This window comes from Diadema setosum, chromosome 4 (genome assembly GCF_964275005.1).
Source record: "Diadema setosum chromosome 4, eeDiaSeto1, whole genome shotgun sequence".
Taxonomy (NCBI): domain Eukaryota; kingdom Metazoa; phylum Echinodermata; class Echinoidea; order Diadematoida; family Diadematidae; genus Diadema; species Diadema setosum.
Window position 1 is genome coordinate 45,949,432 of NC_092688.1, and position 121,896 is coordinate 46,071,327.

Genomic DNA, 121,896 nt, shown 5'->3' on the forward strand with positions numbered 1-121,896 from the left:
TTCCAGTAGTGTCTAGCTGTGCACTAACACTCCACCTTACTTGAATATATCTTTAGTGTATTTTTTTTTTGCTAGTTTCACACATTCTTTGCCTGACTTACAAACAAATTGTGTGTTTATCAAAAGAAAAAAAAACATCAAAATTGTAGAATCATAGATTTTTCCTTCTCCTCTTCATTGCTCAAGCCACATCCCATTGTTTTCATCATTCTCCGGCTTGGTGTATGGTGTATTTGTTTGTTGGTTTTTTTTTTCTTCTTTTTTTTTTCAGTTCCCATATCCCAACAAGTTTAATAGCCTACATGTGTAGCTTTCCCCTTGTTAGAGTAGATGGATTGAATTGTGCGATTGTTGTTGTAATTTTAGTCAAACATGTGTCCATCCTTCATATTTTTCGTTGTTGTTGTTGTTTCACCAGATTTTGCTCCTTTTTTGTGAGTGTTCAGACTGAAAGAGTATGCCAAGCTTTTGGACTTTGTGTGTTTTACAAACTAGAGCTGATTTTGAAAATGTGAATGCTTCTGTTTGTGCAAGCTCATAAAGAAAAAACCAACAACAAATGAATAATGGGTTTTCTTCGCTAAACATCCCACTGTGCAAACAAATTGTGTTGTTTTCCCCAGTTTGAGACCAAATTTGAAGGTTTAATGCTTTGTTTTATATAAGCCCACATAGTAAATTCTAAAACTCTAGACAGTCATAGATTTCATACAATGGCTGAACGAAAGACGTTTCTTCCGTTTCAACTTCTGAAAATAGTTTGTATACTTCCACCCTCTTCCACAAAAGGTAGACAAGAACAGATGAACATATGTCAGTATATTTGTGAAACCATGCCACATTGTATAAAGGAAAGTAAGTATGTGTGTTTTTATTTGTAGTACAGTGGGAGATGAAGAAAACATTGCCTCTCTCAAAATATTAACTCAAAAATGTCTTTCTTGCCCCCATTTCTCCCCCTCTCTCTCTCTCTCTTTCTCCCATATGTCTGTGTCTGTCTCTATTTTATCCTTTTCAACTGTTTTTCCCTTGTTCTTTCTCTATCATGTATTCCCCTCCACATCTCTTTTGTTCCTTTCCCATGCTCATCTTTTTTGTATTACTTACATCTTTGTAAAACCTTTATTTTTCTTCCTTTTTTTTTGTAACACTCTTATTTCCTGGTTATTTCATAATTGTTATGTATATATTTTCACATTTTCCCTCTGTTTCTTCAATGTATATCTTTCCTGTCACTCTCATACTAAATCCTTCCGGACTTTCCAATGTTGTAATCTATTCCTTTGTTTATATATTTCTTTGTCACTCAATATATCACACTCTATTCTTTCTCGTGTCGTTGCTATGGTAACCACAATCCCTCTCCTTCCTCATCTTCTTCATCTTCTTCTTCTCTTCTCTCTCCTCGTTCATCTCTCCTCCCCTTCTCCAATCTGTCGCTCATCCTCCTGCTGCTCATGATGTGTGTACGGTATCCATGGTTACAGGGTTTGATGGCCAATTACCACAATGGTTACATTCACTGAGAGAAACACCGACCGATAAGGAGGCTGCAAGGTATATTCACTTCACTAACATTTTTTGCTTCACTAATCTTCTGTCGTTTGTCCTCTGCCACAAAATCAAAAGTAAAATGATTTTTTTTTTTGAATGTTTTGTTTTTGTGGTGTTGCTTGTAGATAGATTGCTTTTCCTACATTGTCACTGGCTTTTTTTTTTGTACCCCAATGATGATGCTCCAGATTTTCCCCCTCATGTTTGTCTTTTTCTTTCAGATTTTTTTTTTAGGTAACCTGCATAGTTTTGTTTTCTGCCCTCTCAGTTGTGTAACAAATCTCATTACCTGCTTTACTTCTTTATGTGTTGGTTTATGAGGGGTTATATGTGATGTTGATTTCTAAGAATTTGCAAAATTTCTCCATATTCACTTTTATCATCAAACTGAAATTTTAAGAAATCCATTTTTTTTTTTAAACCAGACATCAATGTGTCAGAGGTCGAATTCTTGTTTTAAGTCATGTTGTGAAACAGAGAAGAAGGAAAAAAGTGGACTCCCATTATAACGTAGTCCTTTGGACTGGCAGTTTTCTTTCGTTGTATCGAAATTTAGTCATTAAAACCGAACAAGTTAACAATAAAGAACAAAGAGTGGATAATTTTGCGGCCTGAATTTTTACTTTGTTGTAACCGAAATTTCATTATAGCCGTGTTCGTTATAGCAGGAGTGCACTGTGGTAGCAATTCTAGCAAAAAGAGACCCTGTGATTGGCAAGCTGATTGGCTCATGCAACATGTCATATTTTACAATGCTGATTGGGTAGTAGATATCACATCGGAATATTTTTACCCTTTGAATATAACCAAAGAAATTTCACAAACTGTAACCTTAAATTTGTAGACTCTGAGACCCCCAGCAGTATTACCTGTGTGTAGATATTTAAGACATTTTGAGAGAAACTTTTTTTTTTTTGTAATTTTGTACGCAGCCATCATGTCACGCCTGGCTTGTTGGGCATAGATTTTTTTCTCCTCCATTTTATACATTTTAACCCAATATTCATACTGTGTATGTGTGCATGTGTCCACTCATACTGAGCACCTTTTGATTCCTTTGATTTGACATTCAATCTAAGTTATGCCTTTATTAAGGCAGCAGTGTACAAGCACAAGTTTAGTTGGATAATTGCATTGCAGTTGCTACTGATGGCATCAACATTATGATGGCCATTTTCAATTTTGAATGAGTAAAGTTGGCAGTTCTATTTCAGCCCCAATTGCAGTGGTTATTACCATCTGTTTATTGAGTTCAGTCATAGTAATAGGGCACAAATGAATTTATTGATAGACATATTTCTTGTTTTGTTATTCAATTTTTAAGGCAGTAAGATCCCTTGGTATTTCCACTATGTCATTCTTAGTAAGCATCACTTTTTTTTTGGGGGGGGGGGGTATGGGGACCAGATTTTCTAATCAGTGATGAGTAGAAGGCATATTAGAGAGAAAGGGTTTGCAGTATTTACAAACATGGATATGATCCGAGAATATCTATTTCCAAGGCCATCCTTGGAAATACTTGCCTGCAGGGTCCTAATTTAGCAAACATCCTGTCTGGGCAACCAAGACCTAGAAACCATAAGTCATAAATGTGGTATTAGCATTGATACTTTTTAGTATTATTGCTATTTTTGATTTATGAATTTAATTCAATGATTATTTTAGATATATATTTATTATCATTTATTGTTGGTATTTCTGAAGTCAGAATAAAAACTTCTCTTTCATATTAGCATTGTTTGGTCATATACCATTATTTATTTTGGTTGAAGAATGATCAAAACCTCTTTGTCAATTAATAATTGACCCTTAAATTAGCAACACATTTGAGAAGATTTTAATTGAAATTTCTCACTGTAATTGGTAAATTCTTGTTAATTCTTCTATTTTTTTTTTTAAATTTGAATGTCAGTGTACAAACTCAGCAGTCTGAAAGAGGTGATAATTGATATTTAATTACTAGTAGTTATCATTATGATACATATATCATCGCCTGCCTGGCTGAAGGGCCCTAAGGCTTTAAGGTTTGAAAATCATAACTGTGTCAAATTATATTGTCATAAACAAAAATTTAATTTTGGGAGGAAATTTTCATGCTAGGGCCCTCCTGCCAGGCAGATGACAATATATATAAACAATAGAGCTGTTCAGGGCATGCTGTTTGATGTTCATAAATTTAGAAATAGGTGGGATTAATTTCAGTGGGATATATTAATCATTAACTTTCTTTTTTCAACATATGGAATTTTAAGTATGTGAGCATAAACTTGGTTGTCTTGCTGTTGGTGTTCTAGAGATTAACAAAGAGCTAAATATTTTCTATCATTTTTCTCTGTATCCCCCCCCCCCCCATTTCTCTCTCTTTCTATTTCTCTACTTCCTCTCCCTATCCTAACTGTTGGTGGCAGCAGACAGGGTACGGGTCAAGTCATTTCAACACAGTCTCACATGGACGGAATTACTGAATCCAACCAGAGGCCAGCTCTCGCGTATATAGGACGGTGTCTCTCCACACTCCTCCCTTTCAGGACCTGGAACTAATATACTTGGGCTCTCCAGTCGAGGCTCGCTTCTTCTGCTCAGAGGACCAGGCTCTCTTCTACAAAACAACAAGATGATCAGCGACTTTTTACGACAAGGGGGGTTGGGGGTACGAGAATCGAGAGGGGAGGAAACAACATACTTGTGGAGAACTAACAGTGTATGCTTTAAAACTTGTAGCCAGGGCTAACCTGGCACTATTTATCACTATTTGTATAAATATTACTGTGTAAGTTTCTCCAAATTTTACTCATAAAAGATTTCAAGTTGGATAATGAACTTATTGCGTAAACTGTATGGTAAGAAGTTTTGTTTTTCTATTCACTTTTCGTTTCATTTTTGCACTTCGCATGGCACATTTTTTTTTTTCATGTACCATTTCAAGCAGCCAGCAATGATAGCATTTTTTTAATGAAACTGTTGATTTGAAGAAATACCTGGCAATGTGGGAATATCAACAACTTTAAGTGTGTATATATATACATTTATCTTTAATATTTCTTTTACGTAATGTTACTTTTTAAGTATAATGCTTGTATCGCTTGCTATTCTGTACAATTGAAAAAGTTGTGCAGCATGAAATATGCTCAAATGCAATGAAATTGAGAAGAGAGGGAAAAAAATTGCTACCTTTTTGTGATTAAATATTTCAGAGCTATTATATTTTAGCATAAATGATTGACTGGAACCCATTTCAATGTAGACAGAGTGGGAGCGGTGTGCAGAAATCAGAAGTTTAGCCCAAACAAAAAAATGACATCCCCCCAGCGTGGGTCTGGGTGTGAATCTCCTTCTTTCAGCTGTACCAATTGAAGAAACAACACTTGTGGACAAGGTTGTGACAAGCAAGAACACCGCCACGCCAAAAAAAAATATATATCAAACAAAACAAAACAGATCCTTCTTACCACCCTTGCCTCCCCTACGGTGTGGTGTAATGTCACCTCAATTAGTGGTCTTGGAAGGCATTGTAGGGAGAAACAAACAGCACGAGAATTATTCAGTTTTCTTTCCTTTCCTCGTGTGGTTCAAACCTCAGGAGGAGATGGGAACAAGACCAGACTTCTCTGTGTGAAGAGCTCCAAGAAAGGGAGATCTCTATTGGCTGAGGAAAGCAAGGCTCATTTGAGAGATCACTTTTGATTGGTCGTGTGGGTGCTCTAGGACAATATTCCTAACACACCCCATGCATCCCCCCAGTGATGTTGTCCCGGAGTATCCGTTCATCGGGTCATTCTGCCAGACTGGGCTCCACTGGTGACCACTCGAATCGAGATATGAGCTTAACGCCCTGCCCTTCTGTCTCATATTGGGATTCCCCCACCGGGGAGGAAGACAAATGGGGAATCGATACGCGTGGTTGAACCAATCTCACAGTTGCCAAAAGCAGTTTCCAGCCGGCTACTGGGAACGCTAAAAAAAAAAACACGATAGAATCTCAAGAGGATTTGCTCTGCTCTCTGTCACTTTATCAACGGTTCCACATTTGTCTTCCCCTTCAAGCTTAAGTCCCCTCCTTACTTCATCAATCAGTGCAGGACAACCGTCCCTCCCCTTTTAGGCCAATCCAGCGGCCCTTTGGATGAAATGTTGAGCAAAAGGCTGGGAGGCGAGGGTGATGAGAACCCTACATGTCAGGCATGTGGTACGTTTTGGATTAAACTCAGCTAGAGACTTACGAAATGCCTTGGTTTGGGAATTTGTGAGAGTGGAGTTATAATGAGCAGATCAGGCAGCACCAAACTCTCCGATGCAATATCAGTGTTTACAGTAGATAGTATTAATACAAGATTGCTAGTTTTAACAAGAGTGCATGTATAAATAAATTATACAAGTGTTTTCATCTGATTTTACCCAAAAAAAAATGCACAAAGAGCTATTTCACAAACATTCTGATAGATAATGGAGAAGAGAAAGAATTATTTTAATCTGTACAACTTTTGTAATTCTCAGCAATATTTAAGAAAAATTGAAATTGCCAAATTTGTTTGTGTGAGATTGATTTTTTTTTTCTCCTCTGCTCGGTATTGTTATTTGTATCATGTGTTTTTAAGAAAAATGAAAAATGTGTTTTTTGAAGGTGATGTCGGCAGTTAATTCTTTATTTTCCTCTATCTGATAAGGCTGTGTGTTCCAGGAATCTGACCTCTTCAATGTCTGTACAAAACAAAAAAAATACAACCTAATGTGGCAGGATGACTATCGTACTTGAATTTCCTCATTCAAAGAATGTATATATCCACTCTGCTCTGAATGCAGAGAGCCAAATTACCACAAGTATATGTTTGCATTCGGAGCTTTGAGTGTGGACCTCGGATCATGTGCCATGGTGATTTCACGCAGATGATGAGCTTGCCATCGGCAACGCTTGTGCATCGTCTCGTACTTTGTGGATCACAACTAAACTCGTCGGAGACTGTTTTAAAATCATGTACTACAAATATTCGAGCGTAAAAACCGAATTGGGTGGGTCGGAAAGGAGCAACAAATCATATCTGTAAATAATGGAAATGAAAGAAGAAAAATTTACTCAGGTTAAGGTTATCTTTCGTCTGATATGCGTTGGAATAGGAGGCGACAGACCCAGTATCTCTCCGTTTCTGTGCCATTTTTTTGGAACGCTGAAGGGCGTTGGCGGCGGGAGATGGCCGCTAACGCCAAAATGTGCGGAAGAAATCAGCCAACACCTGCACTCCTATGTGTCTCTGTCGTGTGTGTCTGCCTTGTTGCGTGTGCGTGGAGTGGCTGCGAGCGTGTGAGGATGCGTGTGCAGGCGCACTGTGCATTTGGCTCATCGTATCTTTCTTTGTCGTCCGTCTGTGTTTCGTGTCTCGTCCTTTGTCGTGTCGGTCATACGATGGCGCTACGTCTCTTGTTGTGTGGTCTGTATGTTTGTGAACTTCCTTCCTCAACTCAGGGTTGAAATAGTAAAAGAAAAAAAATAGAAATACATTTGACGAAGTTGTTTCAACATTAATTCTCTTTTCTATAGACGGTGTTTTTTGGAAAGAAAATTCAATGTTTCACAAATCAAATCAGTATAGTGGAATGATTGGTATTGTATTGTAGCCTGCTTCAGAAAATTAGCAGTGTTTGACTGGTCAGTTACGTTCTAGCCATTCAGTTCTCTATATTTACTTTTCTTCTTTTACTGGACTTCATAATCCTTTTATGAGTTTCCTAAACATTGCCCAAACATAATGTACATTGGAATATCCAGAGAAATGTGTTCTTGTACTAACCTGAAAAGAAAAAAATCAACAAAAAAGTGCCAACGTAATTGTAAAACATTGATAGGGTCCATTCACTGTCCGATATGATGTATTTTTATTTCAGAGATCTCAATCATTTTTTTGTCGAAAATTCGGTCCGTGTTCGGTTGTTGTGTAAGTCTAGGTCAAATGATTGTAGATGTGTTGTCATATGAATTCATTTTTAAGGATGACTACAGTAAACTCTATTTCATTTTTTTTGTTTTCATTTCTTTTTAGGTGAACTCAGACAATGTTTTCTTGATGCATATAAGGTTCTGCTATTCATTTTACTATTGGTTGTGTAAGTTTAATTCACACTTGTGTACATTTATTGGTAAGTTATTGTAGCTATGAACTAGTTCTTTGGGTAGTGATTAGACACGTAGAGACGTAGTTGGTTGTAATAGGTGGTTGTTGTGATAACGTAGTTTGTGCACTTGGATTAGTGTGTATACCATGTATCGGTGTAAGAGATTAAGATATTGTAGATAAAAAATTGTACAATTCGTGATTTTTGAAGTGATGTAGTGAGGCAGAACGAGGAAGTGATATACCTATCAAACGGTACTGCACATTCTTCATTCTTATTTGTTCCCATTCCTGTCCCCCCCTCCCCCAAGAAACAGAAAAGGAAAAAAGTTTCTATCAAAATATCTGCTATGTCTATATCTTCTATATATGCACGGTTCAGATATCAAGTTTTGCTGTCAGTGGCTATTTTATACTTTAGTCTAAGAAAGACGAAGAAATAAAAAAAAAAAATTAATGTGGTACATCTGATATGGTGAAATTGCCAGTAATCATGGCGTGGTAATTGGATGTGTCAGAAATCTTGGCGAGGGAATATCATTTCAAGCTTTTCTGATTCAGACATTGCCACTCGGTTGTAGCGTCAACAACAGCAAAAAATGATGAAAGGTTAATGCAGCGGTGGGCCTTGACTTATTTTATGACACAAAAACTGCCCCCAAGGTCAAAGGTCGAAGGTCATGATGGGTTGTCAGGTATTTTAGCTGAAGGCATAGCTGGTTGCTGAGAAGTGGAACTGAACATTTCACAAAAGGGTGTTCATTTCATCAGAAGTTTGTGGTCATTGTGATGGTATGTAAACAATTTGTGTGGAGACAAAATATTACCCATGTCCATTGTGTAAACTTCCACCATTTCAGAAAAAAAAAAAAAAAAAATTCTCACTCACATTAGTAAGGAAGTCCTGTGCCAAAAGTGTTCCAACTCTTGGCTGCACATTACACCAAGAGTAATAGGTGGATTAATCCTAGTTTTCTGTCTCATAAATAAACATGATTTTTTACGATTAATATTTCTGGCTCTAATGGTTATTTGGGAAGAGAGGGGAGCCGTAGAGAGTGAGCAGGGGACATTAGCCGAAATTTGAACGAGGAAATCACGACGTGATTCTTCGCCAAGCTGAGGTGATTCACGCTATATGCACACTCCTCACTCGATTCCCAAGCAAAGTGTGCCTTAAGATGCATTGATAATGCGTTGCAAGTTTTTTGGGGCAGTACGTGCGCGAGACAGAGACAAAATGTCAACAGACGGCTCTTGTCGAGTGCCGAGTTAGAACTGGTCCGGTGCAGAACGCACCGTAGATTATGCAACAAAGATAAAAGAGATGAGGAGATTGAGCAAAATTTATGTCTTTGCATAACTGGGATTTTTTTTTTAAATCTTGTAGGAGCAATTGAAGTTGACCGGACATTTACTGACGGGGTTAGATTCGCCGAGGAAAGATGCCTACATCGGCCCCCATTGGTGAACGAATAATGCCCAGTGCATCAGGGAGAAATAAGTGAAACTGTGAAGGAGCGTAGACTAGTTACAAGAATGAATTCATTGCGTGGTTTCTCTTTTTTCGTCAACGAACGGTGTCAGAAAAAGGTATAAGCTGTGTATCAGACCACTGGCGGTGCAACCATGTCATATGTACCTGACTCAAAGGGGCCGTTTCCTCCGGGGTTTACTTTATTCTGGATGAGAGCAGTGAGAAACAACCAAAACAAAGGTCAGAGGTTAATCAGAGGTCAAATTGGAACACTCTCAAGCTATGTGAATAGATGTGACCGTTTGGATTTCCAGTGTCAAGTTTCACTATCTTGGTGTGCGTGTTAGGTTCACTGCTTTCATTGAGAATAATACGCTCCGGAGGATTTTTCCCCTTTAAAAAAAAAAAGAAAACCGTGGCTACCTCAATTCCGCCACTCATAAAGAAATCAAAAAATGGACTGTCACCGCAATGGTGATGATGAATTAAAAGGAAAGAGAATTATGAAAATAAAAGAAAAAAAATCTTCATGGTGACTAATGCATATATTGACTTATATATGATATTGATGATGCGTGTAAATTTAGCAGCTCTGCAGTAAAGTTCTTCATTTGAGACACATATTTATACTCTGCTTATACCCTCACCCCAAAAATTCTCTTTGCAAAAGAAAGAAAAACATACAAAAAAAAAAAGATAGCAGCTACGTTAGGTATCTTATCTTCACTTCAATTTTTATGAAAATGTCTGTAACAACATGAAAGACAAATCAATTTATATATTTACGTGAAATGAAATTTTACAAGAGTCGTGGTACGTTCAGATCCAGTTTGTTCTTCTTATTTTTTTTCCTAGTTCTTTATGTTCTTCTCTCGTTATCTCAAAAAGACGCGTGAGACGCAAACAGGGTACCAGGGCGTTATTATGCAAAGAGTCTTGGTTGTCACTGTCAATTGTAAATTTGCATTCGCGTCTTTGTCTAACGATAATTTATTTATATATATTTTAGACAGTAAGGGACGGGGAGTGCACGGGTGCGTGGCACCAAGACTCTTCACTGGTCAGCTGTATGCGTCTGCACCAACAGAGGGCGCCCCATGAACTTCTCATAGTCAAATCTCCAACTCACGGGTATCCACAGTAACAATCTGACAGAGGAAAAAAAAAAATGACTTGTACAAATATTTTCTGGAGAAGCTCTACTTCACGGATTTGCCTGGGAGACGTACCTCGTGTTACTTTCAAAACAGAAGATTTAATAGATCGGGGAAACATTACCGGGGAGAGAGAGAGTGAGAGAGAGAGAGAACATAATATATGGGATTTTTTTTTTTTCTCTGATGAATGTGATTTATGATGAACATGATTTTTAAGTAAAAAAAAGAGAGAAGATAATTTTATGTCGAAATTGTACATATGGAGAAAAATACCAAAAATGTATTATTGACATTACATCAGTGGGCTGGAATGTAGACTAAGCAGGTAGAAATCGTAGGCAGGCCTCTCATGACTAATGTACTAGGCAGGACGTAGTTTAGTCTTGATACCAAACAGAATCAGACCCAAAGAAGTGCAACATAGTTTTTTTTTTCTGTTTTTGTTTTTGGTAATACTAGCAGGTCTCAAAGGTCTATTATTTTTTCTCTCTCTTAGACAGGACGTATTTTCAGAGAAGCGTGCCAAGCACGCATCTCTACTGCCTCCATTCTTCAGTCCAAAGAAGGGAATAGAGTCGCAGACTTAAATCAAGAACTCGAAAAGAACAGAGTTGATATTTTTTGAGTTGCCTTGATTTTTCTCTGTCAATAAATTATGAAGATGACGCCAATCAGACAGAAAAAAGGGAGAATTAGATTGGATATTAGTGCTGATTATTTATACTGATGGTTGTCAGCGATATATATTATATAGATGTGTATTTTCTTCTTTTTGGACTGAAGAAAGCAGGTCATATTGTGAGAACCATCTTTCGCGTCATGACGAAGCATTCACATGAGTGATGTCCCTCGCTAGAATAAAAAGAAACACATCCAAACTCCTGGGTATAAGACTACCTTTGAGGGGAGAAAACATAGGGACTGGAATACGAAATATAGAGATATCTTTTGACAGAGAACGAAGAGGAAAAAACAAAATTTTCTAAGAAAAAAACTAAAAACATTTTGCAATTGTACAAAGGCTCTACTCGTCTGTGGACCAACAAATCTGAACTCGATCATGTATTTGTATGATTTTTTTCATGTCTGTTGATTATTTTCAAGTTCTGTATTTTCAGTCTTTTGATATGTTTCGGGTTAGGTTTTTTTTTCTTTCTTTTTTTCTTTTTTTTTTTTCTCCTGATATCCCGTTGTGTAGTCTCTCTCTCCGGTCTCTCTGTTGAGTTTGATTTCATGTGTCTGAATGCAAATCTCATGTTTCTGTGTATACAATAACATTTGTATGTACACTGATTGCAGTGGCACACACAGAGACTATGTTAGTCTCCTATTAATCTTTAAGTTATTTCGAGGCAGTTACGCTACGTAGAGAGTTGCACCGACATGTATACACATCGTATGAACACTTACAAGCAAATTTGCCGAATTTGTTATGCCTCACATCATATTTTTTCTGTAATTTATTCTTTTCGTTGTCTTCACTTTTTTTGTTGTTCTTGGTTTCATTATGTGCTGTGACATTCTTTTTTCCTATCACTCTGATTTTTTTTTCCATGGACTCGAAGGTTGCTTCTCGCATTGTTATGCCCTGTTTACAGATGTGGTGTGTAGATGTAAAGTTGTAGGGTAATGTTAATAAGAAATGCACTGATGAAACCACAAATGAAATGTTAAAATATTGATAATAAATTCTGTTTGACTTCTGAATAAAATGTCTCACCGCTTGCACTGCGGTGCGGTGCTTTATTGTCGTGGCTGTGTGTGCGTGCGTGTAAAGGTGCCACCGTGAATACATAAATTTCATGTTTCAAAGTTTGTGTGTGTTTCATCCCGACAACCCAAGCAAACAACTACAATAGAATTCAGATATAAAAAGGTTGGATATTATACAAATAATGAATGTTTATGAGTGCAATGGACAGAATATTTCACGAGGTTATAGATTAAATTATCCATTTGAGGTGCAGCCGAGTTGAATGAATCAATAATTTCATTTTTCACCAAATGAAATATTCTGTCCATTGCACGAATGAAAAAAACATTCATTATTTGTTTTATATAACACTTAAAAATAGATCCTTGTCATTTGATGCTCTGTGAATTTAGAAACAAGAGAGGAGGGACTTACATTTTGGTGTACATCATTGATCACATGCACACTGCAAATGCAAGCATTTTATGTGTGTTTGTGTGCCGGGCTCGCGACGTGTGTGCAAAAAGAACAAATCGCATGTATTTAAGATTGCACAGTAAATGGAGCCACAATTGCATGAATGTATGACATCATAGTAAAATGGGACAAATGATCAATATTAAACAACCAATCAAATGACAAGGATCTATTTACGTGTTATATAAAGCGAGATACATGTACCTGATATGATAATTTTGTGGGTCCCATATAACAAGATATGTGACATAATGAGGGAATTTCAGGGGTCCCAAACACCTCGTAGTGAGGTTGCCCTATACGTTATTTGTTTCAACCGTTTTCTAGCATTTTGAGGTTCTTTTGTCTAAATCTAACGGAATGCATGGTGAATACATTCAGATGTTGCTATGTCAGGCAAGCTCCAGCAAGCTTTGAGGTTGGTCAAGGGCAATTGTTGCTCAGAGAAAAAAAAAAAACCCACGAGATTTGAATGCATCATGAAAAGTGCTGGGCTCTTGTTTTGGCAAGCCAGACAAACTGTATGCCCCATATATATTTCATGAGGTTTTTATTTTCACAAATTTTACAAGTTGGGTACTGATCACGAAATTTATCAACACGCTAAAATATTAACTCTGAACCTGACATGAATGTGCCATTCAAGGGTACATTTCTCCATTCATTACTGTATTCCATGATCACAAATTTAACCACATTAGGAAATTTCTTGGAAGTCGAAATTAGAGGAAAATTTGACTCCTTAAGCATATGGCATATACAGTGATATCACTAAACCATTCTTGCTCGTGAAGCCATGGATGGTGTGATATACAGACATCTTGTTCTGTCCGTGTGTTGTGATAGTCAACCTTGCTTAAGTCGACCTCGCATAAGTCGAATAATCACCTAAGTCAGGGATCTTTTCAAGTCCTCTTCTCTTTTTTCTATTGATTTTATAACCCCTAATAAGTCGAATTTTCTCCAAGTTGAAGCTATTTCTTCAGTCCAAATAGATCTGACTTAGGCAAGGTTGACTGCATTTGTTTGTGATGTCAAGTTTGTCTTTGCATGATGTGTTGAGATCAGAACTACCAGGGTTTCCTGATTCTGCCGGAGGCTCCTTGAAAAATAATCTACCTCGCCTCAGTCAACCTTCCAAAAGTCGAAAAGTCAGCTACATCAAAGAAAAATTCTACCCCTGATGAATACTGTGTGTTAATTCTGCTGTGTACACATTACAAAGTCAAAGTTTACAGGAGCTGAAGGATGGCTGTACTTTTATAGGTTCTGGAAAAAGTATGACAGGTACAAATTGCACAAATGATGACATTTCTGAAGATATGTTGTGAAAAAGATAGGCCCCAACTACTAAAACTGATAATTATTTTTTTAACAGGTGTTTTAAAGTTCATCCTCTTTAAAAAAAAAATTGTTCTTGGCAATACAAGTGGCACTTTGTCACCCAGGGGTGACTGAAGTTTGTCATCACATGAAATCATTCTTTATTCATTGGAATATGACAATAACATTGATAAATAAACAGCCCAGTATCTGTAGAATCAATTTCACTCAAAAAGACCCAAACTTTCAATCATATAGCAAAATCTTTGTCAAAGGCAAAACGACAAACACAGAGAGCAAACTTACACCTGTATGGACCACAGACACACAACAACATAACACGGACCAACTAGGAGGGGCCAGGGACACAGAACATTAAGAATAAATTATTCATTTATTTATTCATCAGATAAGCAGTTCTCAGTAGCTTTTTTCCCGTTTTTCAATTTCAGACGACAAATTACCGACATGAAAAAAGTGACTGGAAAAAGACGGCCTGCACCTTAACTTTTCTACGAAGAGTCACTCTTTTGAGATTCAGTGTATTGCAGACTCCTTGTACAGTCCACTCCACTCAAGTCAACGCCACATATGTCGAAAATCGGCTAAGTCAATGAAACTTAGAAGTCCCAATTTACATTCATAGCCCAACATGTTATTCTTCTGTGCATGCAGAAGTCAAATATGGTGTTGAGTTGTTGCGCTTTCCACGGCTCCATCAAGATCAACTTACGCATAGTTGACTGTACGATGATTTTACTGGAACATATATTTCCATCCAATTAAATGAAAAGACAGACTATTTAAAAACATCCACAGAAATGAGTTCGATGAGATGTTGACAAACGTTGGATTGCAGTAAGCTTCATTTTCCTGACCATGAGTTTGCACAGAGAGTTGTACTGAAGAACTTCATTTTGATGCATAAAGAAGATGATCTATGTTTGTACAGAAGCATCAAAGCAATATCATGTGCAATATAGAGGTAAATGAGTAACTGAAATATTTGTATTCAGTTGTAAGGTTGTTTTGTGAACTTATTGCCTTAACTGATAATAATAATAAAAACTAGTATACAGAAAATTAATTAATCTGCTAAAGAACTTGCTTAGTCCAACGGATCCCCTCCTATATACGGAGGAGAGCCGGTAAGAGTCAAAAAATGATAACAGACACCTCCTAACAGACGGATTTTTCTGTTTAAATAGTGGCTACCCTGGGTATAAAAGGCAATACATTGCCGCTTTAATATTTCAGTCCTAAATTATGTAAAGTAAAAGCCAATATATCCTAAGCAAGTTCTACATAGCTAACTACACTTTCCCATTGAGAGCAGTCTCCTTGCTCAGTACACATTTATTCAATGGGTTAGAATATCATGTCTTATATGGTAATTCGCGTTTCAAGAATACATGTGAGATCCCGCTCATGCATATGCGCAGTTGTTCTCAAACTCATGTAATACATGAGGAGTATCATTTTCACATTTTGTTGAAAATATTGGACCATCAAATTTCATGAACTTGATTTTGTTTGCAGTCTAAGCTCAGAGGACTTAGGGACTCATTATGAGCATGAAGATGAATACAGGTGTTAAAATCTTTGCCGAAAAGGCACAGCCACAGAGGGCCTACATGCTCAAGCTCTGGCCAATCAGGCTGGTCCAAGTGCAGGGCCTAGGAAGGGCAAAGCCACAGGAGCAGCGGAAGGAAATCATCTTGTGAACAAAACTCTGTGTAAGGCAAAGCCAAGCCCAGAGATAAGCAGCAAGGGCAGAGCCAAGCTGCAAACAACCAGTGACAAAGACAATACAAATTGTACCAACAACGGGTAAGGCAGAGCAGAGCTCAGAAGAAGTCTAGCACCACTTCTGAATCGGGCATAAATTCCCACCTTGATAAACCTGAAAGCCCTAGTGACACGTATGGTGCTCCTGGTCTCTGGTAGCAGCGACACGCTTGCAGTGGCAAACCGCCAGCAATCTGCGAACTTACACGCAAAACAGTACCAGTGGCGATCACCTTGGGACTGGGAATTTGTCCCCGACAAGCAGTTGCTCTCAATTCCAACATGGATTATTTGGCAACCAAGATAGCCATAAAGATGAGGAGATAGATGCTAAACAGAATAAGACTCACAATATCGACATCCCTCAGTTTGCGGCAAAATTTGCAGCCCTATCTGGAGTCAAAGGGCAACACTGCATGTCAACATTAAGCTGTAGACTTCATGATGGGCCAAAATAGAAAAGAAAGAGGCCTGTCACAGGCCACCGACAAATACACACATGCCCTGACAACTGTGAGTCCCTAGAAATACCTGAAGTCAACACTGCCACCTGGGAAAAACTTTTCAACACCAACAGGAACCGGAGATTTCAAACTGCAGAACATTGAAAAGTCTGTGACAAAAGGACTCTGTGACTTCAGTCAAACACTTCACCAAGATACTATGATAGAAGCACACCAGGATGCACCAGATTTGCTCTCAACTGCTTGAGAAGAGACTGCATCAAACCAGAACTCAACAGTCAGTTTCACTGACAGTGCAAGCTGACCAACAAGGTCAGCTAATTTCTCTTTGGCAATGACCTTGGAAAATAGGTCAAAGACCTCCAGGACCAGAGAAAGGCTACCACAGGGGTCATGAAATCACAACAGCACTTGCAATCATACCACCTACCGGTATACAGGAAATATGACTCATCCAACACTAAACATGCCTGCCTCTCTCTCCCTTCACTCAAGATCAACTCAGAGTAAGTTCTTGTCAACTCTGTTTTGCTGGGTTACCAAAAGAAGCCACAATTGCTTCAAAAATTTACATCTGTGCATGCGCATGAGCTGCAGAGTAGGATCTCACATGAATTCTCTCATCTCCAGTTTACTTATACAACAATAAAACTTCAAAATCATGAAATTCTTCTGTCAAGTTGTTTTTATTGTGACTGATTACCGGTAATGTCAATGTAGGGCAATTTGTCAATCAGTTGCAAAAAAACTTCAAACGGTAAGTTCTTCTTTAATCTATCTATTTATGTCATTCAGCTCACAATTTCAAGGTGATTCATTACACCATCTACATTAAGACTGCAATATATTTTACACATTTTACAGTAAAAGGCAGAAAATTAGCACAGTAGAAAGTTCAAGGAAGCGCTATTTCAAGGTGTTTGTTTTGTGTGCCTTTCTAAGTCGTGTGTGTGTGTGGAAGTACCCAAAGGCTCTGTCTTACGTGAGGATGGATTCACAACAAAGCACAGATGAGGGGAAGTTGACTCTGTATATGGAGTTGGGGAAGCAGCAACATAAGTCTGGTGGAATGGATTCCTCCAACACAGAGTACAGAGGTGGGTTACAACAGACATAGCAGAAGGTAGAGGGCCATGTAACTATGTAGGAGTGACTTCACAAGAATGAAAGGAAGAGGCAGCTGCAGAAGTCTGTGGAAATGGACTCCTGGGACAGAGCAGATGGCAATGACAGCTCAATTTAACTTCAAATTGCTTCCACTAATGTAGCTAAAAGAGGTGACATCAAGAAGTCTGCAGGAGTGGATTCCTGTGGAAGGGATCATAGGTTGTGGCCTCCCAGGTCTGCAGGAGTAGAATACCTGGAAAGAGTTGAAGCAGGATGCTGCACAGGTCCTAAGAAATTGATTTCCTTGATGCAGACAGTGGTGGCCTCTCAGGTCGGCAGTGAAGTATCCCTTTGTCAGGAGGTGGCCTTCCAGATATCTAGGAGAGGATTCCTGAGATAAAGTAGAAGATTTGGCCTTGGAGGAATGCACAAGAGAATTCTTTGGATAAGAGGTTGCCGAGCTCCTGGATCTTTGGGAAAGGATTTCTCAGATGGAGAACAAGAGATGGGCCTACATGACAGTAGGAATGGACTCCTTAGCCAGAAGGATGTGGCCCCCAGGATCTCCAGAAATAGGATTCCTCAGTTGGAGTGAAGAAGAAGTGACCTTCCAAGTCTGCAGGAGTGGATTCCTTGGCCGGAAATGAGGTGGCCTCATAGATCTCTAGGGAAGGATTCCTCAGATTCAGTAGAAGAGATGACCTCTCCAGTCTTCACAGACGGGTGCCATGACTGGATTGGACAGACGCTTCACCAGAGGCAGGTCTGTAAACGTGGTTCCCTTGGACAACAGGAACAGGAGATTGCTAACACAGCTCTGCAGGTGTGGATTCCCAGGATGACCAGGAAAGAAAGGATCACTTTCGTGGAAGTCTCCGACCACTCGCTGGCTCTGGAATGTACAGTTTGAAAGAATGGAGGAAACAAAACAAATATGGTGAATGGATCACAGTCCACTGCCTTGAAGATGAAATCAAATACTGGAACCAAACTGAATGTATAAAAATGAGAGAGCACGAATGACAACAGTGATAGTAAAATACATTGATATTTTCAATCTCCTAATGCATAAATGTTATCATGGGAACGGCATCACTTGATACATTAGCATCAGGTATCATGGTATCAATATATAGTTTTGCTTTTTACTCTTAAGATTACCTTTAACACAGAAGTATGCCATTTTGAAATGATAGACAATAAATTATGTTAATAGGACAATAGTTGTTCAGGGTCTTAACAGAATCTGGTGTAGTCTGAAATGTCTACAACAATCTCAGTGATGCAAAATCATTTAACAGATTTGGAGATGATTTATTATTTGATAATCTGACAATTGATTTTCATAGTGAGAATGAAAAACAAATAAACAAACAAATAAACCTACAGTGCTAAAATTGTGGTTGCAGTACTCACATGTCGCCGAAGTAGCTGCCTTCATTACCCCTTTGAGAAGATCCTGTCCCACTTTAGCCGGTGGGATCGGCTCTGGCTTGTCCTCAGGACCCTGTGGCCAGTAAATAAGTAAATAAAGACATTTAAGTAGGTATCTATTCTGAGACATCAACATTTCCTTGGGTCTAAGATAGTACTTTTCAGTGGAAATATGAACATTTGATTTTAAAGAATTTGTCACCTCTGAATAATGGCTTACAGTGGAGTGGCATAGCTTGAAAATATCAGAGAATTGTCCATTTTATGATAAAAACACCACATTTGGCAAGTACGTAGATTTAGTCATTCTAAACAAATTCTGATATTGGGCCATTGCGAATTCCGTCCTCAATGGCAGTGGCAGCCATTTTCAAAATGGCCCCCGATGAACTTTTTTGTCCTTCACTTTTATATCAATTCTGAAATATCTTATGAAACTTGAAGGTCCAAACATTACTTTTTATTTTCATTGAATATCAGGTGATTTTGAATACCCAAGATCATAACTACCTTAATAATGATAATAATAATACATTACATTTGTAATGCGCTTAATACAATGTTTCTAAGCGCACAGGGAAGAGACGAAAGGAAAGATGAAAAATGAGGGAAAACAGACAGGTCAAAACATAAGTAAGAATAACATGACATAAATCAATGTGTACCAGTCATTAAACACATACAATACTAGTAATTGAATTTGCCTTCATGAGAAAATACCTTCTTGAGATTGCTCAGTTCTCTCTTCAACTTCTCAATCTCCTCATTTGCTTGTCTGGTGGCTTCCTCCCTCTTCCTCTTCTCCTGCATAGGAAGAAGATGCAGATGCAAATTTTGGTGTAAGTATCCAGGGTGATTGACAGAATCATCTCATCTGAAGTATCACAAAGTCTTTTAATTGTCATGATATTTTATAGAATGGGTGAGAAAATTCTGTATATCTCACTAGTCAAGGGCCATGTATCGATCATAGTACACTACTGACAGTTTTTATACTTGCTGCATGTTTGATATGATATAATAAAAATCATAATCACCGGCAACAAACAATGTAAACATTCATTGTGCAAAAATACAAGTAAAACAAAGTGATCCTCATAAAAGAAGGGTCCCAACTTTTATTAGGATTACTTTATTTTAGATATCTCAGTCATTTAAAAAACAATTTTCATTTAATATACTTTTAGTTGCGCTTAAAAGTGTACGCTCTTTAATATTCATACAAGTGATCTCTAATCATCTCTCAAAATGTTAAAAGCTGAATCCCCATCTCAACCAAAACTATATACCTTTAACTCTGACATACAGTCAGATTAACTCTGATTTCTTTTATCTATTTATTTATTTAAAGATTTTAAAATATTGTCTTTCAACTATGACAGACCTCATTGAGCTGTTTGATGAGGTCTTCCTCCTTGGTGTGATACGTCCTCTTAGCGTCATCTAGTCTTCTCTGGAGCCGGGCCTTTTCCTGTTCCTCCCTCGCCCGGTCAGCCCTCAACCTCTCCTCCTCTCTCTCTTTCTGCATTCGAAGATCCCTGGAGAAAAAATACATTACAAAATAGCTAGGTCCCACTGTGTTATTATCACAGTAATGTGAAACTCAGTGTGGACTCCACTATACACCAAAATGCTATAAAGTCACGCTCCTCAACTTCTTTTAACCCAAGGCCCACTTTGGCTCCTGTAATGTTTTTTCAAGGCCCAGTTAGATTGAATACAAGCTTTTCTTTAATTTCATTTTTGACCAACATCACAGCCCACCTGAGAGAGCTTCACTTCAGAGGTTAAAAAGCAATGCAAAAAGGGATGTAACCAGGTACATTCACACATTGAAGAGTCTTCAACTTTGGTGCTGTCTGCAAAGCCTAGTACCTTGATCGGTGTATGCATCTGAGTTTAGGAGTCACAATCAAAATCACCATAATCACCATCACCATCAACATCATCATTATCATCATCATTATAATTAGCATTATCATCATTAGAAGTAGTAGTATAAGTTTTGTTATCAAACTCCATACAATTACTTCTATTTCTGTGATACGGTTGTGTGATGATGATAATATTCTAATGCACATTGAGGAACAAGACATGATTGGAAGGTGCTACAAAAAATAACAATATCATCATCATGAAAGAGAGATTAAAAAACAAACAAACACGCTGACAAGCAAACCATTAAAGTGGAAATTATCCCGTATCCTGTGGCATAGTGGATAAGACTCCTGACTCCCATTTGGAGGACCCGAGTTCAATTCCCGACCAGTGCTTACGTCCTTGGACAAGATGTTTTTACCCACTATGTCCCTCTCAACCCAGGTGTATAAATGAGTACCTGGCAACGCTAGGGTAATAATAATAGCAGGGCCCTCTGGTAGAGCAGTGGCAACACTGAAGAGGCTACCCTGGGTAAATAAGACATTATTACTATTTATTATTATCATTATTATTATTATCATTATTATTATTATCACTATTATTATTATTATTATCATCATCATCATCATTATCATCATCATCATCATCATCATCATCATCATCATCATCATCATCATCATCATTATTATTATTACTACTATTACCATTACCGTTACCGTTACCGTTACCGTTACCGTTACCGTTACCGTTACCGTTACCGTTACCGTTACCGTTACCATTACCATTACCATTACCATTACCATTACCATTACCATTACTATTACTATTACTATTACTATTACTATTACTATTATTATCATTATTACTACTACTGCTATTATTATTACTATCCTCACCTGAGATGTTCCTCCTCCCTCCTCTGCCTGGACAGCTGCCGGTCCTCTGGTCTGATGACTGGTGGTAGGTCCTCCTTATGCCACTCCTGCCATGCTGTTGGCACTGGAGACAACAACAGATCCAACCATTATGTTGCAGCAAACATGGAATGTCAGTACATTCAAAAATACCTCTCACAAAGTTTGAATTTTTCATGCAACTTCATCACCATGTTAATCAAAAAGATGGTACACCTGCAAGAGTAACTACCATATGACAAGCAATAGTGTCTTGACTACAATTTAGGAGTAACTGCATCACAAACAAAAACAAGAACATCACAAAACATCAGCAACCATGACACAATTCATGTTGCTACAACCTGCTGCCACTTCTACTCATCGCCAAGAGCTGAAAAATTTGTTGTGTTATGTACAGACATCATTCAATGGTGCAACATTCAGTATAAAATACTCTGAAGTATCTTGTGGTGCTGAATATAGAGATTAAATTTCAAAGTCACTTCATTACACTAAGTTTACAAGAAGTCCATCCACAGAGATGCAATTCATTTCTTTTTAGTCTCTATCACTGAACTCTACTATGGAACGGATGAAACACGCAGTGCACTGAAGCTGGCATTTGCCATTTTGAGATTCCCAAGAAGCGCGCGTGCAGGTCCCACTCACTACTGTTTATTTGGTGTAGATCAAAGTATAGAAGCACACTGTGTCTTTTCCTTAGTTGGGAAGAATGCATAGGAAGGGTGGGAATGGGAGTAATTAAAGTGGCTGCCAATGATCGACTTCAGCACTCGTGCACTGGGCTCAATAGCCTTTTTAGCATGTACTGCGCTCATTTCAGTGTCCTTTCCATAGTAGAGTTCAGTGGTCTCTATGCATTATACTGCCCTCTCTTGACAAGCAACAGACAACAACATCCTACATCAAGTCACAATCACATTCACAGTGTACCCGAACAAACAAAAGATGTAGAGCCCAAAAAACACACAAGGTGAAATGAAACTCACTTTGGGTTGGGTCCAAGACAGGTACTCCTCCATCCTTGAGCATTAAAGAGTACAACTCCCGGTGGAAATGTTTGTTGATCTTGATGATCACAGTAAAAAACAAGCAAACAAATGAGAAAACCTCAGCATATACCACAGATTTAAGATTTCTTTCACTGACTACTTCTTTAAGATACCGGTATGTGTCATGTACCCATTCTTTAAAATGGCAATTGCACTCATGACACTTTTTCAATCAACAGAACAATTTAACGAAAGATGACAATCATGACGGAACATACTTCAAGAAGCATGACCCAAACAGCTTTCTCCTTATCACCTTTGGAGCCATGGCATGTAAGATGACCATAGATGACTATGTGACAAAAGGTCATTCGTTTTTGTTTGATATTAATCCAATCTTGCCTATAGTTTCCCAAACTATTACTGGCCTGACAGTACTTGTGAGTCACAACTTTTTCTCACTCTGTATACGATAGGGTCAACTCTCTTGAAGTAATGTTCTACAACTTTCTTTCTTTTTTGTGACTTTCACATTGCTGTAATCTTCCTAGATAAAACAACTCTCATCAATGCATGAAGAATCACATGTCACCATTCTTCCGAGGTTCATCTAACCTGTCTTAAAAGACAGTTTATCTGGTAAATTACTATAATTTCTTTAAAAAAGAAGAAAAAAAAAACTTAATATGCATGTCATTTCAAGTTGTTGATAATGTTACTAGCTCACCCCATGCATGAGTTGCTCCTTTTTCAACCTTGGGCAGTCTTGCTTCATTACTGTCATCACATCAGTTGCCTGCAAAGAAGATTAATATCAGGAACGCTGGAATTTGCTGATTTCTTTGAAGAATACATAACATCAAACAAAGGAGAATAAAAACACAAACAAAATAAGTCATTGAAATAACTGAACATGCTTTTTCTTTTGAAAAGAGCATTGTGACACAAGGCAGTCCTGAAAATATCAATGTCCATTCATTACCCTTGAGATCTGATAATACTTTCACCCAGTCACCTTTCTTACTGCATAGGACTGTGCACAGTAATATCACTGAATGATATTGGCACCCCAAGTGCACATCAGCTCCTAAACACAAGAATTGCATCACATGTATAATACATATCAAGGCATCTTTATAGGAGACTCTAGCTTATAGGCAAATGATGTACAGTTGAACCTCTATTATCCGGCCTCCCTTTATCCGGATCTCTCTATTATACGGACGCAATCTCGCCGTGATTTTTTTTTTTTTTTTTATAATTACGGGAGGAAAGGGGGATTCCCAACTCCTTGAGAACTCCTACACAAACACACATGAATTACATATTACTTCCAATATTAACATACACCTCTATTTTGGGGTCTGTTACTGAGTGTAACAATGAAAAGGTTGCAGTATACACATTACTACATGTGGTACTACAATGGGCTACATCAGTACATGTGTATGTATATGTACATGTATAAAGCATTGAGTCTCCCGTATCCGGCCAAATCCCTTATCCGGATGAGCCCCGGTCCCGACTTGTCCGGATACGAGAGGTTCAACTGTATCTACTTTAATATCTAGTTGCATAGAAAAAAAGACAACATAACCAGAGTTCAAGAAAGGAAAGATAGAGGGAGCAAGAAAGAGAATAAAGATTCATTCATTCTTTCTTTCTGTTATGAAAGAGATTTTACCGTCTGGCATTCCATGAGTTGTGTCTTGTGCAAGAGAAGGATGAGCACCATGACGGGAGGGATGACGTCGAATTCGGGAGCGTCGAGTCCAATGACGTGTTGGTCCCAGACAAACAAGACAGCCTCAAGGGACAGATAACCTAATATGGCAAATAAATCCATTGCAATATGATTTGTGAGTGGGTACTGAAATCAGCATCACTTGATGTACGAATAATGAATGGGTGCGAGTGCAATGATGCGCCGATTCCTGAATACTGTACAGAAACGGCAACCATTTTCATGAAAGGCAAACAGTACAGTCATACTGGGAAGCAGATGGATTGACGTTTGTGACAGTAGGTGATTGAGCAAATGCTTTTAACTGATGGGAGTGAGCCCTGCAAAAATACATATTGTATGTATATTGTGATGTCTGAGGAGTGAGATGATGTAAACTAGCGAGTTTGATTACAGCCCTACGATGAATCATGAGAGTAAATGCCAAGAGCTGATGTCATCAGAATGCACTATCCACAACTGCTCAAAAAAAAAAAAAGAAAAAAAAAAGCACACTCAACAGCATGCAGTGGAACTTTTAAGCAAATGTCACATGATGAGCAGTCAACCAATCAGATAGCTCGAAGTGTATAAAGTGTAAGTAAATCATGTCATTTTATGCAGATATTCTTGTCAGGCATCCCTAAAGATGCAGGATTGTTTTTGTTACATGAATTTGGCTGATGCATGGTCAGTAATTTCGGTCTTTTTCAAAGTATAGACAAACAAGCCAAGAAAAATATAAGATCAAATTCCAATTCATCTTTCCTTCACATTCTTTCATTCAGCTCTCTTTCAAGTTGATGCAACAGACAAACAACAACTCACCGACAAACATGCTACGTATCATGGGTCTTGTGATCTGCTTCAAACTTTCTGCCAGGGGTAGATTTTTGCCTGTGAGTGTTGAGAATAGATAATGAATTGGAATGCTTCTTATATGTCTTAAAACTTTTCAACCTTGAATCTTTATACATTTACACATGATAAGAATCGAGTAATAGATTACACAACACACTATGAGATGATTTGAGACAAGACACATGTGCATAGAATGTACACTCTACTCAACAATAGCGAGCTTTAGATCTGTGATGTGAAAGCTAAGACGATGCATCAATTGTTCCACTGAACAATGGAAACAGCTGTCTTGCACATATGCAGAACAGACTATTTCTGGCCTAATTAGCATTGTCTAAGAATTTGTGTCGCAGATCTTAAAGGGATGGTACAGTATTGGTGGAAATGAGAACTGGGCTTTTAACTTTTTGCGAAATACCAAGAAAACACTTATGATATAGTACAGAACATACCATTTTAAGAGGAATTCAAAGATTATTTGATGAAAATCAGGTTTGGAATGACTGAAACATCCAAAAACAAAGTAAAACAAAGCGATCGTAATAAAGTGTGGGTCCCACACTTTATTAGAATAACTCTTTTTTGGATATCTCAGCCATTTCAAAACCAATTTTCATCAAAAAAAAAAAACGTTGAATTCCTCATAGAATTACATGCTCTTTCATATTTCATAAGAGGTTTCTCATTATCTCACCAAAAAAAAAATGTTAGAAACTCGAAATTAGGTCTCAACCAAAACTATACGATCCCTTTAAGCTCAATCATATCCCAGGAATGATGACAGAACAGACATCAAAATGAGCTACAAAAAAAATACACAGCCTCACTACTACTGAATTGACACTTGTCTATATCAGATTCTGCTTTTTTTTTTTTAAAAAGAGAAACACTGCACAGCCAGATTTAACGGGGCATAAAACGTTTGTCAAATCAATTTAAACTGATCTTGTGGAGAGATAACTGTACAAATTGGAAGATTTCACATGAAATTATAAGCTCCTCTTTTTTGTATAACATTGTAATCAATATCAATGTGCTCCACAGCAAAAGCTGTTTTCTGTAACATGAAGGTACATATAGTATTACCATCCTTGGAAAGAATGTTGAGAAGGTGTCCTGCCAAATCACTGTCGTAAACTTGCAGGGTTCCAGCAAGTTTGGATGAACACAATCTCATTGATTCCTTGAAATCCTGCATGTTTCAAATAAAATGTACACAAAATTCTAGAAAAGAATGAATGGCTATTCACTGCATTACATGGAATTACATACATTTGAGAAACATCGTGTGTCTTTTTTTTTTGGGGGGGGGGGGTGCAATACATCTGTTCTACAGTTACGATGTGCTGTGAAGTACACCAAGCTTGATTTTATTTACTGGTATCTATACATTAACATTTTCTTTTAAAAAGCAGCAACAAAAGCAGGGTCATTTTCATGCCATTCGGGCTACTTAATAAGGTTAGCCCTGCTAGAATACAACATATATTTCATGCGATGTCAAACAGAGAAGTATTTCAAAGGAAGGACAGATTTCCACGACTACAGCACACAGACAATACAGAACACAAGTATACTGTAAAAGTGGAAATTTTCGCGGTGTTGAAATTTTCGCGCATTTCGCGCAACCGGAAACTAGCGCGAAAATAAAAGCCCGCGAATATTTTTGCTTGACATATGTTCCTGTGCGTGCCGTCTTGATTCCGCGGAATTAAAAACACGCGAAACTCTTCTGACCCGGCCAATCGCGAAAAATTAGTCGCGCGAAAATATCCACTTTTACAGTATATACATGTGAAGAGCAAGTTTCATATACAAAGCCATAAGAGTGCTGGAGTTAGAGTAACATACAGTACAATACATAGCGAGACATCCATGAGACAGACCTGGTCATAAGACTCTTTCATGTAAGCTGGCCTGGTGGACATCAGTGTACTGTACTGTTCCACGATCATTGCCATGGTCTCCTTGTTGTTAATGGGCTGATCCTCTGTCTCCAGGCCGCCACGCCGACTGCCCGGTCCCGCCGCGGCCAAACTCAGCGCATTGGCCAGGAAGGGGACCACGAGGAGGTAGTCGGTGTCCAGGAGACCGGTCCTGGTTTGCTTGCAGGCGTGGTGGTAGGACAACACTGCCTTCATCGTGTGGAGGACATCTTTAAAATGATGCAGATAATCATCAGTCAGACTACACTGAGAAATTTCTTTCCTAAATCATGTGTCTATCAGAGAAATTAATAATGAATCCTGATTTCTTTTCTTTTCCCCACATGATCTCAGGATAGCAGTTATCTGCCAGAGCTTAATAATGATTCTTATGTAACAAATACTATGCCAGTCTGTGAACTGCATTATGATGCATTTTGGGGTCATTTTGCATGACTCACTGCTGAGTTCACCCTATATCCTCTATATTTCTCACATATATTATTTCAAACATGAGCAAAGAAAATGGAAATCCATCTGGATATTTCATTTATATCTCATATATTTCTGGTCAACATCCCTTTGTTTGCATCTAAGTATGATACACATATTTCATGAATTAGAACTTAAAGAACCGTTTCAAGAGTACTTAGAGTCACACAATTGAAAACAATGTCAATGGAATGAGAAAGAAGTGTCATCCCCTTTCAAGGGAGAAAAATGACGAGTTCCTGTCGTGGAGACATGCAAATTGAAACATTTGCATGAATTGTTAATTTCATGAATATTGGTCAACTTGCAAAATTGGAGAAATAAAAACACTGCAAAATTTTAGCACGTACACAGATAATCTCTTTGTTCTGACAGTTACTACAAATACAGCAGGCAAACATTAAGATACCATTAATAATCCCTAACAGTTCAAAGATGGCATCTGATTTCAGAATGGTAAATTTGTAAGAGACTTTGGCACCAGTCACCTGATTTGAAAGCAAGAGACTTGAACGTAGGCTCCGACTGCAGCAGCGCCTCACATTTCTGAACGATGTCGAGATCGAGGATGGACATCGTGCTCTCGGGATCGCGCTCTAGTCGAGAAAGATACCTGGACTTGACTGGGAATGAAAGAAGACGGGGAAAATTGTTGCTATGGGTGATACACTGCCACGGTGAACTACAAATACACAATCATCACACGCTGCCTACAATTTCAATTTCATTTCAAAACTTAGCGAGTAGACAAAATTCCTCTGACTTTAAAAAAAAAATCACCTAAAGTTCAATTTGTCTGATAAGCAGAATAATGCATAACTAACAGAATGCAGCAGTTTAATAAAAAAATCTAACTGGAGTAGGAAAGTCATGACAGTTTTGAGTTATTCATACTTTTGTATACCACAATATCAATCCTAATCATGTTTTCTGAACAAGAACTTTAATGTTACTGGGTCAGAGTTAACATTTCAGCATGCTGTTAAATTTGTGATGAACACATGGTTCATGAAATTCTCAAAAATAAATACCATATGCAGTACCTGTTGGGTTGGACAGAAAAAGGCGCCAAGCAACTTGTCTGAGGCCCGTCGGCAATGGGCGGTTGAAGCATCGGTGGAGCTTGGACTTCATCTCCGGCCAGCGGGTCAGGAGGGTGGCAGATGCGTCGTTTGCCTGGTCGATGACCAGGTCGGACTTGGTGGACGACGGCGGAAACTCGCTCCCCTCCAGCAGCTGCCGGGAGACGAAGGAGTTGATGTGCTCGTTGACAGAGGTGTACAGCGTCTCATTGAACTTTGCTTCGTGGTCGCCTGTTTTGTTTTGGGGGTTTTTAGTGAAAATTTTCATTGATTGGTGATGAATGTCAATTCGGGGTAAACTACACCATATCATTCATGGGCACGACATCCTGTTATAACCTACTTATTTGTGCATGTAAGTCACGCAATGGCTTCACGGCAAATACACAGATCTGTCATATCCATTTACAACATGACCTGTAAGCAAATCATCTTCATTAAGGCACAAAACAAATATGAACTTCACCGATTCCTAATTCTTTTACAGATATTTCATCACTCTTTAAATGGTGCTACAAGTCTATATTAGGTCAGAAAAGCTAAATACATTGTACGATTCAAAGATTTTTTCATTTTGTTTTCTAGCATTTCATACAGTATTTTCAAGAGGATTTCTGAATATTGTTGAATGACCAAAATAACAGTTTAGTGGCTATATAAAATTACACACAAGCACAAGCGTACAGAAAGAAAGTCAAAGGTTTTTTTCAAGTCCTCTTCTCTTTATATTCTATTGATTTTAATCCCTCGTAAGTTGAATTTTCTGTAAGTTGAATCTACTTTGTCAGCCCAAAAGACTCAACTTAGGCAAGGTTGACTGTAGATCAACATCTCCTAAACCATACTGCTCCCCCTCCCCCCAATACACACATAGAGGGCTGAGATGCCAAAGTTAAATTGTCTGAATCTTGTCCATGTATAATGCAAATCATTAGGATCGTGGAAGTGGTTTTTAGTCCACAGACTAATCTTTAACCACAGGTTTTATCTAAAATGCCTTTCTTTTAAAGTGTGAAACTTGGGCTGAAAACAGTGTGATGAAAATCATACAATCTGTGCATTTTTTGGCCTCACTGTTTTTCAGAGCTCTCAGGGCTCGCTCCAGAAACATCTTCCTCTCGGCATCTGACAGGTTGTTAAAGCGATCCACCCGGCTCTCCGTCAGCTGCTGGTCAATGACAGCACGGAGCTCTTCTCGCAGATTGCGCCATTCCTGACAAGAATTCAAACAAAAAAATTCAAAAAGATCAACACAAGCAAATGAAAAAAAAAATAAAAAATCCATAGTAGGTCTGCGTACCTAACTGCAAACTACATACCGGTAATCAAAATCTTTAACTCTTTACATGAATTTATGAGATACAGTGTATCAAGCCTAAACAGCGACAATTTGCCAAGCTACAGCTATATAAAAACATGAAATATTTCACTATGGAGATAGAGGTGATCTACTTGTATTTTCATGAAGTCTGCACTTCACAGAACTATTGCAAATATAGATGGATATTTAAGCATTTTCTCTGGTCTATTTGGATTTGACTTGTATGGGCAAGTTTATAATTGTACAAAAATACTTGCATCCCCACATCATACAGAACTTCAGAAGCAAAGACACAATTAACTCAATAACTGTGCATAAGTTTACACTTGTACAGTGTTGGTATTAACCTTTTCCTCAAGTAAGTTTAAGATTGATTAAAAAAATTCAATGGGAGTGGCTAGCAGGGGACTTGCTTAGGGGCCATGCAGAACATAATTATTCTGTGTGTGTGGGGGGGGGGGGCTGGGGGAGCTATGAGCCTCTGGCTCAGGAGATTTTATAGTGCTTATACCTACTAACCGTTAGATTTACTAAGGTTAGATCTGTAATACTGTGACTGCCCCTGGTCTTTGCACTTTGCATGGGAATGATTCTGTAATTACTGCAGGGTGACACATCTAACCACCTCACATACGTCACGTCCTGATTTTCAAGAATAAACTTCAAATCTGTACTGCGTATTTTGAAAGGCTATGTCAAATTGCTCTGAATAATGTGGATTACTAACCCTGCCTGGTTACACACCGCAACAATATTACAACAGCGCTAGTCATCGGCTTCGTGTCTACTAGGCCTACGCGCTGCAACGTAGTGAGGGCCGGGCACTATAGCTACTCGCTGGCGGCACCAACCCGAAACCACCAAATTCACTGGCAAAATGCCCTCACACGCAATGCCAACAAGGATTACTGTACTAGAATGCACTTACCCGAGACTCAGTTAGATCATGTTTGATATCTGACAACCATTTGGGATAAGATGACGACATGGTTTTCCTTTCTCTCTAGCTCTGCCAGTACTCTTCCTTGTAAGACATGAAGTGGGGTTATCATCACATCAAACCCGGCCGGTGGCCCCCGGCCCGGCGGGGCGGCAAGCCGTACACGTACACATCAGCTGGTTCGTTGGCAATAGCTACAAGACGCTTATTATGCACGTTGACCTCCACTGCACAGACGGAATTGCGGAAGTGACGCGCATGCATTATGGATCGGCGAAACGGAAATAAGACCTCGCTTTTCAAAGTACGTTTCCCATGGAAACGTGCCATAAGCCTAATGTAAATTAACGAAGGCTACTACAACCACATTCATTTCCCCCCAAAATCTATGTAACTGAATTTTAGTCAGATAATTCCAATGAAAACAGATGGCTTTAAAGGACTTGTTTACCTTTTGGAGCAGAGATTAAAAAAATGTTCAAGATATCACTTTTGATGCATATCTGTAGGTCAGTTGTATCACAAAACATCCTACCACATAAAATTTTTTGCAATAAAGCCTATTAGGTCCTATATAAGGAAATATCAATATTTTCTCATTAAATCATGACTGTAGACAGTTTAGTCTGGAAACATGCTTATTATAACTATTGTTCACATTTATATTTAACATTACCGGTACTTAATATCGATGACATTTTACACTGTATCAAATTTTTCATTGGTTGTCTATCCCTAGCTCATATTTTAGAACTATTTTTGAAGCACTAATGCTGAGCTTTTGTTTCATCTGCAAATAGTACATTATGAGGGAGGTGAGACCAAAACCTCTCTATTCATATCCCTCATATAATCTACTGCCCAATACTGACAAGTATGATTAAACCGTTATATATAGTCACAGCTGATCAGTGAGACGAATTCCAACTAACTTCGGAGATGAGCTATATTATTTCATGTCAGTTTGTTTAAAGTAAATTAAATGTTTATGAAACTAAAGACGTCATCAGGCCCATAACTAGGGGGATGTTCAGGGATTCGAACGACCCCTCCCTCTCCCCCTCCCCCAACAAGCAGCCTCGGGTCGATTTACTTGAGCGAGAGAGGGAAAGAGAATAAGATCAAAGGTGCAAACTTCTTCCCAAAGCTCCAAATGCAACAGAAGAGCGTCGTCTTTCTTTTCCATTTCAAATATTACCGAAAATCCATACAAATAATCTTGACAGATTGACACCTCCCCCCCCCTCCCCCCCCCCTCCCCCGCCATCTGCTTCGTATTGTATTCGTCGGCATTGATGGTTGAGAGTCGCACTCCGAGCAGGGAGGTGAGATCTCACCTCCTATAGGGGCCTAATGGCTGTCTCGAGTAATGATGGCTGAGCAAGATATCTTGAGAATCAAACGAAGATAGGAGGAATTGAAGAGTTTTCAAACCCCTTATTTTTCATTAAAGGACAAGGTCAACCCTTAATAGGGCCTGCATATGGATTGAATGAATGCAGCAATATCAATAGAACACACATTACGGTGAAGTTTGAGGAAATCGGACAATGTTCAAAAGTTATGAATTTTTGATTTTTTTTTTTTAATGTGTGCGTGTGTTTCTGGATGAGAAAGCTACTACAGTTTGTGATGTCAAATACGAAGAACGATATCAAGAAATTAATTATATGAGGAGATTTCCACAAAATTCTTTTTTTTTTTAATACACATTCCTTCGACTTCAATGACGCCCCTATTATATGGGAACGTTATTATAATGATATCATTCCCCTGCCTTCTGAAAGAGGCAATTAAGTCGAATGCTCGTCTTTTATGGGAGAAAGTGACATAAAATGCTGATTTTCTTTCTTATTTTCTGTATAAGGGCCGATCAAGCGTTCTACACATGTCACATCAAAAACCGATGTCAGCATGCATTGAATCTTCAAAAGTTCCTGTAACGTTTTGGGTTTTATTCTAATTTTGAAACGCATTCTCTGAATTTCCTCAAAAGTTCACTGAAGCAGATGACTTCTCCTAATATTGCTGCATTCACCCAATCCCCACATGCAGGCCCAATATCAAAGTGAATTAGTCTTGTCCTTTACATTCGATTGTTAGATTTTCGAATACTAGTATAGTTTGGTCAGTAAATTAAGAAAATCACAAGTACAAAATTTACTTTGGTTTTTCCTTTTCTTCTCTCTCTCTTTATTGTGAGAATATACGTGACATTATCAGGATACAATGTATCTGTCACCACTCCATTCAACGCCGTTTTATTTTCATCATTGCAATGATGAACAGATGAATGCTATAATCAACCTTTATAACTTATACTGTACAGTGAAGATGCACACGCGGAACAAAAGGTGACAGATACTCAACAACATTTTTACCCGTTCACATTTTTATCTCGCTTTAAATTATTTTATTTCAGAATTTCGTAAAATTCCATCAAATCTGTGTACCATATCGTTAAATTTCAATTCTAAAATTATAGGGGGACTCCTTTCTCCTCTCCAAAGCCCTTTTCTCACCTCTCGTCATGCACGCATCTCTCGTTCGCTTGTTCCCATAAAAAATGCTAACATTTTCTACTCGCACTCCTAAAAAAAAAGAAAAAAAAAAGCTGCTTGATTTGACAGCCAAAAATTAACTGAAGATCTCTTGCACTCTTCAACATTCATTACCAGTTAAAGAGGTGACTGAAATCTTCAGCAACACGTTTCCAAGAAGGATGATATTGAAATTAGTTTTATGAAATCATTTCAATATAATAGGCACGAAGAAGATCACAGACTTTTTCTTCATGACTGATACACAAACGCCAAACCAAACTAATAAAGATAAAAATGATGTGAATTTAACATTTATATAATGGCGTGTTTCGTTGTGGTAGCCCATATGATACCATGTGTAATTGATACCGTAGTTTAATGTTGTTTTGAATTAATGTTGTTTACACTTTATAGGAGTTGGAAAACCAACCAAATAATACTTAGGTAAAATACAATACGGAATTAAATTAAACAAAATATAGACGTCAGATTTAGTTGTATTTATTTTTTCTCCATACCAGACTACCAGTAATATTACTTGTGATCAGTCTTTTAAATTTATCTCCTTAGATGTCGAAAACCTATCGTGTAAAATAAGGCCCTGTGGACCCCAAAGAAGACCAGCTAGCTGTAATACAGCTGAATATTGGCTATGCAGCCATCGTGCCAGATGGAAAATGAAAAACAAACAAACAAACAAACAAATAAACAAGCATATAAACAGACCGTTAAATTGTGCTAGAAAGAAAAAAAAATGAATGTTGACGACGCCGTCCGTCTAAATTCATTTACCCTTTTCGACGCTTTTTTTTTTTTTTTGTTGAGTTGCAGGTGCGTAGCATTTTACGGAATGGAGAGCAACCCTTCCCCTCTCCCCGCTCCTTTGTGACCCCCAGCAGCCGACCCCCCCCCCCCAAAAAAAAAAGAGAAGCATCCACCCCCTTTAAAAACGTTTGCGACTTATTGTGTGAAGTCTGCCACCAGAGGGCAGCATTCAGTCAGTGAGCCAAGAAGTGGCTGATGTCTCCCTGAATTTTACCTTTACAAGCGACTCCGTGCACTGTATGTGAAAATGTTATTTTATTATGCGCAAGTATACATTTTTGTTTGTTTCGACTGATTATGCTTTTTTTTTTTTTTTGATTTGGTGATTGGTTGATTGTGTGTGTGTGTGTGTGTGTGTGCGTGCGTGCGTGTGTGTTTGTGTGTGGTTTTGCAGCAAATAGTTTCTTTTTGTTATCAAGAAAATAGAAACCCTAATGTCTGCAATGTCGAATAGTAAAACATGTATGGAGAGAAACGACATCACATTATGATCTTGAAATACGTAATAATAAATGCATTGGTCGGACATTGATTTTTCTTGGACTGTCAGGTAGCTTAGTGAGAATAAGTTTGTTAAAATCGAATATTCTTTGATTATTTTGCTAAGATATATTATTTTTAAGTCAAGATCTGAAGTACAGGCATTTTATCATCTTTCAACATAATTCAGAAGAGAGCATAGGCCTATACATTTTTTTTAATCTGGGAAAGTATTGAAGAGGAAAATAAATTGGCAATTAGGAGAGGAAAATTAGGTTTGCATTTAATGAAGTGGGAATATTGTTAATCAATTTATAACTTAAAAATTACTAAGTGTCTTGATGTTTATTCATTTGATTTTTTTAGAGTGCGGCGGGGGTCTGTATATAAGGAGATAGATTAATTGAAATTGAAATTGAAATTGAAAGGGTATTTTATTGAATAATGTCCATTGCAGCCCGCAGGCTGGATTGCAGACATTTTTACAGAAATAAGCACGATTACTATAAAATATGAACAAGATTCTATAAATACATAGAATGAAAAAAAAAATCAAACATATTCGTTACACAATATTAACATTTAAAACGAAACAAACACATATTATACGATATCATGTAAAATTTCTAACATCACTATTCTCATTGCCATAAATAATCACGATTACTTTAAAAAAACCTGTTAATTTAACTTCTTTCTCATTTTCCTCTATTTTCCTTTTTCTCTTCTTTTTGTGTTCTTCTTATTCTTCATTTTCTCTCTCCTTTTTTTTTTTAGCTTTACATTATCCAACTTTCACTTTTCCCTTCAACCTTATTTAATTCACTAACAATATCCAAAACTACTTATCATCATCATAACCACACATTTTAATATCATTACAACAAAATCCCCGTTTACAGTATTACTATAACAACAATCAATATCACATTCATCCCCCCCAAAAAAAAAATCCTTATATATTATCATTGAGTTCATATGTCAAAACAATTGTTCAAACATAAAGAAGAAAAAAAAAATCATATATCACAGATCACATAACACAGAACATAAGAAAGCGGGTATTGCACTATCTGCTATGTGTACGGCAGTATTGCACTGGCTGAGTCAGAAAAGTTTGCCTGAGACTTTAAAAATGGCACATGGCATATGAGGGAAAAAAAATGAAAATTGGAGATAAAATCAGTTATGAACATAAAAACATATTCTGTGCTTATATTGTATATACTGGTTACTTGCACTTGTTAATGCAGAAGGTGTTGATAAACATTTCTCAAATACTATATAAGAACAATAAATATTGCATTCATGTCATTTACCAGAAAAAAAATCTTAATCACTTAAAACATTACATTTATATCAATCGACTTGTTAAAACATGAAGCAGGAAAAAATTAAAAAAAAACCCACAAGATTTCACATATCACATGACTCAAATCATAAAAAAAAAAAGATTAGTTTATAAGGTTCAAACTTCTATACTTTCTTTTCTCTGGGGCTTACTGTGAACGCTTAGTGTTCTTTTTTCTTTTTTTCCTCTCTCTCTGCTACTTGCTCTTACAGATTTTTTCTTTGATTTGAGATAATGATTATAATGATATTATAACAGGATATCAATATATTGTGTGGAATTTGATTGAGTAAAAATACCTTATTGAAGGGCAGAGATTATAGAGATATGAGCGGAGACCCTAGTACTGCATGGGGGTTACAGCTCGTTATTCCGAAGGTTCGTTATTCCGAAGGCTCTTTAGTCCGAAGATTCGTTATTCCGAAGGTTCGTTGTTCCGAAATTCATTTTCGGATTAACGAATCTTCAGAATAACGAACCTTCGGAATAACGCCACAAATGTTCGGATTAACGAACCCTTTTTCATTTTCGGATTAACGAACCTCTAGGTATAGGGAATTTGCGTGTTTCGGATTAACGAACCTTCGGAATAACGCACCTTCGGAATAGCGAACCTTCGGAATAACGAACAGCACCCCTGCATGGGGGGGGGGGGGGGTATTTCATAATGTAGAAGGCAGGTAGGGAATTGTTGTTGTTGTTTTTTTTTTTGGGGGGGGGGCAGATATTATGATTTTGTAAGTCTATGGGTTTAATGTAAGTGGTGTGTTTTTAGGGTCACGCCCCGATTATTATTTTTATTTTTTTTTTTTTTGGATAAAACATTGCTGATCGTATATTCTATAAATCTGCAAGATAAACGTTTTTGTCATGTGAAATAAATTACAGAAATCAAATAAAGGTTAAGAAAAAGTGTATGTGTGTGTGTGTGTGTGTCCCTCTCCTCTCCTCCCTCTCTCCCTCTCTCTCTCTCTCTCTCTCTCCCTCTCTCTCTCTCACACCTCTCTTCTTTCGTGTTTCACCACGGTCTCTAAAATTCTTTATTATTTTCATAACGTGTTCAAATTCATGCATGTATCCGTCAGCTAAAACCTTGCAACAACTAGCTGTTCTATCAGTATATGATAGCATATACCTATAATATATACTCAATGCTAGACGTTTGATATACATGTCACGGCCCTACTAAATCATGAGACCTCTTCTACAACTGTCCGCAGTGTATAATGTGAGTCAACGAACAAAAAAGGTCTATTACCCGTCAAAGACCTTCTTCCCTCGTTGGGCCATCCAGATATCTATGGGTAAAGGTCATGTGTAATTTGCAATCACTTCATGACGTCATACGATGATACGATTCCATCAGCTCACTGGATGCCCTGATTCCTATAGTTCTTATATGGTTTTAAAGTTCTAAAACGATAAAGGTCATTCAAAAATAAATATTGAACGCCAGTAGAACTCATGTCACATCTTGGTCACATAGAGCTGTACTGAAATTGATAAAGGCGATGATAGTAATTGTCACTCTGTGATGTATAGTGCAAGTGGCTCTGGGTTGGAGACTTGGAGGTAGGTTGGTCCAGGGAGGTGGCATACCCACCTCCCTGGTTGGTCGGAGGATCGAGGTGGTAGAGGAGAAAGGGGGGAGGGGGAGATTGTAATGATAATAATGCCGCTGTCAATGATGATGATCATGATGATATCACACTAATACCGATCAGAGCAATGAACACAATAATTACAATAGGCTATTATTAAAATTATTATTTTTCTTAATGGTTAGTGCTAATGATAACAATTATGAAGGAGATGATGAGGAAGAGGAGCAGGGGGGGAGGATCGGGAGTCAGAGGAGGAGGAGAAGGAGGAGGAAGAGGAGGAGGAGGACGAGGAGGGGGGGGGGGGGCGAAGGGTTGGCAGGACGGCACGGCTGTCCGGCGGTACCGTGTCGAATGTGAAGTTGCGAAACAGTGACGTAGTGGAAGTTACGAAATACCGACGAAATGAAAAGACATAGGATCCTAACAGCTGACCCGCAATTGCACATTATACTTTGTTTCCTGTATCAAAACCAAGTATAAGGAGAAAAGTGATAATTTCGATGCACATTTTTGAACGAAACCAACTTTGAAATTCCATCTCACATTTCATCAGCCTTTATGTCGTATGACACACTTTGAACAGGAAAGGTCGACGATCTTTGTTATCCAGCTCGTCCCTGTCGTCACACACCGCCACTTGAAAGTGCGCCCCTCAAACCATCGACCCCTAATTATAGAAACTTGGCCCATCAGTTTCCACTTGTCAATGATGTAGTTATAATACCAATGAAGGAATGTTTTCGGAATCGATATTTCATGCTTACATCCAGTGTGAAATATTTTGTTCAAAATGTAGGAACCGCCAATCGACATGGTTTGATGTTAGCGCTTCAGGTTTCTCACAGAACGCACGGCCGATTTGAATTGTGGGCGAATTAGTTCGGGTACCGTACATTGCGAAATCGTGTGATGTGTAAACGGGTACGTGTATGTCAATCACAATACATACGAGGTGACAGGTGCGTGTTGTGTGCGCCGTGCGCGGGTCGTGTCCCTCCGAGCTCCACGTACACCCACGCTGAAAGTCCTCATTGACTCCCGTGCTGTGCGCTGACACGGATGTGTGTATAGCCGGTGTACTGTAGTACGTACATTGCGGTAGCGCACAACATACGAGCTGCTACGAAGAGGCGTCTTGTGCGGTATTCATCTGTGCACTGAATCGTACAAACCGGCGTTTACACACCATTCGTACCAGTCAGGTGCTCGTTACGTAAATTCTACCGATTTCATTAATTACTTATCCAGGCCGGCCGGCTCGGCTCAGCGTGATCCGTCGGAACACACGTCCATCTTACAGAACATACAACTAAAATTTTACATGAAGAAAGTCCAAGAAGTCAATCTCCAAAATTTCGGTGATTGAACTTGTGTGACGTGACGAAACCAAATCTGAGAGTGTGGTAAGTTACAACGTGGTTTTTATTATAAAGTTAATATCCAACCAAATTCAAGCTGAACTTGTTGTTGGGTTTATTTGTTACTGTTAACGTTAGCAGTTGGTTAGTGGTATTGTTAGCAGAGTGTAACATTGTTAAATGTTAGAGTGTAACTGTTAGAAAGTGCACCTACATTTTTCGATTTATCTCCTGACGTTATCGCCATCAGTTTTAGACAATCCTTGGTTTACCATTTGAACTTTCTGGTTATCAATTTTTAAAGCTGCAGTCTACCTAGTGCAGAGCTACATAATGTATGTGTGTTACTGTTAGGCCCCTAAGTGCAAGTGCAATCATTCAAACCCAGTAGGCCTAACGCAGTTAGGATTTTAATTTACCACCAGTGGCCAATGCCAGGCAGTGCAGTGCCCTGGCGCTGGCCTGGGCCTGGTTATCAATATCAATATCATGGTTATGCTCAATTCGAAAGGTCGGACGTTTAATTTTTGACCCTCAGTAATATCACACCATTTAATTTAGGCCTACAATTCGGCATTCAATTGTAACTAGCAGCTAGTAAAATTTGTTACTGGTACGAGGCTCTGGGCTTTGCATTGGGCCGTGGGTCATTTCTGCAATCCATATTTCAGGCTGCAGGGCAGGGCATAAGGTTGACCGAAAGATCGGTCTGTATCTGTCCGTCGGGGAATGTTCCGCGGAGACTGCGTCTGGCTTCACGGATCCCCTCCGTATACAGACCGAAGTCAATGATGCCAGCTCCTGTGTGGCAGTAGAGCACAGATCAAACGTTACGATAAACCAAATTTCAGACAGCTTTTCTACATTCAAGCAAGTTTGACATGACATGACACATTATGCAGCAATATTTGGGGTTAATTTCTCACATTGTGCAATCGAAATACTCACAGTAACTCGGTTATAATGCAGAAATTTTATCCAAATCGCAACATCGCCGTTCGCTAGCAGTAAGTTGCCATTTTGAATCTGTAAACCAATCACATGCGAGGTACGTGTTTAGTAAGAAAAAACACATAGAATTTAGAAAGTACCTCGCATGTGATTGGCTAATTGATTCATACTGTATGTTTCTGCAGTTTGAACGTGACGACGCGACGGGCTGGTTGATGTGTGTTTTACGTTGAAATTTCTACAGAAATATTGGATTATTCATTAATCTGGTGAGTGTAGTCTATTCTTGAATAGTTGATTTAACTATACAAGCTTAAATTTGCCGACCTAGGGCCGTGAATTAGACGCAATCGAGAAGGGTGAGGTACCTCACCCAATTTTCCATAGAGACAGTGGTTAAGAATATCCACACAGCAATGGGTACTGGTACCTTCCGTCTGTCTACGGAGGACAGCGTTAATGGCAAAATATAAAAGAGTCCTCCTGACAGACGGATCTTTCTGTCTAGGCATAAGGCCAAAAAAAAAAAATTGTTGCATTGGCGTAACATGAGATTTTCAAATAGGGTCGGTCGGGCGCATTTTTTTTTTTTTTTTTTTTTTTTTTTTTTTTTTTGCTACCTGCATTTTACGTGTAAAACTCGTGCTCAGTTCAGTAAACAGTTACAACTGCTGCACCGAATGTGCTGTGTTCATCTATTCTACAAATCATTTATGAGGCCGATATTACTGGAATTATACCCCTTCACAGAATTTAAAGATGTTGAAATCCCTATCCTGAATGTTTTCACTTCATATTTTACTATTTTGACTAGATAAGATAGATGCAAATTGACCCATATGTACGATCTTTTCATCGCACACGGCGATCTCTATTACAGTCCCACATATACAGATTCGTGTAAGTTCTCCACACAAGAAACCTATGGCAAAACTGTGCACAATACATCGCAGTCTGAATGCTACGTATACACTGAATAAATCTTGTTAGAGTACGTGTCCGTGTTGGAAACAGATGACGTACTGATCAAGGAAGGCTTATGCGAGGCGCTAAGCGCTATATCGCTCCCTCGTACATCCGATATCCCCAGAGCCGTTTCCACTTCCGGGTTTGTGCGATCGTGATCGCAATCAACAAGATATTTGATATCGATAGCAAAAAAAAAATAAAAAAACATGGGGTCGGCGGAATTTTTAGGGTCGGGCGGGTTACGCCAATGCAACAATTTTTTTTTTTTGGCCTAAGGTGGTTTGTTGGGGGCACGGTCCAGGATCCAGCCAGGAGGTGGGAAGAGAGTTGGGGGCCATAGAACCCTACACATAATAATGATAATAATCAATGATATGAAATGGAATGGAATGGTTTATTGATCAAACTTCGCAGCCGAACGGCTGAATTGTGTCCAATTGTGTCCAACAGTAACACAGTTAACAATAACAGTTTTGACCTCAAAATAACTCCAGAATCAACTCAATGTTTTAGGGTCACACTACTTTAACGTTAGACCAGGGAGGTGAGTCACCTCCCTGGTTAGACATGTCAATCATCACACATCATTCATGGAATATAATGATATTCTGACAATGGAGTCCTATCACATTTTAGCGTTTCTACGATGTCATTTTGATACAATATGACTGTGGCCGTGAATAATGAAATTATTGCAATACACTAGATGTTGCTGAGTTCATGAAGAAGTAACAAATTACTAGACAAAAAATATCTGTCTGTCCGGCGATCCGGAGGAGTCTTTCATCATTTAGTTGACTTTATTGGCTCTCCTCCGTAGACAGAGGGAGTCGAGTCCCATGTAATGGAAAATTGGGTGAGGTTCCTCACCCTTCTCTTTGCGTCTAATTGAATTTACAGTCTTAAATTGGCAAATTAAAACTTCATGTAGTGTAGTAGAATGAACATTTCATGAATACATTGTGCTCACCAGCTGCTTGAAATAGTAAAGACTTGAGTGGATTTTTTATGGAAGAGGACACAGCTACCAGCTCATTGACATGCTAAAATAATACATCCATTCGCGAACACACGGTGATAACGCAAGGTATATTATAACATGTAAGCGCATGCACTACATGCACTTCTATACTCTTTGGACTTTTATAGTGATAACAGAATGTGGATAAATTGGTTTAATATGTGCCAGAGCATCCCACCTGCAAATCTGAAATGCTAATGTGCACAGTGATAACCAAAGGATATACAACAAAGTGCACGCATTGTATGTGCTTCTACATATTTTGCTGATAACTGATCACTGGCGAATCTGTTTCTGTCCAAAAGTATCTCCCTACAGTAATGTGTAGGACTGCCTTCGGTGTGTATAGGAGGTAATCTGTGAAGCCAGACATGGTCTCCGCAGAACATATCCCTGACGACCAGATACATTGTACAGACCGATCTTTCAGTCAACAAATTACCAACTACATGTACATACACTGATTACCAGTTCAGGAAACTCAACATGTGATCAAACACAACATCAATTAAGATACAAGTAGATCTACAGTAGAGTAAAAGTCCTGGTTCGCGGCCGCATAAGGGTTTTTCCACTCTGAAACGCAAACTTGTTAATTGCTTTAACCCAGGTTATAACACAAAGGTTGACCACGTACCAATTTATAATATTGTCAAAATCGCAAGACCAATGTCCATTGCGATAGTAAACAATGACCACGGCCACGATCCGGTATAAAGCGTCCGCTGGATCGCGACTGTGGTAGTTCGGTTCGCGGCCTGATGTACAATTCCTATGCGATACGCGCGTGCTCCGCGATCTTCTGCTGAATGCCTTCATTTGGCTCGTGAACGTTGCGTAAGCGCCAAGTCCCATGCGAAAGCACGTGAAAAGGGCTCGCGCGCTTCCACCGACTACGAACAGGCATGGTGGTGTTATTGTTGTCTTTCTCATGTTTTTCCTATTTTTTCGATCGTAACATCCACTTCCGGAAAAAATGGTGGCCCACATCGGCTCGTGAAAGTTCTATTTCTACGTGAGCACATGTATTCAAAATCCACAAACATCGGGAAAATGACAAGATAGATATATACAGTTTCATAGACCCTTGACCCTTAACTATGATGTTAAGAAGTACCGAAAATGAAGTTGTTGATGCGAGATGTCATCATTTAAGTGAGAAAATTTCATTTTTGTTGGAGATTTTTTCCGTGTCATCGGTTGAATTTTGTAGAATGGCAGTGTGTTAGTGAATGTGTGGTATACATACTGGTACTTATAAAGTGTGTCGCTGTGTTCAGCGTTATATTACCAAAATAAGCTGTAGTGGCCGCGAACCGGTGCCTGGCCGCGAACTGGGACATTTACTCTAGATCTATTTATCGCCCGCAACTTTGCATTTTATCAAAATCAAAGTTGAAACGTAAAGTTGCATTTGATATTTGTGGGACTGGTGTATTTGATTTTTTAAGTTGCGTTTAAATTGCCAAAAGATACAAAATCCTTCTGTATGGTTGACTTTATGGATTTTTTTTTTTTTTGGGGGGGGGGGGTGAAAAAAAGGGTGGCTTTGAAATGTTTTGCTTGCACAATTCATACCCCTTTTATATTGGGTATTAGCTCGCTTCAGGTGCGGACCTGAAACGAGCTAACTCTCAGTATAAAAGGTCGAAAAATAGTTAGTCGGAGCTTAAGTTAGTCCGCTCTAGGGGGGGTGGATCAGGTCAGCTTCAGGTCCGAGCTAACTTCAGTATAAAAGGTACCGGTACGCGAGTTTAGCTCGGGCTAAGGCTACGTTCATGCGAAACTAGAATTGCATTTCTAAACGCGTTTAGTCGCTAAACGTGTTTAGTTGCGTTGCGTTCATGCGATTTTCCATTTAAACGCGTTTCAAAACGCCGATCTGAAATGCAGAAAAAAGGGCATTTTGAATCATGATTCTGCCAGAATCACGATCACTGAAATTGCATGAAAGCAACCGTGATTTCAATCATGATTCTATGATGTCATTGTACGCTGTGCGCATGCGTGTCTCATGGGGTATCCCACAGCTTCTTGTTCTGTTTGCGTGCTTGTGTACGTCTTATGAATCGTGTGTTTCGGTACCATACTTGCACTTGTTTGTTTACATCTTGCAACGCCATACATCGATTCTATAGTATCTAGCTGTTTAATATAATAATACATGTAATTACTCTCCGATTGAGTTGATAATAGTAATGGCTGCAGCGCTGTGTCTACCAAGGGAAAACAATTGGAGAGACGAAGAATTAAGATTATTCCTCGATCTGTGGGCAGAGCCTGAATGCCACAGCTTATTGGAAAGTATTCACCAAAATAAAAACGTAAAGGCCTATAATTAACTGACTGATCAGTTGGCATAAGGAGGTCTACTGGCTCGAGTTGCAGAGACATGGTCAAACTGCGCAGTGCGCTGCGCAGTGGCAAAGGATGAGCAGAGCCAGAATCAGCGTTGCGAAAGCTCGCATGAACGCTCTTCCGCTGAGACCGTGATTTGAAACGCCGTTTTGAATCATGATTCATGTATGTGATTCTGGCTACGAAATTCGCATGAACGCGGCCTAAATCCACTGTGACCGGAAATCATGTACGGCACGCTGTGAATTAGTATTATGAATCGTATGCTCTGGTGTAAATAGTATTTTACACTGCTGTTATGCACTGTTTGCTGTTCGGTAAAACTCTCAGTGAATTCTTTGATCTAGCAAACGACATGATTAAATCTTGAGAAAAAAACAGAAAGACCGGTAGTGCGTACTCTGTATATATAGGTTATATACACTGTATATATGCCGATGACAGATTATTACCTCCGCCAAGGGAGGAGGTTATGTTTTCGTTACCGTTGGTTTGTGTGTTTGCTCGTTAGTTAGTTTGTTTGTTTGTTTGTCCGTGTGCAAAATAACTCAAAAAGTAGTTCACGGATTTGGATGAAACTTGCAGGAAAGGTTTAGAATGACACAAGTAACAAACGATTAACTTTTGGTAGTGATCTGAGAATATTTGGGGAATTTATGAAGGTTTTTTGATACTTTGGTAGGTAGAGTCATTGAACTTGGGAGTTCAGGCTGCGCGTATTTGAGGTTTGCATGCGCGCACTAAAGTGCGTGCTCTAGTTTCTGCTAGGGCAGGCGCGCCTTGCAGCTGAGGGTTTATGACGTAACAAAGGCTTCTATATTGGGAAATTGGGCGACTTTCAGCACACAATGCTATAACTACGTATGGGTGGAAATCACTGATATCTCTGTCGAAGAACAAGTTCAGTGAAGGAAAATCAGCTGCATGCGTGGCGGAGGTCTGCTCTCTCAGAGTGCTTTTCTAGTTTAAACATGCAATCTGGCAGATGGATGAGTTTGTGATCAGGAACCACAGAGGCCTACAGTGTAGATGGAATGAGAAAGAAGTGTCTTAACTTTTCAAGGAAAAATTTAGCAATTTCTTACCTTGGAGACTACAAGTTGTATGCATGCAACCCATTTGTGTAGTGGGAAGCAATAATTTCACATTAGTCAACTTGTGAAATTCACGAAGCCAGGAACACAGCAAAATATACCTGTTACCATGTTTACAGTTACAGGTATTGTATATTAGCTGTCTAACAGGATCATAATTAGTGTTTGCTGGTTACAGATGTCATGACACGTTGTAAGTGGTGGTGGTTATTACTCCTGCATGTGTACAATTCTTAACGTCACCATGTCTTCCGGGGGAATTTTTATGTGGTCACATGGCGTATGTGGCGACTACATACACTTTTACATACAGGTGGTTGCTGAAGCAAATTCGACTGTATGAAAGGCAATATGCATCAACAAAGACCCCATTTACACATGGGCCGGCTTTATCGAGTCGGCCTCACGCCGGCGTCTAGCTGCCTCCAAAAAAATGTCGAAAGTGTGTTTACACATAGCAGAAAGGTCGGCTGGATGCCGCCTTGAAGTCGGCTTGACTACCCCCCGTTTACACATGCAGCGGCTTGGCGGGTCTGCGTGGCAAGGCTTTCAAGAGTCTCTTCATGTTATTTCTTTTCGCGCGGTCATCGTGTTCGAGCTCAAATCATGTGATTTTCATTATGCGATTTAGCCATTAAATATATCGTACTTTAGCGCTTTTCACTTACCTGTTCTCCTTTAACGGACGCGTTGTCTTCATAGCTATAAAGTTCGATGATTTTAATAAGGAGCTCATACGAAGTAAACAATACAAACCTTACAAGTTAGACTCTACACAAACGCAAAAAAAGAAAAAAAGATACAGAACGACTGAATAAGCAGAAAACTCAACGGCGTAGTTCAGGACTCCAGTGAAGCAAAATTAATCACAAAACAAGAACACTTATTCGATTTTTGTACGAGTAGTTGGTCATTCGGCGTTCAGATTTCTGACGAGCAATACCGATGTCGACAAATTCATTCAAGAACGATGACGTATCCGCACTATTGCACAAGCCCGTGATGATCACATGACTCTGGAAAACCGGCGTCAGTCCACTTTGTGTTTACACATACGTGAAGGCGGCGTGACGCCGCCTTGAAGCCGACCTCAAACCACCTCCAGAGATGGACTGAAACTGGGGCGGCCTCAAGCCGCCATCAGTCCACTTGTGTGTTTACACTTACGTTTGAGGCGGCGTGAGGCCGGCCTCACGCCGGCGTCAGTCATATGTGTAAATGGGGTCTTACATGTGCAGTGATAATTGTGGTCTTTGAATGGAGTCTACTGAGAACTGTTGTTGACCTTTGTGTGAGTGTAATGTACATTGTACTTCAGTATGCAGCAAGTGTTATTTCTGCACAATCAAGAGCTCAAGTTCCTTTGAGGTTGAATACCCATGGTACACGCAATGTTTGCTACTTGCTCAACAATGTACACACATGTGTAAAATGCACTCTGGACCTCAGTAGAACGTTTCCTTTGTGAGTATCAAAACCTTTTATGCGAGGCCCTTGCTGTACAAGAGTACAATGACTACAGTCATTCACAACTATATTTTCAAATACAGAAATACAAAAATCTGTTGTAAGGAGTACCGTATTCTTAAATTCTCACTTTCTCTTCCTTGATAGTGTATATGATGGACATGGTAAATTCTCCACATAAGGTTAGTGAACAGTTATGACGAGCGGATATTTACTGTATAGTTCTGAATTATCTACAAATTTTTTTTCATGTGTGTGTGTGTGCCCGTGCGTGCGTGTGTGTGTGTGTGTGTGTGTGTGTGCATAGGGCTTTAGTATCGTTTGTGTTGTAGTGCGTATTTGTAGTCTTTTTGTGTCTTTTTACATTGTGTGTATGTGGATATATAGTCAGCATGGACGATCACTTTTAATGATACTGTGTACAAGGTGTAGAGTTTTCGTCAGCCGTGCTTGCCTGTAGACATTTGTGGTCAATCTGGAATCGCTCGTGGGTGAAAATTTCAATTCATTTTATTTCATTTGCCCAAGCCAAATACCTTTTGTACTCATGAGGTACTTTTTTATTTTTCAAGTTTGTAAGCACTGAGAAAATAAAGGCCTAACTTCAACTGAAATGCATGTACAGTACATGTAGGTAAAAAAACAAAAACAAAAGCAGAGAATCTAATGAGGATAAACATGTGTTGCTAAAAAAAAAAAGGGGGTGGATTGATTGCACTATGTGCATTAAGTTTCTAGGTTGCAGTTGAGTTTTGTGTAAAGAAGAAGAAGAAAGAGTTAAATGTTTGCAATACTTTATGTGGGTATGTGTTGTAGTTCGATGTCAGTATCCCTTGAATATCCATTGTAGTATCCATTGAAAATTACAATGAATGGAATCAAAACCAATAATCCACTTTCAGATTCCTGGGCTTTATACAGGATATCATGCTACAACTACAGTGTGTCCTGTGAACACTTGATAAAAGCCAGGAGGTTTTTATGAATGACTTTGGTGTATGGTCCGTTGACCTCTCTCCCGTAAAAAGCACATTTTTGCAGCCAAACCACAGAATCCGGGGAACAAATACTGGGGAAAAAATCAACAAGATACCGGCTGCTATTTTGGGCCGGGTAATCTCAGGAGATCGTGAGTCAACGTAATGTACTGTTCAAGCAGTATTACATGATACGTAGTTCGGTTCACACAATGTCTGTAATCTTCAAAGTTTCAAACGTACATCGTAAATGATTAGCTTCTACAGTAGATTTGCAACTACAATGCACGTCCACACATTGAAGAAAGCTCCCTTGATGTAATCAAGGAGGTTTAAGAGATGGAGTTCCAACTGGCTGTAATTATTCAAACAGTTGTCACTTTTCTATTGATATACAAAAGAATTTCACAGGTGCATCTGTGCCTTTGGTGGCGGGGTTTGATGCCGCCGTCTTGCTTAGCAATCTGAAGATTCATTTTGAACGTGAACTTAATGTTGGCTATATTTTGCTTGTTCATCTATTAAATGAAACGAAATCTCACGTAATGATAAAGCTCATTAAACAAAGGTAAATCCCTTCAGTAAATATGTGCAAAAGTGTAAATCAGAGCTGTATCATGTGAAAGTGTTTAAAACTGTACCCTCCCGGAAAGCCGGTTTTATCACTTTTCCACTTAGTTCCTCCAAATAAAACTGATATGGAATAATCTTCGAGTATAATTCTATATTAATAGATATATCAGATTAGTGGCCGGGCACAGCCAGTCGAGTAATTTTCATTTTCATTTCATAATTTTTTTGCACAATTTCTATTCGCGCATCCCCGTGTCTTTACCATTGTACCACCTATCTTTTATAAGTAGGGATGGCGAAAAGTAATTACCATTACAAAGACATATTTTCGTTAGAAAGTGGCTGATGATTATGCAATGAGACATGAGTCACTTGTCTTCCTATCTGAGCGGCAGATCCAGTTTGCCACATGCCTTAAATACTTTCGAGTGGCGGCATCGAACGTGACTTCAAAGGAAATATGATAGTTGTGACTCCATTCTCTTGAACCTCCTTGATGTAATAAACCACAGAACCGGAAGAAATGTACATTATGCATCATTGACTAGTATTTAACCCGTTGAGGACGAGTCCGGAGTATATACTCGAGCAGGTGTCTGTGGGAAATGTGTGTTGTAGCAAAATCAGTCCATCCTCAGCGGGTTATGATTGCTATTAAACTTTCTAGTGTGTCTACACAGGGCTATAAAACTATGAGCTAGTCATTTGAAGTTTAAAACTTTCAGTTAACCTTTAGGAACAATGTTTGAACATGTTAAACTAGTGATGTATTCAGGCCTGGAATGATGGTTGACTGGTTTGAGATAATGCAACAGATTAATATATATATATATATATATATATATATATATATATATATATATATATATTTTATTTTATTTTTTTTTCTTTTTTTTAAAGGTGATCTGTCAATGATCACAGATCACTTTGTATCTGTATGAATTCTTTCTTTTTATTTTTTGTTTCATTTTTTTTTAGATGCAGAAGCCATCTTTAGGTAGACCCTCCTCACCTCCCCCTCCCTCCATGTCTCCACAATACATTCTTGTGAAAGTCTATATCAACATCTAGCATAAATCCAAGGAAAATCCAAGAGTTTGAAGGAAGAAAATGAATATATCTCATCCTTGACTGTCATTGAATCATCTATGATGCACACTTTCTTGTACTGACTTGCCCGCATTGTGCATGTAGTATAGGATTGGAAACATTGTAGCAAATAGGCCTATAGCCATTATGTATACTTGTACATGTCAGGTACTGTTTGTGCAGTTTGTAGTTCCAGCTGCTGTCATGTAATGACCAAAAAAAAAGTGACATAAGGGATTCAAATAATAGATATCATATGATAACATAGCAATGTGAATAAATAAGGCAGTTCACTGTGTGTATGGAGTACATGCATTATACAGCATGCGTGATCAGTGATTTATGTGCAAGTTTAACTTGTGACATAGACTCTTAGATTCCATGAAATTCACTCTTAGATTTATGCTCTTTTTTATTAAATGCATAAGTGATACCCTTACCCAGTTGAAAAAGCCAGGTAAGATGATAACGGAACTAAAATCACTTTCATTCTGAATATTGGTGGTGTTTTAGAGAGAAATTGACTTAAGCCAATGTACATCATTCAAGAGCAGAGCTCACACGTTCTCTTCCTTTTACGGAGAGAGATTTATTGTAACATACACCCATGATATTTAATCACATCTGTGGTGTCATTGGTATGGAAAGGGCGAGTCCATTCTGCTCAGGTGTGAAGCCAGAAAGTTTCTTTGGTAATCTCATCCCTCTGTGTTTATTAAAGGACAAGTTCACCTTCATAGACATACAGGATTGAGAGAATGCAGCAATATTAGTATAACACATAACACAGGATTGAGAGAATGCAGCAATATTAACACATACAAAGTTTGAGGAAAATTGGACAATCGATGCAAAAGTTATGAATTTTAAAAATATTTGTGGTGGAACTGCTGGATGAGGAGACTGCTAGAGCTTGTGATGTCATTGTACGTACAACAGTATAGAGAAAATATAAAGAAAATTCAACATATTTTCACTTTTTTTCGCATAATAAAAGAGCAGTGACTTGCCTCTTTCTAAAGGCAGGGGGAATAATATTACCTATAGCATCTATACAGTTTGTATGTCATTAACGAGTCAAGGGAATGTGTACTTTTTCGTTAATTTTTCGCTAATTTCGTGAAATTCTCTTTATATTTTCCTTTATATTGTTGTACGCATGTGACATCATACACAGCAGTAGTCTTCTCATCCAGCGGTGACTGCACAAAAACTTCAAAAATTCATAACTTTTGAACAGATTGTTTGATTTCCCTCAAACTTTCAATGATGTGTTCTACTAATATTGCAACATTCTCTCAATCCTTATGTTTATGAAGGTGAACTTGTCCTTTAAATGCATGGACAGCATACCGTCTCAATAGCACCCCTATCCAGTCATGAGGGTATGCTGATGGTCTGGTAGTGCACCCCTGTGGTAGATTCCACTGGATGTCAATGGGGTCAAATCCTGTGAATAGGGCTCCCTTCTTATGTAAATACTACTCACCCTGAGTTCTCCTTTTTTTAGAAAAAATTCCCTGCCCAGAAAATGTTCCAATGTGCAGTATAAGATTACCACAGAGTATAAATCCCTGCTGAGCACAGCTGTACATGACAGATTTATACAGATGTTTTAGTGTCAATATTGTATAGGAACGCCTTGACAGTGTTTTTATCCCAGTGTGCAGTCACTAGTGTTGAGTAGGGCATTCTTGAATGCATTCTCGGCATATTGCATTGTGAAAATCATCTTGTAGACTCCACCTAGTGTATGCGAAATTGTCTCCTGGACATGAGAGACTCATGTACTTCCCCTGTGTTTTACATGGTGTTTTAAAGTGTAGGTCCATGTGAAATCACATGACATTTGAAGTGGGTTGTGAAGATATTCAGTCACACTTCCCCCCCCCCCCTTTTTTTGTGTCTCACGGATCGACTGTTTGCAGTGAACACATGTTCTACACAAATTTTAGTTCCTTTTGATGCATATTCACATAGATTATAACATGTGTAGTGTTTAGATTTGCATGTGAACAAGCCCCAAATGGTATGTCAGTGTTCAGTTGTTTTCAGTCATTGGGATTGTTCATCAATTAAAAGCTATGAAAGACCATCATGTCTGCTTTTGACTTGAGACTAACATTTAATCATAATTATGTTGACTATGATTGTTGTTCTCACAGAATGTTGTCACATCTACACTGTATGATGATTATCATTATTGATGGTATTGTCATGATCATCATCGGTTTTATCATGTACAGTAATTGTCTTCATTTCCCAAAGCCAGTTTTCTTTCTAAAATATCGGTATGTACAGTGTGTGTGTGTACAATTTAGTCCAGAAGGTAATACAAGTATATATCTCTCTTTATGTTCTCCAGGTACAGGTGTTCATCCCTTTTCTTTGGTCCGAGGCTGTGAGCTGTTTGATGAACTTATGTGTGTAAATGATACTGTATGCTTTAGTTTGATGTAAAGAGAGAGAGAGAGAGAGAGAGGGGGGGGGGGGGAGGGAGAAGAATGAAAAAAAAAAGAACAAACCAGGTCATTGTCCATGATCATAGAGAAATGTTCCTTGACAAATATGTGACAGTTTCTCTTTCAACAGAGAGCTATTTATTTCATCTGTCAATCATACTGAATGAATCAATGAAATGTCATGATGGACATGTTGGATGGTGGTGACAGGATAGAGCATTGACAGTTAACATAAAGGCACACCCTTGATCATCAGTTTAGGATTTACTGTGAATGAAAAAATAGTGCAAGGACAGTGCAGTGCATTGTTTGAAGTAGAAATGGTTGTCATACGGGAAGCAAACTAAATTTCATGAATTTTACAGGTACAGTATTTTGTTACGAAATCATTCATATCGTAGACGAAATGACTGATTTCGTAAAGAAATAGGCCATGCGACACTTGGTGCTCCATACAAATTGTCCATGTTTTAAACCATGGTTTCAATTGTACCACCTTTGTGGATTCGGGCCTTTGTCTGTTGTATCATAATGCCATGGGCACACAGCATGTTGTACAACAGAAGGGGCAGCAACTCCTGGCAATTCATAGCAATACACTTGCCACCCACCCCCACCCCACCATTACTTTGGCATGTGTTTTGCTGTCCATGGACCTAAAGTCAATGCAGTTATGAATGATCAATGCTACAAAACTGTAGCATACAATAAAGAAGGCTCTCACTTTAACTTGACCACAAATGTAAATCATTCCAAGTGAGCTCAGAAGAAAAGCATCTGTTGCATTACCCTGGGACACTTATCATAATAGGCCAAGGATAGTTGGCCCAGTGTTGATTGACTTCCGTTTCGTAAAGGGTTACATTTTCAGGGAACTTGCTAGTACTCCCTGTTATATGACCATTTCATAAGTTGAGAAATCAATACTTTCTTTACTTGGAGCTTGTTGAATGGCATTGAGCCTTACAGATACATCAGTACCACCAGTGACTTGTTTGTGTACATCCCCAAGCGTACCACAGGTAGTCATTGAGTGCGTTTACATGCTCAATTTGTGAAGACAGAATTAGGGTACCCAGTACTGTATAAAAAGAGTGGATATTTCCGCGCGACTAATTTTTCGCGTTCGGCCGGGTATGTAAGAAGAGTTTCATGTGTTTTTAATTCCGCGGAATCAAGACCTCAACTATTGGAACATATGGCAAGCAAAAATATTTGCATGCGGGCAATTCCACGATAACACTGTGACACTTGCTCAATTTGTGAAGACAGAATTAGGGTAGACAGTACTGTATTAAAAAAGTGGATATTTCCGCGCAATTAATTATTCGCGTTCGGCCGGGTATATAAGAAGAGTTTCATGTGTTTTTAATTCCGCGGAATCAAGACCTCAACTATTGGAACATATGGCAAGCAAAAATATTTGCATGCGGGCAATTCCATGATAACACTGTGACACTTGCTCAATTTGTGAAGACAGAATTAGGGTACCCAGTACTGTATTAAAAAAGTGGATATTTCCGCGCGACTAATTTTTCGCGTTAGGCCGGTATAGGCCTATAAGAAGAGTTTCATGTGTTTTTAATTCCGCGGAATCAAGACCTCAACTATTGGAACATATGGCAAGCAAAAATATTTGCATGCATACTTTTATTCTTGCGCTAGATTCTGGTTGTGCGAAATGTTCAAATTTCAACACCGTTAAAATTTCCACTTTTACAGTACTGTAAATTTTGCTCTGTTTTTTCAAGCTTGAGAAAGAGCTGATTATGCGAACATGCACTGCACATTGTTAAAGACTATAAACCCATATGATAGCAAACTGTTCATATGCAATTTTGTGTTTATGCTTCCCCAGCACATGCGATTAGAGAAAATCGCCAATCGTAAGCAGGGTTTGTGTTTATGCTACCCCAGCCAATGTTACTAAAGAAAATGGTGGATCATAAATGCACCTTTTTTGTACATTTTGAATTGATGTTTAGACAAAGCATTCACATCTAAGTTAGTTGGGATGCAACCGTGTTTTGCACTATCTACATGTACATGTAATTGTTTCAAAATACTGACTATAGTCCAAAATAGCCTATAAACGCACTCCTACATGTGGATGATGGTCCTGATATTATTATGCTTATATACTGCTACATGTTTTCGTTGGTAGCAATAAATAGAGTAAAAATAAACAAACAGGATGGGTGCTAGTAGTTTGACTGCAATCTTGAACTTAAGAATAAAGTTATGAGAGGCTAAACTTTTTCACCACATGTTATATTTTAAACCTGTATAGATGATCTTAAAATAGCATGTAAATGAAGTTTAAAAGCATCCTATGAGCGGGTCTAGGGCAATTACCCCCTGGGCAATTACCCCGGACCCTTCCCCTGTCCCTAATCCTAATCCTAATCCTGAAACTAATCCTAACCATAACCCAAACTCCTAACACTAAACCCAACCCTAACCCTAATCTTAACTCTAACCTTACCACTAATCAGTATTTAGCCGGGGGGTAATTGCCCTCGGGGGGTAATTGCCCGGATACGCCTATGAGCATAGAAGTGAAAGCTTCAGCATAAGTTTTTCTTCCAAGTTTTCTTAAACTACCTCTTCATGCTTAAAAATAATAATGTGTTAATAATATGGTCTTATTTATCCAGGGTAGCCTCTTCAGTGTTGCCACTGCTCTACCAGAGGGCCCTGCTATTATTATTACCCTAGCATTGCCAGGTACCCATTTATACACCTGGGTTGAGAGGGACTTAGTGAGTAAAAACATCTTAAGTCTATCTTGTCCATTTTGATTTTTAAAAAAAAAAGCGATATGGTTGCATTGCTAATATTTAGATATGTACACTGAACATGTTGCTACCTCTTCATGTTCTATTCTCTTCGTCTATGTACAGTGTAAGTCTTACCAGTCACCAGCGTCTGTTTGTGCTCCTACTGAGGGTACAAATTGTAGCTACATTGTGCATGTAGATACCGGTAGACAGTCTGGTCATGTCTGTTGAAAGGCAATAGGTTGCTTTCAGTCAACGTCATTCGTTTCCGCAGGGAATTGTCTGGAGGAGTCCCAACCCATCAGAACCGATTACAATGTAAGCTCTGTTGAGGGTCAATGTACGATGTGCTTTGGACGATGGCTGTGATGCATGCGTGCAGTGCATATAGAGGGGACAAATTCAAGTTTTTACAAGTTCCTATTAAGCAAGCATGGGTAGAATACAGAGGGTGTTACCCCCCATACCTATCTCCTCGAGATTCCCCCACATACATGTATGTGTACATGTCTGTATTAATAGGCATGGATCTTCAACAGTGTAACAAGTGCAGCTGCCCTCTGGTACACGTACAGTATGTGAAGGTTGTGAGGGGGGGGGGGGGTGGGAGGGAGGATATGCCATATGGCCAAACATTACAGGGAACTAATGTTATGCCAGTGTTATCTAAGTAAAAGATCGTGATTAGATGGTTTAGGCAAAGACATAATTATATTCCTTTCGTTGAATCAAACAAAGATAGATCTTGTCACTATACATGTACCAATAATGGCACATCAAACTACTGTAGTCTTTCTAACTTGCTCAGATGCAATGTAGAAAATGCAGCTGTGTATTCATTTTTTTTTTCAAAATGAGGATACAGTATGCCATTGAATAAATTCTGCTCAATTGTTGTTCCACCTTTTCTGATTTTTGTTTTCAAGGATTTTTAAAGAGGTTTGCAGTGTTGATATTTTTCTCCTTGATATCAGTTCATCTAGAAGCCCATTTATGTAAGAACAAACCAAAATTGCCCCCCCCCCCCCAAAAAAAAAAAAAAAAAAAACCAGAAAAATATGGATTTGTAGATCAGGCATTTATACTGGCAGAGAAGTCAATTTGCTTGCTTTTTGGTGAGTTATTCACATGCCTGATTGGCTATATGTGGCAACATAATATTATGTATATTAGCCTGTGTTATAAATCTCCAAACAGTTCTTCTGGAGATAATTCAGTTCAAAGTTTGATGGAAGCAGGTGGAAGGGTTTTACAAATTTTCACACAAGCTGTCTTTTCAATCATTAAATGGTAAACATACTTGTATGTATGCATGAGGGGCCATGGCCCTTTTTTTTGGGGGGGGGGGGGGTGGGGGCTATAGGACCAAGGGGGTGTCAAAATCAAAAGTACACACATGTCCAACAGATGAGGACTAGGCAATAGGAATCATTAAGCTGCCTTGTCTACAACACTTCCACTGCTGCTAGTAAATCAGAGGCCTCAGATTGAGAATCAACCCCATTTAGAAGTAACTGAGCAACAACAGCTCATGAGTTTGATGAGTTGATGTGTGATTGTTGATGCCTATCAACAATCAGCGTCGGTCAACACTTCTTTGAACTGGTTCCACTTTTGCACTGGGTCTCCAGTCAATGGTCCAGTGGAAGACAGCTTGTCCACACCACTCTGAAACGCAGAGGAGATCGACAGCATCCAGGGTGAATGAGCAGCCCTCTTTAGGATAGCACTGCTCACCCTAGTAAGGGAGGGGCCTAGAAAAGGTGGCCTAAACATTGCCTGCCTTACTGCATCTGGTCAGTTTACTGCGGCTGACCACTCTGAAATGGGCAGAAAAAACCCCCCAGAAAAATATGGATTTGTAGATCAGGCATTTATACTGGGAGAGAAATCAATTTGCTTGCTTTTTGGTGAGTTATTCACATGGCTGATTGGCCTTATGTGGCAACATATGTGTATGTATGGGCATTTTTCTGCCCATACTGTTGTACACGTATTACAGGATGATGTTTCAGCTTGATGTTTATGTTGTTGACATCCTCAAGATTTAAATGTGATTGTCTGTTTGCCGTTTCTTTTGGCCTGATGTAGGAAAAGAGTAGACACCACAAAGGATGTTTCCTGGAGCAGCAGGGAGTGATGCGGTGGAGGCAGCGGAGGCGGTGGCTGCAGCCGGAGGCTTGGGGGTCGGCATGCTGGACGTCTTCCTACTCAGTCTCAGCGTGGGCGTCGGCGTCTACTGGTTCTTCTTCCGCTCCAAGAACGAGACCAAGACAGACGGGCTGATCAATCCGATAGCGAGGTGAGAGAGGGAGCCCTTTGGGTATGCACAGAGCATGCCCTTTAAAGGAAACCAAAACCAAAAAGAAATGTGGATTGAGTGAAAGCAGCAACATTAGTAGAACATATCAGTGAAGGTTTGAGGAAAATCGGACAATCGATGCAAAAGTTATGAATTTTTAAAGTTTTGGTTTTGGAACCGTTGGATGAGGATAGAGATTATGGCATATGTGTGGACATCAATATAAAGAAAATGTAAAGGAAAGTCCACAAAAATTCATTTTTCATGAAAATTACACATTCAATCAACTTGATACTGACATACAGGGTAGCAGTTATTCCCCCTGCTTTCTGAAAGTGGTTAGTCAAGTGTTCTTTCATTATGCTAGAAGAGTGAATTTTTGTGGAATTCCATTTATATTTTCTTATATTGTTGTCCACACATGACACCATAACCTCTAGTAGTCTATAGCTATTTTTTTCTCTGTCATATTCCAGCTATCTACCAAGCCATTAATCACTGAGGGAAATATACATACAGGTCTAATATATTTTGTCTGAACTTGGTTGTATGATCCTTTTGTTGGGTCAACTTTCAGTTCCATTGAGATGAACCAATATAAAAGCGTACATGTATCTTCCCTGACCCAAATATAATGAGACTGATCCCAATATATCAGTGCAGACAGCCACTGCTACATGCATCGTCTTCCATGTAGCAGTTTTCTTCCGTAGAAGTGCACAGGATACCATTTGAAATATCATTCATCAGCAGAAATTGCTAATCAAATTTGAGTTGGAAGAATATTCCCTGTTACAGTACATTTTGATGTGAATTTGTGCAACCACCCCTTGATATTTCTAAAGAAGTTTCAACTGTTAAATTCCCTGGCCAGGGAGTTCTTTTACAGCAGGTGATATTAAGCAAATAATCAACATTGGTGAAGGTGATGGGACAAACTATCACTTCCGAGGCGATCTGGATGTAGCTACACAATCTTTCCGAAGCGCAACTGAGGAAAGATAGCGTACACAATTCTACATTCAGATCGCCATGGAAGTGATAGGTTGTCTCATTGCCTGAAACCCAAAGTTTATATGTTCCCCATGTACATATTCTCATTTTATTCCACATCTGAAACCATTTTAACTGTCTATTAAAAAAAAAAAATGATATGGAACAAGAGGGGGGGGGGGTAGGTATATCCTTAGGGCTTAGGCTACATTCGCTTACCAATTATGTTGTTGCTAAAAATGCTGATCATTCTGAAACACTAAAAAGGTAACTAGACTATGAACACGCACAGTAAGATACGAGTCAACTTGAGACGTAGCTGACAATTACAATGAATTTGTAATTGCTGTGCACCGCGGCACTGTCTCACTGACAGTCGGACTATCCACAGTGTAACATGTTGCATTCTAAAACAGGTTTAATTATCCGACGTGGAAGTACTTTACAGATCAATTGTAATTGTTTTCACATCTGCACTTCGACTCTTGTTTTGAGTCACCCAACGTGACAATATCAGTGCTAATTATTCCTGGCAAAAAAAAACAAAACAAAACAAGAACAACATACAAATTGGCATGAATAAACTAACAGTTTTAATGCAGCTGCAAAATTAGTGTATTCACATGGTGTACCACTGCATGAACATGAGGTGCGTGGGAAATTGTTCAGGAATAACATTTAATGTGTACCATGGGGATGCAAAACTACATTGTACTTTGGCTTTGTATTGAGCTCACTGACAAAAATTTGACTGCTTCCATGGCAGTATAAACCATTTATTCATAATTCCCGTGATGATAATTTGTACTATTTACATTGAAGGTGACTTGTGGTCAGGAATTGGTTAGGTTTCCAATCCTGCCCTCATGCAGCACGCAGTGATGCAGTGTACACTTTATTTCCGTAAAAATATATGGTAAGTGGTAAGACGAGAAACGGTAAGATGGCCTTTGCGAATGCCAGCTGGACTCTACGGGTTAATACTGTTTCACATCTGACTGCATAATGCATCAAGGAAAGGCCCTCATAGTCAACTTCTTTTAGAGAAGTGGGATAATGTAGAGCATACACACGTTGTACAGATTGTACGGTGTGTCTAATATTCAGTAGTCAACCCTGCACACTGGCACTGGTCTGTCGCTCCCTGACCAATGGTCCCTGACCAGTAAATATCCCTATTGGACCAGTAATTTTTTTCAGGAATGGACCAGTAAAAGATGGAAAAACTGGGTACCTACTGGTCCGACCAATCTGTACCAGTAGGTACCCAGAAAAAAAGGGGTCAGTGTGTTGCCCTGCAGTAGTCATTTTAGTTTCAAATTCTGATACATGTATAAATAAAAACAGAAAACAAATATGGTACAAGCAATGGAGCTGTGGTGTTAAGCCAGTCCATACTGATGTCGAGTCAGCCATAATTAAGATAAATTGTACTAGCCAGACTTTATAATAAAATTGTTAGGCTCCATATCATGAATAGTTTGTAACTTTTGTTGTCATGACAATTGCCATGGTAGTAACAAGAATCCTGCTTCCTGATTGGCTGTTGCTACAAGAAGTTGCCATTCTGTAGAGCGAGAACTAATACTATACATCTTTCTTGAAATTAGACCTTGGTGTGTGTAATGTTAGCTGTCATTCTTGATGAGAGTAACTCATCAATTTCTGGTCTGGATGTTTTCACAATTTCATAATTTTTTTACATGTATGTAGACATGGATGTCAGCAAAGCACCTTTCATCTACATTGTAGGCTATGCCCTAAGCTCGGCAGTTGAAGTGTAAATACAGTATCAAATGGCAATGAAAGACTACCCAATGCAAGATAGGGTAGTAATTACAGGACCCATTTAAGAAAGCCCATTAGGTTTAGAAACCCACTTAAAGACATTAATGTACACAATGTTCATATTCAATCACAACGCAAGTGAAACAGACCTGCTAGAGAATGAAATGTACATTGAAAGTACTATATATGCCGAATATTTCGCGAAGTTTTTATTTTCGCGAATTTTGCGAGTCAGGTGCTATTTTTGAATTGAAGACGTGAAAATATTGACTCTGATCCCAATGTGAATGTGACGTATGCGTGTACACTTCTCCGTTCAGTACAGGACTCCACGATCGCAAATTTAACCACTTGCGAAATCGTCTGGAATTCCCGATTCGCGAAAATTAAGACTTGCGAAATATATGGTGTATACAGTACAATAGGAGAGACTAGTTTGAGAGAGAATGTACATGAGTTGGGTGTGGGAAGGGAGAAGGGGGACAGAGGAGGGGACGGGGGAAAGGGGAGGGGGAGGGGCTATGAGAGCTACTGTCAATACTTCCCTGCACAGATGTATATTTACATACATGTACATTGTGTATGTTTCAAGGAATGCATCTTTACAGATGTAAGATGACACTGCCGTGAAATACCACGCTGTGATTCATTACACAGAGAATGAAGCCACAGAAAGATTTCATGTCTCATGCGTCCGCCTGACCCCATGATGCCTTATGACACTGACTTGACCCCAGCATGACATGTCTGTTGGCAAGCTTTTGACTGTGGGCCTATTTAATATTTGTGTGCTGAACATGTACGGGATGGCTCAAGAAAGACTTGTGTGAAAGAGTGTGTTGTAAAATTCCACATACGTTTATCCAAATTGTGTAATCTGCTATGGGGAATTCTTAGGTAATACAGAAAGATTAATGACAGAGTACCCTTTGTAGTTTAATCATCCTTGAATAATTCAGAGGGGAATACTGTACTCCTGCATACATGTAGTCATCCAATTTGAAAGTTCATTTTTAATAGTAATGATAAAAATAATGAAGTTCAACATCAGTAATTGAGTAAGTGCTCCTGTAGAGTTCTGTGATATTTTGTGTATAAAAATGCTCAGATTGAAATTTAATCTTTTTGTCTTGTGGAGCTAATGATTGAATATGTTTTCTGCTGATTTTCCCACCCCATGCATGTTTTCATTTATAATGAATATTTGTACAAGTTGATGAAAGATGCACCACCAAACTGGATTGTGATACTGCTAGATGCTTGAGAGAAGGAAGTACAGTATGAGACATTGGGTTGGTATGATATTACCACACTATATTTTGAGAGCCATGCAGTGGTGTGTCCTGTTGAAAGTCTGAAATATGATTAAATGGGGGGGGGGGGGGGGGAGCTTATAAGGAAGCAATTTTTATGTGAAACCAGAAGTTCAGTGATTTATTGCTTCACATATTTTCCCTATTGCAGTGGCTATTAAAGATGAGCTTGTCACATTTCAGTCATGTATCAGATGGTTAGTACATAGTGTACATACAGAGTATATATTCATGTACAATGTAGTTATGAATGACAAATACCTTGAGAGTGTGTGAAGGCTGTATAAAATGAGCAGGCAAGATTGCAGCTTTGGAATGGACCTGTTTTAAAAAATCAATTCGCCATTATGCCTTTAGTTGATCGTAAACAGACATTTTAACAGATGTTGAAGATGTGAAATTGATAGAAACAGCATTTTTTTTTTTTTTTTTTTGCCATGAAAGAAGGAATACGGATGAGAAGTTCCATTTTGAATCCAAAATGCCAAAGTAATTGACCAATGTGCTTAGTAGGTTGAAGTCCAGACTGTACCAATAGTGTGTTTCACTTGTGGATGTGCTATATTTAAATGCACATTTTACCCTTGCTCTGTGTAGGATAGTTAAGACAAAAGGCAAACGTAGTCACGTTGCTTACATCATGGTATTGGTCATTGAGAGTATCTTCACAATGTCTACAAACTACTGTACTGTATAAACCATAGACAGCAGTTAACAAATGTTGTGTAAATTTTGCAAATTGAGATTTGTATAAAGATGAATTCATGAGGGGTTAAATTTGCAGTTGAGATCCACTATGTCAGAATGAGAAATATAGATATTATATCATCCCTGAGAAGAAACATAGTACTTTCTCACTTTTTAGACAACATGCAGCACATTTGTGTTGTGGGAGGCAATTATTGCGAGTTGTTAATTTTACTGATTAAATATCAGTCAACTTGTCAAATCCCCTCCTTTCCTCACACACCATGAAATACATACAAATGTAAGTATACAGTGTACATACCAGTACATGCACTGTTCATTTGGCAGAGTTGCTTTGTGAGTTTTGTCTCATGGATGCTGTAAAACAGGGAAAGTTGGTGTGCATTCTAATTTCGCAGATTTCGGGAGGGCCAAGATTCGCGAAACTAAAATTCATGCGAAAGTTCTTGTCTACACTAAATGCATTGAATGTTAGAGGCAACTCGCGAATATTTCATGTCGTGACAAAGGCCGTCGGCTCCAATTCGTGAAAATTTCATGCTGTGAAAATATTGTGTTTTACGGCATATGATGAAGACAGCAGGACTGATGGCAGGGTATGCCCTCATCTTCAAAACCTTTGTGTATTGCTTACAGTATCTTTTGAACATTGCACAGAACAATTATTACCTCCGCCAAGGGAGGAGGTTATGTTTTCGTTACCGTTGGCTTGTGTGTTTGTTTGTCCGTATGCAAAATAACTCAAGAAGTAGTTAACGGATTGGGATGAAACTTGCAGGAAAGGTTGAGAATGACACAAGTAACAAACGATTGACTTTTGGTAGTGATCCGAGAATTTTTGGGAAATTTATGAAGGATTTTTAATATTTTGGCAGGTAGGGTCAATGAACTTGGGAGTTCAGGCTGCGCGTATTTGAGGTTTGCATGCGCGCACTAAAGTGCATGCTCTAATTGCTGCTAGGGTGAGGCACGCCGTGCAGCTGAGGGTTTATGACGTAACAAAGGCTTCTATATTGGGAAATCGGGCGACTTTCAGCACACAATCCACTATATAAGTACGTACACTGTATGGGTGGAAATCACTGATATTTCTATGGAAGAACAAGATCAGTGGTGGAAATGAGCTGCATGCTTGGCGGAGGTCTGCGCTCTCAGAGTGCTCTTCTAGTCTTATAGTGTAACTGATGTGTGCCAGTTGACTCTTCAGTTTCGTCCCATAGACAGATTTTTTTGAATAGATGGACAGATAGGCAGATTAAATGAAAAGGTAGAGATAAATGAAGGTGTGGAAGATACGTATATAGATGAAAATATATTATATTAAATGGGTTAGTCAAATACCGGTTAGTTATTGGCTAAACACAGTCACCTGATGGAGGAACATTCATTATGTTCGCCCATGGGAGAACACTTTTGTAACGTTCTCCCATGGGAAAACATTTTCACGTAACAAATGACAGAAGGACCCGCGCACAGTGAATTTGGCTCTGCGCGGGCGATCGAGTGCATTTTGCTGGTGGTTGACATTGAGGTATTTGACTAACCCATATAATATAACAGATGATGACTTTTGTTGTTGGAAACATGTACCAAACGTTCCACCCTCAGGGTTTGAAATGCTATTTCGGGAGGCTATAAGTCCGTCTCGGGACTTATAACCTCCCTCAATAGCATTTTAAACCCTTCGGGTGGAACATTCGGTATGTTCCCTCCCCCGCCAGTCATCATCTATATGATGGTGATTGATCAAGCAGCAACCAGACATAATTGATTACCATAGCATGTTTGTTGCAAATGACACTAAAAGTTGTTATGTAACTGGCGATAAAGAACAGTTTGTTACACATTGTATTGGAATTTGTGATTTACACAACAACTGTAACTTTTATTTTTGTGTTTTACTCAGTAACAATTCTGTTCTTTTTCTTGATTCCCCCCCCCCCCCCCCTTCAATCAATAGCTCTTCAATGACGGTGAGCTCAGGCAGTGGGTCAGGATTTGTACAGAAAATGAAGTCCTCAGTGAGTACACATCCCTCGCATCTTGATTTTACTATCCCTCTTATCAGCATGTTTCAATACAGAGGCCACGTTGCTTCTGCCTCCCGCCCCCCCCCCTATGCTTGAATAGCCAGTGGTTATATGTGAGTAGTTATGTAACAATTTTACAGAGCCTTACATAGTGGGTTCTTATACAAACTTTTGTTATAGTATGTGTGTATGTAGGTACATGGGGTTTTATGTGTCTATTGATCATTTGAATATTATTGAATGAATGTTGAGTCAAGAATGAAAAAAAAAAAAAAAACCTTTCAAATGTGCACTTGTGTGTATGTGTGTGTGTGTGTGTGTGTATCGTGTATATATATGTGTGTATGTTGGTAGTGAGTGATTATCTATAAAGGAAGGGATGGGGGCTTGACATTCATCCAATTTTTTCTTTTTGTTCAAAATCAAATTAAGCAGTGTTTATTACCTTCCTTCCTTGAAATTTTGCTGTAGTTTTGAAATCCCCACATCAAATTCTATATTCGGTGAGTACCAGTTGTATGGATACACGTATAAATTCATTTTGCCTTTCTTCCCTTCCATATTGTAGGGTAGAAATGTGGTGGTTTTCTACGGCTCCCAGACCGGAACGGCGGAGGAATTTGCCACCAGGCTGGCCAAGGATGCTCAGAGGTACGGCATGAAAGGGATGGTGGCAGACCCGGAGGAAAACGAAATGGTGAGCTCAACTTTTATCAATCCCCCCCCCCCCTTCTCTCTCCTCCCTCTCTGTATACACATATTTCCTCCTTCCTATCGAGCTCTCTATCTTACTACTGTAAAAGTGGGAATTTTCAGTGTTGAAAATTTTCGCACATTTCGCACAACCAGAAGGCAGTGTGAAAATAAAAGTACGCAAATATTTTTGCGTACCATATCTTCCAGGAGTAGATGTCCTGATTCCATGGAATTAAAAGCACGTGAAACTTTTCTTACGCGGCCGAGTGCCAAAAATTAGTCCTGCAAAAATATCCACTTTTTATTAGTACAGTAAGTGTCTTTCCATGTTATATAATATGTATAATATGCATTTTTCCCCTTTTCACTATATCTTTCTGCACTTTGTTGTAATATCTCCTCCTCTCTTTCTCTCTATCTATCCTTCCTCTTGTATGCTTTCTTGTTCACTGTAGGTGTTTATTTGTCCTTTTTTTTTCTATCTACCATTTTTGCAAATCAGTTTGCTATTCATCTGGTTTTAGCATCTCAGTTGTACACTCTTATTTGTGCTTTCTTCCCCTTTCCTCTAAATTCTCTCTGGCGTCTCTGTTATCTCTCTGTGTCCTGAAGCTATTCTTAGTTCCAATCTTCCCAAGGTACTTTACAGCTGATTTGTGACTGCAACTACAATCCCCCAAGAGGTTATTGATGGTGAGGGTGGGGGGGGGGGGGGAGGATGGGGGTAGATGATTGTCTGCACAGAATAAATGAGAATCAGGAAGATGTAGGTTGGGGTTATTGTCTAATGCATGTACATACAGTACTCTGATCAACTGATACATACAAGTAATATATCAAACCTCTAAAAAGACAATATCTGTACAGTATGACACCGCCATGTCTCCTTGATTATGCAGGAGGATCCCTGAGATATTTCCTCATGTACTCACAAGAGAATATAAAGGCTTCCCTGCTATGGGAATAATGTTGCCGATTGAAATTCATGTAACATGCAGGCATCTCCCTTATCGCTCTCTGTGGAACCTCTCTGATTTTTTTATGCTTGAATGTTAGCAGCCCCTGGGAAATCCTGGTAGAGGAAGGCTAACTGTTATTGTGTTTGTTTTTCGGAATTAGTGGAAGGTAGAAATAAAAAAAAATAAACGAACAAACAAACAGACATGATACCGACAAACTTTAGAGGAGATAGGAATCTGTGCCATGCCCCAGATTATGAGCTTATCCTGATGTACAGTCGTTTGTACCTGGTTAGCTAATAGCCTGAAGCATTGAAAGTTGGAGTATTCCTTTCTCCGTCCGCCATCTGACTATTATCTACAGTAATGGCTGACGGCTTGAAGTGATGATGTATTCCAAATTCCTTTTTTTTTTTTCTTTTTTTCTTTTTTTTTTTAAATTCATTTTCGGTGAGCACTGTCAATGTAAGTTGTCTGCTTCCAGGGATTGTGCCTGCAGCACATCTACATTATCTATAGACCGATTCAATTTCGATGACCTATTCACCTACCGCCGCTAGCGGCGCTATAACGGTCGCCATAACTGGGGGCCAACGGGGGCTTCCAGTGAGCTATAGCTACCCAGCGAGTTGCACTTGCAGCTCAACAGCCTAGCGTACCCGTCGCGCATAGTTAGCCGGGCCTGGCCGCTGCGCCGCGGCCGGCGACCGCCGCGCTAATATTGTGATTGTTTACTCACTGTGGGAAAAGTCGTTCAGCGGCTTTTAATGCTTTTCTTTTGGACAAATTAAGTGATTCAGACATATTGATCTACAATGGAAGCTTCAGAGGAAGGATCAGGAAAACATATTGTGCAGTTGTTGGGTGCACAAATAACAGAAAAAAAAAACAAACAATGGAAATGGAAGCTTCACGGCAGTGTGTGCAATTCAGACACCACTGACGCATGATAAATATATAATTAGAGACAATTAAGTGAAATACAACGGTATAAAAAATGCATAGATATCGAAACAAACTATGCCTACTAGATTCTCTATTTGATTAGGCTTTCACTGCATATTCGTAAAATATGTTGTTCATTTTAGAAGACAAATTCAGTTCAGGTCAAAGATTTTGATAATTCACTGACTTTTTTTTTTTTTTTAATGCTTTTGTGCACTACTTGCCAAAGTTAGAATACACTTCCTGGCTATACTATATTATTATGCCACACATTTTACAGCCTACACTACAGCTAAATAAATGTTTCAAGATGCGTTCAATTCTTATAGGGGCCTATTGATTTCACTTCTTTAATGTTCAGCACTGAATTGACCATATTCAATTTTGGCCTGAAACTCTGAATTTGATTTTTGATAAAGTGATACTTTTAAATATTAAACCATGGATGGTGGCAAACATCCGTTTCATAATCATAATTTATTAAGAAAGTATGATTTGAAAATCTCTTTTGCAGATCTTAGGCGTTAGGGTGATGTTATGCAAGGTTACTTAGACCCAAGTAGTTTTGGTTGTTGACATCGGGCAACGTAATTTAAGTTTATACGGCTTAGAAACGCCTAGATTTGTATTCCTTTTGGTTTACTTAGTTAGGCTTGCCTGAAGTTATCGACAACCGAAAATGATATAGGATGTAGGGTTCTAGAAGTCAATAGGTCTAGATCTAGTCTGGACTCTTGCCTAGAATTCTAGACAAGATCTAACGTAGATCTAGACAGATTCTACCCCGCTGGCCCGAGACTCCCGAGTAAAGGCAAAAGCCTAAAAAGGTTCAAGTTAACTGATAGGTTGCAATTTATAGCGCCATCTCTAGCTCAAAGTTCTTATTCATTATTTGTATTTAATTATACCAGTTAACTTCTCAACAGTCTATGCTTACTAGCAAGACGTCTGCCTGCGCCTAGCCATAGTTCTCCCCAGCGGTTTTTATTCTCTTACACAAATGTGAATATATGGGGCTTACACGCGAGTAACCAAGTCATCGCCAAAGAAATAGAGTCTACAAACACTCACGGATCGTACCGATATTTACCTTGAAATTCAAGTTTTGGCTACAGCCGTATGTCATCTACCCATTCGCTCATAGTCGGTAGAAGTTGTTTAATTTTTTTTTTTTTTTTTTATTAGCTAGCAAAAAAAAAAAGTAGACTCTAGTTGTCACAAATCCAGATGCGTCGATCGCTGCCAGCGCTAGAGATAGCTAGCTGGCCGGCTGGCGCCGGGTGGTAAAAGCACTGGCTGCCGCTAGCTGGCACCCTTGCCACGCACGCAGGGCGCTTGTCGACCCGGCCTGGTTGGCCCCCAGTTATGGCGTCGCCATAAGAGGGTGCACTTCCATGAACAGTCACTTGAATCGGTCTATAGGCAGGTTTGCTAATGTATTAAAATTCATCCATGGATAGGTTTCCTGTGAGGAGTTTGTACCTTGATTAAAGGGATGGTATTGTATTGGTGGAGATGAGGATTGGGCTTTGAACTTTTTGCGAGATACCAAGAAACCACTTGTGAAATAGTACAGACCATGCCATTCTAAGGGGAATTCAAAGTTTATTCGATGAAAATTGGGTGTGGAATGGCTGAGACATCAAAAAATAGAATAAAACAAAGCGATCGTAATAAAAGGTAGGTCCCACCTTTTATTAGGATTATTTTTTTTTTTCATATCTCAGCCATTTCAAAAGCAATTTTTATCAGATAAACTTTGAATTCCTCTTGGAATTACATGCCTTTTCACATTTCATAAGAGTTTTCTCATTATCTCAACAAAAAAAGGTTAGAAACCTGAAGTTACTCTCAACCAAAATTATACAGTCCCTTTAAATTCATAAAATTGTGATACATTGGTATATTGTGATAAAAAAAAAAAACCACCCACAAATGAGAGAGTTACACTTTCAACGATGGAAGAGTATCAAGACAATTGAAGTGTATGTAGTTATGGTTGGCATGCTCTGCATGACGTGCTCCACATTAGTACATATCAGGTAATAAATTTGGTACCACATTTGGGCATGTGTGCGTTTACATCAAAAGTGGGCTGGCCGGAGCCTGCCTGGTAAAAGAAGACCAAATTTGGTACCGCAGTTGAGCCTGTGTGCGCTTACACAAAATAAATTGTGGTACTGAGGCTCGGTACCACAATTTTTTTGGGTGTGTAATAGGAGTCCGGCGGCATATTCAGACTTCACACGTGCATACCTCTTCAACATTGATCATTTCTAGGAAATATATCATAAAGTTCTAGGAAACTTGCATTAAAAGTAAAGTGTTTTCTTGCTATGTGCGAGGAATGAATGCATTATGTGACTGTGCGTCGCAAAACCAACAAATAGTGGTGTGACCAGATTTTACATGTGGACTTGAAATAGTTGAAGTGGGTCAACTAGTCTTTGTAGTTCTTTATGATTAGTTCTTTATGATTTATGAAAGAGCAAGTCATAATTCGAAAGTTTTGGATTATGCATTGAACGGAGAATTACCCTTGTAGTTTTTTTTAGAACACTCTTATTTTTCTGTAATAGTGTCATTAAGTATGTCTTAGACGGCCCTTTTCAATTCTTATAAACCCTTTACACACTCATCACTTTCATCTCTTGTAACTTTTGAGAGGAGGATCATATTGCATTAAAAGTTATCAGCTTAAAGGGATCGTATAGTTTTGGTTGTGACCTAACCTCAATTTTCTAGCATTTTGGGGCAAGATACTGAGAAACCTCCTATGAGTTAAGAAAGATCACGTAATTCCAAGAGGAATTCAGCATTTATTTGACGAAAATTGATTTTGAATTGGCTGAGATACCCAAAACAGAGTAATCCTAATAAAGTTTGGATCCAGCTTTTATTACAATCGCTTTGTTTGACTTTGTTTTTGGATGTCTCAGCCATTCCAAAACCGATTTCCATCAAATAAACTTGGAATTTGTCTTAGAATGGTATGCTCTGTACTATTTCACAAGTGGTTTCTTGGTATCTCGCAAAAAGTTACAAGACCAATCCTGGCCTCCACCAATACTTTACCATCCCTTTAATCTGATAATCCCTTCACGGTAGTTATTGTGAAGTTTTATCCTTTTTTTCTTGCCACATTTATAGCACAGAGCTCTGCTTAGTGAGATTTAGCATTACGTAAATAGACCCTTTACTTTGATTCTCTTTTTTTTCTTCCAGTGAACACTTTAATACATTCCTTCCATTATTTGGATGGGTTATGAAAGTCCATTTGTATAAGTTGACTTTAAAGGGATGGTACAGTATTGGTGGAGATGATAATTGGGCTTTTAACTTGTTTGCGAGATACCAAGAAAACACTTATGATATAGTACAGAGCATACCATTTTAAGAGAAATTCAAAGTGTATTTGATGAAAATGGGGTTTGGAATGACTGAAATATCCAAAAACAAAGTAAAACAAAGCGATTGTAATAAAGTGTGGGTCCCACACTTTATTACAATCGCTCTTTTTTTGATATCTCAGCCATTTCAAAACCAATTTTCATCAAATAAACATTGAATCCCTAATAGAAATACATGCTCTTTCATATTTAATAAAAGGTTTCTCATTATCTCACAAAAAAAAAATGTTAGAAACCTGAAATTAGGTCTCAACCAAAACTATATGATCCCTTTACAGCTTAGAGTCTGCTTCTTATGCTCTTCATTAAAAAAATATGTCTGGCAGCATTTTAGTGGTTATGTGATGCAGGGTCACATACCGACATAGGATAAAAGAGTTTACATGTTCCAACTGATTGACAAATTGCCCTACATCGACGTAAATAAATAAGCACTGAACTGATCAATTCAGTGCTTATTTACATCGATGTAGGGCAATTTGTCAATCAGTTGGAATGAAAACATCTCGACGGAAGAATTTCATGAATTTGAATAGAGTTTTTTCTGTGTTTTTAAAGGGACTGTACAGTACTTGTTAAGGTGAGGATTCAGCTTGTAACGTTTTGCGAGATATTTAGAAACCACTCTATGAAATGCTAAAGAGCATATAAATCTAAGGGAAATCAAAAGTTTATTTGATGAAAATCAGTTTTGAAATGACTGAGATATTTAAAAATAAGGTAAAGCAAAGAGATCCTAATAAAAGTTGTGGCCTGTCAATTTTATTAGGATCGCTTTTTTAGATATCTCGGATATTTCAAGACCAATTTTCATCAAATAAATGTTGAATCCTTCTTGAAATTACATGCTCTCTCATATTTCATAAGAGATTTTTGTATAACAGGACTGTACAGTACTGGTTGAGGTGGGGATTCATGTTTTGAACCTTGCTTAGTGAGATAATCAGAAACCTCTTATAAAATATGAAAGAGCATGTAATGTTGAGAAGGATTCAACTTTTATTTGATGAAAATTGGTTTTCAAATGGCCGAGATATCCAAAAAGGTGATAATAATAAAAGGCGACAGGCCACGCCTTTTATTAGGATCTCTTTGTTTCGCCTTGTTTTGGGATATCTCAGCCATTTCAAAACCGATTTTCATCAGATAAAACTTTTGATAGCCCTTAGAATTGCATGCTCTTTGACATCTCATAGAGTGGTTTCTGAATATCTCGCAAAACGTTAAAAGCTAAATCCTCACCTCGACCAGAACTGTACACACCCTTTAATGCTGAGATATGTAAACATGAGATGTTTCATGTAATGTACAATATGAGATCGTGGATTGATGAGAAATCTCAGCTCTCTCTCTCTCTCACGTTGTCTCTGTTTTCTTCCATCTCTCTCTCTCTGACCCCCAGGAGGACCTCTCTCAGCTGGCGGACATCGAGAACTCGCTAGTCATCTTCTGCATGGCGACGTACGGCGAGGGCGATCCCACGGACAATGCCCAGGAGTTCTACGACTGGCTGCAGGAAGGCAACGGAGACCTCACGGGCGTGAAATATGCCGTAAGTCGCACAGGGTTTTTTCTTATTTCGTGAGGTTTCCCCCCCCCCCCCTTCCATCCCAAACATTACCACTTCTGTTGACACCAACTTTGCTGGATACTGACGCATCATCGATGGAATATTCAATTACGTGACAATATCGCCGTCATGAGATACCCCCACATTCATGCAGACTGGCGTTGCATGAATAACATATCATTTTTTTTTTCCACGTCTTATAGCGATGCCCCACAAATCAGATCACGACAGCCGCTCAGTCCGTTCATGGGAAATTGAGAGCTGACAGCGCCGATAGGAAAACTGATTATGAAGAGAGCAAGCTGTCTCAGAGTTTTAAAGTGACAAGTATTGACAATTTCTGTCAAACGAGGGGGTTGTTCATCCTGTCGTAATTCAGAGTATTTCGTTGCTGATGTTTGTTTGTTTTTTTGGTGTGTTTTTATGTGATGAAAAGTCTTTGGAGGCAAATGTGGGAAAAAAGAATGATGAGATGTCATTTTTTTTTTTTGTGCAAATGAAATATATTTGCGACTGATTGACAAATTGCCCTACATCAACATCACGTATTTGAATGAAATACCTACGGTTTGAACGATGTGTACATTGGTATGGCTTCCTGGGTTCTCTTCTCAGGTAAGCCTAGTGTATTGCAGAAATGTCCTTCAGTATTGATATAGATAGATCTTACAAATATTTTTGCACTTATATTATTTCGGGGCATTATTCAATAAATATAACAAAGTGTGAATGTATCTTCATATCCCTCCATCAGTATCTATCATTCTCTATAGATGTACAAATTAATATTGTATTTTATGCATATATGTGCATTCATGCATACTGTATAACCTGTTATTTTTGCGAGGGTTTAATTTTCGTAAATTTCGTGAATCACAGTTGGACCGCAAATTTAACAACACATGAAAATGTCACCATGTGCTCAGGTAATAATGCACTTATGAAGCCTCTGTGTCAATTTGCAAAAACAACATCTTGCGAAAATGTCCGTGACCTCCTTCATTCGCGAAAATATCTGTAGTCGAATATAACAGCGTATACAGTACATACGGTCTACCTAATTATCTGACCATTAGTACACATACATACATACATACATACATACAAACACACATAGCAGTCACACTGCACATGCATACATACATACATGCATACACTGTACTTTTGTACTTGTACATACATACATACACATTTCTACATTGCTACACATATATACCCACATGAATGTCCCATAAACATGGAATACTGCATTCATTCATTTCCATGTTTCGCCACAGGTCTTTGGTCTGGGTAACAAGACATACGAACACTACAACGCCATGGGCAAATACCTCGACCAGCGGCTGGAAGAGCTGGGAGCTGAGAGGATATACGAGCTTGGACTTGGGGACGATGACCAAAAGTAAGTCTACTTTTATCGCAGCCATGCCATCCATTTGCATTGGATTTTAAAGAAAGAAGAGGCACATTCTAATTACTTCGATTCTGGATACCTTACAACATCTCTCCTGAGAATATGAATGCATTGTCATTATTCTACAGGAAACTTTTTGGGTAGATTGTGACGAACATGATGCTGAACATTGTTTTTGAACAGTGCTTGATGAGTATTTGCTCTGTTGGAGAAAGCTTGTTGGTCATCATCAATTCTGGTTTTGCAACTACGGTTTTCTGGGTTAAGATTTTTCTGTGGCTCATTGCTTGTCTCTAAGTGTTACATATACATTTCTTAGAATGCCCATCCTACAGTCTGTAAAAAATCACAGTAAAAACCCACAGGATATACACAAGGTACTTAAAAAAATGTGTAGTTTATGCAGCTGTCATTTGTATGACGCACCTCTTGACCCCCGGGAAATGTGCGTCATGGTCGCGTCAAGTACCACCAATTTGATGACGCCTGGTACCGTCATGGGAGCAAAATGTCAGTCACAAAACTGACCCAGGTGTGCGTCATGGTCGGTCATTTAACCAGAGTGTGTCAAAAGGTTCGTTAATAGGACCGTCATGTAATTTTGCGAGGCTTCATGCATGGTATCCCTCCGTAACGGAATATTCCCAACTCGCGATCGCGAGGCGGCCGAATTCACCGGCTCCTGAAAACGCGAAAATGACACAATTTTCGTTCAGTTTTTTATAACATACTGATACTCACTTCATTCTCGTATGTGTTCTTTTTCTACCTGATGTCAGACTAAGGTCTTTTCAGAAAGTTTGAGCACAAGTTTGCTCCAAAACGACAGTACAGTATACATACACGCCCGCGGCATCGCGAAGCTCGCTATCCTTCTATCGCCGGACGTACGGGGGCCGCGGCGGACGCTGCATGCTATATGGCATGCACCGCATGTGCACTGCACATGCCATGCTACTATACTGTCAAACGATACACTGTTGGCGTTGTGTACGTATGTGACGGTGAATTTGAGGATTTCGTATATTTCATTTATAAAATTGCGGCAAACATGTACGACTACGAAGCTAGAATTTGCTAGAAAAGAAGTAGTGCAACTGCACTGTGTACATAAATAATAATAATAATAATAATAATAATAATAATAACGAATATTAAATGATAACAATAACAATGATAATAATAACAAAATAATAGAAAAAAAAATAGGACCAATGAACAAAGTAAAATCAAGTCTCAAGATATTTAACAAATCAGTATGTACGTATAGAATCTGAATTGTCGCTAGTCTGGATAGTTCCTAGAATTCTATTAAAATTTTTAATAGAGTTCAGGAAATCGAATCGGAATCCCCAGCTTTTAAAATGTATATTTATATGCTGCATGTAGAAATTCTACAATCTAGTCATATTAATCACAGGCTCAGGCCTCAGCCTTTAATAAAAAATCTAATTTAGAATAATATAGCTAAATTGAATCTCAAATCAGAGGTTCTATTAATCGTTAAGAAAATCAAAACACTGGATGAACTCGATGGCATTTTATATGATCAAAATTTAATTTGCAAGCCCAAAAGTCAGAAAATCTGGATATAGATTAGAGTTGAATTTTCAGAATAAAATAGGCCTATATTTACACAGTTTAGTTTTATACACATGATTTAGAATTTTGATATAACCTTTTGAACGTTAAAAAATAATACATCTGGCTATTTAAACGTGTGGTAGAAGATCTACGTGAAATGTCGCGATCGATATAGATATCGCTCAAGAGTGCAATACTATACTGCGTGCAGACACTTTTACCATCGAAAAGTCACACTGCACTATCAAGCGATCCCTCGCGAGTGTATTATGACTTTTGGGTCGTACGTGCATGTCTGCCCTATTGCTGACGGCACCCAATTTATTGACGGATAATGTGTCGCATTTTGGGCATCGGGACTGGTCAAAATAAGGAACAGAGCAATTAAAAAAAAAAAAAAAAACAAACAGAGAACACACTGTACACATCGTGTTCTAAATATGGTATTGAGTTACTATCAGAAAAAGAAGAGATTCAGTGGAATTCCACTACATGAGCCCCCAAGAAGAAGAGGGAGAAGCGTGAAGCAGCCGCTACACCTGTTGCCACTGTTGGGGAGGACACTGCTTCTAGGAGAAAGCTGACCTCCCAGTGTGGTCCCACACCTTCAGATCTGTGTGGGACCAGCTCTGACATCTTGGGCTCAAATCTGATAACAAGCCTGCTCGTGCTGAATGCAGCTTTAGTCGAATTCAAAGACCATCATTGCCATGGAGGTGAGTTTTTCTGTATTTAATCAATTGTTATTTGATTGTGAATGATAATAAATGTATATTCCTTTACAACATAGATAGACTAGAGCTCAAGAAAGCGGTGTAAATTTACTCTACGAGTCTAACGCTCGTAATTCAATTGTTCAGTGTCTGCTGAATATACTGCAGTACTAAACTGATACTCTCATGTTACATGTCAAGTTTTGTGGCTGGAATAATCATATAAAGATATGACTTTCCTTGCATTGAGTACGATAACTTTAATACATAGATATGGATCGAAGTCTGCAGAAGTTGTAAGCGAACAGATATAGGTGTGTTTCTGTATATGATATGGTCTCGTGATGTGTAGTGTAAATGTCATAGTGCATGTAAAAATTATGAGGCAACATAGGGATAATGAACTACCCATAAACCAGACAGCTACACTTACCACTACAGTATCTTTTTTCAGATGAACATTTAACATTACCACATGAGTAATCAGGTAGTATATTGTCTGTTGACTGAAATATGATGCCAAATTCATATATCTGTGTTTTTAATTTCAGGCGTTCTGCAGTTTGCTGAAGCTGACAAGCAACGAAGTGGTCTCTGTAGCACCCTTGTCCTCCAGTGCTCTGTCTGCAAGACAGAGCACAGCTTCAAAACATCTGCCAATGTAGCGGAGGGTGCTGGGCAGTCTGCAGAAATCAACCGCCGCTCTGTCATCGCAGCAGTGGAGGTGGGGCTGGGACGTGAAGGACTGGCTGACTTCTGCTCATATATGAACCTTCCATCCCCAGTCAACTCAAAAAGCTTCCAGGAGCACCTGAACAACTTGAAGTCTCAGAGCGAAGCAGTAAGATATGATATTTCTTATGTGTTTTATTGCTTTCAATATTGAAAATTTCTTTTCTTATGTAAAATTGTCTATTTTTTGTTGTTGCTGTTTTCTGTGTTGTTATCGTCCATACCTTTGTAGTTTTCTTTTGTAATGATTGCATTGGTCTGACTTGTTCTGTTTTGTCAACTTAACTGACATTTTTTTTTCTTAAATCTGTCAAAGGTAGTATGTTACTGTACAATGGGTCAGCTACTCACAAGGGCTTTTCCTTTCTTGCTGCTTCCCCCACCAATGGCATTGTCTTTCTATGTAGTCATACCGCCACATTATTTCTGCTTGTATGTCGTATGTCCTATGAATTTTTCTCTTTTTGTATCTCATTTTGTACATTCATGTTTTATTGTATGCTCTGTATATTTTTAATGCTTGGTGCAAAATAAACTAAACTGAAACTGAAAATAGAAATAGTTAACTTGTGATCACACAATATCAGTAATGAAATAATTTTTTTGTGTGTGTTTGTTGTCCATTCTCATCTACAGACAGCTGAGCAGCAGATGACAGAGGCCGCCGGTCGTGTCCGGGCTCATATTGTGGAGGAGAACCCAGAGCTGGCGGGGGAGGAGGTGCTGGATGTGGCAGTGTCATATGATGGGACTTGGCATAAGAGAGGGTTTGTGTCTAATCATGGGGTGGGGGTGGTAATTAGCATGGACACAGGGGAGGTGTTAGACAGGGAGGTTCTTTCTAAGGATTGTAGAGAATGTAAGCTAAGGGATGGGTGGGATAGGGATACAGAGGAGTTTAGGAAGTGGTGGGATGGGCATAAGGACAATTGTTTGGGAGGGCACAAGGGATCTAGTGGGAAAATGGAAGTAGATGCAGCAGTAGCAATATGGGGTAGGTCAGAAGAGAAGCATAGGCTAAGGTATAGGTACATGGTAAGCGATGGGGATAGTAAGGCATTTAGGGCAGTAGAAGACACATATGGGGAGGATTGTAAAGTAGAGAAGTTAGACTGTGTAGGACATGTAGGGAAGCGTATGTTTAATCATTTAGATAAGTTTAGGAAGAGTGGGAACCATAGTCAGGAATTTAGGAAGTTGCTAAATAAGCGGGGGGCTGGACGTGGGGCAGGGTGTTTACATGGTAATGCGGATGAGGGGACAGTAGGTAGGCTTAGTAAGTTATACAGAAATACAGTTCGTAGTGGTAGCCGGGGGATAATTAGGAATGATGAAGATAAGGCCAGGGCAACTAAGAATTTGCAGGAGGCAATACTGGCTATTCTCTATCACAGCTGCAAAGTTGATGATGAGATACGCCACCAGTACTGCCCTGACAACGCTTGGTGTGAGTACAGAAAACACGGCAAGATGGAGGACAAGGACCACCATCTTGATGGGCGGCTCCTTGAGCCCCTCTTGCCTGTGTTCCAGCGACTCAGTGACGAAAGTCTTCTCTCGAGATGTCTTCCAGGGTACACCCAGAACCAGAATGAAGCTTTCAACCAGCTCATCTGGAAAAGGTGTCCCAAACACGTATGGAGGACTGCCAAAGTTGTTCACATTGCAGTCAATATGGCTGTAATGGCGTTCAACTGCGGCGCCGAGATCGGTCGCTACAGACTGCTAACTAGCCTCAATCTCTCAATGGGAGCTCATGCCTTGTTGTCTGCACGTAGGAAGGATAACTCTAGATTACGGGGAGCAGATAGAAGGGCTGGGGAGGCTAGTAAGACAAAGAGGGTGGCAGATAGGGAGGGAAATAAGGCTAAGGAGGAGGGTTATTTAGAAGAGGAAGTGGTAATGTACGAGGCAGGTGGTTTCTAGTTGGGGCGGTTGTAAGGGGGGGGGGTAGTGGCTGGTGGTTTTTTTTAATGGGTCCTCTGTTATGTAGTAATCATAGTAATGATCCTGTGTTATGTGCTTACTTGTATATACTGTATATGTTTTAGATATTTTACCATAATTATTGAATTTCTTTTCCTGTTGTACATACTCGTTATAGTATATCCAATTCCTTATTTTCAATTTACCCGTTTGTACATATTCATTATAGTCTATGATTTCTCTTATTTCAATTACAAATTTCTAATCTATTTCAGTTTGTTTCTATATATATATATGTTGTTAATTCTAAGTTCTAATTTTTTACCACCAGCCACTGCACTGCCACTCCAGCACCTCGTATTCACCGGGTCGCCAGTGGTCAAACAGACTTCACGCTGTCACTGGCGACCCGGCAACTCGTAGATATAGAGAGATTAGCATAGAAGCCTTTTTTTTTTAGTTTAGTTTAGTTTAGTTTAGTTAACTTCATTATGTAATTAATTGATCAGTTTGTACAATTATGTTATTAATTTGTATATATGTATATATGTATATATGTATATATGTATATATGTATATATGTATATATGTATATAGTACCGGGTCGCCAGTGGTCAAACAGACTTCACGCTGTCACTGGCGACCCGGCAACTCGTAGATATAGAGAGATTAGCATAGAAGCCTTTTTTTTTAGTTTAGTGTAGTTTAGTTTAGTTAACTTCATTATGTAATTAATTGATCAGTTTGTACAATTATATTATTTATTTGTATATGTGTATATATGTATATATGTATATATGTATATAGTACCGGGTCGCCAGTGGTCAAACAGATTTCACGCTGTCACTGGCGACCCGGAAACTAGTAGATGTAGGAAAAAGATTAGAATAGGAGCCTTTTTTTTTTGTTTTGTTTTGTTTTGTTTTTTAGTTTAGTTTAGTTATCTGCATTATTTAATTAATTGATTTGTTAGTGCAATATTATCAATTTGTATATATGTGTATAATGTAAATAAACTTGTATATATTGATTACATAAAAAACAGTTATCAATGTTTCTCTATCATCGTAAACTATTCCCTGTTAAGCAGTGTGCATGTTCTTTGAGAGGCTTTCTTCGTTAATCTAATTAAGAGAAATTGGGGCAGTGTGACAGATGATTAATGTTAAGAAAGTATGATGATACAAGAGATTTGGGGCCTGGAATTTGATAAAAACCTGGACTTTGGTGTGCTGTGAGACACTGTATTATTGTGATAATGATGGAGAGACTGCATGCATTGTGTGTGAAAAATGATGCCTTTGTTTTTCCTTTGTTTTCTCAAATTTCTTGTTTTTCAGGTAATTAGCAAAAGTATTTCAATCATGTATCTCAACTGGATGGTTTGACTGGCTTGAAATTTGGCATGGAGCATTGTGAAATGTTGCTGCATGGAATGACGAATGATGGATGTGATAACTTCATCAGAAGTTCTTTAATTAGTGACATGAATACATAATTAGCCAATCTGGGTTGATTAGACAACGTTAAAAAAAATCATTAAAAATCAATTACAAATCATATCACAACAAACACTTGTCAGAATACACTCTAACATATGATTGACCAACACAGCAAAATATATGTGATTTGGATGAGGGGATTTCACTCCAGCTTTGTAAGAGTAGATTTGCTTATTATGTTCTTTATATGCTAATGAGGTGATGGTGTCGGATTACATCTCTGTTCAAAATGGCCGTGAAGTCATGCCATATCCACCTATCAAAGAAAAAAACTTCAAGTGTGCATAAAGACTTGTCCACTCATAACCTTCTGAAAGATGGTGCTCACTACACACTCGCCGCAAGCGGCTCGATGTGCACCAATATAAAGATTCCTCGCAATGCTCGGTCATTGAATAACACATTCCACTCTGTGCCGTGTTTAATATCTGTATTTATGTTCATCCTCTCAATGCTTGTGCAATCGTCGGTTCATCATTTTCTAGTATATTGTTACTTTCTGCTATTTTCTGCTCTATTTTGTTACATTCTGTGAAAAATTGTGATCAGTCCAAAATGGATTTCATTCAATAAACTGAAATTCACTTGTATCTTCCCTTAAATTTCCAGAGCCCGCAGAACGTTTTTCCTTCTGATGTGGTGGTGTTTTAATATAGTGGGTTGACACAGACACAGAGGCAGAGTCCATGGACTGTCAGTAGGGCCCCTGGATTGGGATCAGAGCCCCCCCCCCCCCCCCCCCCAAAGCCCTTGGGGCATTTAATATGGTTTTTGGAAGCCAATGGAAAATGAGCAATTACAATTAGAAATGTTTTGAATTAATGTTCTTTTCTTTTCTTTTTTGGTGGAGGGTGGAGCAGCCCCCCTCCCCACTTTGATGGCCATATTTTCCATTTCAAATCATCTTTATCATGTCTTTATGTGGTTATCATTATGCCTATTATGGTCATCACCTCTGTCACCTTCATCATCATCATCATCACCTCCATGTAATATCTTCACCATCACCTTCATCATCAATAAATGCCTTGAACATCACTTGTGATTGTCATCATCAGTATCATCTCCATCTTCATGACCAAAATATCACAATCTTCAATACTGTCCACTGTATGATATTCATAAACTATTAACCAGTTGAAGAATAATGAATTGCTTCTCCTTTCTCTCCATCTCAGATACATTCTGCAAGTCACAGTAAAAGAAGTTTAGCATGCAAGTCCTAGGGTAGATAGAACTACACATATACCAATACCAATGATAAATCCTGCAAAGAAACTTCTTCCAATACTGAAGCATGATGAATTTATTAGGACTAGATGCATTGATGTGACTGTTTCAGTTGCTTTGATGCTGACATATAGAATTGTTGTCTCTCAATTCTTGCAAAGATAAAATGAAATGAGTGAAGTGATGCCTTTAAATAATGTGTGGTGTACTTTTTTATAGTCAAGATTTTTTTTTTTTACAAAGGAAAAGAGAACTGTCATAATTGGAACATATAGGTCCAAGTCAACTAGTAGTTAACAGTTTTATCAATCGGTTTCTTTGCATCAATGTAAATGCAAATAATGTTTACAACTTCAATATTGACAACTTCTTTGTCTTGTTCATTTATATATACAGTACACATACTTTGGGAAAGAACAACAAAAAAACTCATTTACAACATTGAGCAAGTTTGGGTGAAAAGGTCACATACATGTACTACAAATCTTGACAATTTGAACATTTAATACTTCGATATCTGCTCCATGCAGGCAGCCTTACAAAACCGCTTAATTGGTATGGATGTCCTTTAGATGACCAATTTTAATTATATGTTCACCTTCAAGTGGAATAGAGGTTTTAAAATTTATGTTTGGATACTAGTATTTGACCATTACATTGGAGGTTGAGGGAAAACAGGTTAGTTTCAGGTACGCCTTAAAAATGGTTATTTTATAGCATGTTTTATTTCAATGAGGAAAACACTGAATGTATGTATATGTACATTGGTACATGCACTTTAGTTCGCTAATTGCCATCTGTAAACATATATGTAATGATTTTCAAAATTGATTTGCAAATACAATGGATGTTTAATATATATTTTTGTGTGTTTATTTTGAATGAGATTTTGATTTCCCTTTAATTTCACAATGTCTTGTTTAATAGTTCATGAAAAAGTGATATGCAATTTATACATCTACGTGGGCAATATGTAATTGAGTTGGCTGATGGTGTCACACTCTTTTTTTCTCATGTATCTTATCTCACATTTCAAAATTTCCATTTTTTGAAAAATCTTTCCCTTCTATCGCAATAAGTTACAATTATAATTATACATGTTCCACAAGGAGCCAAAGCATGGTTTACATTACTGGATCAAAAGAAACTGACCTATGAGCTATCTGAAATCTTATATAATAAACTTTACAGAAGAATGTGTGACATCATCAGTTCACTCATTTGCATACTGCACATACTCAACATATCACGGTCTCATTAAACAATGCAAAACTTCAAAATGCTTTTACTCTATTTTACATCCAGTTATCCTGAAACTGACTGATATATTTGCTTAATCTTAATCTACTTGTTCAAATCAAGTTGATTCAATAAATTGCAGTAGAGTTGCACTTTTCTGCATATCTGTGTTCTGTATGATAAATATCAGTATGGTCGCAAGCATGCATACAGGTTTAGGCATACCGGTATAATCAAGTGACTGAGATTGAAAGTAGACTGGGGAAATAAACAAAATTCTTCACACAAATATGACTTCAGTCACTAGTTGGATCTGAGAACCCATCTGCATATGCAGGAGAGGAGACATGACCATCAAAACAAGGGGAAGGCACTGATTTCAATTCCTATCATTTGACCATATCATCACAGATTACCTGGAAGAGCATTTCAAAGCTTTGAATCAATACACAAGAAAGCTTTATCTGCACTAGCTCATTTGTTAACAAGAGTTCCGCGATTCAGAACAGTATATATGCCCGAAGATTAAGCCAGCTCTCTTTCAGTTCCAGTTAAAGCATAGTAATGCCAACTCTGATTTTTTAATTTTTTTAATTAAAATGTGCTTACCATGGCAAATGCTTCATCATACCCATACCCAAGGTATATCACCTTTACGCACATCTACACATACATACCTTTCATCCCTACAACTATGAAAAAAATTCTATTGAAAAATGAGGGACTTTATTCGCACAAGTTTCTGCCAGTGGACGGACGGACAGACGAAGACGAAACGCCATAACATAATATACCCTTTGGGTGTATAAAAGGGAACAAGGTGACAATTCAAGTTGTTTGGTAATCTTGACTCAACTCTACCATAGGATTATGGCATTGAAGTCTCCAAAAATAAGTAGGGCCTGCCCAGATCATTGGCACACTTGTACATAATGAAGATAAGATCTTAAAGTCACTTTTCTGCGGAATGGGCAACAAATGTAGATCTCACAGCAGTGGCATGAAATGTCTCTCTCGACATGATAAGCAAACAATATACTCGGCAAAATGTAGAAGGTTCTGGAGGTGATTCCAGTTGAATTGCAATATACCCCCTATTAAATAAGCAGAGTTGCCATAGTCCAGCCGAAGGTTCTGGAGGTGTTTCCAGTTGAATTGCAATATGCCCCCTAGTACGTAGAGAGTCCCCACAGTCCAGCTGAAAGTTCTAAAAGTGCTTCCAGCTGAATTGCAATACACCCCCTAATAAGCAGAGAGTTGCTATAGTCCAGCCGTAGGTTCTGAAGGTGCTTCTAGTTGAGTTGCAAAATACCCCCAATAAGCAGAGAGTTGCCATAGTCCAGCCGAAGATTCTGGAGGTGTTTTCAGTTGAATTGCAATACTCCCCCTAATAAGCAGAGAGTTGCCTAGTCCAGCCGAGAAAAGAAAGTGGTCAGCCTGGCAGACGAGCATGGGTCCACGCTGATCTCGATGAAGCATGGAGTGATCATTTCTCGCGACAAACGGGACAGTACCATGTTCCCCTAGGTTTGCGTCTGATGCTGCGTATGCATGAATAGCGGAACCATCGTTGGCCACAAGTCACCATGTTGCACATGACCGTCTTCCCAAACCTGCCACTGTAAATAGAAAAAAAAAAACAAAGAAATTCACATTACATGGATGTAGGCAGGGCTGGGTACATTTACAGTTGCAATCATGCAATTATGTAATTAAACCACAGTATGTGTATCTACATATTCTCCTTCCTACAGTTTCCCCAATTAAAACTTTATGCAATTATTGAGAAATCATCTACTTGATGGGAAGAATGATAAAATAAAGAAAAAAAAAAAAAGACAGACATAAAATTTCACTTTTTCAGAGAAAATCAAGAACTTCATTTCTATCTGTGTTACAATCACGAAGTGTAGATTATAATGATCATTACCAGTACACAACTGGATCACATACAGATCAAAATCGGTCTTGGAATAGTCGTATCAGTCGACAAACATATGGTGAGAGGTCCAGCCGAGGAAGGAAAGTGGCCAGCCTGGCAGACGAGCATGGGTCCACGCTGATCTCGATGAAGCATGGAGTGATCATATCTCGCGACAGATGGACATGTACCCCTAGGTTTGTGTCTGATGCTGCGTACGCATAAATAGCGGAACCATCGTTGGCTACAAGTCACCATGTTGCACATGACCGTCTTCCCAAACCTGTCACTGTAAATAGAAAAAAAAAACAAAACAAAGAAATTCACATTAGATGGATGTAGGCAGGGCTGGGTACATTTACAGATTTCAATCATGCAATTATGTAATTAAACCACAGTATGTGAATCTACATCTATTCTCCTTCCTACAGTTTCCCCAATTAAAACTTTATGCAATTATTGAGAAATCATCTACTTGATGGGAAGAATGGTAAAAGAAAGAAAAACAAAGACAGACATAAAATTTCACATTTTCAGAGAAAATCAAGAACTTAATATCTATCTGTGTTACAATCACAAAATGTAGATTATAATGATCTTTACCAGTACAGAATTGTATCACTTACAGATCAAAATCGATCTTGGAATAGTTGTATCAGTCGACAAACATATGGAGAGAGGACCAGCTGAGAAAAGAAAGTGGTCAGCCTGGCAGACGAGCATGGGTCCACGCTAATCTCGATGAAGCATGGAGTGATTATTTCTCGCGACAGACGGGACAGTACCATGTTCCCCTAGGTTTGCGTCTGATGCCTACGCATGAATAGTGGAACCATCGTTGGCTGCAAGTCACCATGTCACACATGATCATTCTCCCAAACTCACCACTGTAAATAGAAGAAAAAAAAATGAAAAGAAATGCACATGAGATGGATGTAGGCAGGGCTGGGTACATTTACAGATTTCAATCATGCAATTATGTAAGAAATCCACAATTTTTTCAAGTAATTGTAACTGTTGGAGAAAGAATCCTCATGACAAACCACAAATGCACATAAAAACAAATTGTTTGAGCAAGAGAATGCTGCTATAGGTTGGACATTTCACAAATTTTACGGGGAATTATACCTGAAGAGGCATATTAAAAGTCAATGGGTTTTATATATAGGCCAGACCGCCAGGGTTTTTACATGTATCTAATTACACTTGAAAACACTCAAAACATAAATGCAACATCGTACATATCTCCTTAACTCTTGGCATCACATTTGATCTCAATTCCCTTGCATTTCTGTAATAAACTGGGTTCCCACATATTCTTACCGGTGGCAGATACAGAAGTCTTCCTCTCCACCATCGTCATACTCTGGATTTTCATTGACATCAGAGGTCTCTCCATCATTGCGGCTGTTTTTGGATGCCCTTGTAGCTCGAGCCCTGATTAGGCCAGCAAGTCTCCTCTGCTTCATACTCTCTAAATGTTCCAGCCACATTTGCACTTCACGCACTGGGAGCAGAGTTTGCCTTGCTAAGTCTAGGATGTCTTCTTCATTTACTTCTCCACTTGGTCTTCTCAAGGTCTTAAATGCCTCTTCCAAGACATCACGTGGTGGTTGACATGGAGAACCATTCATATTGTTGGGATAATGTATATAATGGCCACTACAATCTCCACTGCAGGTAGTACAATTGCCGCCCCATGGTTGGCCAGGATCGGGAACAGGAAGAGGAATAAACGCTACGCTTGGGCCACCATCATACCAAACCATATCTCTTCTTTCTGTGCTGCATACAGGGTGAGGACATGATGTCTCGAAGCAGGGCAACAGCTGGAAGACATAAGCTGACGGTAGTCCTCCCTGCATGTGCCTGTTGCGCATGTCCCATACTTGTTTGAAATGGTTATACAAGTCAGGCTTTTCTCTCTTCAGTTGTTCCCTGGCTGTTTTTGATCCCTTCAGGAATACCAAAAGTGATGGTCTCCTTTCTTGGAATTCCTGGGCCCTGTCATCTCTGCTTCCCTCCACCAGCTTTATTTCAGATCGTCCTGCTGGTGCCCCATCACATCTGTTTATGTAAACATCAGTTGCAGTACGAAGATTCTGTTCCAACTTCGCCTCGTCCAACCCATCCTTCCCAAAATTTGAACCATGGATAGTGGAAGGGATGAACATGTTGCTGTGAGCTCTTGTGAGACATCCATTGATCTGTTCTACTTTATTTAAGTAGCTTCCCCCAGCATATCGAGCCGTCACAAGCGTACAATATTTCCCCATACTGAGATGCCATTCACTCCACATATATTGCACTTCTAAATGTGAAGGCCCTTCATCTGCCGCTCCATCGACTCGAATGCAGTCTATTGGCTTAAGCAAATCATCTCTGTACTCCTCCATCTCACTCATCATGTACAGGTCTGCCATGTGTTGGGCTGGATTTTTGGGAAATATGTGGTGAGCCTTAACAACACCAAGGACTTTTTGACTGGTGGTATCAGTTTCCATGATGAGATGCATAGAAGTTTGCAGAACAGATTTATATTTGTTTACATAGTCTGTTCTGGTTGTGAGTTCTGCCTGATCTGTCAGTGAAACATTCTTATACTGCTTGTGGGTATATGTCGTGTCAAGTCTGTACCCTGCAGCATCATCCCTATTCAGAATAAACTTGTTGGTCCCATCTTTCAGTTGGAGGTGATCCAAGTCTTTGTAGAAAGCATTGCTGTAGTGGTGATCAGGATTAAGACGAACATTCCAACCTTTACGTGCACGCCGAGAAGTTATCTGTGCAACTCCTTTGTACCTCTTGGATGATATTCTTCTCTTGTTATGAGTAACGCACAGCTGCACTACAGATCCATAACTGAATTTTGTCCCATAATAGTCTTGTAAGTGCTCCCAGATACGTTTGTATGTTACCCTCTTTCCTCTTCGTAGGTTTCCATCAAAGGTATATACACCAGTTCGTCTCCATGCATCGGCGCCCACTAGATTTGCATGGACATATTCTTCCATCACTTTGCCAATGTTTGGATATTTCCTCAGTATCCGAGACACAGCTTTGGGTCGTCTCCGTTTCAGAAGAGATGAATGGGCAATTTTTTTTGCAATGGACCTCTGTGTCCGTCTGAAGATTATACTGGAAAGTTTTCTAACTTTGTCTTTTGCCTTTTGAGTCGACACTGATGATACACCTACATAATCATCCGGATCGTCACTTTCTGAGTCTGTGTGCACAGTGCCTGACAAATCATTTGTGTAATCATGACATGCACTACTTCTCTCACTACTTGCAGTTGTACTATGTGAAAGTTCCATTTCTGAGTCTGAATCCTGCAATTCTGATTCCGAACTTGTACTATCACCCTCAGCATTAGACAATGATGCTTTTTCCCCGGAAGAAGCCTGGATGAAAGCCAAATCCCATAAAGCATCTCTAATTTGTTCCTGCTGGCTAATGGCCCCTTCAACAGTTTGTACTAGCTTCTGGGGGTTTTGAACTCCTAGCTCTCGCCGGCTTTGTGTCACATTAAGATTTTGTGCTTTCATAGCGACATACTTAATTAGAGCCTGGTCTGTCTCCGATGAGGCCATGCTGCATATCTGCTTCATATCTTCTTTGGAAAGATGAATTTTCTCTGAAGGCATCGTTCTTAAATGGGTGATCATTTTCTGGTAGTCGAAATTTGAGCAATGTTCGGCAACATACATTACCTTTTTTTGCCCTACAGCAAATGCAACTAATGGCAGTTGCATACATAAACGTAGTGCTTTATCGGTTTTGTAAACCGCTGACGTTGTTGCACAATACAGTTCCTTCAGGGATATAATTCCAGAATCATGAACCATCTGTCCAATCTTCAAAATGGCAGAACATCTAGAACATGGTTGACAATGGTGACTAGAGCAGTACTTTGTCTTTAGAATGATAAAGTCTTCCAAATGAATGTCACACAAAGCAGAGTAGTATATGCCATTTTTTCGTGTGAATTTCTCTGCAAGGGCTGTTTTATTCACATACTGTTGGCCCATACATCTAACAGCCTCGATTTCCTTTTCTCTGTGCATGGGCCCTAATGAAAATGTTCTTCTTCCTGATTATCCTCCTCACGTGTCACAGGTGAAGAAAGACTTGCTGCAATCACATTCAGGATTTCCTCAGGACCAGAAGCATCCAATGAATCTGCAGTGACAAATGTACACTTAGTACCACTTTCGTTTGCAACCTCCATAATCACACGGCCAGGTTCGTATTCAATGGCACTTGTTGGGCTGTTGCCACTGCTATCATCTTTGCAAAAGAATTGTACAGAAGGTCCACTTTCCATGCTGTCATCCTCACCAAAGAACGCTTTTTCAGATAATGTGCTGCCATTCTCATCACAGCTGCTGTCAATATCAACACTTTGTGTCTCCTTACGCCACTTTTTATCCTCTTTCCTTTCAGATGGTCCACTGTCATCATTGCCATCTTCACCCATGAATTCTCTTGCAGATGATTTTACGCTGCCATTTTCAGAGCTGCTATCGACATCAGCACTTCGCGTCTCCTTACTCTGCATTTCAGCCCTTTTCCTTTCAGGTTGTCCACATTCAACATTGTCGTCTTTACCCATGAATTCTTCTTCAGATGATGATATGCTGCAATTTTCATCATCGCTGCTATCGACATCAGCTCTTTGCCTCTTCCTGCTCTGCTTTGCAGCCTCCTTCCTTTCAGATGGTCCACTTCCAATGCTCCTATCTTCACCCAGACATTCACGCACAGATTCTGTTTTAGATGATTTAACACTGCCATTCTGATCATCAACAGATATGAAATCAACACTGCTATCTACATCAGTGCTGCTATCTACATGAGCACTTTGTACGTGTATCTCCTTTGACTGCCTTCTGGCCTCTTTTCTCCCACTTCTATTTCTCTTCCTACTTCTTCTCTTTTCTAACTTGGCATTATGTCGTTGGATCTCTGTCTTCTCCATGTGCAGTTTCCGGATTTTCAGGTTCATCTCAGATACCTGCTGATCTAAAGTAGCTGCCTTACAAAACAGATTTGAATTTACAGCTTGCTCTTTTCCCTTCTCCAAATAGGAAACCTGTCTTCGGAGGCTACTGATAACTTCTGTTAATTCATTTAGGCGGTCCTGGCGTACAACTTCACGACTGTGATTAGAAACTTCTTTTGCCTTGTGGCGCTCAGTGCCAAATTTTTTACTGCGTGTTTTTTTCCCGTGTGCATACTCATAGCCAGACTCATGGAGAGCAAGTCTTGCTTTTTGGAGAAGATTCCCTCTGTTTTGCAGAAGTGATGGGTCCTCTTTGGCTAAGGAAAGTGCCACTGCATTGATTCTCTTGCCGTAACGATTCACATGTTTCCCATCTCTGCCAAATATCTTCGCCCTTTCTTCTATATCTCTCTCAGAAAGCTGGCCACAGTCCGACTGGCTGGATTCCTGCACTAATGGAGGCTCTGAGCTGATCTTGAGGGTGCCATCTTTAGCGATAACCAGGGTTGACTGTGATGTTGAAGGCTTCGCATATGAAGGTGCTGCAGTTGTTGAAGGCATTGTAGCTGATGCAAAATGGAGTATTATTTTGTCTTTGTCCACTAGGACATGGTTTGGTTCATCAACATATTCCTCAAAGAATTTGTCATACACCAGCACTCTGTCCACTGAAAGGTTAGAAATAACTACACAAGCCTCTTTCAACTCTTTTTCTACTTCAGCCATGGTTGCTGCCATAAGAGGTTTTTTGATGACCTCTTTCATCTCAAGAACGGCTGTGGCAAGGACACGTGCTTTTCGTGTATTCACACTGGTCACACCCTGCGGAAAAAAAAACAACAAAACAAACTTCACTCCTCAAAATTTTCCCTGATTTTCTGTGATAAATATGCCATTACCATGGCAACAGTTTCCCATTCAACCCAAAAATATGACTTGCACATCTTCACATCAAGACCAATGTACATGCCAAGTTTGATGACTATTTGTCGAAAAGTGAGAAAGGACTTTGATCTGCCAGATTTGCAATGGACCGCCCGTACTCTGATTCCTATATACCCCCCTTAAACTTCGTTTGGCGGGGGTATAAAAAACAAGAACACCAATGATGTAATTCTCATCATGCATTGAGCTAAAGCAATTTAGGCAATTTTCAATTTTCAATGAGTTGACACTGAAATGAATAAGTATTAAGATATGTATCATGTACATTTAGGCAGTTCACAATAAAGATCAGGTTAAATGTCATGTCAAAATGAAACATTGACCTGCATCAGAGAGGCATGTAAGTACTTTTCTGCAAGTCAGCAATTGAAAGAAAACAAGCATTTAATTGTGATTCTGAATAACTTTACATACATTCATCACTTCAAATGCTTCCCTAAACTTTTCATGCCCTGGGATACTGATTACGGATCACTGATGATGTTTGTGTCACTCAGAACATGCAATGCAGCACTCCATTTAAGTGTCACCATAAAATTCAACTGAAGTGAAATTTTACTTCATTTGATAATATGACATTTACTTTGTCCAGTACTATTGCGTATGGCACATTTTACCCCTCTTTTCAAAATAGCCATCTCTTTAAATTCTAGGAAAAATTTCATTTTGTTTTTAAAAACTATTTCACCTTAATTTCCTTGCTCTGGCTTTGTTCAGCCACCTCCATTTTCCTTCTGAATGCCTTGACTTGAGTCTGAAAAACACTAGAAAGCAAAACAGAAATACATCATAAAACTAGACCCTCATATGTTGTGTCAGTCAGTTTGAATACCATACCAGAACACAAGTTCTGCGATTTCAGAACATTATACGCCCAAAGATTAATAAGCTAGTTCTCTTTCAGTTTCAGTTATATCAAAGCATAAATTATGCCAACTCGGATTTGTTTAATGTTTTCAATAAAATGTGGATACCTGGGCAACGCTTCATCATATATGCAAGGTATATCACCTTTATGCACATCTACACATCCATACTTTTCATCGCAACAAATATGAAAATAGATATTAAATCTCAACTGCATGCAGTCGAAATTAATGCCTCCACCCTTTGCCAGATCTGAGAATATACACTTTAACGGAAGTTTGAAGTTAAAATGTCAACCCATTCAAGAGTCATCACCAGGCCTGGCTACTTTTGTGTGTACTATGATGTATTAATTTTCATTTTTTTTTTAAAGATCTAGATGGTGTATTTTCATCAAAATGTTATATTGCTAGGCTTGTGTACACTAAAATCTACATAGACGTCTCGTACTATCAGTCCGGGAACCCCGCTCGTGAGGAGGGTCCCTCCTCATGAGTATCTCTGTCCCCCTCGTGAGTACCTCCTGGGGACCCCTCACGAGGAGTTTTTGTTTTTTTTTGTATTATGCGGTCTCTCACATCTAAAAGAAATAAAACCGTGAGTTGGCACATTGATTTTTTTGGAACATTGACATGTCCACTCTTATTGCTCAAATCAAGAAAAAATTCTGTCCTGTTTTTCCAAAAAAATTAGAGTTTATACAAATCGATGTCGCGCGACCTGTAGAAACATGCACTCAGATGGCATTCCCTGGTACGGCGATGCCGTATCTACTGGGGTGAGCTCACATGAAAGTTTCGCTCATTTCTACAGCGGCTCTGACCGTTCTGCAGGTAGACCGGCCGCGCGATGGAATCGCAAATCTATCATTGACTTGTATAGATTTACATATGCTTCAACAAGCAAACGATACGAAAAATACCAACTTACCTTGAATTTTGATTATTTCTACGCACATTTTCCTCTTTTCGAAGTGGATATTTCGTCTATGTGTTTTCAAATCTGAAATTCTAGGAGCTGAGTAGGTTTTTATGAGTAGCTTTGATGAGCTCGCGCATTGTTGGGTGGTTTCAAGACTATTTTGTGCATGATTATCGCAGAAATATTCTCGTACTCGTCCATAGGTCAGTTGCCTGGTGTACACGAGTATGAGAATATTTATGCGATATTAAATCACGCACAAAATAGTCTTGAAACTGCCCAACAATGCGCGAGCTCATCAAAGATACTCACGAACACCTTGCGGGAAACTGTGCGTAGAAAAACTCAAAATTCAAGGTAAGTTGGTATTTTTCGTATTGTTTGCTTGTTGTAGTGTAGACCCTATGTATACAAGTCAAAGATAGATTTGCGATTCCATCGAGCGGCCGGTCTGCCTGCGGAACGGTCAAAGCCACTGTAGAAATGAGCGAAACTTTCACGTGAGCTCACCCCAGTAGATACGGCATCTGAGCGCATGTTTCCACAGGTCGCACAACACCAAGTTATTAAAACTCTATTCTGGCCGGAAAAACAGGACAGAATTTAAGATTTCTTGATTTGAGCAATTAAGAGTAGAGTCAATATTCCAAAAAAATCAATGTACCAACTTGCGGTTTTAATTCTGTTAGATGTGAGAGTATTTACCCTGAATACAAAAAAAAAAGAAACTCCTCGTGACCTCGTGAGGGAGGCCCCGGGAGATGCTCACGAAGGGGACGGACACTCATGAGGAGGGACCCTCCTCACGAGTGGGGACCCTCCTCATAAGCCGGTTTCCCGGACTGACAGCATAGCTACAGTACGGCTTGCACTGTAGTGCAGCTGGATCAAATGAAGTGAAGTTGTTCAATCACAGAACAAAATGCTATGCTTGCAACATGCATATTAAATTTCAGGTTGTACTTGTGCCGTTGTGGATCATTTGAACGAGAAATTGAGAAATACAAGAAGCCAGGTTGGCATTCGCTTTGCCGACTGCATGAGCTGCATGAGCCTATACGTTAAACAAGTTTGTAAAATTAAATTTGTCTTTCTTTATTTAATATACACTGACTGTAGACCCCTATGAAAAGTGTAAGAAACTGCACTGCCAGGCACTGGTACTTCGGGTGCCGATAGGGCCTACATCAAAAACAATACATGGGACCGAAACAATACCTGGACGTCTGTCCTTGCAGTATATTAAACACGATACAGATCTCGTTGTTGACGAGGGATATTAAAGCTATTTATTGTTGTATAAAATTGTAAGGGAATATAAAAATGCTACAAATTCGAAACGAAGGATTAAAGCTCGAAAACGTTACCTATAAATTACAGTGCTGAGCAGCTGAGCGAGTCGTCTGCTCGCTCTATCGTATATCATACAGGTTCAACTCGCACTCCACATCGACACTCGCTTGATCAGCACGCTTCAGTCAGTAGCAACAATATACAGGTGGAAGCTAGTTTATATTCAACGTGGCCGCACGCATTTTAATAATAAACGCACGTAGGCCATAGATCCACCAGGGCCCTATAAAGCCGTTTCATAAACCTGTTCGTAAAGTTACGAACCACTTAAATATTCACCCAAAGTAGTGACCTGTAGTAGCATAGACCACTTTTACTACGAAGCTTGCGTGCCGGCAAAGCTATTAAAAGCTGCGCTGCGATACGGAATGTAGCTGTAGCATGATAGTCATGAACACGTTGCGTTTAAAACCACCAAAACATGACTGTGCATGTGACTTGCAGTTGCAGTCGGCAAAAGGCCGAAGGGATTGATTGTGAACCTTCTGATACATTAAAAGACTGATGGAAGAAAATGACTTGTATTTCACATTTCTGAAAAATCAGTGGTACCGGTGTGTGAAGCTGTTCATTGAAATTATATATTAAGTTGTTCAAACTCACCAGAATCTCGCTCTCACTGTCACAGTATCGCATCGATCGCGAACGTCGACCGTGTGGAATCTGCAGCAAAACTACGTGCGTGCAATGGATGTGGACCATGATATCATGACATGTGTGATGGTACATGTATATTGTTTCATACAGTGTATGTACAGGCGTACTATGCGCCTGGCTACAGCGCTCGCTCGCGTACAGAACGAAAACTAGCCACTGCACTGGGACATGATCGATCATTCAGAGCTCTGCAGCATTCCAGTCTGGTACGTACCGCGAATAACATGTGCGTCAAGGGTCAGTCATTTTCACGAAGAGGTGCGTCACCATTTTGCATGGGTACTGCGTCAATGTCTCATAAAGGTGTGTCACTTTTTGTGACGGAGGGTACGTCTTGGTACCTAAAAGGTATGACGCACATTGGTACTTTGACGCACCTATCCCGGGGGTCAAGAGGTGCGTCATACAAATGACAGCTGCATTATTGTGGTGGTTATTACAGACCTGTATGAAATGTTCGTCATTCCACATTCTGTGATCCATTTGACTTGGGCATCGTGTCCTGTTCTTTAAGCCTACTCCATGACACCAGCCTAATATTATCCTGCTTGTACCATAACAGATTTAAGCCACTGTTGTTGAGTGGATACATATGTGTATGTGTGTGTGTGTGTGTGTGTGTGTGTGTGTGTGTGTGTGTGTGTGTGTGTGTGAGAGAGTGAGTGAGTCTGTGTTTGATGTTGAGTGCATCAATATTATGTAAACATAGATATATGTTTACTTTTTCTTTTTTTTTCTGGGCCAAGTATGCTCACTACAATTTTATTTTGGATTTCTGTTCTAGTTGTCTCCGTTTCCAATTCTGTAATGCCTTGAAGATGTCAGGGAAATAACATCAACCACAGCCAAGAAGTTATTAACCAAAACTGAAAAAAAAACAAGCAAGAAAATCGAACAAAAACCAACCAACAACTAAGAAGTTACAATTGCCGAGATAAGTGACCTTCAGTTTTGGTACAAGCATACAGATATTATCAAGTGATACCCTCCTTGAGAGTTTGTGTTTTTAATCCATGACTGGTAGATTGCAATCTTTGTTTTCTTTGGTTGTTTTCAGAAAATAGTCTCCATTAGTAAACTTGATTGATAATTGTATCCATGAGATAATCAACATTGATAGGTTTGTGTTTCACCTGTGGATTCAATGTCATGAACCTTGTTAGGGGGATGGGAGAGTTGGTGACATGCAATTTATGTGTCGTTATTTTACCCTTGGCGCAGATATGGTGGGGGAAAAAAGTAGGCCATTGAAGAAAATATCACTGTTTTTGTTATAATCTTTTGAGTGTGTGGTCCAAGATTGGGATGGGGGTATAAGAAGAGGATGATGATGATGTCATATGCAGAATTTGCCATAGTTCCTAATTTTCAGTATTTCCATCATTAGCAGATCCTGGAAAGTCTGTTCAAATTGTCCATTTTAGGGCCTTTCTGGATTCCTAGCAGATGAAACAGTTTATGAAAGAGATTATTCATTTGAAATTAATGAAACAACATTAACCAAGCTTTAAACAGTAGCCTCTCAAAATCTTCATCGTTTCAAATTGAGTTAGAAGCAACTGGGGAGTCAATGGTACCTTTCCAAGCCTTATTTGGACTCATCAGCGCTCGTATCACAAGACTTTGTGTTCAATCAAGCATCTAAACATTCAATATCATTTTGGACTTTGATTCTTTCATTTTTGTATCACTGAATGAATCATCTCGTGTTTAAATCGCCAGAATGGGCCCATCTCGAGATCAACTTTCTAGGTCACATGTGCATATGTTGCATGTGGACGTCATGATAAGCGATTTGGGCGTCATGCTTCACATGCTTTTTGTGTACATACTTCTTGAACTATGTACCACTTATAAAGAGGTGTTTGAAATGGGAGTGTGTTGTAGGAGGTTAGTCTTTGCATGGCAAAACTCTTTTTCTCAGAAAGATTGTGAAAACTGCATGTCATGTGTATGATCAGCCATTGTTCATAATTACAATATAAATCCTTTCAAGACTACCAGAGAATATTTGGGTTAGTGTTTTCTTTCTGCGTGCATTTTTTTTTTTTTTTTAAAAACAGGAAAAGACTTACTATACTTGAATGTTCTTCACACATTAAGTTGAATTCTTTATTTAGTATGTTGATAACCCTGCATACAAACTGGAAGTAGTGAGAAGTATTTTCTTTGCAACTGATTGACAAATTACCCTACATCGACGTAAATAAGCACTGAATTGATCATTGTTTTAGTGTTTTAGTTTTAGTTTCAGTGCTTGTTTACGTCGATGTAGGGCAATTTGTCAATCAGTTGCAATGAAAATATCTCAACGGAAGAATTTCATGAATGTGAAGAAGTATTTTCTTGTTATCAGAATGCGAATGGCATTCCATAATCAGGCAGTGTTTTGAGAAATCTGTACTGCTGAATACTACAGACTTTTAGTAGGTGTTCCATATGCTGGAAGGACTCCTTGGTTCATTACACTCTGCTATTTGCTATAGCGTTACACAAATTTCCCGACTCTTTTCTTCTCTTTACTTGACTTGATTTGAAAAATGATTAGGTCCCACTTTATTGGCTCAGTGATGTCGCAAGGGCATTTGAGTCATAAATTACAGCGTACTTTTATGTTTACAGTGTACACACATACACACACACATATTTACCTGCATACACACTGTCAAATACACATGCAGACCGATACATACATGTACATACATACATACACACAGACAGACAGACACACTCCACCCCCTCTTTTCTTACACCTTGCTAGATCTCTTGCAATTTGGTTGGTGGGGGGGGGGGGGGAAGGGGGGGGGGAAGGGGTGACCTTTTATGATTCTTTTACTGTAAATACCACATATTTCCTGAATGTACCACAACATTTTTGCAAATTTGGACAGTCTATATATAGTCAATTTTGAAAGCTTGGCTAAATTTGTGATCTGGAACCACATTAACAGAATAAGAAAAAAGTATTGTCACCTTTTTTGAGAAAAATTGCCAAATTCCCACATTGGAAAGGATTATATAGACAACACATTGATGTTATGGATTTCAATGGTTTTTTTTTTTTGCAAGATATTAGTTTTGTGAATATCAGTTGACTCCCAAAAGTTGCATGAATAAAACCACTGCAGAATATAGGACATGATACTGTGTCCTCATAGTAATACACACTTTTGTATTTCGTATAGAGGGTTAGGGATATGACTTTAATCCCAGTTTAACCAATCAGGTCATAGAAACCACATTTCTGTCGTTTGAGTGCTCTGTCTCATTTCATGCTGTCGTGTTTTTGTTTTGTTTTTCTTATTCTTCTTTTTCAACATACTGGTCTTTGTTACAGTGAAAATAGAGGCTTCTTTAAATGCCCATGTATGGATGCAAACATATCAATGTGTCCCTTTAAAGTTTAAACATTTGATTTCTAAATTGCAATGATCAAAGTGTCACGTTACTTTGGCAAATAGCTCATTTGAACTCTGAAATATTTACTTTTAAGCCAGTGGCGTAGCAGAGTGGGAAATCTATGGGGAACATGTCATGTATTCTAAAGTATACTGTATTTTAGCACTTTGGCTAAAATGGGTTTTTCATTCCATCACCTCTGGAATACTGGATCTGCAAGGTTGATTAAAAGGACCATGCAGTGCAAATGAGTGCTTACTTGTATTGAGTGATAATACCCTCATCATCACTTGTGTGGCCAAAAGAATATTTATGTGCTATATGTTTTATGATATCTTGTAACTACTTTTGGATATGCCCACCAAAAAACAGCAACAACAACAACAAAACAAAACAAACAAACTAGAAAACAAAAAAGGTGTTGTGTGAGTGAGTGTTTATGTGTGCACACATTGTATGTGAGTGTGTATTTGAGTGACTGGGTGTAGTAGTATGTGTGTGTGTGTGTGTGTGTGTGAATATGTATGTGCACAGCATGTTTGTATGTCTGAGTGTGATCTGAGTGTGCTCATGTATTGTGTATGTGTATGTGTTTGGACATAAATGTATGTGCTTGAGTATGTGCTCATTAAATGCCTGGGGCAAGACTTGATGAAAGAGACGAATAGTAGAAAAGGGTGTAGACTTATTGGAGTCACAAGTTCAAGGTCTGCACAAATTACAATGTAAGCCAAGCATTTACAGTAGGATCTACATGTGCATACATGTACTACTATGAACCAAAAAAAAAAAAAAAATCGCTGTGTAGTACTATAGGGCAGTTTTAATACTATGGGGTGGTTTTAGTACTATGGGGCAGTTTTAATACTATGGGGTGGTTTTAGTACTATGGGGCAGTTTTAGTACTATGGGATGGTTTTAGTACTACGGGGCAGTCTTAGTTTTGTGCTATTTACGAAAACAATTTAAGGCAGTTGGTAAATTTTAAATGCCCCCAGCTTTAGCCAGTCAGAGTCAAGGATTCATGAAATGTGGTAATTCAAACCATAGGCCTGAATGTCAATTGACAGACTACGGTTTATGATCTCATTTTGTCGGTGTGTTTGCTTATTTCATTTTGTACCTCGCTGACAAAACACTTTCATTCATGTTCTGATTGTCTGACTTCCCTGGGTTTGGACCTACCTTCTTCATGCGTCTAATATATAATTTCACCTTTTTGTGTTTCAGTATTGAAGAAGACTTTGTGACATGGAAAGACAAATTCTGGCCGGCTGTCTGTGAATATTATGGCTGGGAGGCTACAGGCGATGAATCAAGGTAAGTTGGCGTCGTCTATTCAAATAATGAAATACTGCAAAAGTGGAAAGTGTTGAAATTTTTACGCAACCAGGAACTAGCATGAAATAAAAGCACACAAATATTTTTGCTTGCCATATCATTTTCCAGAAGTTGTTGTCTAGATTCTGCGGAATTAAAAACACAAGAAACCCATCTAACCCGGCCAAGCACAAAAAAAATTCCTCACGCGAAAATATCCACTTTGACAGTACTAGAGACTGCTTAGCTGGTGATCGAGATTTATAGGCCTAGATATCAAAACCCTATTTTGCAATTAAGACAAGGCTACATACTTCAAGACAAGATTTGGCTTCACTTTTGATGCCAAATGAATAAAGTAATTATCTCAGTTGCATTTTCTCATAATATAATAGGATAGAGAAGAAGTTTTTTGGGTACAGTATGTGAATTTTACTGTGCGTATTAAGCACATGGTGCAACCTATGTTGATTTAATGTGTTGCAGTTCATTCCCATGTACTTTAATATAAAAAGAGCCACAACAACATTGTATCTACAAGGGAATGCCAGATCAATGCCTCAATGTCTTGTAGTAAAGATTAAAAAAGAAAAAAAAAAACATGTGTTCCCTGAGATTGTTACCTTTTGGTCATATGTGACTCCTGACAATTCATGATTTTTAACCCGTTGAGGACGAGTCCCGAGTATACTCGGGCATGTGTCTATGGGAAATGCGTGTTGTAGCAAATTCAGTCCGTCCTCAATGGGTTAAGGAACATGGTCTGTCACCCCCAGAGATGATGTGGTCGTATCCTAGAACATGGTACCTTTCATTCCCTTAACCCTTTCTATGCAAATGAATCAAATATGCACAAGTTTAACACACGTGGCTATGGACAGGTAAATTAGTGTGGCACACAGGATTAACTGCTGCTCAACCGTGACTGAGGGTGTGTTCGAGCGCTCTAAAGCGAACCAAAGCGAACTGAACCAAAGCGTACCGTACCAAACTCTGCCAGTTTTGGAGAGTTCGAGTGCTCTTTTGAGAAAGCGTACCTCACAAGTTATTTTTAGAAAAGGTCACGCATGTTTGTAGCAAGAATGTCATCCACTTGGCGCTTGAACTACTTACAGCTGTCCCGAACAAAGAGAATGATGTCTTTGCATTGTGACGTATGCGCATGATACGCGCATGCTTTTCAACAAACTTTTGGTACGCTTTTGGTACGCTTTTGGATCACATCGGGAAGTGGTCCACTTTTGGCTTGGTACAGTACGGTACGGTACACTACACTTTAGGAGCGTTCGAGCGCTCCTCTGGCGCGGGTACGGTACGGTGCAGTTCGCTTTAGGAGAGCGCTCGAACGCACCCTGAGTCTCATGGTCAAATCAACAGCAAAGTTGTGAAGATGATACACATGTCTTCTCTTGCAGTATACGGCAGTACTCTGTGACGGAGCACAGGGAGGAGGTCCCAGAGAAGGTCTTCAAAGGAGAGGTGGCAAGGCAGGGATCCTTCCTCAACCAGAAACCGTGAGTCAACTCTTCCTTATACTATATACACTGTTATTTTAGCGTACAGATATTTTTGCGAATGAGGGGATCACAGACATTTTTGCGAGATGTTGTTTTCGCGAAATGATACAGAGATCTTCACCGCACTAATACCTTAACGCATGGTGACATTTTCAGACCAGTGCTAGTGTGCAGGGTTGTTATATTGTATCTTTCACATTGTTCCTCTGATGAGTGTGGTTAAAATCATATGTGACTCTAAAAGAGTTGGCTGTTCTAGATATAACATTTCTACCAAAATGTACTGCTAGTAATGATGAATATGATGAATTTTCAGCCCTTAGAAATGAATACAATGAAAGTGATATGTGTGCCTGGGTAGAACAGAAATTCAACAAAAGTTATCACAGTCAATTTTAACATGTATAGATATTTATTAAACTCTGTACTGTATCTCAGATATTAAAGGGATAGTACAGTATTGGTGAAGATGAAAATTTGGCTTTAACTTTTTTGCAAGATACCAAAACAACATTTATGAAATAGTACAGAGCATACCATTTTAGGAGGAATTCAAAGTTTATTTGATGAAAATCGGGTTTGGAATAGCTGAAACATCAAAAAACAAAGTAAAACAAAACGATCGTAATAAAGTGTGGGTCCCACACTTTATTAAGATCACTCTGCTTTGGATATCTCAGCCATGTCAAAATCAATTTTCATCAAACAAATGTTGAAATCCTCATGGAATTACATGCTCTTTCATATTTCATAAGAGGTTGTTCACTATCTCACCAAAAAATGATAAAAACCTGAAGTTAAGTCTCAACAAAAACTATATGATCCCTTTAAAGAAGATTGTTCCATGAAGATGTTACTGGTGTTACTTTTGGTGCTGGAATATAAAGAGTTTGGATGATGTGGACAGACAAATGGAATATATATTTTGATTCTTTTACAGTCAAGCTCCTGAACCATGACATTTGCACATGATGTGATACAAAATGGAACTAAAAGCTATTGAGAAAGAGTAGTCCAAACTGCTTACTTTTTATGTGCAATGTATCAAGTTACACTCAAGTTTAGATGCAAAGGAAGTCATCGAACAAGATAGTTTCATTTTAGGATGTCTTGAGATCAAGTTCAGATATAAAGTAAGTCAAGAGCAATTAAGCTTAATTTTTGGAGAAAACCCTTGGAAACCAAATGTTGTAATCAGCAGTAGTGATGTTTAGGGCAATCAGTCAGGAAATACTGTGGAAATTTTTGAGCAGTTTAACTTTAATCGGGAAATCCCCAGGAACTGAGTGTAATCATAAAAAAATCATAGTGTTGTGGGCAATCAATACTGTGTGTCCTCCCCCCCCCCCAAAAAAAAAAAAAAAAAAAAAATTACAACGGTATCCTCCACAACGATAACTTTAAATGTAGTGAATCAATCCAAACACAATTTCAGGGTATGAAACTATAACTCATTGCCCACATCTTACAGAAAACCCCATTCAGTTAGCTTCAGTGGTCAAAGAGAAATGAGGATTTCTGTAGAGTATGTCAGGAATCCCTTCCCTCAAAGTTCTGTCTGTTGTGTTTACACTTTAATATGCAGTTCCAAGAGCATCCAAGTGCTAAACTTGGAAGAATCAGACTCATGACATTCTTTACAACAATCCACATTTCTCTGTGACCGCTTAACCAAATTAAATGGTTTTTCTGCAAAATAGAGCTAAGATAGTATATTTAAAGACCCCAAAGTAGCATTTAGATGGTTTAATCATATTGGGTGTTATCAATGCAAAAATCTAATTGTAATTTTTTTGGGGGGACATACTGTATATTATGTACATCATCCTTTGTCCATGTTGGTAACTCGATGCTTCTCATCCGACCTTTCTCAGTCCATACGATGCCAAGAACCCATACCTGGCGCCGATCCGCATGAACCGGGAACTCCACAAGGGAGGAGACAGGTCGTGCATGCACATAGAGTTCGACATCTCTGGATCGAGGATACGGTAAGTCCGCTTCCTCCCTCCAGCCAGGGTCACCCTGCTTCAGAGAGTCACTTTCTCTTAGAGAAAGGAAGTGATGGGCTTCCTTCCTTTCATGTCATTGACCTTACTGTATGACCTTGCCGTCACTGTCACCACTGTGTGATATCATATATATGACTGGTGAAGGTGGTGGCGTCTGTGTGCAATTAGTGTGAGAGTTTTATGTTTATCTGTCGGTGGAGTGACATTTTTTTGTGTGTCATGAGAACTTGAGCATGCCCTGAGGCAGTGAAGTAAGACATGTTGCACATATGTATGACCACACAGGCAGGAAAGTCCCAACACTTGTGGTTTATGAGGTCAGAGGTCAAAAGACAAAACAAAGCAGTAACAGAATAAAAAAGGGGAAAAAAAAAAAACATTTGAGATGCAATGCTAGGTTGACGCTGAATTTTGCTAACAGAATTTTGGATAGAATAATTTGTTTTGCAATATGATATTGAACATTAATGATTTTGCAGGAAGAGTTTGTGTCAAAAGTTTCTTATTTGATGATCATGTGTCCGTGCCTCCTCCCTAGATACGAATCTGGTGACCACGTTGCTGTGTATCCCATCAACGACGAGGAGCTCGTCAACTCCATTGGCAAACTGTTGGACGCAGATCTGGATGTGGTCTTCACTCTCACAAACATCGACGGTAAGATGTGATAAAGTAGTATGCATTCTATTGTTTTGTTATGAATGTCTACATGTTGTAGGTTCAAGTTGTGGGTTCAAAGAAGTTGCAGAAGTGGCACTAACGTTTGTTTGTTGTTTGTGTAAAGAGTAATTCAATGTATCGCCTTCAGGGGACAAGGGAACTCGGAATATAAAAGTAGCCTCGGAAATGATGATTTTTGAATAAATTCTTACTTGCTCAGAGGAGGGGAAAAGGTTAGTCCTAGGTGACAGGTCTGGGACCTCAACATTAAAGGTCCTGTTTACCTTTTGGAGCAGTGATTTAGAAAATGTTTGAGTTATCACATTTGATGCATATGTGTAGGTCAGTTATATCACATAACATTCTACCATATAAAATTTTTGCAGTGAAGCATAAAATGTAAGGAAGATATCATTATTTTTCTCATTAAACCACAACTGTAGACTGTTTAGTCTAGAAACAAATGGATGCTATATTCCAGTTATGAATGGGATGCAAGACTAGGTATGCTACTTAGAGAAACAATTTCACTTTCTGTGACTGATCAATATTTTACTGCATGTCAAAATATGATTTATGATTGTTGCCATGCCAACAGAGGAGGCGAGTAAAAAGCACCCGTTCCCATGCCCCACCTCCTACCGCACCGCCTTCTCCCACTACCTGGACATCACCTCCTGCCCCCGGACCAACGTGCTGAAGGAGCTCGCAGAGTACGCCTCAGACCCCAAGGACAAAGAGAAGCTTCTCCTCATGAGTTCAGCCACACCAGAGGGAAAGGTAGTGTCTCCATCTGTCTCTGTTTGTTTGTTTGTTTGTATGTTTGTCTGTCCCCATTTTTTTCTCTGTCTGTCTCTGTTTCTGTCTCTCCCTGTGTGTGTGTGTGTGTGTGTGTGTGTGTGTGTGTTTGTGTGTATGCATGTGTTTCTGTTCGTTTTTGTTAGCCTTTTGACTGTCAGGGTATGTTCCTGTTAATCATGTTCAATGTATGTCTGTATGTATCCTTGTTTGGCTGTCTGTTTGTCTGTCTGCTTGTTTGTTAATCCCTTCCTTTCTGTTTCAGTCTCTGTGACTCTTTTTGTCCGTTTGTGTGTGTTTCTCGTACTCTTGATCAGTAACCCTCAGTCAGTGTCATTTTCTTTGTTTTTCCTGAGGGAAAAAAAAGTGGTGATATGCATTGGTGTTGATGAGTATTGTATTTAGTTTGTAAGACAATAGATGTTCCAGTTAGAGGATAAAAAAGCAATTTTTCTTTTCAGCATGTCCTTATCTGTCTATCTGTCTGTCATTCTGTCTTTCTAACATTCTGTATGTCTGCCTGTCTCTGCTAGGCATTTTTCCTGGCTGTTAGTTTTTGTCCCTATTAATCATTGATGAGTATCTCTCAGTGTCTTGTTGCCATGGTATCTTTGTGTGTTTGTATGTCTGTCGATATATTTTCCCCTTCTGTCTCTTTCTGCTAGTAGTATTTTCTCATGATCTTTTTTTTTTTTTTCTCTCTCTCTCTCTCTGTTTTTGTGTAAATTTGCTTCTCCCTATCCGGAGTATGTGCCTTTCTGATTCTCACAAGGGAAATGAGCAAACGAGCTGTTGAGGGTCACGCAATGACATCATTAGAGATGAGGGACAAAAAAAAAAAAAAAAAAAGACCCAAAGCCAAAACAAACCAGAAAGACCAAGGACTCCAAACAATTATAGCAAACAGCTAAAGGAAAAGTAAACCTTGATATGAGGAACCTCTGGCATTACACAGAGGATGCTAACAGTGTTACGCATGCTTTCGTATACTTTCTCTACTCTCTGAATAGTCCTATGAGTGTAGTCATGAATGACAGTGCAGTGGAGCATCATTGTAGAGAGATCGCATAGGACAAAACCCTCTTGTACCAAAGCGATATTGTAGATTCCGAATCTAAATTTTTCTTTTTTTTCCTTGATAAACTAGTACTAAGAAGAAACTTGATAAGATAATAGTAACAATAATGATAACATAATGAATGATGATTATGGTAAAAATAGATATAATGATTTTAACAATCGCATGTTGGCATCTTTATGTAGGCATTTCAGGTCAGACAGAACTCTCAATGCACCATATATTGAATCAATATGATACTTAATTATAAAAGTGGATATTTTTGCATGAGTAGTTTTTCACGTGCTGGTGAGCAGTCTAAAGTTTGTGTGTTTTTAATTTCGCAGAATCAAGACATTACATAGTGGTACATGCAATAAGAATAAATATTCACATACTTTTATTTTCGCACTAGTTTGTAGTCAATAGTCATGTTACAATGTGCAAAATTTTCTGCACAGCAAAACTTTCCACTTTTGCAGTATTCTATACTTACAATACAAAACAAGGTGATTGTTCTGGTTTTTAGGTTCTCATTACAACCAGGGTTCCTCTGTATTGGTTTTCTGATGTTGTGTTGTACCATTCTGTTTGCCCGTTCCAGAAAGAGTACAGCGACTGGGTGATCAAGTGCCATCGGAACATCGTGGCCATCCTTGAGGACCTGCCGTCGGTCAAGCCTCCTCTTGACCACCTCTGCGAGCTGCTGCCCCGCCTCCAGGCCAGATACTACTCCATCTCCTCCTCGCCAAAGGTTGGTTGCGACGCGTCTCAGACCTCTTTGCTCGCAATATTCCTTGAGGGGGATGTGTCAACACGTATTTGTGAAATCAAACTCTGTGAAAGCACTGAGTGTAAACAGTCCATTACTAAACCATCCATTTATTGAGAAGTATGTTTATGGATCATGAAGAAGGTTTAAGAACTCCCATATCCAAGAAGAAAACAATGTAAATAGTTGCGTGCTGGGTAATGATATCCATGAACTGATGCGTTCCATATAACCCCAATGCAAACTGTTTGAGCGGTCGGTGTTTTTTCCAAGTATGCACTTCTATTTCAAACTCAACATTATGATTTGGCTGTGAGCCCTCCCATCCCAAGAATTCTGTTTATCAGTTACATTTATTGCTGCTTTTTGAGGTATACGAGAATTTGTTTGGTGTCTGTCCATCCAAAGGTATCTCCTGATCGGATCTCCATCACGGCTGTGCTGATCCGCTACACCACATCCACCGGTAGGATAGGCAAGGGTGTGGCCACCAACTGGCTGAAGGACAAGATCCCCGACGGGCCGGACAACAGCCCCCGCGTCCCCATCTACGTGCGCAAGTCCCAGTTCCGCCTGCCCTTCAAGACCACCACACCCGTCATCATGGTGGGGCCGGGCACCGGTCTGGCCCCCTTCAGGGGCTTCATCCAGGAGAGGGACTTCTTCCGAAAGGACGAGAGTGAGTTTTGTCTCCCCCTCAGTCCCTCCCTTTGTCCGTCTACGTCTCCTTTTTCTCTATGTTACTCTTTGGCCCGACTTCATGAAGGTGGTACAATCTTGTCCATGGTTTAAACCATGGACAAAGACCATGGGGCGCCAAGTGTCGCACAGAATATTTTGTTACGAAATCAGTCATTTCGTCGATTAAATGACCATTTCATTCACAAAATGTTCATTTCGTTACAAAAAAGTAATTTCATCGACGAAATGACTATTTCGTTACGAAATAGTCATTTCATCGACGAAATGACTGATTTCGTAACGAAATATTCCATTTTGTCCATGATTTAAACCGTTGACAAGATTGTACCACCTTTGTGAATTCGGGCCTTTGAGTCTGATGGTATAAAATAATGTGTGTGTGGAGTATCGTCGTGGGTCTTTGTAGCGTTGAAATGAAATGAGCACTTTGGGTTGTTTGAGAATGATGGTAGTGGAATTTTGTTGGTGTTGGTAATGATTGTGATGTTGGTGACATTAACGATGGTGCTGATTATGGTATTGATGACAGTGATGGTAGGTGATGATAAGAATGGAATATTGTCACAGAATATTGAATGATGGTGGTGTTGGTGATGTTAAATGAAGATTTGATAGTGATTTCGTCGGTTGAGAATGATAAGGGCATTAAGTTGCCACTAAACCCATAGTGTTCGAGACAACTTAACGCCCTTATCATTCTCAACAGACGATTTTGAAAAATTGGGTGATACCATTGTGAAGACGGGGCTGCACACTAACCCATTTTTTTCTACTGGTCCGACCAGTCCCTGTGGGACCAGTAGATAACCCAGGTTTTAGCTCACCTGAGCCAAAGGCTCAAGTGAGCTATTGCGATCGCCCTTCGTCCGGCGTCCGTCGTCCGTCGTCCATCGTCCGTCGTCCGTCGTGCGTGAACTTTTTACATTTTCATCTTCTTCTTGAAAACCCCAAGACCGATTTTCATCAAACTTGGCAGGTAGCATCCCTAGGGGGTTAGGAACTCAATTTGTTAAAATGGGCACCATGCCCCACCCAGGGCGCCCCCAGGGGGGCCCAAACCCCCCAAAATTAAGGAATCTGTAAAAATCTTCTTCTCTAGAACCAGAAGTGATAGAGCTAAGTTAACACTATGAGTTAGTACATTGATGACTGTAGTTTCAAGTTTGTTCATGGCAGAATCAGGGGTGCCCCCCTTGGGACCCAGGGGAGGGTGGTGGGGAGGGGTCCTAATGGGGCCTAAATTATACATTTTCATCTTCTTCTTGAGAACCCCATGACCAATTTTCACCAAACTTGGCAGGTAGCATCCCTAGGGGGTTAGGATCTCAATTTGTTAAAATGGGCACCATGCCCCACCCAGGGGCCCCAGGGGGGGGGGGGGGGGGGGCCAAACCCCCCAAAATGAAGGAATCTTTAAAAATCTTCTCTAGAATCAGAGTTATAGAGCTAAGATAATACTATGAGTGAGTACATTAATGACTGTAGTTTCAAGTTTGTTCATAGCAAATCCAGGGGTGCCCCTCTTGGGGGCAGGGGGGGGGGGGGGGGGGTTGGAAGGTCCAAATGGGGGCCTGAATTGTACATTTTCATCTTCTTCCTGAAAACCTCATGATGGATTTTCGTCAAACTTGGCAAGTAGCATCCCTAGGGGGTCAGGATCTCAATTTATCAAAATGGGCACCATGCCCCACCCAGAGGGCCCCAGGGGGCCCCCAATCCCCCCCAAATTAAGGAATCTTAAAAAATTTGGGCCTTTATTGTACATTTTCATCTTTTACTTGAGAATGCCTGGTCAAATTTTAGTAGAGCTGTGAATAATTTAGATTAGTGACTGCGTGAAAGGTGAACTTGCGATACTCAGGTGAGCGCTAGACCCACGGGTCTCTTGTTCCATTTTTTACTGGTCCTGTTCCTTTTTTGAACTGGCCCCAACAATTTTATATTCATTTTTTACTGGTCATATCGGACAAGTAAATTTGGCAGTTCATGAAAAGTTACTGGCTCGACAGTGATTTCTACCAGTCTGGGACTGTCAGATCAGTGCCAGTATGAAGCATTGGTTAAGATGGCAACAGGCATATGATGACAAAAAAGACATTATTTTAAACTTTATTGCGGGTGATGCTGACAGTGATGATAAATGTGATGATACCTATGGAATGATGATGCTTCATCAAAGACAATCACAGTGGTGGTGATGATTCACCCAGTGAGCTGGTTGATGGAAGACAGTTTTGTAGTTTGCGGTGTAATGACCTTTAATACCTCAGTCCATTTCATGATATGCCATGTCAAAATTACTGTCATAATTAATCTTCATCCCGTATTCAAATCTGTGCCCTTTTTTTTTTGTTAATCCAGCTAAGAAAGTTGGCGACACCATCCTCTTCTTCGGTTGCCGTAGCGACGACGACTACATCTATGAGGAGGAATTGGCAGACTACAAGAACAACGGGACGCTGACCGAGCTCCACGTGGCCTTCTCGCGAAAGACCGAGAAGAAGGTTTACGTCCAGCACATCATGAAAGGCTGCCAAAAGAAACTCTGGGAGATGCTGGAAAAGGGCAGCCACATCTACGTGTGTGGGTGAGTGCCATCGCCTCAGATTTTCTTTTTCTCTCTTTTTCAAGTCTTCAGAGTTGCCAATTTTAATGATTTAAAACCTGATTATTCTGGAAACAAGACTCCCTCTTGAACTCAAACTGTTCTGTGGGTGAGTGCCATCGCTTTGGAGTTTCACTTGTTCAGATATGTGTCAAAGATGACCGCTCACTGTCACTCTTTTTCAGGTCTCCAAAGTTGCCAATTTAAGGATTTAATGATTTAAAAGCTGATTATTTTAGGTGGCAGCAAGACTCTCCCTGGGACTCAAAATGGTTCAGTTGCTGCTCAATTCGAACATGAGTGACATGGCGTGCCATGCCAAAATATCTGCCACATTGTCATTCAAAGGCTTTACCTTATGACAATCATATTATGAAGCATGTATTAGAGGAACTTAACAAGCCAGTGTTTATCCTTCGGAGATAATAGAATATCCAGGATGATTATAATCATGTTTTTGTGCTGCCCAGACTTAGATATATCCATGTTGCATAGACGAATCCTCGCTTTATAATTCTTCGTCACTCCATTCTCTTTGAAATGATGTGCAATAAAATGCAGGCTGATAATGACTCCATATATCATTGCCAACAAGACTTTTGCATGCTTTGGTACGTTTTCAGTGATGCTCGCTTCATGGCCCCGGACGTCCAGCGAACCATCCGCGAGATCATCTGTGAGGAGGGCGGGAAGACGCAGACAGAGGCAGAGGACTACATCAAGAGGATGCAGTTGAAAGGGCGGTACTCCTGTGATGTCTGGAGCTAGTCCCGCCCCCTTGTGGGCGGAGCATCCCAGAACACCAGTATTTCGGGACTATCAGTGACCTAGGGAATCATGTGTGTTGTAAATGCTTGATGTTAATAATGGCAGATTGATTGGTCTGTAACAAATCTTCAGGCTCTTTTTTTCCCCTTTCTCTCTCTTCTTTTTTTATGAGTATCTCAAATTGCAAAACTGTTTTGAAGGTTTGATACTAAAGTGGAGAGGAAAAAAATAGAGTTGGTTAGCAGGACATTGATGAACATGAGTTTATGCCCTCTCCAGTAGTCAGTAACTGGTCAGTTAATATCAATTGATCTTACAATTTTGATATTGAGGATTTATATATTATGGTACATATAATTATACCTGAATTTCATTTAAATACAGGAGAAGGAACTTGTGTGATGAAAAATTCAAATGTATGTGATATCATGATATGCAAATTTTGTTTTATTTTGTGTCTCTTTGTACCAGGTTTAAAAAAAAAAAAAGAAGAAGATATATCTGTATAGAGTGTTTTGTCACTGTTGTAGTTATCTTCAGATTAACGTCTGTGTGTGTTTTCTTATTAGATAGTTGTTCGTTTAGGGCATATCTATTCCTCTACCTTTTAATTGTGATCAAGTATTCAACGGTTGTGCGCAACTTTGTTGAAGTTTTTTCGACGTAGTACTTGCTTTGGTTTCTCTTGACTCTGGGTAGTGTGGAAATTACATTTGGTAAATCATGTGACATAGTGACCTGAGTGAACAAAAAGTTAATTACATTTTTTTTTTCCTTCCTTCCTTTCTTTCTCTCTTTTTAATTCAATGGAATTTACTCGGTATGGAGTGGGAAAAGGAGATAACAGCTGTAGCAAATGTTAGTTATTTTATATTTATATTGCTTGAAAAGGAAGCTGATTCAATGGAAATTTGAAATCAAATATCTTTTTTTTTGTTAGTCAAAACAGTGGGTAATCATAATCATGTGATAATGGTCCATTTCTGGTGTTCTGCGATGGGTAGAACATTCTGTGATGTTCTCCCAGGGTTAGAAAGATGTTCTCCCATGGGTAGAATATTTTGATATGTTCTCCAATGTGATGAATGGACATTGTGTGATTTTCTACCTTGGGCAGAACATTCTGGAAGGTTCTCTCATGGGTAAAACATTTTTGGATGTTGGCAATTGGAGAACATTTTGGGTTGTTCCCCATTCGGCACAACATTTTTCGATGTTTCCCAGGAACAAATGGATAACAGATGAAATAGAACGTATGATGATTATACTAACACAATCTATAAAATTAGTGTTTGTATTTTGCTACTATCCGAGCATCTGACAATTTCTGATGCATGCAGAAGTGTGATTTTAAGAGGGAAGAAACCCACAAAGCATGCATGATCAGCAGAGACCCAAAAGCTATTCGATGCTCCGAATGGCGATGAATTGAAAATTGAAAATTCCAGTTGAAAGTATGCCTTATTCCCGACATACTTTGTCTTACCCAATGCAGTAGAACAGATGATGGTGATAATGATTGTGAAACACAGAATGTATGACGTCAGGGTTTTGAATGCTATTTGAGTGGTTATAGGTACTTTCCCTTGATTGGACCTAAAACTCCTTTGATGGATTAGTCCATATGTTATATCTCACGCTGGTCATCATCTATGCAATGTTCTCTAGGGTATACTTCAAATCAGCCAACAAGAAGAGTTCCGCAAACTTATTTGTCTTAGCCTTGAGTGAGTAAAATCACTTCAGTATTTTCGAAGAAATGATTGTGCCAGTTTGTCAGTAAATAAGTAATGATTATGGTCTGTGGATGTCTTGAACTAAAAGGATACCCATCAAAATTTTGCAAGAAAAGATGAAGGGTTGCTTGATTGGGGTGAAGTTTCAGTGACGAATGAATGATCAAGAAATGGAAATTAAACATGCTTATCAAAAGTTTAAAGTAGAGCAGCACATCATGTTCATGAGATAGCAATGGGATTTTTTTTTTTTTCCCGGGGGGGGGGGGGGGGGGGGAGGAATGATTATGAAAGTAGAGGATCAGTTTATATTGAGATGTAAGTAGGAAAGGGGGAAATTGCATTTTATAGTATAAATCATCTAGGAAGCTGTTTCAGAAACTAAAAAGCAAACTACCATTTATCCTATGTTAACAATCCTTTCAGGTCTACTCAACATCATTAAACAAGTGCCAGTTAGGACAGGATGTGATAAAGGAGTCCCAATTTTACTCTTTTTTTCTTTTGAGCTTGAGGTAGAGGTTTTTGGATTTTTGTTCTGTAGGGAACAATTTCTCGACAACAGGCTACATCTTTGGATGATTGGTCATCGTAGCTCTTGCTGTGTGGGGTGTAATACTGGCCTGGGTAGAACATGGTATTATGACTTCATATGATGTAAATAGTTGGAAAGTTCAAATCTTATATATTTCAGTGGATGTAATGGTAAGATATGATATAGGTAGTAGCAGACACATCATATTGCTAGCAATTTTGGATGTACATCATGTACAGTTTCTCTTTACATGGATCCTCAAGATCATAAAGATTTAAGGATTAAAACATTGTCAAAACCAAAATGCCAAGAAATGAAATAAAAAGTTGATTCTTTTCCCCCTAGCATTTCTAGTAATTGAGCTACTGTCACGTCTATCTGTACAGTCAAACCTCTTTAATGTGTTACCGTTTGCAATTGAGTTGGATATTGGGTGGGTTAAGTGTATTCTCCAGAATGAAATTTTTGTGAATTGGAGCGGATGGCCTTTTCCACGGCATGAAGTTTTCGCGCAGTGCCTCTGGCATTCGATGCATGTAGTGTAGACAAAAAGTTTTCGCGTCCCTTTTAATTTTGCAAATCTTGAATTAGAATGCACGCAAATATTAGTTTTACAGTAGATGTGGCTTTTGCAGAGTTTGCTGTAATTAGTTTGCAGGCAGGAGATGAAGTTTGATTTGAACTTCTCTTTTGGTTTGGCGCTGAGAAATCTCTGAACTGTGTGTACTTGCATCAAGTAATTCCATTCCCTTCAAAGATATAATGCTGTACTTTCCTGAAAGATTTCTATCAACACGAGGGAGGGAGAAAAAAAGAAAGAAAAAAGAATAGAGAAGACAAACATCCAACAGTAATGCGCACAAAATTTGTATTTGAAATGTTATCTCAAATTATTTATCATCAACGGTATGCAGTAATAGAAGTTGTATATATATATATATATATATATATATATATGCAAATATTTTCTGGGTTGTTGTTCAACAGTTATCTCTTGATTATGTGTAGCGGTGTGCAGAAGTATGGTATGTAAGCAGTTTAGATCTGCTTTGTGGGATGTTACAATCAGTTTTTCAGTGGTTTGATAGTCACCATAAATTACAGAAAATGTTTGGCTCTTTCAAAAAGAAAAGAAAAGAAAAAGAAAAGCCACTAAAATGTTTGAGATGGGGAAGGAGGGAAAAGGAACAGCAGAGAGATGGACATAAAAGATGGCACTGTCGTGATTCCTCTTCAGATTTGAATATCTGTGTTTTCTCCATTGTTTTTTATCCTGCTTAGGAGCAATTGATATCAAATGTATGGAACATAACCAGATGAAAATGTGTACTCCAAAAATTAATGACTTCTTTTCTGGGATTTGATAGGTGTGAGTAACTCTGGTTTCCTGTGAAGAACTAACAGAATATTTTTATTATTTATTTATTAATTTTTTATGTTACTATTTTTTTTTTGAGGGGTGATGATAATTTCCAGATTAACTTTTGTTGATCTTTTGTTTTGAAATCAATGGAGACTATATACTTGAATGTGTAATCCTGATATCTCACCAATGACAAGAGGCTACGTCAGAATTAAAGTTCAACGTTAGGTCCAGTGGTGTCCTTGTCAATTTTAATAGATGGCCAGTTGCTTCTTCAATGTTTCTTCCCCCAGTACAATCATATATATATATATTGCACAATCACATTGCCTTCTGTTTTACTTTGTATCTATACTCCGCAGAAAGACTAAGGAAGTTTTTTATTGCCACAAAGGTATGAAACCTTTGGTGTCAATTTCTAGTGTAAAATAGAATATTCAAGCATTTCATTATATGACAACATAGAATCACCTTGCAATATTAATTGTGAAATGGAGAAGAAAAAACAGCAATGTCCACATCGTTTCAAAAATCTCAATGAGATTTTTGCAGACACAAACGTCTGTGAAAACATAGGCCTGATTCATGTTTTAATATGAATACCACATGTGAGAGATATATTAACATTTTGATTCTCCAATCTGCATGAAAAATTGTACAGTATGTACAGTTGTAAAAAAAGAAAAGAAAAAAAGCTTGACTTTATAATTGTACATACATGATTGCTAGAAACATGCATTGTTGCACAGATGTTTCTTAAGCAAGTTTTTCCCTAGCTTTCAAATTTTGTATACAGCAACATAATATAGTGTCCAAACTTTTTGGGATTCAGACCATTGATATTCATACGAAGACTTGAGTCTCTTAAGCTGGTGTCTTAAATAACAGTCCACATCTTGGATACATCTGCGATATACTAGGGTACGTGTATTTAGCTTACATCGAGTAGGTTGATGCTATCTGCTCTTTTCTTTTACTCCAGACAGAGTGTGAATACCATGCGTATTATCGGCCGCCTCACGCTGGAAGTATACCTGTTTTGTATATTTAGATTAATAATTTGATTTGATTCAACATTTTCCTCAAGAAAGTACAACTGTAGAGATTTGGGGTTTTTTTCTCATATTTTCAAAAAGTTGTGCAGAAATAGGGATTTTGTAACTTGCTTGAAATTCACTTTCGTTTGGGACATTTATAGTTGTTTGTATGGAACTTTGGAGCACATGTCCATAGTGAGGTTTATTTTCTGGATACAAAGGCCGTGGCTGTAAAGATATGTTTGTGAAAATTCAGTGTATTGGTTCACAGAAAACCTCACAAAGCATTGATGAAGTTCTCTTCGAATTTGGTGCAGCGCTTACACAATGCTGATACAGGACTTTCCACTGGGTTGAGTTACACTGGATGTATCAGACACTCAAAAAGAAAAGTTATGATTTTTCAAGATATGCAAGTACAGGTACATTGTATTGAAATAAATTCCCTCACACCTTTTGGCAACACTAGTTATGACAGAATGATGCACAATGTTTTGCGATCTTTGTGTATTCAGGGCAAAAGTGAGGATTTTATTGTATGATGTTATGATGACTTTGGGTAACTTGGAGAAACAGCTGCTGAAAGTCAAGTGTTCAAGGATGAACTCCTATGGAATGGATATCTGGACCGACTACCTGAATTCATTGTTGAAACAAGCCCACTGCCTCTGGAAACCAAGTCTCCTACATATACGTAGCTGTTCATGTGTACCACAGCATGTGTTGAATCTTACAGGCTCTCATGCGCCAAGAGTATCAGTAATGATAGATACGGCGCATTATAGATGTACTTTATTATTATTATTTATTTATTATTATGATTATTATTATTATTATGTAACACTGAAGGACAATTATATCTAGCAGGCAATGGACTGAATGCAGTGGGTAATGTATAGCTCTAGACAAACATTAGCTAGAGGGAAAATAATAGAATGGTGAAATACTAAACACAAGATCGATAAATTACATCTTGCAAGTCAAAATAAGCAGATTGATATGAATAAGAAGAAACGGAGAAACATTAACCTATCAATGCGATCTTGAGGTTTTTCTTTTGAGAATATATGGGGATTAATTACAATGTGTTTATGTATTGCCAAATGTCAGACATAAATGACCATCATGTTTGTAATTAAGATGTTCTCTACTGCATAGATTTGAATAAATATGAAATGATTCCAGACGCGACTGAGCTGCAAAGTGCTTTTATTTACCAACCAGTACTGATGATGCATACAAAATACAAAATACAAAACTACCAAACATGATCACAGTAACGTTCATATTACAGCATATCCACTGTATTTCTAACCTTACATTGCATGACGAGTGTCTGTTAAGTACTGTATACATCAGAAATGCGAAGTGCTTTTGTTTTCCAACCGGTACTGATGATGCAAACTTAACACAAAACTAGCTCACAAGATCACAGTACATTCTTATTACAGCATATCAACTCGAGTGACCTTCCTAACCGTACATTGCATGACAAGTACAGTAATTATGAGTACTGTATACATTTAACAGGAATGCTTCAGCAGTATCCTTTCTACAAACTTCTATTTTCGTGAGGTTATAATTTTGGCGAATTCCACAAGTCACAGTTGGATCGCGAATTTAACAACACACAAAAGTGTCTTCTTGCACTTTGATAATAGTACATTAACGTTAGAGTTGGCATCAATTCGCAGAAACATCGCGAAAATGTCTATGATCTCCTCATTGGCAATAATATCTGTACGTGAAAATAACAGCTTAAACAATAAAAAGCAGACTAATACAGGTGCATTCTGAGCATTTTTAGAAGAACCAGCTCATGGGTTTTTATCTAAACTTTATTCTATGTTCTACATAATGTCCTTGAAAGTAAAGAAAAGGTAGAATTTTTGGACATCTAATGAAACAATTTTAAAAAGATTCAGAATACTCTACTAAAAGGAACACAGATACAGTAGACTCTTGTGATGACCAAGTAATTTTTCTTGTCGTGAAATTTCTTTGCATTTTGTTGCATTTCAAACCCTGACATGCGGGAAAATTGTAAAAAACAAGGGCCTAAAGACCAATATGATTACCTTGTTATACATGTACCAGGTTTCTCATTATATAAGGTACAAAATCAAAGAAATATTGGTACATGTATTAAGAGATGGGACCTGCATAGTCACTTTGTCACAAGTGTTTTATTAATATGTATAACATATTTATAACATTGTCGAACTATAAATCCGTTGACGATGAGTCCCGAGTATACTCGGGCAAGTGTCTATGGGAAATGCGTGTTGTAGCAAAATCAGCCTGTCCTCAACGGGTCAATTTACAACAAAACTGTTCAAAAACAAGCATCATCTTTTGTCCCAAGGAGTTTGTTGTAAAGGGAGTTAACTGTCCGAAGTATTATGGAAATAAAAATCACATTTTGGCATTGATCATCTGATGGAACACTCTAAAATTTTGCATCAGTATGATACGGCCATTCTCTCTCAGTATAAACCCCAATGGTAAGAGAGCCGACAAATCACAAACTGGTGTGTGACGATTACTCTTGTTATTATTAATACTACACCCAAGCAAGACTACCCAAGTCTTTAACTTCTGCCTATCATCTTACCGGTACTTTAATTTATTCCACATGATCAGAGTTACTTCAAATTTAAATGAAGTATTCATGAGTAAAATTACTTGGAATTCTCAGCACTTCCGCTTACATATAAAACACAATTGTATCTTTAATATGTAGACGGACATGTTTGTGCGCTTAAAAACATTGTATTAAGCGCATTACAAATGTAATGTATTATCATTATTATGTTAACTTAATGATGATAGAATACTGTTCTAAAGAACTTGTCTCTTGCCAAGACAGACTTACTATTCTAGCCTGAATGCAAGCAATTACTCTGAAAACAAGAGTGGATTTCTGTAACAAGGTGACAGTTCTGGACATGACATACATGTGTAGTTATTAGAACACAGTTTTATTTGGCACAACGATAACATACAAAATACTGCATGAACCATGAGCAGCGTACCAATGATAGATACATGTACTGACAAAAAAAAAAAGCTTGGTGATTTCACAAACCGTATGCACTCTATTCACTAACATGTCACTGTCCCAATCTCAAATAGCCATGGTCTCCCAGAGTGCAACATTCATGGTCTTGATTTTTCTACATCATGATTGCTTTCTGTTTTTGTATACAATTAAAAAGTGCAGTACTATCAAAAGCATAATTACATGTATACCTTAAAAGATGACTAATTTCATTATTTTCATTTGGCAAGAAACTAGTCGAGTACGACAAAATGGCAAGATGTAGTAATTGGCACTGTACCAACAATCACATAAAAATCTTCTTAAAAATTCATATCCAGCAGATCTCCGCTACTCCAACTATGTACCAGTGAGAGAAATTTTACCATCTACACAAGTTTAAGGTCGTTGTTCACTCCTGCACTCCTCAAAAATTTCATATCAGGATGGTAAAACCTCTTCGTTGAAGTTTCTCCCTCTTTCTCAAAACTGTTACGATTAATTTCCAAAAGGAACAGATTGAGTGATTTTGGTCTCGTATCCTTCGGTGATGCATTACATTCTGACTAACAAACAAAATGTGATTCATCATTAACACATCAAGTACTGGGGGAATTTTGCATAAGATATGATCACCTCAACATCAGTAAATTGGCAAATACGAAATTTACTGCATATCTTGTATTGGAGACGAGTCAGATGAAACCGATTAAAGTCTGTAGATTTACACAAAAGCAAAAGAAAATCTACAAAACTTTGCAAATTTAAAAGTGAGAAACACGAACTTAAACTTTGAAAATGTGTTGCCAATTTGCAAATCACCTTTAGATTCAGCTATTATGAGGCTTTTGAAAACTCTGCACATGAAACAAAGAATTACATATAAACCATGTGCTTAAATGAAAAACAAAAAACTTAAAAAAAAACAAAAAACTCTACCTTGCAAAACTGAAACAAGGAATTGTATATGAACAACAATGTGATGGAATAAAACAAATTTTTTTTTTTTCCCACTCGACCTCATGAAACATTAACAATGTAAAGTAAAAATTGTTATCGAAAAAAAATCAAGCATCAAACCATTAAAGTGTGGTTTCCAAAACTCCATGGGTCAACACAGGAGTTCAACAATATGTAAAAACAGACTGATCAAAGATAAAGTATCTTGCAATTACAAAGTGACTGCACTGCTTAACTGATAATATGTAATTTTTTTTTTTCACCATTGACATCCTAGAAATCTGGGATATTGCTTTTTTCACCCAAGGTATCGAAAGCTGCCTACAGAAGTTGTTCCAAAGCATTAAATGTGACTCACGAGACAGAAAAAATGTTCCAGAGAAAAGATGTCAATGTAATTAGTTTAACATGCTGTCATACAGGTGAATTGTCATCAAGGTGTAGATGAGAAACTTTTGCTCTGTTAAAATGAACGAAACTAGTTTTATGATGAGATCCTCTCACATATATATCTGCTCACCAGTAGAATAGTTGTCTATTGTTAATGTGCGGTAGAATGAACACTGTCACCTCTTGGTACAGGGAAACCGAGCTCACGTACAACAAGGTAACGAGCACAATTACAACTGAACACTGCTTTTAACAAGGTGAATCCAGCAGTCCAGATTTTCCGTTACTGTATTTACCTGGTCTCTCTTCTAGTGTGCTAGTCATGAGGTAACCGTTTATAATGAGGCAGAATTGCGGTCCAGGTAACCTCATTATCACAGGTTTCTCTGGATCGTTCTCTTGAAGAGCTATCTTGATAATCTTTTCCTCTTCCTTGCCGACAGTCGCACAATTTGTGGAAAGCTCTCTGCATCCCTCCTGAGATAAACAAACAAAAGTGAGATAAATGTGTAAGAAAAACAGATATGGGGCTTGGGATATTTATCTTGAACTCTGACTAAAACCATCAATGCAATATGAATCCCACAATGACTGATAATGCATACAATCCTAGCTATCAATGTACAGGTTACTCTCTTGACAGTCTAGCAAGTCTATTCATTCACATCACTACTCTTTTTCCAAGAGTAGAAGCATGTTCTGGTTGGATGTAAATGATGATTTGTTCGGAAGTGGATTCAATAGAGAGAAATGCAGGGCAGCTACAAGAAAGGGGCGTAACGCTTACACCACACTTTGCACCATGAAGGGAGAAAATGAAATGTTGCCCTTGCTTGAGGCCGCCATAAGCAGACTGCAGTCTTTCGGTATTTTAGGCATTTTAAAACATAATGCATCGTCAATAAACTGTTCCAGTTATACATCTCCACCACCGCGAGTTTTGGTTAACGAAGCATGTTAAATATCAACCAATAGGCTTGAAACAATGTTTTGTTGTAATAAACCATAAACGTTACTTCAGAAAGAGTGTACAGAATAGTCATCAAATACCATCACTTACAAAAAGTGTACACAGCAGCTTGTACAACTCTGAAATCTACATCATAAAGAAATAAAAAGAAAGTCTTCATTTCCTTAGCTGATTTGTAAATCTGATGTTTCATGCTGTAAAAAATAATTTGTAACAACCCTGCCTTTTGTATAAAACAACCAAGAGAATTACTTGAAATATCGAGTTACTTTAATTTGTTGTTAGCATATTTAGTAACAAACATTGTCCCTGCCGAGTTTAAAAAACCTACTGCATTTCATTGCATGCAGGGACACCCTAACAAATCTATCGCTGTAAAATGAGGAAAGCTTGTGTGCATTTTAATTTCGTGAATTTCGTCATCTCCAATAAGCAAAAATTTCATGCCGCAAAGATATCTTGCTTTACAGAGTAAGGGCATTTTACTAACTGAAACAGAATTGATTTATTGTCTTACGCATCACTGCTACCAAGGCAATCTCCGTTGAAGTCCAACATACGTCGCACGTTGGCCCTTCCTTTCATCGGGGAACCCGTGCCTGATCTTGCCCTCCTCTGCATGTTGGTTCCCAGGGGAGGAGACTCACTGAAGACACCAGACCTCCTCGGGGATCGTCTGAGGACACTCTCTTCAGCATGATGACTGGTCACCTTGTTTGGCAAACGATCGGGGACAGATGACTTTACGGGTGAGTGTGAGGGATTTCCGTCATCCTTCATCCCTGCCTCAGAGTTAGTACAATCATTGGAACTGCAATGGGTTGCTTGCTTGTCTGCACCAAACGTTTTCCTCCTTAACTGCACAGATCTAGGGCTAGTTCTTACAGCTTGGGTCTGCACTAGTACTGCTGTGTAGTCTTTGGTGAATGCGTTTCTGTGAATTTCTGGAGATGCTATGGGGGTTTTCTTGTCCGATGACGCTGGCGTTTGACGTCTCTGCTTGCCTGGTGATAAATCTGGATTACTGTCGTAAATACAGGATTGTGCTTCTTGGCATCTGCTTCTAGTGGACATGGAAGGTGAGTTGTTAAGAATGTTATCCATGGCTGTGTTTGGTACGGGGGAGGAGGTCAACGACTTCAGGCTGTCCAGATTTCTCAGCCTCCTGAGGACCATCACAGATGGACGGGTGTCTGATGGTTGTTCATCTTCAGAGTCTGGGATGATCGTTTCTGTGGAATGATCGTTTGATGCTTGCACTGTTCCCGACTTCTCCAGAGGCTTTCCATCACCTTCTTTGGCTGCAGCGCTCTCTCTTGGGGGAGACCCTCCGTTAGACATCCATCTGTCATTAGTATGCGCAAATTTTGAGATGTTGGTATTCTCTGCATGGTGGCTATACTCTGACAAATCCTCATCCGTTTCTGCGCACAAGGTATGGCCTCTTGCCATGTTCCCTTCACCTGGATCAGTAGTTTCTTGACTTGTATTGATAAGCACATTATCTGACCAGGAAGCCACCCTTGATCTGGTGATCACACCACCTCTGGGAGATCGTCTCCTGCCATGTATCACAGATTCACGCTCTTTTGACGACGTTTCTGCACCATGCCCTTCAGACGCAGCTCCCCGCACTTGCTTTCTTGGAGACCTTCGCAGATTGGGAGTACCTCTGCGAAATGACTCAACAACTCCATTCTGGACATCATTCTTTCCCGAATTCATAGAGGGAGATGTAAGATCTTCTGGCTGGTTCTCTTGCGACACTGATTCCTGACTGCCCTTCTTGCTTGCCAGTCTCGGCGATCTGCGCTGCACCACATTCACCTCTCCTTGGTTGAACGTCATTTCCATAGCAATATCATCTATCATGACAACACGGTCTTCTGGAGGAGCAACCCCTCTTGCATCATTTTCTCTCTGGTCTTCAGCATCCTCTGACTCTGCATCATCACTCTCCTCCTCTCTCACGGTGAGCACTGGGTCAACATCTTCAGGAATGAGACTATGGGAGACATTACCGATAATGTTAGGAATGGGTTTAACAGGGATACTGCCCGTGATGTCTTCACCCTCACTGGCAAACACTTGAGAATCATCTTCTGTCTCCAGCGGAGCATCTGTTCCCACTTGTGATTGATCTCTGCGATCCGTTGGATCGTCCTCCACCACTTCTACATCGTCCGGCTTGTTTTTAACAGTCTGTGGGTGGGGTACTTCATCCAGGCACAGGACATCGTCTGGACTGGACCTTGAAGCATCTGAAGGACTTGCTTGTCTGTCCATCTGTTCCTGATGCAGAATGACTTCATCAGAGTCCTGTAAAAAATGAAAGATTCAAAAAGCAATGATAATTTTGATAAAGTTGGGCATTGCATACTTTCTCCAGCAAACTCTGCCTTAAGCTCTTAAAAACACAAAATCAAATGTGACCCGCGACAACGGTTTCAGGCAAAAGTCGCAAGAGCAAATTCCCTCCTAGGCGGGGTACAAAGATTTTGACCATTATTTTTGTCGATTTAGGTTTTTTGCAGAAATCAAATCCTTGATATGTTTTCTACATCTACACTAAATTTCATAGCATAAGACTAAGTTTTTCCTATCAAAAATGGAATTTTAAGCACCCTATGTTGGATCGCACTCGTCAGTTTCTAGTTCTCTTTCGAACGCCGTGCCAGTATCCCCAGTGTTGGTACGGCGCAGGGTCTCGCATGCGATTGGCTGTTGCGTCGCATACATTTACATAATTCGGCTTTCGGAGACACCAGTTGCAGCGTTTGGGGAATGCTTTGTCCACGCGTGCAGGATTACATGCTCCATTGTTCTTGCTATGGTGATTTATATACGCTCGCTCTGTAGTGCGTGCTATTCGTTTGGCTTTCTATCCAAACTATTCTACCGCAATGTTGGACAACGAA

The 121,896-nt window shown here is 38.9% G+C and overlaps 6 protein-coding genes across 8 annotated transcripts in view; 3 read left to right on the forward strand and 3 right to left on the reverse strand.

The window, feature by feature from the left end:
* Window positions 1-4,950, forward strand: part of LOC140227345 (RNA-binding protein Musashi homolog 2-like) — a 265,855-nt gene extending 260,905 nt beyond the window's left edge. For all 3 annotated transcript variants that reach the window (XM_072307760.1, XM_072307762.1, XM_072307761.1), the window contains 2 exons: window positions 1,488-1,557; window positions 3,966-4,950. In XM_072307760.1, coding sequence (XP_072163861.1) covers window positions 1,488-1,526 — 39 coding nt within the window. In that variant the 3' untranslated portion in view covers window positions 1,527-1,557; window positions 3,966-4,950. The remainder of the gene's footprint in view (window positions 1-1,487; window positions 1,558-3,965) is intronic.
* Window positions 4,951-14,059: 9,109 nt separating this feature from the next.
* On the reverse strand, window positions 14,060-30,760 carry LOC140227346 (uncharacterized). The gene is made up of 15 exons (XM_072307763.1): window positions 30,701-30,760; window positions 29,526-29,664; window positions 28,413-28,682; window positions 27,858-27,992; window positions 26,839-27,107; window positions 26,039-26,144; window positions 24,920-24,988; window positions 24,053-24,192; window positions 23,096-23,164; window positions 22,366-22,444; window positions 21,356-21,458; window positions 19,963-20,116; window positions 19,299-19,382; window positions 18,561-18,651; window positions 14,060-18,036 (listed from the first exon to the last, which is right to left on the reverse strand). Coding segments are annotated over exons 1-15 (1,770 nt in total). The 3' UTR covers window positions 14,060-18,034.
* A 25,951-nt stretch (window positions 30,761-56,711) lies between these two features.
* On the forward strand, window positions 56,712-109,334 carry LOC140227347 (NADPH--cytochrome P450 reductase-like). Its single transcript, XM_072307764.1, has 14 exons — window positions 56,712-56,916; window positions 63,679-63,739; window positions 64,317-64,445; window positions 71,161-71,310; window positions 72,606-72,730; window positions 97,967-98,056; window positions 99,472-99,570; window positions 101,448-101,564; window positions 102,124-102,242; window positions 102,844-103,025; window positions 104,705-104,854; window positions 105,281-105,551; window positions 107,936-108,161; window positions 108,803-109,334. Exons 1-14 carry the CDS (start codon window positions 56,729-56,731, stop codon window positions 108,945-108,947), a joined length of 2,052 nt encoding a protein of 683 aa, XP_072163865.1. The 5' UTR covers window positions 56,712-56,728; the 3' UTR covers window positions 108,948-109,334.
* Window positions 73,251-77,697, forward strand: LOC140227092 (uncharacterized). Its single transcript, XM_072307522.1, has 4 exons — window positions 73,251-73,286; window positions 74,832-75,042; window positions 75,561-75,880; window positions 76,408-77,697. Exons 1-4 carry the CDS (start codon window positions 73,251-73,253, stop codon window positions 77,695-77,697), a joined length of 1,857 nt encoding a protein of 618 aa, XP_072163623.1.
* LOC140227093 (uncharacterized) lies at window positions 84,347-87,656 on the reverse strand. Its single transcript, XM_072307523.1, has 3 exons — window positions 86,867-87,656; window positions 84,913-86,830; window positions 84,347-84,476 (listed from the first exon to the last, which is right to left on the reverse strand). The coding sequence occupies exons 1-3, from the start codon at window positions 87,654-87,656 to the stop codon at window positions 84,347-84,349; spliced, it is 2,838 nt and encodes a 945-aa protein (XP_072163624.1).
* LOC140227095 (uncharacterized) lies at window positions 87,662-90,266 on the reverse strand. The gene is made up of 2 exons (XM_072307524.1): window positions 90,228-90,266; window positions 87,662-89,416 (listed from the first exon to the last, which is right to left on the reverse strand). Exons 1-2 carry the CDS (start codon window positions 90,264-90,266, stop codon window positions 87,662-87,664), a joined length of 1,794 nt encoding a protein of 597 aa, XP_072163625.1.
* Window positions 109,335-121,896: the final 12,562 nt, after the last annotated feature.

Bases quoted from the DNA above. Each gene is read 5' to 3' on its own strand.
- LOC140227346 (XM_072307763.1), bottom strand. From the start codon at position 30,760: ATGTCGTCATCTTATCCCAAATGGTTGTCAGATATCAAACATGATCTA. The intron at 22,445-23,095 runs GTGAGCTAGTAA...GTGATCATCAAG, and splicing joins AGGAGCAACTCATGCATGGG to ATCAACAAACATTTCCACCG. The intron at 20,117-21,355 runs GTGAGGATAGTA...TTTTTTCTCCAG, and splicing joins AGGGAGGAGGAACATCTCAG to GGATCTTCGAATGCAGAAAG.
- LOC140227347 (XM_072307764.1), top strand. From the start codon at position 56,729: ATGTTTCCTGGAGCAGCAGGGAGTGATGCGGTGGAGGCAGCGGAGGCG. The intron at 101,565-102,123 runs GTAAGTCCGCTT...CCTCCTCCCTAG, and splicing joins ATCTCTGGATCGAGGATACG to ATACGAATCTGGTGACCACG. The intron at 105,552-107,935 runs GTGAGTTTTGTC...TTGTTAATCCAG, and splicing joins CTTCTTCCGAAAGGACGAGA to CTAAGAAAGTTGGCGACACC.
- LOC140227092 (XM_072307522.1), top strand. From the start codon at position 73,251: ATGTCAGTCACAAAACTGACCCAGGTGTGCGTCATG. The intron at 73,287-74,831 runs GTCGGTCATTTA...TGAGCCCCCAAG, and splicing joins TGACCCAGGTGTGCGTCATG to AAGAAGAGGGAGAAGCGTGA. The intron at 75,881-76,407 runs GTAAGATATGAT...TCTCATCTACAG, and splicing joins TGAAGTCTCAGAGCGAAGCA to ACAGCTGAGCAGCAGATGAC.
- LOC140227093 (XM_072307523.1), bottom strand. From the start codon at position 87,656: ATGCACAGAGAAAAGGAAATCGAGGCTGTTAGATGTATGGGCCAACAG. The intron at 86,831-86,866 runs GTAGTGCATGTC...ATGATTTGTCAG, and splicing joins AACTGCAAGTAGTGAGAGAA to GCACTGTGCACACAGACTCA. The intron at 84,477-84,912 runs GTAAGAATATGT...TTCTATTTACAG, and splicing joins GACTTCTGTATCTGCCACCG to TGGTGAGTTTGGGAGAATGA.
- LOC140227095 (XM_072307524.1), bottom strand. From the start codon at position 90,266: ATGGAGGTGGCTGAACAAAGCCAGAGCAAGGAAATTAAG. The intron at 89,417-90,227 runs GTGAAATAGTTT...TTTTTTCCGCAG, and splicing joins GCCAGAGCAAGGAAATTAAG to GGTGTGACCAGTGTGAATAC.